General features: G+C 35.2%; 1 long non-coding RNA gene and 1 pseudogene across 2 annotated transcripts; one reads left to right on the top strand and one right to left on the bottom strand.

The window, feature by feature from the left end:
- The first annotated feature begins 28201 nt into the window (after positions 1 to 28201).
- On the top strand, positions 28202 to 100541 carry LOC123599213. 2 transcript variants are annotated; one of them, XR_006713046.1, is made up of 3 exons: positions 28202 to 28435; positions 70853 to 71047; positions 100439 to 100541. It is a non-coding gene; the product is annotated as an uncharacterized LOC123599213 (long non-coding RNA). The 2 variants fall into 2 exon arrangements; XR_006713045.1 differs by lacking the exon at positions 100439 to 100541 and adding an exon at positions 74965 to 76900.
- LOC123582350 lies at positions 59897 to 60047 on the bottom strand (annotated as a pseudogene).
- Positions 100542 to 144179: the final 43638 nt, after the last annotated feature.

The following is a 144179-nucleotide window of genomic DNA, read 5'->3' as shown; positions in this document are numbered from 1 at the left end:
TTGATCAAAGTTGGTCTGAAAATGTATCCTTAAAAAAAGTATTCTTTCAGGGGCGCCTGGGTGGCGCAGTCGGTTAAGCGTCCGACTTCAGCCAGGTCACGATCTCGCGGTCCGTGAGTTTGAGCCCCGCGTCGGGCTCTGGGCTGATGGCTCAGAGCCTGGAACCTGTTTCTGATTCTGTGTCTACCTCTCTTTCTGCCCCTCCCCCGTTCATGCTCTGTCTCTCTCTGTCCCAAAAATAAATAAACATTGAAAAAAAAATTAAAAAAAAAAAAGTATTCTTTCAAATAAAACACTATAATCCTATCTATCTGCTGGCCCAAGTTTTAATTCTGAGTGGTGCATCACTTATAAGAACTGACCAGAAAACAAAATAAAAAAAATCTATAAAGCATTAATAGCTTGGTAAGTATGATTTACTACTTTGTTCCTTCTTATTTTTCTTAAGTTTCCGAATTACTTACTATATGCAGCCACAGCATCACAGCTAACATTCACTGAGGATTTCCTAGATTCCATGTAATGTGAGAAGGAAGCACTTTACATGGATGCCATATATAATCCTCACAAAAAATTACACAAGGTAGTTACTATTCATCTCCATTTACAGGTGAGAATAGGTTTGAAGTGGGTAAATAACTTTCACTTTTACAGGTAGTATTAAGTCCATATAAATTACTTTAAAATACCTACTATACTTTTATAAGCAGATAAAAGTTTTAAAACAAACAACACAAAATTTTTGTGGCAATACTATAGAGATGATAAGGTGGAATTGAGGTTCCCTGTTAGGAGAATATTATAGTTTTCTAGGTGAGAAATAAAAGATTGAGCTGGGGCAGTGGAAGCCAATGTGAAGTTAAATTTAAGAGCTATTTAGGAGGTAGATAAATGGAACTGTTATCATTGTAGCTATTGCTTATTTACTGTTGAACAGGAGTCCCCTGACATTTCCACAATCACTGGTATAAGGCAGAAATAGCCTCACGGAATGATCACAACTAAAAGTTTGTGAACTGCAAAGATTTTTTAATGTCTTAGGATGCCATGGTACAAGTTCAGAGGACTTGTGTTTTGTATTTGTATGTGTGTTGCAGGGAGGGGGCTTTTCTGTATTTACATAAATTAGATTGGTATGGGAAAGCTTCTTGATTTGCTTTTGCTTGAAGGAAAGTTTCAGGTGCCTGCTGAATACCAGTACTATTGGTAAGCAGCTGATTATTTTCTGCCTCTGTGTCTCTCTCTGTCTCTCTTTGTCTCTCTCTCTCTCTCTCTCTCTCTCTCTCTCTCTTTGTCTCTCTCTCTGTTTCTCTCTCACCCACACACATACACAAACATGCATACACAGAGACAACATATCCTATGGTATAGATTTTTTTTAAAGATTCCTTAACTTGTTAAGAATAGTTCTTAAGACCCAACTATAGGCTACCTGTAAGAATTGCATTTTAGGTATAAATACAAGATTTTTAAGAGTAGTGAAAAAAATAGATCTTCCTATCACAAATGAAGAAAAGGCTGAAATGCCTATACTAACATCAGTCAAGTAGATTTAATCACAAAGAACATTATTGGGGATCAAGGGGCTATTCCACAATGATAAAGTAGCCAATTCATCAAAAGGGACTATCCATGATAATTTTGTATTTACTTACCTAATAACAGATCTACAAAATACCTGAAAAAAACTTCCCTTTCAAAGGGAAAGAGACAAATGTACTTTATAGTCAAGAGATCCGGCATCTCTTCTTAATTAATTAATAGAACAAGTAGACAGAAAAGATACAGAAAATTTTTAAAACACTGTCAATCTACTTGAACAACTTGGCATTTATAGAATGCTCCACCCAATAACAGCCAAATTTGCATTCTTGAGAAGTGTAAGTGGAACATTTATTAAGATAAAATAAGGACAATAGCCCCCTTATTGGGCTCTGTGCTGACAGCTCAGAGCCTGGAGCCTGCTTCAGATTCTGTGTCTCCCTCTGTCTCTGCCCCTCCCTTTCTCATACTGTCTCTCTCTCACTCTCAAAAATAAATAAACATTTTTTTTTAATTTTTTTAACGTTTATTTATTTTTGAGACAGAGAGAGACAGAGCATGAACGGGGGAGGGGCAGAGAGAGAGGGAGACACAGAGAAGGAAGCATGCTCCAGGCCCTGAGCCATCAGCCCAGAGCCCGTCGCGGGGCTCGAACTCACGGACCATGAGATTGTGACCTGAGCTGAAGTCGGACGCTTAACCGACTGAGCCACCCAGGCGCCCCAAACATTATTTTTTTAAATAAAGAAGATAAAATAGGGACAAAACAAGTGTCAATAAATCACAAAGATTTTGAACTGAACAAACTATGTTATCTAACCAAAATAGAATCAAATTAGAAATCGATAACAGAAGAACTCTGGAGAAATCCTGAAATATTAATCTGGTTAAAGAGAAAATTAAAAAGTATTATGAACTGAATAAAAATGAAAATATAACATTAGAATTTGTGGGAGGCCTCTAAAGCAACACTTAGGCCAAAATTTATAATACTAAATACTCATATTATAAAAAAAGGAAGTTCTCAAATCTTGACTTCAGCTTCCACTTTCAGATGCTGGATAAATCAGCTCAAATGATACATAGGGTAAGCAGAAGAAACAGAATAATAATGATAAAAACAGAAATGAATAGTGACACACACACAAAAACCAAAATAATAGAGAAAACGGAGCAAAGAGCTGTTTTCTTGAGATTAATAAATTTTATAAGCCTATAACCTAAATGATTAGGAAATAGGAGAGAAAAGAGTTTGACTTTCCTCTAGGATAATAAGGTGGTCAGTCAGCTTTTCCTTGGAAATTCTTAGATATCTGTAGAGTCCTCTAATCACAAACTTGGAAGGGAGAGTTTTAGATGTGAAGCAAAGAAAGGTGGACCGAGAGGCCTCAACATTCTGTATGAGGACATCCTCTTAATCCCCAAATGTAGCCTGGCACCCTATTCATCCCCTGTATCAACACCTTGGGTTTCTGAGAACATTCTTGTTTAATTTCTGTAGAAACCACCTTCCAGGAGTCCTGTTGGGTAGAGCTGCACATCCAGAGGTCATTGAAAGGCTTAATGAACAATTGTTATTTTCACATTCTGCTTCTCAGCCACCTGCTATGGTAGCTGATGCATCCAATTCCTGGAAATTGATGACATCTTCTAACTGAATTGCCTGGAATCTCTGTTCTTACTCTCTATGGATTTTTTTTAAGTTTATTTATTTTGAGAGACAGAGAGAGAGAGAGAGAGAGCAAGGGAGGGGCAGAGAAAGAGGGAGAGAAAGAGAATCCCAAGCAGCTTCTGCACTGACAGCTCAGAGCCCAACATGGGACTGGTATCCACAGACTGTGAAATCATGACCTGAGCTGATATCAAGAGTCAGACACTTAACCAACTGAGTCACCCAAGTGCCCCACCTTTCTGTGGATTTATGGGTTTTAAGTTACCCAATCTGCAAGTTACTCACCTTCATTTGAATTTTTTCTGCATGATTTTTGATATCTCCCACTGTCATGAAATACAGAGCTTATGATTCATTTCCTTATACTAATTTCTTTGCATAGCTTTGAAGTGGTTTTCATTAGTCCTGATAATGCCACTTGTAGAGTGTCCCAATATCATCCATTGCATTTAGTTAATATGATCTCTAGTTTTTGGGTGTTTTTTTTTTTTAAACCCGGAATGGTTCAATAGCCCTTCTTTGTCTTTCTTAACATTATTCCGTGTTTATTGTTTATTTACTGTTTATTATTTGTCGAAGACATAAAAGCCAGATGTTTTGTACAATCTGTTAAGTTATTTATTTTGAGAGAGACAGAGTGAGAGTGGGAGAGGGGTAGAGAGAGAGGGAGAGAGAGAGAGAGAGAGAAAGAGAATCTCAAGCAGGCTCTGCAGGGTCAGTGCACAGAGCCCTACATGGGGCTCGAACTCAGGAAACCGTGAGATCAGACCGTGAGCTGAAATCAAGATTCGGATGCCTAACCAACTGAGCCATCCAGGTGCCCCAAATCTTAATTGGATTTTTCAATGTTTCTTCAGGATTAGATGTGTTTTATTTAGTAAAGATACTGCATAAGAGATGCTGCATTATTTTTGGTGTTTCATATTGCAAGGCACATGATGTTAATTCCTCTCCCATTCTTGCACTCTCTCTCTCTCAAAATAAATAAATAAATAAACATTAAAAAATATGGAATGGCAAAACTACAAATTAGATTTTAAGATTTATTTGTGATTGTATTTATCTTTACCCTGGAAGTACATAGTCAACATAATACTATGTTCAAAACCTATTGTATCCCTTTTTTTTCTTTGCCATTATTTAATTCACTTGTAATACAGATAGGTTCATTGGGTTCTGTTTGTTTTCAAAATATAAAGGTTGTGCCTGATAGTTTTAATCAAAACAAAGCATCAGGATAATGATAACATATACTTTGAAATGATATATATATATGTGCATAAATCTCATTATTTTAAAACACATTTATATTCTACATGATACCAACATAATCAAATATGACAAAAGTTTTTTCCTCTAACTCTCTAAGATCAGTTTTCATTGTTTCCAGAGTGAACGAATCATACAAATGATGCCTGTATAATTTTAAATAATTTGGAGAAAAACTATTTATTTGAGTGATTTGGATCTCCTTTATCTATCCAGGTATATATATATTTTTTTTTCTCAATTTCTTTTTTGAAGACAGGGTCTTAATTTGAAAATTTGTTTCTCTTTGATATTAGTAGACGTTTCAGGAAAAGGAAGTTTTTACGTGTACGAAATTGATATTTTTGCAATATTTTGATGTGTAAATTAAGACAAAGTGCTTCCTTATAGCTGAATAAGAACAGATGCATGTGATGAATATAAGAAAAACAGAAACAGATGGCATATCAAATTTATAACATCTTAATTTATCCCTTTTTATGTAACACAATTACCGTAGCAAGCATACTATATTTAACCGGTTTTCTTGGAATCTGACAGTTCCCTAAAGAAACAGAATGGCTTTTTAAAATGTACCTCATACATACACACATAACAATGTTTTGATGTTATTGTTATTGGGATGTAGCAACTTTCCCAATTAAAATGCACAAGCACTCACATTATACTTTCTGAATTTGCATGAGACAATGTAGTTACTTATCTTCCACTAATCAAATAAAATTCTAAATAGGGTAAGTTTCATAGGAAAATATTTCTCTAGCACCAGCAGGAAGGGAGATGTATATTTCTCTATCATTCCAGAAGGAACACATGTGTAACTCCCTTTGCTTTTCCCTGATATACTTTCATGAACTAATTTTAAAAGTATTAATTTTACCGCTTTTACCATGACAAAGATTTCTTTACATACCTTTGAAAGCAAATTTTGATGCAAGATAAGTTCAGCTTCTAATACTAAGAAAAAATTAAAGAAAGCATTCAGGCAATTATGTGAAAAATACAGATGTCTAAAATCCTCTCAAGCTATTGAAAACCAAGAAGGATTTAGTCTTGGATTATCCTGATTGGTAAAATTGACTAAATAATTCCTTAATTCTCTATTTGATTATTATTGTGTGATTACAGACTTGAATTAAATCAATGTTCATGACAAGTCTGGATAATTTGGGTTGCCAAATCCTCTTTTCTTCCGTAGACATTTTGTCAGTTTCTTCAAGTTGCTTACAATCTTTCTTGTTCTAAAGGATGAACATATAGGTCACTCTGTAATACAGTCAAACAACATTTTCCAACACAATAGAAAGTATGTGCAGCCTTGAGAACAGCCAAATTAGTTTCAACTTTTCATCAAGTTCATTGTCACATTATTGACTAACCTATGGTCCCAACATTTAAGCCCTTATACACATCTTATAAAATTAACTTGCTTGTGGTTGAACTTAAAGCATATGGATCCTTTCAGTTGTCTCATGATTATAGAGTTTCACTGCAGTAAATGTTGTGAAAACATGTTCTTTGAACCCTCTCTGTGTGTATATTTTTTTAGACCTATGTATCTGATCTCATTAATTCTTCTTACTGCAAGTAGGGGAATATATATATATATATATATATATATATATATATATATATTTAAATTATAAAAATATAAATATATATATAAATAATATATATAAACATATAACAAATAAAAGTAGAACATAGTAAATAAACATATAAAAATATATTTAATACAAAGTAATTATTATAATCCAATTTCCTGAAAATATTAAGAATTGGGTTCTTAACAAAACAAAAACTGAGCAGTAAATATATGTGGTTATTGTTGTTGTTTACATGGATAGACATACATAGTGATTCCAATTGTAAAATCATATATTTTTAAGGCAAGGCTACATCCAACCAACATAAAATCTAATCTTGGCCATTTTTTATGTTGTTAGACTTATTGCTTAGAAAATATACTGCATTTTTTGGCCATTTTAGTTAGAGTTCACCACAAGAATGCAAATTATGATAAGCAGTGAAGCAGAAGCCTGATGACTCAGATTAAAAAGCAATCAAACTAATAATTAAATTATCTGCCTCATATTATCTCTTTGACTGTGAGCATTTCTTTAAATGTTCATTGCATAACGTTAATAGCTTTCCTACTACAGTGACACTTGCAATTACAGATAAGGTATGCAAACATATTTGTACTCTAGTGAGGTCTTTAACCAGAAAATAATGTTGTGCTAATATCATTTTGTTTAAGAATATGGGGCGTCATTAATTTGGTGTTCATTTTAAGGTATAAAAGTGATTAATTAGTCATGACAACCTGGTATATGAAACATAATTATAAAGGCATCCAGGAAGTCAGTCTTTTTCATGTTTGTATAATGCTTTCCTAAATTAAATATAATGGGGTTTGGAACATAATTAAGATTACACAAGGCAAGTCACACACACACACACACACACACACACAAACTTAAGAAACAAAATATTTGAAGATAAAGAATTCTGAGTTAAGAAAATTACACAATATAATTATGTTTATAGAAACAGGTTTTATTTAATCTTAAATGTTAGGACTAGTATGCCTATGCACTTTTAAAGAAATGATGCTTTCATACAAATTCAAATCACATTATATTTTGTTCTGTGAACTAACTTGTACCAGGAATTATTCTGGTTCTCTGATATATATTATCTAATTAAATGGGAGGATTCCGTCAGAGCCGGGAATGAATAAGCATAAGAGTGGAAAAGAACATGATATTCATTCACTCATGAAATACTGATTGGGCCCCATTAGGCACAAGTCACTGAATTCCACACTATGCACTTTACGGTTAGATTCAGAAATAAATAAAACTGAAAATTGTCACTGGGAAAGAATTTTACAGGTGACAAAAATGAACATGTGAAGTGCTTTGAGAAACAGAGGAGATAAGTATAATTAAGTATCGAAAAGGAGGAAATGAAGGCAGAGGGGAAACAAGAAGGAAAACCTGTATTAAGGTGATAGCATTTCTCTGCTTCTTTGAGACTAGGAGGGAATGGTATATACAAGTGAAAATGAAGGACAGATGGGAATACACACAAAAGAAAATATGGAAGTTAAGATACAAAGGTATAAAAGTGTAAAGTTTATGAAAGAAAAGACAGTGTTTCACATTTTCTATTATTATTAAATTAGTAAAGTTTTTTTTTTTTTTTTTTTTTTTTTTTTTTTTTTTTTTAAGTATAAGACTTTTCCAAAGCTCGAAACCTTAGTTGGAATTCAAATGTTAAAGGGTAAATACAAGTTTGAATTCAGTTTCCATATGGGACATATGCTAATTTCTTCCACCAAGAATCTACTTCCCCTACTTCTGGTTAAAGAAGAAGGCTTCATGGGCACATAGCCTGTGCAGTAGCACGAAGCTCCATGCTGAGAAGACCACTGTGCTTGGTTTTATGCTCTGTTGTTGCTGTCTTAAAATCCGTACTATTTTTTTTTTTAACATGGAACCCTGCAGTTTCATTTTGCACCCCACAAATTGTGCAACTTTTCCAGACAGCACATTTGACTTCTGAAGAAGCATACGGCCTCCTCTCCTTTGAATGGGCCCCGACTTATCTTGGACTGTTAGTATAATCGCATTATCCTTGAGGTAGAGATTCATAGGAACGTCAATCTGAATCACGAGCGAAAGTTAGGTCTAAGCTGATTTTTTTAAAACTGTTTAGTATTCTGAGACTTCTGAAGTTTCTTTCTTCCATTGAATGAGAAGCCAGAGGGATATTAGTTAGATCTGGAATGAACACAGTCATCTTGAGGCCATGATGAAAAAAGCCGTGTGAAATGTAAGACAGCACGAGGAGGAGAGTAGAACTGATCAGGATTTGCACTGGTTCCTGATGCACCATATGAGCTCCTAAAACCGTGCTGCCTTTGAAGTTGGCCAAATTTCTTAACATTTTAAATTGAGTCAGTGAATTCTCCATTTGCTCCAGCCAAGTTTTATTACTTTCCATCCGCCTTTTGCAATAGAAAGAATCCTTATAGAAATTAATTCAATAGAAACAGAATAAAGAAAAAGTTTCTTTTTTATCTTAATATTTTACAAAATCTCTTATATAAATAATAGGATCGTGGACAAATTATGACTCAAATTTTTCCAGTTATAAAAGTACAATATAAAAAGAACTATCGTGGTTGAAGCGGGTTAGCACCCCGCCCACTCCACACTGCATTTATCTCCTTCGGTGGCCCTTAAGAATATACCTTTGCTGTGTTCTGAGACCACAGAGCACAGTTACAAAAAATCCAATCTTTTTGTATGAAAATGACGTGCATAAAATTTACCAGTGAAAAAGAAGCTATTGGATTCTTTGTACCTTTCTTTATCTATATTCAGTAATATAGTTTATTTTCTATTCTGACTAAAATACATTGGTTTTTAAATATTTAATGACCTGGGGGCACCTGCGTGGCTGAGTTGGTTAAGTGTCAAACTCTTGGTTTTGGCTCAGGTCATGGTCTCATGGTTCCTGAGTTAGAGCCCCAAGTTCGGCTCTATGCTGACAGGGCAGAGTCTGCTTGGGATTCTGTCTCCCTCTCTCTGCCTCTCCCTTGCTCGCTGTCTATCTCGCTCTCTCAAAAGTAATAAACATTAAAAAAATAAATGTTTAATCATCTGTGTGTTTTATCTCTTATAAAATATTTATTATATCCTTATCAGACTGACAATGATTTACTAAGAGGCCATCTATAGGTGCATCACTTTCCCAGTCTCTACTAGACTAAATATAACTGATTTATTGATTTAGTCATGAAAACATAAAAGAAAAAAAAAAAGCTTACTACAATGAAGGGATAACATCCATCACATTTTAACATAAGATGTCTGTCATTCTTGAAAGACAGTTTTTTGTGTGTTTTTTTACTTCCATGTCATGATTATTTATCTTATTCTGCTTGCATTTTCAGATATGACTAATGGAGCTAGGAAAAAATGGTATGTGCAAAAATTTAACTAGGCTATGAAACTGGAAGCAGAAATTCTGTAATGTACAATTTATGTATCTTCAGATCTATTGCCATATTTTTTCCAAATCTTAAGATGCCACTGCTTTTAAGATGCATCATTATTTTATGTAACACTAAGAAATTTAAAAATAGTCTGCTGAATAACACTGAATCATTTGTTAAGACTCACTAAACATGAAAATTATGCACAATAGAGTCAAGGAAATATCATTAAAAATGGAAAATGGTTTTCAATAACTATTTCAACTAACAGTAGACAAGGGACCAGTCTGTTTGCCTGACCCAATACTAGAGGTTGTCTGAATTTAATTTTTGCTATATTTAATGATTATTCTTACTGATGAATTATAGCATATTTTCAAATATTTATTATCATTTGTGTTTCCTCTTCTGTGTGTACCACATTATCTTCTGCATATTTTTACTGGCATGTTTGTTTCTTTTCTTCTTTTAATTACTAAGGTATTCCAGATTATTTTTTATTTTTTAATTTATGCATATTATTATTATTGTTATCTGAATTTTAGTTGAACTGTTCATGCTCTCTTCACACAAGATTTTTTAAGACTTTATTTTTTGAAAGCAGTTTTAGATTTATAACAAAATTAAGAGAACAGTACAGAGATTTCATATATACTCCGTGATCCCAGGCATGCATAGGCTCCCCCATTATCACCACCAGAGAGGTACATTTGCTACCAAGGATCAACTCTCATTGACATATCACAGTCACCCCAAGTTCATAATTTACCGTAGCATTCACTTTTGGTGTTACATTTTACCTTTACATCCAAGCTCATCTTGAATTAATTTTTGTGAAGGGTGTAAAGGCTTGTTTCTTGATTCATTTTTTCACATGTTGATGTCCAGTTGGTGAGTATTTGCTGGAGTGACTATTTGTTCCATTGTATTGCCTTTGATTCTTTGTTGAAGGTCAGCTGACTATACTTACAGTACTCTATTTCTGGGCTCTCCATTCTGTTCCATTTTCCTATTTTCTATTTTGCCAGTATCACATTGTCTTGATTACTGTAGCTTCATAGTAAGTCTTGAAGTCAAGTAAGGTCAGTCCTCCAACTTTGTTTTTCTGTTTCAATATCGTGTTGGCTATTCTGGCTGTCTTGCCTCTCCATACACACTTTAGAATAGCTTTGTCGGTATCCACAAAATAATGTGCTGGGATTTTGATGGAGATTAGATCAAGTAACATAAGTTCTTCATATTAATGCAGCCACCTTTATGATTTTACTTTTGTGTTCTATTTAAGAAATGCTTTCCTATCCTAAGAACATATACATATTCTCTTAAATTAAAAAAAAATATTTTAGGGATCCCTGGGTGGATCAGTCGGTTAAGCATCCGACTCTTGATTTCAGCTCAGGTTGTGAGTTTGAGACCTGCATTGGGCTCTATGCTTGCAGCGCAGAGCCTGCTTTGGATCCTCTGTCTCCCTCTCTCTGCCACTGTCTCTCTCTCTTACTCCCCCGCTCTTGAACATAAATAAACAGATATTTTTAAAGTTAAAAAATATTTTAATGTTGCTTTATATTTAAGTAATTAATCTATCTTGAATCATTTTTTGGTATGTATGTGATGTGAGGCGGGAATTGCCTTTTCATTTCTTTTCGCAAGTAAATAAGTCAGTCATCTACTGATCACTGGTTGATTGATTTATTGTTCCCCAGTGATAAACCACCACTGCCATAAATAAAGTTTTTATATATGTCTGGATCTATTTACTGTCTATTCTATTTTATTGTACTAATTATGAATCCTTATATCAATCTGTGTTATTGTATAGCTTTACAGTTAATCATAATATCTGCATAGCAAATTACCTCATGTAGATAATTTTCAGAAACACATTTTGACCCTTAGTGGCTCTTTGTATCTCCCTATGTGTTTTAAGTTGCATGAAGACCAATTTTGGAATTTGTACCGAAATTTCATTAAGTTAGAAGATCAATTTGGAGAGAATGGTTATCTTTTTAAGATACAGAGTTTCCTTATACATCAATATTATATCTACATTGATTTAATGTCTTTTAATGAATTTTATTTCTTTCTAAACATAAATTATTCATTGCTTGTAAAACTCACTATCTCGTACCCACTTTTTCATCTTGGTGAATTTTAAGTATTTGTAAAACAATTTTATAAGCAATTGTTTAAATAAGATATTGTATTGCTAGTATGTAGAAATTCAATGGATTTATGCAGTTATCCTCTGTCAACCTGCTGAACTCTATTAATTTTAATAATTCATACATTATTTTCTGTTCCATATGCAAACAACCTTATTTCAGAAGAAAGGCATGCATGAATTATTATATTTTCAATATTTTAAAACTAACCATAAATCCAGCTTCTAGTCCCTATCCCAATAGGTAGCGGGGGAAAAAATGTAATCTCAGATATTCCTATGATTCACATACTCTCCCTTTACTTGCATAAAGTCTGGAAAGTGTACATGTTTTACAGAAAAAAAAGGAGTCTCAAATCCCTAGTCCTTTATAAGCACCACCAGCCCACATGGAGCCTTGAAATCTCGTGTTTACACTATATACAGTGGTTGGGAAACTGCCAAGCCTCAAAATTCTGGCTCCAGCCTCTCCAGAGATACACCACATAGCCTTTCCCTATGGGCCGTTGTTCCTTCCTCAAGATGCTTCAGAGAACTGTGTGAATGCTTCCAACATTCTTGGACACTTTCCACAGCTGTGGAGCCACAGTCTCCTACCTGTCATTCTTGAGGCTCTGTATTTCCTGTCCTGCACAGTGTCCCCATTCGTGCATATCAGCTTAGCATAATCACTTGAATGAATTCAGGTTTATGGAAGAATAAAAAAAACCTGCTGAATTCAAGTAACTTCTGTTTTTTGTTGGTTTGTTTTGTTTTGATTTGATTTTGTTTTTGTTGTTTAGCCTAGGGAGAAGGGTGTCATGGGGAAGAAGGAACCTAAGAGAAGACTTACTGCTTGTAAGTCAGAGGCATTGGTAGAACAGAAATTCATATCTCAAAGTACATTACCACACTTGTGATGGAGATTTGCTGGTGGGGTTTCAGGGCAATTGAGATAGGGAGTCACTCTTATCTCTTAGTTCTATGCTCACGTTCACACATGCGTATACATGTGCTGTATTAATTTCCTGTTGCTATTGTAAGAAATTACCACAGACTTAGCGGTTTAAAATTTATTGCCTTATATTTTTAGAGGTCAGAAGACCAAAATCAGTCTCACGGGGATACAGTCAGGGTGTTGGCACACCTACTTCCTTCTGGAACAATCTTTAGAAGCTGTTTGCATTCTTGGACTTATGGCTCCTTCCTCACATTACACCAGTCTTTTGCTCTGGTTTTCCTTTATGGTACTATTCACTTTGACCCCCTGCCTCCCTCTTAGAAGGATCCTTCTGATTCTATCAGGACTACTCATATAATTCAGGATTAGCTCCCCATCTCAAGATCTTTAACATAATCCCATCTCCAGAATCTTTTTTTACTATATAAATTAACCTTCTCACGTGTTCTGGGGGTTAGGACACAGATGTTTTGGGGGGGATCGTTAATTGTCTTACCACATCTGACTATTTGACTTTGGTATTTTCGTGCCCCATAGGAACTTCAATCAGAAAAAATGTCATGTTTAATTTTAATATTCTTATGGATTCTCCTATATATCTCAGTTGATGGAAGCAACTTGCTCAAAAGCATCCCTAATAATCATCCTATATTCCCTTTTCCCCACATCCAACAATCTTCTAAATCAGTTATTATATTTTTCTTGAATATTTGCTGAATTCATCCCTTATTTTATCTCTCATTGAGTTTTATGTTTAATTTTTGTCTCATCTCTTGCTTATTTACCATAAGAAATTTTGTAGTCTTCCTGCCATCAGACTCACCTTCCCTCAGTCATTTAACCCTATCGTCATCAGAGTGATTTTTCAAAACATAATCTGGTCATTTCCCTTCTCTTCCCAACAGAAAATCTTAAGACATGAAGTTGAATTGTGTGATTGCTACCTATTGTTTGTAGGAGAAAATTAAATGCCTGGAATTGGTTGGCAGGGCCTTGCCTAGACTACATACACTGGAGTGACTGTGATTGAACTTAAGGTTCCCCACTGGACCGAATGCTCTACAACACAGACACCAGGACTCTCCTGCTTCTTATTGAATTTCCAGTAACTCACACAGTATGCGCTTAATTGGTTGGATAAAGGATTGAAGGGCTTTTAGAATCTGATCTTTCTCTTTTAAGGTTTTCCTTTACCATTTACACACACACACATCTCAAAATCATGTTGTACTGAATTAATTGTTATTTGCAACAAATTTGCCATTGCTTTTCCAGTTTTCCAGTTCCTTTCTTTCTTTTCCTCCTTGCCTTAATGGGGGTTTCTAGGAATTTCAGTCTGAAGTGTCACTTTCTAATTAAAAATAAGATAAAAACTGAGTATTAAAAATGTGCATCTGTCGTCTTGAAACAAGTCTGTGCCATCTGCTGGCAACCTCCTATCTTGTTGCATAAATGAACAATTATATTTGAATCTACAAATTCTAACTTAAATGTTTCTAGTTCAATGTGTGTGTGTGTGTATGTGTGTGTGTCTTTGTAATACTTAAGAATTCATGATGAACAGGCTCACGTAGTTTACAGGGAATTAAGTAAAGGACTTAGGTACTTGTATTTGATTTCCATTGCTGCCATTAAAAAAATTACAACCTTAGTGGCTTCAAATAACACAGATGAATCGTCTCATAGTTGAATAGTGAGACTTCCAGGTTGGCATAGCTGGTTTCTCTGCTGTGAGTTTCACAGCTGGAATCAAGGTATCAGCTGGCTGTGTTCCTATCATAACATGCTGGAGAGATTCTGTCCCCAGGCTCATTCAAGTTGTTGACCAGATTGTTGTGCAGTTACAGGACTGAGGTTTCCATTTCCACTGCTGTTTGCTTCAGAAACATGATTTTCTTCTCATGTTTCCCAAGCTCCCCCTTCACCAACCGCATCTTCCTCTCCTGTGTCCTCTCTCCTGACTTCTGTAGTTGCATCTTGAGCGGACTCTTCTGGCTCCTGTCTGCTTTTTCAAGGCCCTTGTGATTGAACTGGGTCCACTCAGATTATTGAAAATAATTTCCCTATATTACTGTCAGCTGACTAGTAACCATAATCTCATCTACAAAGCCACTCCCGGCAGTATCTAGACTCACGTTTGATGGAACAAAGACAAGGCAGTCTTCCAGGGGAGGAACAGCTTTAGAATTCTGCCTGCGAGGTACTGACAAGGGAGAAAAAAATTTGAACCTATTATTGTCGAATGGCATCAAGAAATCTTTGAAACTTTCAGGACACTGTCTATAAAAATGAGGCAGGGACTAGAAGCTATAGAAAGAAGCAATGAGAGTTTTGTTAGATATCAGGGCCCTTTAAAATTTCCCTCTATATCGCTTATATTTTAAGCTAGTTTATTTGTGTTTCTTTCCCCTATCTCCTGGCTAGAATGAATAGTAAACTGCTTTAAACTAAAATAGTCTCTTTGTTATCTTTACGAACTAATAAAAAATAGACAAGCTGAGGACACAGATTCTAGTCTGCTGCAGGCTTGAGCAAAACAGGAGGCCAGGTGGGAGCAGGATGGGTTGCGGGCTGAGGAGAAAAGAAGACACAGATTGTTTGCCTGGGGCCTGCAGGAACAAAGGGAAGGCTTAGCTGGCAGAATAGCCATGGAAGAATTATTCAAGATTAGGGGACATATTTCATTTTTAAGACTTAATTACCCCAAATCAAAAATTTTAAGTTGTTGTATTGGTTATCTAATATTTTTGATATTCTGGTTTGTTTCCTCACACATCCCCTCTATAGATGATCCAAAGAAATATGTAGTGTGCTTGATTTTTATAAAGAAGAATCAATTGAGAGAGAAATATAGGATACAGCATTATTTTTAAGATATATTTTCAAATTTGGTATTTATATGTGAAAAGAGTATAAGTGTTCTTTTAGCTCCTTTTAATATTCCATTGAAATTTCTAAATTTTATAAGTATTTATTGCAATAAATATGAAAAGTAGTATGTATTATTTTAAGTTAGTAATTAGATGACTGCTAAAAAGCTACTTTTTTGCACGAGTGGTAGCATCTATTATTATGTTTCTTCTTCCTCTTTCATTTTATACTTTGGTCTTTCATCCAATGGAAAGCATATCCAGAGGCTCTAAAACTTGCCACATGCTGCAATATAAAAATGAACGAGGCAGTCCCAGGCTTTGATACAATCAGCTTGTTGTGAAAAGAACTGCAAAAAAAAAAAAAAAAAAAAATCAATTCACTGAGAATAGAGAATGTTACAAATGAGGAGGCTTCTAAAAGTCAGCCTGAAAACATAACTGTTTTAGAATGTGAAGTAATCACCTAGTAGCAGGACTAGCTAATGGAGAGGGTTTATTTTTAGATCACCTCTTGAAGGGTGATTTAATCAACATTTGATTTTTTTTTGTTTCCTCTCCCCACCATAATACTCCAACATGTGTAGTCCAAATTGAAATCATGCTTTCATGCAAACCACTTCCCTTGGCCTTTTGCCCCTTTCAATCATATTCTCTTCCATTAGAGACATTCTGGAGCAGCCACTACTATTATGGAAGATTGAACAATGTTGCCAAGCCTAGGTGGAATGATTCTGAGTTATCAGTAAGGATACCTCAGTTTAGGGCTACACTGACATACAGAGTGCCAAACTGCTAATGCTCTTACACATTATCTTACTCTTCTTAAATGAGGAGGGATGAAGATGCAGTAAAATAGTCCAAATAAAATTATACTTGTATGAGAATCAAAAATCATGCTCCTAGTCATAAGTGTGGTGCTGATTAACCATGACGCAGCTATGGTCATTCTCCGAACAGTTGTTAAGTCATGTGATAGTTAAGTAACTCCCATTAGAATGTGATGTGTGTATGCCTGTCTATATATAAGCATGCATGTATGTATTTATTTCTACCTGCAGTAGTTTCAAAATCTCATTGTTTTTTAATAATTTTCAAAAGGTTATTTTCAATTTCATATGACAAAAATATTTTCTTACGTTACTAATCCTCTGAGTTATATAAAATGACTAATGTAAATTCACACAATAATATAACTACTAAACCACAGAAATAACTATAATTATATTTTCACACATAAAATGAAGATCACAGGAAATACGTTGGTAAAATTTTGCAAAAGAAATACATTAAATGAACACATTCAAAAGTATATTGATTATTTCACCTCCCCTTTCGTTGCAAAATAGGATGTATACAATCAGTCTTAAAATACCAAGGATTATCTTAGAAAATTCCTAACCTGGGGCAAAAACTTGAAATATCATGGAAATTTTCATCCATTAACTGCTTTTGAAACACACTTTATTATCAAAATCATCAAGTTTAACCAATCATTCAAAGTGAGATTCTTGAATAAAATCATTTTGAGTGATGTAACTCTAAGAACACTGAGGCTGAATCCATCCTTAATAATTTATAATACAAATTCTGTAATTTAAATACTATCACCGTGTCAAATGAATTTTCCCATCATGAACTGAAGGGAATTTTATCATGAAAATACAAGTGAACACATACCCCAAACACAAATCCGAACCAAAACCACTGTCATGCAAATGAATAGGTACCTATATTTTCTAAGAAATATATATTTGTGAGATGTGAATTTGTAATATCCTTTTGAGATTAGTGACAGTGGGAAGAGAGAGTGACAATTTCTAAGTTTTATTTTTCTTTTGAACTAGCTCACACCTGTTTATTCAGGTGAATGATTATAAAGTAATACAAATAAGATTTGCAGACTGGTTTCTTAGACTATCAGTTTTTATGAATAACAATAATTATTAAGCCATTCAGGAACAAGCTAAGAAACATATTATTTTTTTTCTCTTTATTATTGTGTCAATGAGATAAGAAAAGGAAGGGGCATTTAGATTATGAGTGATATATTTAAAAACCTGAAACCTGAATTTCTATAAAATACGGAGTGAACTGCAAGAGAATATACCTGACCTTCTCTTATGTTCTGTGTCTGAGCCTGTGATTGAAAGCAGTTTTTACCCGGCTGAGGGCACAATGGCTCTGCTATACGTCTTCCCTCTGCATCCCGAGACAATATGCACTGTCTTTCTACACAGCACCTATTATAACACCTGCAATCATGATGCTTTGAGAGGGGATAGAAGACAATTCCTTTTCTCACTCGACTTGTACATACTTTCATGTGTGAGTGGTAGGTATTGTGAGGAATAGATGCTAACATCTGGAATATCAAACTGGTCATTCCAGAAGTCCAGAAATAACTGGAGACTTAATGAATTTTACAGTCAGAGAGAGTTCTTGTCACAATCGTTAGAGAGGGTACCCGACAGGAATGATCTTGAGAAAATAGCAATTGCTATAAAAAACAACACAAGTGTTTTGAGTACTCTGTTTCTCCGAATCGCGTTCAAGGTGGAACTCAGGCTTCTTCCTGAGCCAGGAGGTGTTTCTGGTTCAACAAAGATCCCCAATTCTTCTGACTCTCAAAAGCATAATTATTTTTTCTCTGCTCTGTGGATAGAATCCAAGGGTGCATTCCTAGAGTGACATCTTCCACAGCAGCAAAAGTGGGTGGTGATCTGTAAAATTGTAAGGGGATTTTACTGTGTACATTGATATATACCATTATTTTTTTTATTTGCAACTGTAGAAGTATAAAAAAATACATGCAATGTATCAGTTGTGTAAAGGAAAGAAAACAGTCTAGGCTTTTAAGGTAGGAAGGGATTTAATCTAGGGTGTTTACAAAATAGATGGGAGAACTGAAAAACAGGCTCTATTTTGAGTTTCCCGCAAGAACATTACAGATATGAGTGAACTGTACTGTATTTCAGTTTACTTGCATGGGGCTAAACCAGGAGCAGAAAATCACTGCTGCTGCCATAGCTACCTCTCACACCCAGGAGACAAAACCAGAGAGGAAGGATGTCCCAGGGATGGCTCATATTTCCATGTCCTTGCTTGCACTAGCATCAGTCAGGTACTGCAGTAAAGTGACCGGTAACTAATTTTTGCTTCCCAGTCTCAAAATAGTACATGAAGTGTTCAGTTGAAATCCCCAGGTGCAAGTGCTTGGACAATATAGTTCCTAATTTTCCAACATTCTCAACTAAGTGAGATGGAACATGAAATGGAATGGAGCCCCCCCAGAAAACCCAGCACATACATCATATGACCTAGTAAACTTTAATGCACACAAATAATGCCAGACATTTGAAAAAAATGATATCATGTTTCTTTCAGAAGTGTAGATTCAGTTTATTTGAACCTTGGGAATTTTTAAAAAAGCTTAACTTAAATTGTTTTGATAATTCTGTTTCAAAATCATATTATCAAGTACTATTCAGATATCCTAATATAACTGATTACAGATTTATAGATATTTGTCAATTATTGAATATTTAAATTTTGTAAATTTCTCAGTTGTCTGCAGTATCTCTTAAACACATGTAGATATAAATAATTAAATGTGTAACGATTTGGTGTTAGTTACCAAACCATCTGAGCGTTATGCTGCTCTTCTGTGAAGCAGAAATAATAAGAATTGAATGTTCAAAAGTTTAAACACCATAATCCATTACAAAGCTGAGAAAATGACTTGTGTATGGCAAGCATTCAAATATTATTAGCTATAATGAGAAGATGGCCATGATTACGATTGATGATGTAGAAATCAGAGAAGACTCTTATTAAAATACCTTCAACATTTGATTCAGTGAATATTTAATACTAATATTTTTCTCTGTGACTCTTAAGACATTACCAGCATCACAGAGATAATTTGTCTTTATATTTTCTTTACATTTCCTTTGATGTTGGAAATTCAAACATGTTATCAGGTTACATGTTTTGCACTTATATCCTAAATTTTGTCAGGTGCCAAATAAATATTTTTCTCCCTGAGATCTATCTTGAGTTTATTATTACATATATACCCAAGTATACAGTATATAATATTATTATACATACTGTGTATATTTATTGTATCTATGTATATACTCTATATATGAGTTTAATTTTTGTATTATATCATATAGTTATATAATTATTACATATAATATATAAATATACAATATGTATATATATCCCTGGATGTATAATCTAATTATCTTACATTCTCTTTAATCATATTTATCTCTATTTTTCCCCAATATGTGATATTTTCAAATATACATTTAAGAATAATTTGGATTTAAAGATATTTTACAAAGTTATTACAGAATTCTTGTATATCCCATACCTAGCTTCCCCTCTTGTTAAGATCTTACATTACTATGATATATTCAACACAAATAATGAAACAATGTTGACGTTTTATTATTAGCTAGAGTTCATACTTTGTTCCTATATCTTTAGTTTTTAACTAATATCTTTTTTTTATTTTCTAGAACTGCATCCAGAATACCATATTACCTTTAGTCATCATACTAAATCATACATATCACCTTAGTTTTAGTTTTGAGGGTTTCACAGCCTTTTTTTCTTTCTTTCTCTTTCTTTCTTTCTTTCTTAAGAACTGTGATAGGCTTGATGAGTACTAGTCAGGGGTTTTGTATAATTTTTCTCAATTTAGGTTTGTCTGATGTCTTTCTTATAATTAGATTTGGGTTTTGCGTTTATATGAGGAAGAAACAGATGAAAGAACCATTCTCATCAAGTACTATCCCGAGTACGTACTTTGGGCATGGTTTATGACTGTTGATATTGACCTTGTCCACCTGGCTGAGACAGTGTTTATCAAGATGTCTACTGTAGTTACTTATTATGTACCCTTTCCATCCAGTACTCTTTGGGAGGAAATCACTATGTGCTTCACACACAGAATAAGTGGGGAGTTATGTTTTACTTTCTTGAGAAGAAAGTATCTATATAAATTATTTAGAATTATGAATGGGAGTTTTATTTATCCTTCATTTATTACCTTATTAGTCATTAATATTAGAATGGACTTGTAGGTACCTATTTACGGTTTAGTTTATAATTCAATATTACTTTATATTTTAAGGCGCTTAAATTTTTTCAACTTTAGCCATTGGAAACTCTTTTAATTGGATCCTGTGCTCCTTTGACATATTTATACCATTTTGAATTTCTTAGCATATCCTTACTTTCAGGTATACAGGATACTCCAGGCTCAGCTCGTATATTCCCTGGTCCAATCTTAAAATCTGTAATTTCCCCAAGGATCCCTGGTTCCTTTTTACATTAGCATTTGAAAACAAGATCTGAGTAATTGACTATTGAGTGTACTTGGTCTTAGAGTATCATTGCTTCTAGTCTGTCTCAGCAAACAGCTATTGGAAATGTGTGCATGTGTGTGTGTCTGCGCGCGCGCGCGCGTGCGCGTGTAACTCAGTTTCGTGTTTATTCATCTGTATCTACATTGAGCTAAACATGAGTTCATACTTATGTGACCAACTCTAACCTGCCATCACATGGTTCATTATAGCCTCCCCAGTGCTTCTTGTCTATGACTTTCCACTCCAACAGCGAGAAAACTAGCTCTCACCATCAACCATCCACTTATTTATTTGTTCAATCCCAGTACGCAAGTGGCAAGTGTAGTAGCTTCAGAATTGTTAATCTTCCCCACTGAGAAACAACTTGGCTAACTACAGTGCACACTGCCTAAGCGGTTTGGTCTTTTTCTTAGAGTTACCACTCATTTCCAAAGTCGCTTGGATCAGTAACATTTCCCCCCACTGCTTCCATTAAATTGTTTAATACTTAAAACACAGTTTTGTAGGGTTTTTTTGTCACAGTCTATATTCCATTCTGGAATCACTAACGTTAATAATTAATGTTCAAAAAATTTTCTATACACTAAGGTTCACTTTTTTTGCTGTGTCTTTCTGTGCATTTTGACAAATGCATACTGCCGTGTACTCACCATTATAGTATCATACAAAATAGTTTCATAGCCCTAAATTATGCTTCATTATTCAGATAGTTAGTAACTATCTAGGGAGAGTGTTTTGGGGGACGTACACACCCATTCTGATTTCTTCAGTGGATATTGTGTTGGCTTTCACAGTTACCTCACTGTAAAGCTAACTGTTGGTTTTCAAAGCTCCCAAAAAGCTGGGAAGAAGTAATGGGAACAGGACAAGTTAAAATCCCAGAAAATTGCCATTCATACTGACAATCAGATATATTTCTTAAATAACTTCTCAGGTTTTTTAAGCCTTTCATTAATTTCCAGAGTTAAAAAAAAAACTTTATTTTGACAATTTTCCCAGGATTCATGTTCCTTTTATGGAAGATCAGATTTTCTGAGGTCCTTAATACACCATCAGGGAAGTGGTTCCTTTCCTTTAGATATCTCTAGGCTTTTCCCATGACTTGTGATAAGGAAACATTGGATGCTATTTTTATGCAAATATAAGCATGTTAGTAATTTATTTGAAATGGAACATTGGCTCAAAATAATTAAATTTTTTTTTTCAAAGTTTATTTATTTTTGGGACAGAGGGAGACAGAGCATGAACGGGGACAGAGAGGGAGACACAGAATCGGAAACAGGCTCCAGTCTCTGAGCCATCAGCCCAGAGCCCGACGCGGGGCTCGAACTCACGGACCGTGAGATCGTGACCTGGCTGAAGTCAGACGCTTAACCGACTGCGCCACCCAGGCGCCCCTGGCTCAAAATAATTAAATATTATGTGTGTACTGGGCACCTGGGTGGCTCAGTCGGTTAAACGTCCAACTCTTGATTTTGGCTCAGGTCATGATCTCATGGTTTGTGAGTTCGAGCCCGGCACCAGGTTTAGCACTTACAGTGTGGAGCCTGCTTGGGATTCTCTTTCTCTCTCTGGCCCTACCCTCTTCTCTTTCCCTGTCTCTCTCTCTGAATAAATAATAAACTTAAAAAAAGAATTTAAATATTATGTGTGCATAAAAAGGAATGAAATGTTGATACATACCACATTGATAAACTTCGAAAACATTCTGAATGAAAATAAATTAACACAAAAAGCCCATATTACATGATTCCATTTATACAAGATGGCCAAGATGGACAAATATGTAGACAGATTGTAAATTAGTAGTATTGGAAGAAAAAATATATCAGTATGGCTGGATAATAATAAAACAGGAAAAGAAAGGGGTTAGATTAGGTTGAAGGAACAAAAAGGGCCTAGATCATGCAGTTCCTTAATACTGTTGATGAGGAGCAATGGGAAAGTTATTAATGGTTTTAAGGGAGAAGTTATTTATATTAAGTGTGATGAATTGGAGCTTTGGAGACAGAAGAGGTTATGTGACAAATGAGAAAAGTATTATACTTGATGCTAAAGATAGTAGTGACCTGGGATATGTTAGTAGTAAAGATGAAGTAAGCAAATGCATTTGAGAAATAATTTGGAGCTAGAAATGTTAAGATCTGTTTATGTGAAAGTTGCAGGAGAAGGAAAATAATCAAGATCACTTGATTATGAAACTTGGTTAATAATGATAAATTATCTAAGATACAGAAGGCTACTAACAGATATGGGTGGTAGAGGTGGTAATCAAATATCCATTTGAACTTATGCTTGAAATGTCTATGCAGGGGCATCTGAGCGGCTCAACCAATTAAGCATCTGACTCTTGGTTTCTGCTCAGGTCATGATCTCATGGTTTATGTGTTTGAGCCTCACATCAGGCTCTGTGCTGACAGTGTGAAGTCTGCTTGTGATTTTCCCTCTGCCTCCTTCTCTGCCCCTCCTCTGCCCTCTGTCTATATATTTCTCTCTCAAAATAAGTAAACATTTAAAAAATAAGAAATTTTTATGCAAAATCTACATGGAGGTGTTGAAAATAATGAGTAAAGACCCAGCACTGAATCTTGAACCCTTCTATACCTAAAGGTAGTTGAGAGTAGGGGGATCAATTAAGGAAAAAGAATAGAAAGAATTCAAAAGAACATCCAATGACCTCAGAGTGAAAGCAAAAATTATTTCAAAATACCGTAGAGAAACAACTATTTTGACAGCACTTGAGTAGACTAACAAAATGATCAGACAAAATGACCTGGATATTGAAAATATGGTGATAAGCATGGAAAAAAAAAAAAAAAACATCAATAGCATGATGAAGACAGAAAGTGCAAATGGAGTTAATTGAACATTTTAAATTATAGTATTTTTAAATAGAAAATACCACTTAATTTAGATTAAATCCAATAAGTATAATCAGAAGAAAACAAATCAATCCAGGAAAAAGTATTGTATATTATATTTAGCAAAGAGCAATTGTCTGAAATTAAATATCAAATATTGGTAGTCAAGAGATTCTAAAATACTTGAAGGTGCTTGAGTCCTAAGTCCCTGAATTAGTAATAAAGATTTCCTATTAAATCTTTAATCAATTAATTGTTCAAAATCACTTACACACTTGAGATAAATTACAAAGGTTAATAATATACAGAAATTTAAAGTTACAAAGCCAAAAAATAACAGAATGAATTGCTCTTACAAAATGTGGAGTCTTAAACTTCTTCCCCTTCAGATCTCAACAAATATTGTAGAAACAGATATCAATTATTCTTTGTGTTATTTCTTCTCAAAAAATAGATCTATAATGTGTAAAATTGACTGAGTTTATCTTCCCATTTAGACATTATTACTATTATTATTATTATTATTATTATTATTATTTCATATATTTTTAAACTACAGATATAGAGAATTAGTCATAGTCTATATATGGCCTAATACCAGCACTGGTTGGTCTGCACAACCCCTCACTTATTTTATTAATCTATTCATTCATCCCATTTTATTTCCATTCACTCCTTCCATTCCCTATTTGCAGCACAATAAACCATTCTGATGTATTTGATGAGAATCCTTTCACTTGTGTGTGTTCTTACAGAAGGTATAATTTTATTTTATGGTTTTAAATTTTAATATAAAAATAAAATGATAATGTTACATAGACTCTATTCTCTTTCTATTTTTTTTTTTTTAGGAACCATGATTTTAAGCTCTACTCTTATTTATGACTGCTCATCTTGTGTGTTGCTTCTAAATGCCATGTTATTCAAGAGTGCATCTCTACCAAAGGCTACTCATTTATTCCAGTACTGATGAGTCTCTCCATTGCCTATACAACCACCTAACCCACAAATAGAACAATAGTGAATATTCTAATAAATTTTCTTTTAGGGACTGGTGTAAGATTTTATTTTGGATATTTATCTAGAAGTAATGCTGGGGTATATAATAACTATATTTAATTTTATTTATTACCACCATTCCTACCTGCAGGATATCTGCATGAGTCTACGCTCAATTCAGCAAGCAATGGGGATTCTGTATCCTATATTCACATTATGAAATTTTACTTTTGACCATTCTGATGTCTATTAAAGTTTCTATAATTTATACAAAACATTATTTTTCCTGATAGTAAGTGAAGTATGTAAACTCAATATATATCCAGAAAAAAAAAAAAAAAAAACAGAACAAAATAAAACATGCTTCAGTATGGATACTAAATACCATTTAGAAGCCACATATTCAATTGGAAAAATATTCTAGTTAGCTTTAAAAAGAATCCAAAACATAGATAATAATTTATTGAGCACTTAAAATGAGTCAGACATTATTTTATATGCTGGAAAATAGTAGTGATAAAAACAATCAAGTCAAATAAACAGACCAACCAAACCGAACAAAAACTTGTCATGAACCTTTTAACAAAAAGCATTTATATTGCTCATGAGTCTATGCATCATCTGGGTAGCTTTTCCAATTTTGGCTGGACTCCCCCATGTATCTGCATCTGGCTGTGGATCAAGTAAGCAACTCTGGTAAATTTGTCTGGGGTTTTTGTTTTTGTGTTCCACACATTTGGGGCTTGGCTGACTGTAGCCTGGTCTAGGTCCCTGGCTGGGACAAACAGGTTCTTCTCCAAATGGTCTCTTATTTTCCATCAGCCCAGATTAATTTCTTCCCATAAGGGATGCAGGTACGCATGAGAGATAATAGAAGTGGGCAAGGCACTTATGGCATAGCCCCACAAATTGCACACCATCACTCCATATATGTTTTATGAAGCTAAAGAAAACCACAGGGGGGCGCCTGGGTGGCGCAGTCGGTTAAGCGTCCGACTTCAGCCAGGTCACGATCTCGCGGTCCGTGAGATCGAGCCCCGCGTCGGGCTCTGGGCTGATGGCTCGGAGCCTGGAGCCTGTTTCCGATTCTGTGTCTCCCTCTCTCTCTGCCCCTCCCCCGTTCATGCTCTGTCTCTCTCTGTCCCAAAAATAAATAAACGTTGAAAAAAAAAATTAAAAAAAAAAAAAAAAAAAAAAAGAAAACCACAGGAACTGTCCAGATACAAGGCATGGATAAACAGGTTTTACTTTTTAAAGAGAGAAGCTGCAAGGTCACATTGCAAAAAGCATGGATACAGGGTTGAATGGAAAGTTGCTATTATTTTGCAATCAAAACACAAACACAAGTATATGTTTAATATATATGAAGAGCCATGGTTTGTGCTATGGAGAGTGGTAAGAAAAGAGTTCAACAGGATAATAGAGGCCTAATGGCACAGAACTTGTGGGCTACTGTAATACATTAGGCTTTTAATTAGAGTAAAAAGGAAAACTCCTGGAAGATTTTGAACAAAAGAGTGAGGTCCACATTGGAATGAGGAGGCAATTAAAATCGCAAACTTGGAGTTCAAATGAGAGGTCTGAACTGGGAATAGACATATAATATAATCTGCTAAAATTATAAATTCTATTTTTTCATTTATATTAAATATAAATTTAATGAATTTCCTTGAATTTTGTTTATACCATTATAATAGGTCAGCAAATAATACTGATTTCTGGTTTGTGAGATCTATGTGAGAAAGCTGTATCATTTACAAATTTGATAAACATGGTTTCTACATCTACACCCAAGTTTACAATATAGGAGATGAGCTCAATTGTTTGCTTTCCCTTTCCATACATCAGTGGCTATTAGAAACCAATACATTTTAGTTTTGGTCCCTTTTTGCTTTGTTATCATATAGTTAATTTGAGTGTTGCCTTCCTTTGCATTTTGGTATTTCCATGACTCTCCTTCAGGACGGGACTACTTTTCACCTACATAGTTGTTAAAGACACCAACCAATGAAGTGTTTTACGTTTAGTAAAAGGAGACATATGTATAAATTATTAAATAAATGTGTACAATTGGGAACAGTCAATGTAGAAATAAAAAAACAAAACAAAACAAACAAATATGGATTCCTTCCAACAGAAAAGGTATGTGCTGTGGTGTTTCTATATTTCTAGAAAACTCACACAATCAGTCCAACTATGAGAAATTCCAATTAACTAGACATCTGTTGAAAACACAACAGAACAGCACACAATCTGTTTCAAACATGTTTGCATAGTGTGGCTGACAGACAGTTTAATAAAACAAACAATAGAGGTAATAAGGTTAGCACTTACTGACAATTAAGTATGAGTAGTTGATACCTGTAAGGAAAGGCGATTCAGAAAATCAATGATAAGCAAGTAGATAATAGGGATTTAAAGCAGAATTTTAAGCAAAAAACACAGAAAATAATAATGAACTTCAGGAAAATATAGCATTCTGTTAATAAGAAGAAGAAAGTTACATTTAATATATGATATGAGAATTATAAAAACGAATCAATATGATTATTAAAAATAGACAAAGATAATAAAGGTACTCTAGAAATAATACACCCACATAAAAGAATAGATATGTATGTGTGCATATAATGAAGGCAAATCCCTTCTGCTCCTGTTTTATGTTTTACCTATTTCACATTCTCATCAGCCCCCAGGAAAATGTATCTCTTTAAGATGTCCAACTCCTCCATGAAACTGCATAGTTTTTATTGTAAAGTTTTTTCATGATTTATATTTAAATTTTCTGATCTGTTTTGCTTTTTACTAACATGGACATTTTAAACGCTAGCATTCTACTTTCTCCCTTTGTTGATGAAATTTATTTCCTTTCTCATCACCAATTTAATTTGACCTGTCATTCTCCATCATTTAAAACCTCTACTTTATCGTCAGAATCTTCCTTTTTGCAGACTAAATTCCTTTATTTGAGGATATCTCCTTTAAAATATCTACTGACATAAAGAACTCTCAATTTACCATTAGTACACAAATCACAAACTGGCAAGTAGTAGTTTGAAACAAGGGTGCTGATGGGTTGGATTCATCTATATAGTTTTCCTATTTTATTAAAGCAAATATATAAAGATTGATAGATTTCCTGCGTTAATAACAAATGTGACAGTACTTGGAGAAAATACTGACATAACAAATGTAATCTAGTCTGACTTCAGTTTTTAATATTTGGGCGCTATATATTTTCAGGCTTCACTCTCTCTTCACTTCCTGGCCTACATTTCAACGTCTATGTGCTCCCTCACTTGGTGTGAGGTTCAAATCCCAGAAACAACTGGGACACCTATGCTCACAACTAGAAATGTGGTGTCCAGCCCCACACCCTCACTATGATAAAAACCCCAAGCCAGTCTCCTTTCAGACTCTCACAAACCATTTCAGACTCACTCAGGAGGCTCACTCTGCTCTCCCCCAAAACTCTTATTATGCTAGTAATAAACTTATCTATTCCTTTTTGTGTGTGTCTGCAGCATCATTTTATGACATACAAACCAGATTTTGAGTGGGTTCCACCCTGCCTCTGCAGAATGTTCAAGGAGCAAGGATCTGCGGAAACTAGGACAACGCTCCCTCAGTATGATATTTGCATGGGCGCTTCTGACGCTTCTCATTTATTCCTCACGTGCTGATCTCCATGGACATTTAATTTTGCAGGCGACTACCTTAAAACACATGGTAGGTAACTTTTTATATTTTTATATATTGAAATTCATTTATTGAAAAAGATCTATGAATTTTCTAATGATATCAAATGGAACCACAATCATTAACCAAAAAGTACTGTGTGGGAAAAAGGATGTGGTAGTTATAAAAATGAAGAGAAGTTTGTTCCCTAAAAAGATAATGATGTGATTGGTATTTTTCTTTTGGAAAAACTTTGAGGGCTGTAGCTTATTTTTTTTCTTTTAATTCTAAAACGTAGCTTACGGATAAAGGCCCAGTTTAGATGTTATATAACATTTTAATTTGTAATAGCATTTCAATTCTGCTAAAGTACTAGGAACTGTTCCAGAGAAGCAGATAAATGCAAAGAAAGTCAGGAGAGACTAACCAATATTCTAGTATCTTGAAGTGGTTAAGAAAAGCAAAATATTTTTCATAATTACCTCATTATTTAGTAATTGGAGACATTTGCTTTTTGTGAATTGTGATGTACTTATTTTATCCCTTGACAGAAATGGGATGGAATAAAAAGTAATTACAATGCAAAATATATTTGTATAAGAACAGAATGAAATATGGAACGGATAAAAAAAATCTTGTGATATCCTGGGTTATTTTGAGAATGAGTCAATGAATTAATACATATAAAGGGCACAGAATAGTACCCGGCCCATAAGAAACACCCAATGTTGCCTAATATTATTGGTGCTGTCGTTGTTGTTGTAAAAGTAAGGGAACAGGTATCAGACACCTATTGCTACAGTCATATTGTTCAGTTAGATTTCAGTTGTGGGGAATGTCTTGCACACTTTCTGAATTTGTATTTCTTTATCTATGATACATATTTATTTAAGTGGATGGGGGAATTAAAGTGGACTAACAATTCTAGTTCAATTCTTTTTTATTTAATTGCTTACCAACAAAATCATTCTTATAATAACTATCAATTGCTTGTTAACTCTCACCCTTCTTCCATTTTTCCCCTTTAATTAAAGTGCATCTCTAATTCTTAAATGATAAGATTGGTTTTGATAATTTTGCTGGAACCCCAGTTTGAAGGTATTTAGAAAATAATACAAAGAACTATTCAGTGCTAGCTACTGACCTTGTGTCATCAGTGTCCAGATTAAGAATCCCTGCTCTTTTTTTTAATTTTTATTTTCAGTTTCTTTGTTGTTTTTTTTTTTTTTTGCTTATTTTTAAATTCTACATATTAGTGAGAGTATTCAGTATTTATCTTTCTGATTTATTTCACTTAGCATAATACCCTCAAGATCCATCCATGTTCTAGCAAATGGCAGGATTTCCTTCCATTTTATAGCTGAATAGTATTCCGTTTGTAAATACCTGCTCTTAAATGCCTCAGCATCCAGGGGCACCTGGGTGGCTCAGTCAGTTGAGCATCTACCTTGAACTCAGGTCATGATCTCACAGCTCGTGAGTTCGAGCCCTGCGTCAGGCTCTGTGCTGACAGCTCGGAGCCTGCTTCGGATTCTGTGCTTCCCTCTCTCTCTGCCCCAACCCACTCTCATTCTGTCTCTGTGTCTCTCAAAAATAGATAAACATTAAAAACTTTCTTTTAAATGCCTTGGAATCCAGTGTATTTTTATAACCAATATTTATTAATTCATTTTTAATTCAAGTGTTATTTTCGGGAGATTCAAGCTGTGCCACGTGGTATGAATCTAAGCATAGCCCCTGTGTTTTTTATCCTTCCAGTTATATTCCTGTCCTCAAAAGAGAAAATTCAGTAAATAGATGTGCACACCGTTTCCTAATTTCTGTATTTCTAATAGAAACTCAATGTCTCGTACAATAGGATTTTCCACCAGGATGACACAACATCCCATTGAATAGTTTACTGTTTTATTTATGAGACAGTAAATGAAATTACAAAGGTAACTCTTTGTGTTTTATTTATGAGACAATAAATGAAATCACAAAGATAACTATTTGTCTTTGAAGAGTTTCCCATATTTTTTTTCTCATCAGTTGAGATCATTTCAAAAAGCACAATTAGGTTAAGATACCTTGTAGTTGTAGGTCAAATATTTAGCAAATTCATAAATAAATTTGTGTAAATGAATTCTAATCACTGAAAGCAAGTAAAGTAACTAGCAGTATGCAAAAGCCTAGATTATATAAAGACTTATGGGAAATGATTACATGTGTCATGTCTGAATGTTTGTGTCCCCTCCCCCCCACATTCGTATATTAAAGCCCACAAGGTGATGGTGTTTGAAAGTAGGGCGAGGCCTCCATGATGGAAGCAGTGTCCTGATAAAGGGAGAAAGAGGGGACACAGTGTGTTCTCTTCCTAACACGTAAAGTTGCAGCAAGAAGGCAGCTGTCTACAAGTCAGGAAGAAGTCCCTCACGGGAGGAGACAAATTGGCTAGCACTTTGGTCTTGGACTTCCTGGAAGTCTGCAGAACTGTGAGAAATAAATTCCCGTTTAAGCCATCCATTATGCTGCATTTTATTATAGCAGCCAGAGTTGAGAAATACCATACGGCAGGAGTTAATAACTCAAAAAGTAATTAAATACAATGTAGTTTTAATATATATTAATGTCATAAATGAAAATGTGATGTTTTAATGTCTCGATAATGAAAAAAAATCAAAAAGAACAGAAAAAAGGAGATACACCACAATTTTACAAGACACAAAGTGAAAACTGTTAGTGTGTATTGTGGTATTTTACAATTAGTCTGTCAAGAGCAAAATATAGGTATCAGTTATTTCTAGGCTAGAATTAGACTCAGGAATAGCCAGAATATGTGAAATTTTCTTGAATAACTCTTTCATAATGAATAAATATTTTGTTTAAAATTATATACATCCTTTTATTATCCTAGTGTTCTGATTATAAAGTAAACTATTGTAGCTAACTTAAACAACATCGAAATACAAAAAGAGAAATAAGTTACTATATTTTCTATATTTTTTTAATTCTCTGATACACATACACTATTAATAAATTGAAATTATATTTAATGTTTATATAAATATGAAAATATCAAAATTATTTTGAAATATTTAAATGGCATTAAAAATTTTTTTCATTAAGATAATGAAAATTATCTTAATTTCAAATTCTCTTTTGAATATTGAAAATAGGTTTAAGGTAAATACAGAACATTATAGTTTCTAGTACTTGTATTTTTTTAAATTTTTTTAATGCTTGCTTATTTTTGAGAATGAGAGAGAGGGGGGGATAAAGGATCTGAAGCAGGCTCTCTGATGACAGCACAGAGCCCGATGTGGGGCTTGAACTCACAAACCATGAGATCATGACCTAAGCCAAAGTTGGATGCTCTACCAACTGAGACACCCAGGTGCCCCTCTACTACTTCTGTTAACTATGTACTCCTGTTCTTGCCTATCTCTACCAGAAGACAGGAGATATTGTTGGTAGGTTTTTGGTAAATTAATTTTTTTTCTCATATTAAAAAATAAATGACATTTCCTTGCATATATATAACAAGTTTTTCCAGTTAACTTGTGTGTATGTTAAAATTTTCTTTGTAGTGTAGTCTTTATGATTTCTAAATGTTGACTTGTAATGGGAAAATCTATTTTCTCAAAGGCTTTCTGAGCTTGCTTTTGATTTGATGGTTTTATTGACTTGAGATCAACGTAAATGTTTGGTATATAATTTACTTTTTGATGGCAATGTATTTTAAACATAAAGATATTATATGTTCCCTAGAAATTTAGAAAGTACAAAAAAGATTAACCTCCTAGTAAGCCTAAATAAAAGAGTATCTCTCTTAAGTTACTTTTTCATTACCGTGAAAGAATAGACTATTCTGTAATAATCTTTTAGAATCTGAAGATTTTTTTTACTTAATATATTGTATTAGAAATTTGAGAGATTCTTTACTACTTAATTTGTAAAAGTGTTATATTAGCTCATTGTATTAGTATTTTATAATATATTAGGTCTTTGTTTTTTTATTTTTATTTCTTTATTTTTTAATGTTTATTTTTCAGAGTGAGAGAGAACACAGAGTGGGGAGGGGCAAGAAGAGAGGGGGACAGAGCATCTGAAGTGGGCTCTGTGCTGAGAACTGACAATGTGGGACTGGAACTCATGAACTGTGAGATCATTACCTGAGCCAAAGCTGGACGCTAAACTGACTGAGCCACCCAGACGCCCCAGGTCTTTGTTTTTTAAATGATCACTATTACAGATAAAAGTAGAAAAATTATACCTTTAAGAAATCATGCTTCAATAGTATGCTTAAAAATAAATTCCTAAAACTATAATTTTTTTAATGGAAAAGTGGAAAGCCTCTTAAAATATGTTGAAGAGCCTCAGTGGCTCAATCAGTTAGGCCTCCCACTTGGTTTCAGCTCAGGTCATGATCTCACGGTTGGTCGGATTGAACCTCACATTGGTCTCCGTGTCGATTGTGAGGATCCTGCGTGGCATTCTCTCTCTTCCCCTCCCTCTGTCCTCTCCACACACTCTTCTATCTAAAAAAAAAAAAAAAAAAATTAATATATCTTAGTAAACACATCGCAGTTTATAGTTCTACCAAGAGTCTGGAAATTGGTCCCTTCAGCCACTTCTTTTATTTATATTACATGGACCACATTTTTCACCTTTATTTTCTCAATATATTTGAAATATATAAATCTCAATCTGACTTCTAATGTTAATTGCTTTTTATCTTATATTTATTTAAATACCAATGGTAACCACAATATAATAAATATAAATACCCTGACGTATAGTTTATTTCTTCTTCTGGGCCAGTTTTCTCATCTTGCCACAGAGAAGCAACTGACTATTCCTAAAAAATACATTATATCTTTTCTTTTACTATTATATTCCACTTTTATATTTTATGAAATAATTATTAAGCAATTTTAAATATTTATTATTAAAGCTCACCATAATGCTAAAACAATAAAAACTGATTTCACAAGTTCTATATGAAATCCTAATACATAATTTTTTTTTTCAATATATGAAGTTTATTGTCAAATTGGTTTCCATACAACACCCAGTGCTCATCCCAAAAGGTGCCCTCCTCAATACCCATCACCCAGCCTCCCCGCCCTCCCACCCCCAATGAACCCTCAGTTTGTTCTCAGTTTTTAAGAGTCTCTTATGCTTTGGCTGTCTTCCACTCTAACCTCTTTTTTTTTTTTTCCTTCCCCTCCCCCATGGGTTTCTGTTAAGTTTCTCAGGATCCACATAAGAGTGAAACCATATGGTATCTGTCTTTCTCTGTATGGCCTATTTCACTTAGCATCACACTCTCCAGTTCCATCCATGTTGCTACAAAGGGCCATATATCATTCTTTCTCATTGCTATGTAGTACTCCATTGTGTATATAAACCACAATTTTTTTTATCCATTCATCAGTTGATGGACATTTAGGCTCTTTCCATAATTTGGCTATTGTTGAGAGTGCTGCTATAAACATTGGGGTACAAGTGCCCCTATGCATCAGTACTCCTGTATCCCTTGGATAAATTCCTAGCAGTGCTACTGCTGGGTCAAGGGTAGGTCTATTTTTAATTTTTGGAGGAACCTCCACACTGTTTTCCAGAGCGGCTGCACCAATTTGCATTCCCACCAACAGTGCAAGAGGGTTCCCGTTTCTCCACATCCTCGCCAGCATCTATAGTCTCCTGATTTGTTCATTTTGGCCACTCTGACCGGTGTGAGGTGATATCTGAGTGTGGTTTTGATTTGTATTTCCCTGATGAGCAGCGACGTTCAGCATCTTTTCATGTGCCTGTTGGCCATCCGGATGTCTTCTTTAGAGAAGCGTCTATTCATGTTTTCTGCCCATTTCTTCACTGGATTATTTGTTTTTCGGGTGTGGAGTTTGGTGAGCTCTTTATAGATTTTGGATACTAGCCCTTTGTCCGATATGTCATTTGCAAATATCTTTCCCCATTCCGTTGGTTGCCTTTTAGTTTTGTTGGTTGTTTCCTTTGTTGTGCAGAAGCTTTTTATCTTCATAAGGTCCCAGTAATTCACGTTTGCTTTTAATTCCCTTGTGTTTGGGGATGTGTCGAGTAAGAGATTGCTACGGCTGAGGTCAGAGAGGTCTTTTCTTGCTTTCTCCTCTCGGGTTTTGATGGTTTCCTGTCTCACATTCAGGTCCTTTATCCATTTTGAGTTTATTTTTGTGAATGGTGTGAGAAAGTGGTCTAGTTTCAACCTTCTGCATGTTGCTGTCCAGTTCTCCCAGCACCATTTGTTAAAGAGGCTGTCTTTTTTCCATTGGATGTTCTTTCCTGCTTTGTCAAAGATGAGTTGGCCATACGTTTGTGGGTCTAGTTCTGGGGTTTCTATTCTATTCCATTGGTCTATGTGTCTGTTTTTGTGCCAATACCATGCTGTCTTGATGATGACAGCTTTGTAGTAGAGGCTAAAGTCTGGGATTGTGATGCCTCCTGCTTTGGTCTTTTTCAAAATTACTTTGGCTATTCGGGGCCGTTTGTGGTTCCATATGAATTTTAGGATTGCTTGTTCTAGTTTCGAGAAGAATGCTGGTGCAATTTTGATTGGGGTTGCATTGAATGTGTAGATAGCTTTGGGTAGTATTGACATTTTGACAATATTTATTCTTCCAACCCATGAGCACGGAATGTTTTTCCATTTCTTTAAATCTTCTTCAATTACCTTCATAAGTTTTCTATAGTTTTCGGCATTACAGATCTTTTACATCTTTGGTTAGATTTATTCCTAGGTATTTTATGCTTCTTGGTGCAATTGTGAATGGGATCAGTTTCTTTATTTGTCTTTCTGTTGCTTCATTGTTAGTGTATAAGAATGCAACTGATTTCTGTCCATTGATTTTATATCCTGCAACTTTGCTGAATTCATGTATCAGTTCTAGCAGAGTTTTGGTGGAGTCTATCGGATTTTCCATGTATAATACCATGTCATCTGCAAAAAGTGAAAGCTTGACTTCATCTCTGCTAATTTTGATGCCTTTGATTTCCTCTAGTGGTCTGATTGCTGATGCTAGAACTTCCAGCACTATGTTAAACAACAGCGGTGAGAGTGGGCATCCCTGTCGTGTTCCTGATCTCAGGGGGAAAGCTCTCAGTTTTTCCCCATTGAGGATGATGTTAGCTGTGGGCTTTTCATAAATGGCTTTTATGATCTTTAAGTATGTTCCTTCTATCCCGACTTTCTCAAGGGTTTTTATTAAGAAAGGATGCTGAGTTTTGTCAAAGGCCTTTTTGCATCGCTTGACAGGATCATATGGTTCTTCTCTTTTTTTTTTGTTAATGTGATGTATCACATTGATTGATTTGCGAATGTTGAACCAGCCCTGCATCCCAGGAATGAATCCCACTTGGTCATGGTGAATAATTCTTTTCATATGCCGTTGAATTCGATTTGCTAGTATCTTATTGAGAATTTGCATCCATATTCATCAGGGATATTGGCCTGTAGTTCTCTTTTTTTAGTGGGTCTCTGTCTGGTTTAGGAATCAAAGTAATACTGGCTTCATAGAATGAGTCTGGAAGTTTTCCTTCCCTTTCTATTTCTTGGAATTGCTTGAGAAGGATAGGTATTATCTCTGCTTTAAACGTCTGGTAGAACTCCCCTGGGAAGCCATCTGGTCCTTGACTCTTATTTGTTGGGAGCTTTTTGATAACCGATTCAATTTCTCTGCTGGTTATGGGTCTGTTCAAGCTTTCTATTTCCTCCTGATTGAGTTTTGGAAGCGTGTGGGTGTTTAGGAATTTTTCCATTTCTTCCAGGTTGTCCAATTTGTTGGCATATAATTTTTCATAGTATTCCCTGATAATTGCTTGTATCTCTGAGGGATTGGTTGTACTAATTCCATTTTCATTCATGATTTTATCTATTTGGGTCATCTCCCTTTTCTTTTTGAGAAGCCTGGCTAGAGGTTTGTCAAGTTTGTTTAGTTTTTTCAAGAAACCAACTCTTGGTTTCGTTGATCTGCTCTACAGTGTTTTTAGATTCTATATTGTTTATTTCTGCTCTGATCTTTATTATTTCTCTTCTTCTACTGGGTTTAGGCTGCCTTTGCTGTTCTGCTTCTATTTCCTTTAGGTGTGCTGTTAGATTTTGTATTTGGGATTTTTCTTGTTTCTTGAGATAGGCCTGGGTTGCAATGTATTTTCCTCTCAGGACTGCCTTTGCTGCGTCCCAAAGCGTTTGGATTGTTGTATTTTCATTTTCGTTTGTTTCCATATATTTTTTAATTTCTTCTCTAATTGCCTGGTTGACCCACTCTTCGTTAGTAGGGTGTTCTTTAACCTCCGTGCTTTTGGAGGTTTTCCAGACTTTATCCTGTGGTTGATTTCAAGCTTCATAGCATTGTGGTCTGAAAGTATGCATGGTATAATTTCAATTCTTGTAAACTTATGAAGGGCTGTTTTGTGACCAAGTATATGGTCTATCTTGGAGAATGTTCCATGTGCACTCGAGAGAAGAAAGTATATTCTGTTGCTTTGGGATGCAGAGTTCTAAATATATCTGTCAAGTCCATCTGATCCAATGTATCATTCAGTGCCCCTGTTTCTTTATTGACCATGTGTCTAGCTGATCTATCCATTTCTGTAAGTGGAGTGTTAAAGTCTCCTGCAATTACCACATTCTTATCAATAAGGTTGCTTATGTTTATGAGTAATTGTTTTATATATTTGGGGGCTCCGGTATTCGGCGCATAGACATTTATAATTGTTACCTCTTCCTGATGGATAGACCCTGTAATTATTATATAATGCCCTTCTTCATCTCTTGTTACAGCCTTTAATAAAGTCTAGTTTGTCTGATATAATTATGGCTACTCCAGCTTTTTTTTGGCTTCCAGTAGCATGATAAATAGTTCTCCATCCCCTCACTCTCAATCCAAAGGTGTCCTCAGGTCTAAAATGAGTCTCTTGTAAACAGCAAATAGATGGGTCTTGTTTTTTTATCCATTCTGATACCCTATGTCTTTTGGTTGGCGCATTTAATCCATTTACATTCAGTGTTATTATAGAAAGATACGGGTTTAGAGCCATTGTGATGTCTGCATGTTTTATGCTTGTAGTGATGTCTCTGGTACTTTGTCTCACAGGGTCCCCCTTAGGATCTCTTGTAGGGCTGGTTTAGTGGTGACAAATTCCTTCAGTTTTTGTTTGTTTGGGAAGACCTTTATCTCTCCTTCTATTCTAAATGACAGACTTGCTGGATAAAGGATTCTCGGCTGCATATTTTTTTCTGTTTAGCACACTGAAGATTTCGTGCCAATTCTTTCTGGCCTGCCAAGTTTCAAAAGAGAGGTCAGTCGCGAGTCTTATAGGTCTCCCTTTATATGTGAGGGCACGTTTATCCCTTGCTGCTTTCAGAATTTTCTCTTTATCCTTGTATTTTGCCAGTTTCACTATGATATGTCGTGCAGAAGATCGATTCAAGTGACGTCTGAAGGGAGTTCTCTGTGCCTCTTGGATTTCAATGCCTTTTTCCTTCCCCAGTTGGGAAGTTCTCAGCTATAATTTCTTCAAGTACCCCTTCAGCACCTTTCCCTCTCTCTTCCTCCTCTGGGATACCAATTATGCGTATATTATTTCTTTTTAGTGTATCACTTAGTTCTCTAATTTTCCCCTCATACTCCTGGATTTTTTTATCTCTCTTTCTCTCAGCTTCCTCTTTTTCCATAACTTTATCTTCTAGTTCACCTATTTTCTCCTCTGCCTCTTCACTTCGAGCTGTCGTTTCCATTTTGTTTTGCATTTCGTTTAAAGCGCTTTTCAGCTCCTCGTGACTGTTCCTTAGTCCCTTGATCTCTGTAGCAAGAGATTCTCTGCTGTCCTCTATACTGTTTTCAAGCCCAGCGATTAATTTTATGACTATTATTCTAAATTCACTCTCTGTTATATTATTTAAATCCTTTTTGATCAGTTCATTAGCTGTTGTTATTTCCTGGAGATTCTTCTGAGGGGAATTCTTCCGTTTGGTCATTTTGGCTAGTCCCTGGAGTGGTGAGGACCTGCAGGGCACTTCCCCTGTGCTGTGGTGTATAACTGGAGTTGGTGGGCAGGGCCGCAGTCCGACCTGATGTCTGCCCCCAGCCCACCACTGGGGCCACAGTCAGACTGGTGTGTGCCTTCTCTTCCCCTCTCCTAGGGGCGGGATTCACTGTGGGGTGGCGTGGCCCATCTGGGCTACTTGCACACTGCCAGGCTTGTGATGCTGGGATCTGGCGTATTAGCCGGGGTGGGTAGGCAAGGTGCACGGGGGCAGGCTTAGCTCACTTCTCCTTAGGTGATCCACTTCAGGAGGGGCCCTGTGGCAGCGGGAGGGAGTCAGATCCGCTGCTAGAGGTTTGACTCCGCAGAAGCACAGAGTTGGGTGTTTGCGCGGAGCGAGCAAGTTCCCTGGCAGGAACTGGTTCCCTTTGGGATTTTGGCTGGGGGATGGGCGGGGGAGATGGAGATGGCGCTGGCGAGCGCCTTTGTTCCCCACCAAACTGAGCTCTGTCGTCCGGGGGCTCAGCAGCTCTCCCTCCCTTTGTCCTCCAGCCTTCCCGCTTTCCGAGCAGAGCTGTTAACTTATGACCTCCCAGACGGTAAGTCGCGCTTGCTGTCGGAACACAGTCCGTCAGGCCCCTCCGCTTTTGCCAGCCAGACTTGGGGGTTCTGCTTGGCCGGCAAGCCGCCCCTCTGCCATGGCTCCCTCCCGCCAGTCCGTGGATCTCGCACCGCCTCGCTGTCCTTCCTACCCTCTTCCGTGGGCCTCTCGTCTGCACTTGGCTCCGGAGACTCCGTTCTGCTAATCCTCTGGCGGTTTTCTGGGTTATTTAGGCAGGTGTAGGTGGAATCTAACTGATTCAGCAGGAGGCATGGTGAGCCCAGCGTCCTCCTACCCCGCCATCTTCCCTCTCTCCTCGCCAAAATAATTTCTCCAGAGTAATTAACAGGCGTTATCTACCCAAGGAATGGAACAAATAGAAAGTTCAGGTTCTAAGGAGCTGCCTTGTTTGTGCCAGTGGCCCCATGCTAGCTCTTTATTAATTACACCACCTGGGATGCTGATAGCGAACTGAGCTTTGGAACATTTCAGGTCTGGCATGGAATGCAGTTTTTACACAAGTGTCTTGTGGTTCAGAAATCCGATTTCACAGCTTATCTTCCGTTAGATGAAAGTGTTTACGGTGTGTCTGGAGCTGGAGTAAGTTCCTGCGGGTGCCCAAGAGCAGGGGCCTCTCTCCTCCCATTAATTTGCTGATGCCTGCACTGACGCAGCGGTGAGATACCGGGGAGAGAGCCATTTTGTCATTTTGGATAGTCCCTGGAGTGGTGCGGAACTGTGGGGCACTTCCCCTGTGCTTCTTGAATAACTTGTGTTGGTGGGCGGGGCCACAGTCAGACCTGATGTCTGCCCCCAGCCCATTGCTGGGGCCACAGTCAGACTGGTGTGTACCTTCTCTTCCCTTCTCCTAGGGGCGGGATTCACTGTGGGGTGGTGTGGCCCGTCTGGGCTACTTGCACACTGCCAGGCTTTGGTGCTGGGGATCTGGCGTATTAGCTGGGGTGGATCGGCAAGGTGCAGAGGCCGGAGGGGCAGGCTTAGCTCACTTTTCCTTTGGAGGTCCTCTTTGAGAGGGGCCCTGAGGCAGTGGGAGTGAGTCAGACCTGCCGCCAGAGGGATGGATCCTCAGAAGCACAACGTTGGGTGTTTGCATGGTGCAAGCATGTTCCCTGGCAGGAACTGGTTCCCTTTGGGATTTTGGCTGGGGGATGGGCGAGGGAGATGGCACAGGTGAGCGCCTTTGTTCCCTGCCAAGCTGTGCTCTGTCCTCTGGGCCTCAACAACTCTCCCTCCCATTGTCCTCCAGCCTTCCGGCTCTCAGAGCAGAGCTGTTACCTTATAACCTTCCAGATGTTAAGTCCCGCTTGCTGTCTGAACACACTCTGTCCGGCCCCTCCACTTTTGCCAGCCAGACTCAGTGGCTCTGCTTTGCTGGCAGTCTGCCCCTCCGCCCTGACTCCCTCCCGCCAGTGAATGTAGTGCGCACAGCCTCTCCACCCTTCCTACCCTCTTCCGTGGGCCTCTTTTCTACACTTGGCTCAGGAGAACCCATTCTGCTAGTCTTCCGGTGTTTTTCTGGGTTATTTAGGCAGGTGTGGGTGGAATCTAAGTGATCAGCAGGACACAGTGAGCCAAGCATCCTCCTATGCCACCATCTTCCTGAAAGCTCTTGATGTTATTCTACTTTATTTTAGATAACCTAACCTGCATTGTGCTCACCATCTAAAACAAATTTTATTTAGGGATAAACAATCCCCATTGGCAATTTTTGTGCCAGGTAAAATTTTCCACACCATTACATTAAAAACCATGACACTGGGGCGCCTGGGTGGCGCAGTCGGTTGAGTCCGACTTCAGCCAGGTCACGATCTCGCGGTCCGTGAGTTCGAGCCCCGCGTGAGTTCGAGCCCAGAGCGTCGGGCTCTGGGCTGATGGCTCAGAGCCTGGAGCCTGTTTCCGATTCTGTGTCTCCCTCTCTCTCTGCCCCTCCCCCGTTCATGCTCTGTCTCTCTCTGTCCCCAAAATAAATAAACGTTGAAAAAGAAAAGAAAAAGAAAAAAACAAACAAACAAACAAAAAAAAAAAAAACAAAACCATGACACTTTGCACAGAAAATGGAAATGGTATTTAAATGAAAAATCTTGTCGTATTTTGACACTTGAAAGATTGTCATAAGTAGCAAATTTCCCCAATCTTTAGCTTAAATTATGGCACAGACACTTTATAAATGTCCTTTTCTGTCTTTCACATCAAAATCACATTTCCATTCACGAGCATTTATGAGATTGGACATTTATTGGATTCTTTAATGTCAGGAACTTTTTATGCACTTTACAATTATTTGTATATTAAAATTTAACACCGTCTCTGTGAAATTGATATTGTTTCTGTGCCCATTTTACTGATCAAGTCTTAGAAGCAAAAGAAGACTAAGGGCTGTGTATCTGGTAGCATGACCAGTAAGTTTCACAGCTGGGAGTAGAATTGCAGCAGCCTGGTTAGAGACCCCACCTCTCACCCACTCCACATTGCAGCCTCTTTAGGGTGAAATAATGACATAGATCAAAAAATCACCCTCAGGGGCGCCTGGGTGGCGCAGTCGGTTAAGCGTCCGACTTCAGCCAGGTCATGATCTCGCGGTCCGTGAGTTCGAGCCCCGCGTCGGGCTCTGGGCTGATGGCTCAGAGCCTGGAGCCTGTTTCCAATTCTGTGTCTCCCTCTCTCTCTGCCCCTCCCCCATTCATGCTGTGTCTCTCTCTGTCCCAAAAATAAATAAACGTTGAAAAAAAAAATTAAAAAAAAAAATAAAAAAAAAATCACCTTCATCCTTTTCTTTATGTAGTATGCAAAGGCATTTTAATTTAATAATTATAGTTATTTATAGAGACTAACTATACACATTGCTTTCCAGAACTACAAAACATCAGGTACTTGTATTGGAGGCCTGAAGTTCAAGTTGTGTTTATAACAGGAAAGTAAAGTTTTGCGTTTTCCACGTATACAAATAACTGTCACAATAAAAAAAACTTCACATGATTCATATCCAGAAACTTTCATCGCCTCCTCTTTGTTCCCTCCACTTCCCTTGCATGATTCATTGAGCATCAAAGCAGTCCCCTCTCAAATCCCACTAGCATTGCATTGTGTTCTCAGCTCCTTATAGAATGCCTTTCATTGAAGATAACACCCTTCCCAAAACCCAGACACATAGATACACATACATCATTGAAGTACCCATTTCCAATACCTACTGGCCAGCATTGATTTCTGAATGATCTAAGGTACATTTCATAGCGGATGCACCCCTCCCCCTAACACACATGCACATACACACACACACACACACACACACACACACACACATTCACGCATGCATGCACTCAAATAGATGTAAAAGCAGTCTTGAATTTCATCATTGGTGTATTTTGCTATTGTTTTCTTTCCTCTTTTGCTGTAGGTTCAGGTTTCTCTTCTCTAATTCCCTTATTCCTTTGTTCTCTGTTAGGATGTAAAAGATAAATCACTGTTAACCCTAACCAGATTTAGAAACTAATTAGTTTTTATACAACCCCTACCCTTTTATTTTGAACTAATTCCGTATATACTTCTTAATCAATCTTTTGTCCCCAAACTCCAGACTGGAACACAATCCATGCAGCTAATCAGAGAGTTTTATTAAATGACTATTTGTTGGGGGATTTCTCTATGGAAGCAAGATATTTCAGGTGTTTTAAGTGTTTATCAGTTTCTATTGTCTTTATCAGGATTATGCTAGCCAAACTGAACTTTTGGAAATGAGAATTATACAGAAATAGTATCTATTTCTAATCAGTCATCCAAGTAGTATTATTATTTGTCTTATGTTACATAAAAAATAAAAAAAAGAATTAAAAACAATCAGCCTACATTCTATCTGCCAAGTGTTCACCTTCTCCAGGTTAAAAAAAAAATCAAAGTAAGTCCAGAATTTTCTCATTAATAACATTATGAATATATAATAAATATTTTCTGGATAGAATTTTAAATAACCACACTCAAATTAAAACAATATATTTATCATTACCTGTTTTGTATGTTGATTCCAATATACTATACAAAATTATTTACTTTTGAAATTGCATAAACATTGAATTTAATATGAAATACAAATGTATTTCTGTGAACTATGCTATTTCTAAAAGTCCAGAGGACTCAATAGAATGCCATATAAAGATTTCTATTCTACTGCTATTCTCTTATTAGTTCACGATTACTTACTGGAATATTTCATCTAATTATTGTTTAAATCCAATCACATTCTTATAAAATTGGTTGTAAATCCAGTTTTTATTAAATTTGACATACCACTATCTTTAAAAATAAAATAGAATGAAATTAAAGAGGCAAGAAGAAACATACATTAAAAATAATAAGAGGTAAAGTTTTTTTTTTATGTTTTTTAATCCACAAGAAGCCATATGGCAAGATAAGATTCAGAGTGATGGCATTCAGTTAAAATCAAAGTGATGGCTTAGATATTTCTGGTATTTAACAATTTATTTGAATGGGAAATTACTATCTTCTTCTGACCAAAACAAACCAAAACCTTTTTCGTTTCCCCCCTAATCTTTGCAGGATTTGAAAAATTTGAGGAAAGGTGGTAGACATTTTGCTTGATATAGAGTGGTAGGAGAGAAATATTGACATAGGGACTACTAAGACTTTGATTTCCAATTCTCCAAATCCCAGTATACAAAGACAGAACACAAAATGGAAAAAGAAAATAAGCTCAGGTACTACATTCCCTAACCTAAAATGAATGCTAATAAATGCACATCGGTTTTCAAAAAATAATATAATACCTAATAATATGTAAAGTGCTTACAACTATGTCTAGCATATTTTAGTCCCAAATAAACATTAGCTATGTTAGTAAGAAAAACACAGAAGTATGTAACATTAGATTAAATATTTTGTGTTGTGTCTGAATTAATTAATTAGCATTGTAAGGAAGAAAATAATTGGTAACAAGAATCCTTAACTATAAAGTTAAAATCACACTGGAGGGGGGGTGTCAGAAAATTATCCAAAGAGTCACAAAGATTTTTACAAACTCCATCTCCTCTTGACTCTGACATCACACATGCCAATGCTACCCCATGTCAGAGAAGGATGCTTTCTAGTGCCCTAAGGCTCAAGGTCCTGCTCTCATTCCTTAATATAGCACATGGTACTTTCCTATCAGCAACTGTACCCGCATGCCTTTTTTTCTCCCTATAGCCATAAATGAACGATCTCTACCCATGCAGTGACCAAGGTCCTGTCCTTTCTTGTCTACTCAAGGACACCACTCCATTGTTCACTCTTTCCCTTCTAGAATATCTCCTGATCCCTAGTTCCTGAAATATCCTTGTCAATGCCAACACAATATAATTTCTTCTTTTCTTTCTTAATTTTATTTAGACAGAGAGAGAGAGAGAGAGAGAGAGAGAGAGAGAGAGCAGGGAAGTGGGACAAAGGGAGAAAGAGAGAGAATCCTCAGCAAGCTCCGTGCTGAGTATGGACCCCCAATGCTGGATCCCTTGACTCTGGGATCATGACCTGAGCCAAAATCAGGAGTCAGGTGTGCAACTGATTGAGCTACCCAGGTGCTCCTCATTTCTTCCTTTTGAAACACAGATGCAAGCTTTATTTATTCCATTTGTCTCACAAGCTACTTGGCCCATTTCTTTGCCAGTAAAAAATCAGCAAGAATCGCCTATAAACACTTTTCAGTTCCTCTCAGAACTGCACCAGTCTGACTTGAACCTCAACTTACTTTCCCATTGCTCATTCCAATTACTGACAATGTATCAGCACTATTCAAGAGAATGGATGGCTCTCTCCTCTTTGACTGCATACTGTCTTTGTCCCTTTGGCCTTGATGTCCCTTTTTTTCAATCTCTTTGCTGGTTCCTCTACTTACTCTCTTTTAGGGGAGTTCCCAAATGCACAGGCTTTAGCCTTCACCTGTTTTCATTCTATAGGCCCTCCTTTTATGATTTTGTCCAGTTTCTGTAACAACTTGCAAATTTATATCTTCAAGTCTGACTAACCTTCTGAACTCCAAGCATATATATCTCTCTGCTTGAAATTTCATTTTAGTATCGATCTCATATCTCAAACTTAACTTGCCCAGATCCCTACCATGCTCACCTCCACTCCCAAACTTGCTTTATCTACATTCTTCTCTCAGTCGAGTGAATGGCAACTAAATCCTTCTAGCTGCCCAGTCCAGAAATCTTGGTTGTTCTCATTCATTTCCAGGGATACTGTCTGTTTCTCCTTCTTAGAAAACACTAAGGAAATTCCTCCTCAGCCTTTTTTTATTTGCTCTTCCCTCTACCTAGAATAATCTTCCCCACATTTGTCAGGACTCTATCAAGTAAAAATTTATTGAAAAGGCTTCTGTGTGTACCTTGTGCAAGAGTAAATACCATACCCCCTTCTGAAAGCCTCTGCCCTGCCTTTACCCAACTCTCCTTAATATAAGTCTTTGGTATATGTGTCTATCAAAGGAAAAGGAGGTAAAATTACATACTCAAGCCACTAATTAAATTTTTTAAATTAAAATTTTGTTTTCCAAACAAGAGTTAGATTTTGATCACTTCATGATTTTCTTCCACATTAACTAGAAACATTCATGAAAATATTGACTTTTTCTGTGAATAAAAACATAATCACTAAGTACACTGTTAATCATTTCAACATATAATACAAAACATATTAAGAATAAAATACTAATAGAAGCTCATTAGAAATAAAAGTGTAAATAACAAACCACTATGTACCTGATATTTTGAATGAACATGTTCAATACTTTCTTATCCAAATAAATATGTCATTTTAATAAAACTAGGTTTCTCTCTCTCTCTCTCTCTATCTGTGTGTGTGTGTGTATGTGTGTGTGTAATCAATGGAACATCTCAATTGACTCTATCATGGGATTCACATTATGATTCTGTTAACTTTGGTAAATTGGTAACTTCTCATTTGCTCCGCGGCATCTGTCTATTTGTATAAGATGATAAATATGAGACATACATTTGTACTTTAATTGATTGTTTTCTTCTTTTAATTTTTTCTGAGACAGTGTGAGCTGGATTGAGGAGCAGAGGGAGAGAGAGAGAGAATCTCAAGCAGGTTCTAATTTTTATAAAGAAAACTATTCTTTATTATATAAAGAAAACTAAAATAGTGAGTGAATGTCTGTGTCTGTGTGTGTGTGTGTATGTTGCAAAAAATGACTTATTATTCATCACCCAGCATGGGCATCCCTATATGTTACCTTAAGAAAAAAAAACACTTCAATTTGAAAGATCTTTGTCAAAATTGATACTAACCAAAATTAATTTTTAAAAATCTGACCACGGTGAGGAAAAACACTGACAGCAAGTCAAAGGCTGCGATAAGAATTTGCCAGGAACTGAGTGATAGTTTCAAAATATATAAAAATGTGATAAAAGCATGGGCATTGTATTTCTGTTTCTTTAACTGGATATTGAGAAAAGTAATGGCTACAGACAGAGTGAAAGAAGGCCTGCTATGTGAAATAGAATGGGTGATCTTAGATTTAGAAATGACGTTGACCTCTAATCTTAGACAGTGGAGGAGCTGAACACGGTGGAAGCAAGAGGGAGGAAGAGAAGAAAACAGATTATTTTATTAGAGCTGCAGTTTGTCTGAAGTAATTACAAAGTAGGACAAAAGTGTGGCAAAGACTTCTAGTGATCATCAAAGCTAGAGATAAAAAAACAGACCAATAAAAATAGCAGACATGAAATGATGAGAGAATTACTGCTTCTGAATATGAGAACGAGTTCAGAAATTTAACTTTAGTTTGAATCTATTTACTCTTTATTCTGCTAATGTTAAATATTTAAAATGTGACAAAATGTTTAAAGGATACATAGAATACAAAAATCGTAAAAATAACTGGACAGGTTTAAAATTAAACATGTAAATTTGTAGTGATATTGGATCACTCTGTTATGATAAGATTAAAGAACCCAAAATAGATTTCATATTTGCAAACTTACTAAGAATTCAAAAGGAACATTTATAAAAGCATTTATAAAAAATATTTCTTGAGGAGTGCCTGGGTGGCTCAGGTGCTTAAGCGACCTGCTTTGGCTAAGGTCATGAGCTCATGATTCGTGAATTCAAGCCCCACACCGGGCTTGCTGCTGTCAGCACAGAGCTTGCTTCGATCATCTCTCTCTCTATCTCTCCCTCTCTCTGCCCCTTCCCTGCTAGTGCATGTTCTCTTTCTCTCTCAAAAGTAAATAAACATTAAAAAATTCTTTAAAAGTGATTAATAAATCATATAAAATGTCAAGTCAGTTCCAGTACAAATAGCATTTAAAAATATTATCCACATGGAACAAATTTTACCCATTTTGGGGCCAAATTTCAATGCCTACCATCTTTCCAAGGATTTCCCCAGTATTTCTCTTTTCTAGACAGAATTAACAACCTATTACAGAACAGTATTTACAATGATAGCATAATGGTCAGCTTTTCTATTTATTTAAGTAATAATCTTTGAATACTTACATGTGAATAAATATATGAACAATTAATTTCAGGATGTGATGAATCTGATGAATAAATAATATAGATTACCATGATGAAAATGTGTAGGCAGATTCTTAAAATGAAATTGTCAAGGAGAACTCTTAGAGGAGATGATAATTAACCAAATCCTGAAAATCCAGTAGGAGCTAGCCAAGTAGGTCAGGGAAAGGGATTGGTGAAAATCATTTTAGTAGCAGTGGCAAGGAGATTGTAACACTGTCTACATGACTTTTCAGCATTACACAGTTTGTTCACCCACTAAAGTAAGGAGAAGTTAGAGCAACCCTATAGCAACACAGGTGTGGATTCTAATACAACCAATTTCCAAAGAGAAGTAGTGCTTGTGTCATCCCAAGGAACGTCAGCTTAATATGAGCTTGTTCCAGGGTGCTATGTCCTTATAAAATATCTTTTACATAGATGTTCCCACTAAAGTGAAGGATAAATAAACGGCCTCTCAGTTGAAATCCGCTGTTGTGTTTGGTGAAACTCTAGGCATGGTGGATACTGAGATACATGAATTCTCTAGAAGGAATTAAATGAAGTACTAAAGGTTAGAGAGGTAAAACTGGTCAGAATTGGAAGATAATCCTTTTTTAAAAGAAAATTCATCAGTTGAACAAATCCACCAAGAGATAATAAAATACGTTCATCTAATGCAGGTTTACATATATATACAGCAAGTTTGAGTCATGAGATTATATCAGGCCATGAGATTTTAAGCAATGATATATCAGTATCCTTTGAGTTGTAAATCAAAGAAGAAATCCTGGATTCTATGGGAGATATCAGATACAAGAACTAGAAAAAGGAGGAAGACATCCAGCTAATGAAGGGGAACTTCAGAGTTAAATGTTTATCTACAATCTCAAGAGAGAGAGAGAATGATGGATGCACTATCTCACTGACACATGCAGCCAGTCATGTAGAGTCAGCTAGGTTGGCCACATAGAATTGACCTAGAGTAGAAAGTTGTAGTTGAAAGTTCAGATGGATTTATTTAGTTATAATTAATTAGGCATCCAATAGAATAGTGTGTTGGAGTACAGAGAATGAAAGTTATAGAATGAAATACAGTGTAAATTTATGCCAGCCCATGCCATAGCAGAACAGCAACTATCAAAAGTCTCCTTGAGAGAAAGTTACATTGCGTGTGTAGGATAACAGAGATTTTCTGGATCTAACATTTAAGATATTTTTTGAGGGATTTCTATTGGCGGTTTATGATGGCAAGAGAACTTCCAATGGAAAGAGAGAACAACCCAAAGACACTCAAATGTAGGCAAGCCCAGAGTTCATGGACTATAGTTGATAAGTACCCTACATTAGCTAAAATATATACTACAATTTAGAGGAACTATGATAGAGAATATGAGAAGGGCAGATTGAGGGCATATGGTCTCCAGTCTTAAATACCAAAATGTCTCAGTTTTAATTAATTTGGTAAGCAACAGGGGAGCAAATCATGGTTATTGAGCAGATTACATGGTTATATGAACAGAATTTAGGTTTAGAAGAGATTAACTTGGCAGCTGTGAAAAGTCTCCTTTGAATATTTGATATTAATGTTTCACAGCTTGCAAATAACTACCATAGTTGAAAGAGTATCACGTTCACTATGACAAACTCTCTTGCTGAAAAGTACATTTAATATTTTTATAAAAGTCACCCTAAAAGTGTGCTGATTTTGTTTCTGATTTACATGTTAATCATAAGTTTGTCGTTTCTTTAATGAAAGATGAATGAAATAAAATGAAAGGATGCAGTATGGACTGAATATTTCTGAAAGTACGATTTTACAATATCATGAAATGATAAGCATAGTATCTACCTACATAAAATAGTGATCTGTGTTACGGAATAGTCTCAGAATCTCATAAATTATATGTTGGCAAAATATATAATAATAATTAATTATAATGATAATATATCTTCACTTATAATTGGCCAATATGTTTATTTATTTTTATTTTATTTTTCCAACTTTATTGAGGTATAGTTAACAATTAAAAATTATATATATTTAAAGTGCACAATTTGATGATTTGATATAATCAAACTATTGTACATTAAACCTCCACAATTTTTTATCTTGCTTAATCGAAACTTCGTATTGACTAACATTTGCCCATATCCCTCTTTCCCTAGCCCATGGTAAACAATATTCTACTCACTGTTTCTATGATTTTGACATTTTTAGATTCCACATACAGGTGAGATCATGCAGTATTTATCTTTCTGTGTCTGACTTACTTCACTTGGGACGATACCTTCCAGGGACATCCATTTTGTTGCCAATAGCAGGTTTTCCTTTCTTAAGGTTGAATAATATTTCTGGGTGTGTGTGTATTACATTTTCTTTATCCATTCATCCATTGACAGACATTTAGATTGTTTCCATATCTTGGCTGTTATTAATGCTGAAATGAACATGGGAGTGCAGGTATCTATTCAAGATACTGATTACATATTCTCCTTTGGATATATACCCAGAAATGGATGGTTATCATATAATAATTCTATTTAAATATTTTGATGAATCTCCATATGGTTTTCTATACTGGTTATACCAATTTACATTTCTACCGACCATATACAAGTGATTTCTTTTTCTCTATATCTTCAGCAACATTTGTTACCCCTTGTCTTTCTCTATATCTTCAGCAACATTTGTTACCCCTTGTCTTTCTCATAATGGCCATCCCAACTTGTGTGAAGTGATATCTTATTGTGATTTGGATTTGCATTTCCTCATAATTGAGGAGCCTTTTTACTTTTTCCTGTTGTCTTTTTTTATATCTTTTTATGTCTTTTTTTCTTAGTTTTTATTCCAACACCAGTTAGTTAACATACAGTGTGATATTAGTTTCAGGTATACGATACAGTGATTCAAGCTTCTATACAACACCAGACGCTCATCAGGACAAGTTCACCCCTTAATCCCCATCACCTATTTCACCCATACCCCCTCCACTCCCCTCTGGTAACCATTAATTTGTTCTCTATAGTTAAGCCTGTTTCTTGTTCTCTCTCTCTCTCTCTCTCTCTCTCATTCTCCCTCTTTTTTTTCCCCTTTGTTGTCTGTATTGTATCTTAAATTCCACATATGAGTGAAATCATTGGTATTTTTCTTTCTTTGTCTGACTTATTTCATTTAACATAGCTCCATCCATATCAGGTCCTTTGTCCATTTTTTTTCAACGTTTATTTATTTTTGGGACAGAGAGAGACAGAGCATGAACGGGGGAGGGGCAGAGAGAGAGGGAGACACAGTATCGGAAACAGGCTCCAGGCTCTGAGCCATCAGCCCAGAGCCTGACGTGGGGCTCGAACTCACGGACCGCGAGATCGTGACCTGGCTGAAGTCGGACGCTTAACCGACCGCGCCATCCAGGCGCCCCCCTTTGTCCATTTTTTAATCGGGTGATTTGTTTCTTTTGCTACTGAGTTGTATGAGTTCCATGTATATTTTGGATCCTAATCTCTTATCAGACATATGTCTTGAATATGTTTTCTCCCATTCTGTAGGTTGCTTTTTCACTCTGCTGATTACTCATTTGCTTTACAGAAACTTGATCCAATCCAATTTATCAATTTTTGCTTTTGTTAGCTATACTATTGGTGTCATACCCAAAAAATCATTGCCCAGACCAATATCAGGAGGCTTTTTCCTTATACTTTCTTATAAAAATGTTATAGTGTTATATGTTATGTTTAGGTCTCTAATCCGTTTTGAGGTGAGTTTTGTATGTGGCATGACATAAGAGTGTAATTCATCCTTTGGCATGTGATATCCAGCTTTCCCAGCACCAATTATTGAAGAAGCTATCCTTTCCCCAGTCGTGTGTACCTGGTGCTCTTGTCAAACATCACTTGTCCATAAATACATGGATTTATTTCTGGGCTTTATATTCCTGTTTTTATACCCACAGTATACTCTCATGATTACTGTAGCTATGTCGTATATTTTGAAGTAAGGAATGTGACACTTCCAGCTTTGTTTTTCTTGCTCATTGAGCTTCTTTGAAATAATTGTCTTTTTCATTGAGCTTCTTTAATTTGATTTTTAATTTAATTTTTTAGAGAGAAAAAATGCAGGTGGGGGGAGAGAGAAGACGGGGAGAGAGAGAGAGAGAGAGAAAGAGAGAGAGAGAATCTTAAGCAGGCTCCACGCTCAGTGCAGAGCCTGACATGGGCTCAATTCCATGAACCCAGGATCATGACCTAAGTGGAAATCAAGAGTTGGATGCTCAATCGACTAAGCCACCTGGGGGTCCCTAAGATGATTTTTAAAAATTCTTTGTTGGGGAACTTGGAGATCTCCGTTTCTTTAGAAAATTGTGTTTCATTGGTGGTGTCATGTTTTTCTGATTTTCATGTTTTTATAGCCTTGAATTGGTGTCTATGCATTTGAGAAATAAGTTACCTCTTCCAGACTTTATAGAATGATTACAAAAACCTTCCCCTACGTGTGGGTGGAAGGGTGGCAGCTGGGTGAGGTGCAGTGGTTCCAGGTCTGGGGAGGGACAGTGGCATAGTCTCCATGTGGATCAATCAGCTGAGTTCAGCATTGGCAAAATGGTGCAGGTCATCAGCAGCCAAAGCTGTGGGTGTCCACAGTGGCAGTGAGGGCTATTGGGGTTCTCAGTGGTGGACTGTTAGAGTCCTTTTGTTCTCTTTTTCCACTATGGGGGAAAACCATGCCCAAAGCTGTTCCTCTTACCCCCGGGTCCGGCATGCAGGCATGCTCACTGCAGCAGTGGCTGCACTATTCAGTGAGCAGGTGATCCCACTGTGACAGTGGATTTTTGTGTAGGGGCACTCATAGAGCCACCGTGGAGTGCAGATTGCAGGCCCACACTAGGAAGCTGGATGCTCACCTGTCTGGCTCTCCTCCCCATGGGGGGCACTTCTGGGTTTGGGAGTTCCTCTTGCCAGTGAGCTGTGCTGGCCTGTGGGGTGGGGTGATGCAGGTCAAGTGAAACTGTTCTTCCTACCCTTTCTGTGCGGCGATTCTCCATTTTTGCACTACACCATGTTGCTGTACCTTCTTAACTTGTCTCCTGTGCTCCCACAAAGCTATTTTCACTTGTGGATAGCTGTGTAATTGCTGCTTTCTGTGAGGAAACGAAGGATGGGATCTCTTACTCTATCATTTTGCTGATGTCATTTGTCAGTGAATTAATAAATGTATTTATATTTGAGAGAAAAAGTGTGAATGGACGAGGGGCAAAGAAAAAGGGAAAGAGAATCCCAAGCAGGCCCCACACTCAGCGTGGAGCCCCACGTGGGGCCTGATCCCATAACCCTGGGGTCATGACCTAAATGGAAATCAAGAGTCAGGTGTTCAAATGACTGAGCCACACAGGCACCCTTGAGTGAATATATTTATGATTCAAGGTTAAGTTACATGCAAAGACATGACATTGGCTGAAAAAAGGACCTTTGAAAGAAAGTGGCTTGAAAAATTCAAACGCATTATCCTCTATGGAAAATAAATATTATTTTGTATGAGTACCTTCTGCTGTTTGAGAATAAACAAGAGCAGGCACATATGAGATTATTATGAGATATTAAACCAGATATGTGTTTTACTAACTTGCAACTATTTTATATAGTAAAATCTTTCTTTCATAATAAAATTATTTCACTCTGTTATAAAAATTTTATTGAGTAATTATCTCTAACTAGAATATTATGAGTTCCTTGCAATAGCCAGTGTATTAGTGATGGAAAAAATGTACTTTACTAGCTGTAAAATTTTTAGAAAAAATGATGAAAACCCAGGGTTAATTTTGTTATAGAGAAGAAGTGGCCATGTCAGACACTGGAAGGCCTTGGCTAAGGAAACTCAGAAACTTTGTAATATTTAAGGCATTAGTAATATTTTAAATTAGTCATAATCTATATCTGTCTTAATTTTATACATCGAAAAATTTAGTTGCTGAGTACTTAAAGACATGTATGTTATAGAAGTTAACAAAGCACAAAATGTTATCCACTAATCCTAATTTATATTGTCAATCTTGTTTCCCCTAAATAGAGAAGCATAGAGTAGAAAAAATTACTGGCATTATTTGTCAGCTGATTTTATTACCCTCTTCCCATATTTATTACTTTACTTCTATCATTTACCCTCAGCATGTATTAATTCACGCAATTTCACTATTGAATTAAGTAGCAGGCATTGTACCATTATGCTTATCTAGGCATTGAAACATATGGTAGGATGAATACCATCTGGTGGAAGCATCCTGGATTAGAAAGTTCTCTGGCACAGCACTTGTAGAATACTGGCTGCTGGGCTAAATATTATTAAGCTAGCCTGTGTTTAAAATGCCCTATCAGTTAGTTGAATATTGCAACAGAGCATCACATTTGGCCTTATTAAAATTTGCTAATACAGAACACTGGAAGGCATTGGCCACACATGACATAAGCTGAAAGTGGGTCAATTTAGTTCTTACCAGTCTATTACACAAAATTTCTATGGAAATCATTGTTATTGTTGGTTAGATTCCAATTATTCATAATATCCATGAAATGGATAGGACAATTTTCTGCATAATGTTCTTCAGAATAATAGCAAGCTAGAGAGCATAATGATAATTTTCTTAAGAAAGTAATTCCAGAGAGTTATTTTTGGACAATGTGGTCCTTGAGTCCATAAAAGTAAACACCCACTCATACACATAATATATATTGATTCTAACAAACCATGGGGAAATTTCTAACTATAATAAAATTTTATATAATAAAAATATAGAATTATAATCTATTATAAAATGTAGGCAGTTCTCACATTTCATAGTACTGTATTAACTGCAACTAATACCATTCACAGTTGTGTCCTCACTTGACACAGTTATGTGGAAATAGATCACTGTTATATATGGCCTGTAACCTACCAAGTTAACATCTGTTCAACTCAATGACCTTGATGGTCCAAAATGAACAAACTCCTTGAAAATGGATTTATGTATATCAAATTTATACTCTAGCATCTACAGACAGCCACTTGTCAAAGAGTTTAACACCGAAGATGGGTTAAATTCTCTTCTCTATATTCTCTTAGAATACCTACGTATTTTTCTCTACCTGTTGTAGTAATCTAGTTATATGCGTCTGTCTCCTGTTCTTCTATACTACTGATATTATAGATTGAAAGTTCTTTACATAAAGGACATTTTTCCTATTCCTTTTGAATCAGAACACAGTATGCTTATACAATTTAATTGTGATATATTCCTTTGGGTTGTGTTACAATATTTATTCTGAGCATGATTAACAAAAATAAATAACTAAATAATAATGTTTTGCAATGTGACCCATCATTTTGACTATATAATCTAAATACAGACATATTTAAGGGATCACTGATCACTCACAGGTATACATAAATAATTATTTGCAATCATATTACTTTCACCTTTTCTGTAATAAAATGTTTGGCATATTTCAACCTAATTTCACCTCTTTACTGATTTTGAAAAATATTTTTAACAAATATTAAACATTTTTTCTAACTTCTACATGTTTTGTTTATAATTTTTCAAATATGTTGTTATTATATAATCTGGCGATATTTGATTCATTAAAGCAACCTTGGACATGCAGTCCACAGTCTCCATCTTTCACTCATCAACTGACTGTTTTTCACTCTGTTATGTGTATATACTCAACCCAGCTCAAAAAAATATTTATCATGTTATCATAAAATCATGCAAGGTTCAATGGCACAGGTTTCTGTAGGTATTAATGGCTTATATTTGTGAAGCGTGTATGGAATGCATTACACTTGGGATCATGATTCCTGGAGGGAAGTTCATTTTGAGCTAGAGTTGAAATATAAAAGCTAGATGGAAATATCTCAGAAGAAGTCTAGATCCCAGACCCACTATGAGGCAAATAGGTAACCACAATGAATAGAAAAGTTAAAAGATTTCATGAAATTATAAGGGGGAAACAAGTGTGTGTGTGTGTGTGTGTGTGTGTGCGCTATGTGCGAGAGAGAATGGGAGAGAAGGACATCAGACAATTTTAACTCAAACCCAATTTATAAAGTTTATAAATTTATTTTTATAAATTTATACTATAAATTTATAAAGTTGAGCCAGGAATAATTTCCCCCTAACATATCCAAAAAGTATTAATTCAATTTCAACATTTAGATTTGTATTTCTTAAAAATTATTTCCACAGCAACAAAAACAAAAATAAACAAAAACATCCAACTAAAAATCTTCTATATATGAAAGCAAACCATCAAAAAAATGAAAAGGCAACCTACCAAATAGGGGAAAATATTTGTAAATCAAATCTTTATAAAGGATTACTGTCCAAAATATATAAAGCTCATACAATTCAACAGCAAGAAAACAAATAATCTGATTTTAAAATGGACAAAAAAATCTGAATTAACATTTCTCCAAAGAAGGCATACAGATAGCCATCAGTCCAATGAAAAGATGTTCAACATCACTAATCATCAGTGAAATGAAAATCCAAAGCACACTGAGGCATCGCCTCACACCTTAGTATGCTATTACCAAAAGTATAAGAAATAACAAGTGCTGGTGAGAATGTGGAAAAAACCAACCCTTGTGTACTCTTTGTGAGAATGAGAATTGGTGCATCCACTGTAGAAAACATCATGGAAGTTCTGTAAAATATCTTAAATAGAACTATCATATGATCCAGCAATTCTACTTCTGGGTATTTATGCCTCGAAAGAAAAAGAAAACAAGGAAGAAAGAAAGAAGAAAGAAAGAAAGAAAGAAAGAAAGAAAGAAAGAAAGAAGAGAAAGAAAACTTTAACTTGAAAGAAAGAAAAGAAATAAAGAAAGAAAACTTTAACTTGGAGAGATACATGCACTTCGATGTTCGTGCAGCATTACTTACAATAGCCAAGATAAACAATAATCTAAGTGTCCATTGATGGATGAATGGATAAAGAAATTGTGACATACATACACACTGTGGCATATTATTCATCCATTAAAAAGAAAGAAGTCTTGCCATTTGTGACAGTGTGAATAAACCTTGATAGCACAACAGTAAGTGAAATAAGTCAACAGAGACAAATACCATAAGGTCTCACACACAGAATCTAAAAACAAAACAAAGCAAAAATCCTAGCTCATAGATACAGAGAACAGATTGGTGGTTGCCAAAGGCAAGGGGTGGGGATGGACAAAATGAAGAGGGTCGAAAAGTACAGAATTGAAGCTAAAAAGTAAATATCCTTGGGTATGCAATGTTATAAAATAAAGTCCTGGCTATGTAATATACAACACAGTGACTATAGTTAATAATACCATATTGCGTGTTTGAAAATTATGGGGAGAGTGGATTTTAAAAGATCACATCAAAAGAGAAAAACTTTGTCTAATTATATATGATGACAGGCATTAACTAGACTTATTGTGGTAATCATTTTGTAATATACACAAATATCAAACATTATTTTGTACACCTGAAAGAAATATAGTTTTATATGTCAATTATAGCTCAAATAAATTGAAAAAAAAGAATAATAAGAATAATATTATGTGGAGAAATCTTGAAGTCAAAGAAGAAAACTCTTACAAATTTCTTAGGTAAGATGTTTTAAAAATGATGAGATATAAAAATGATATAGTTTTGATGCAACATCAGGATACATATTTGGATAATATTTTTTTAATTGAGATTTTTTATTTAAAAAAATTATAATGTTTATTTATTTTTGAGAGAGAGACAGAGCGTGAGCAGGGGAGGGGCAGAGAGAGAAGGAGACCCAGAATCCGAAGCAGGCTCCAGGCTCCGAGCTGTCAGCACAGAGCCCGATGCAGGGCTCAAACCCATGCACCTTGAGATCATGACCTGAGCTGAAGTCGGATGCTTATCCGACTGCGCCAACCAGGAGCCCCTCTAATAGAGATTTTTAAAATCACAAGAAGTCAATACAGTATATTAGAAATAACATTTAACTTAAAATCAAGAATCTTAGGAATCTTGGGTTACAATTCTGACTTTTCAATATTCCACTTGTGTGATATTGGACAAAGCATTTTATTCTCAATGTCTGAGAGATAGAGGGAGAGAAAGAGAAACTGATATTGCATCAGATTTCTTCTGCCCTAATTTCCTCACCAGATGTTCTAAGGAGCAAATAATATATAGCAAGAACCTAAGCCACATATCTACAATGAATCCTACAGATCCAAAAATACATTTCTAGACATGTGAGGTAAAATCTGTACCTCAAAGTTTGCAATGAACTGATTGTGCGTTCTGAAATATATATGTTGAAAGAAACCTTAATCTTATTATGATGGTTTTCAGAAGTGGACCCATTGAGTGATAATCAGATCATGAGGGTGGAGCCATGAAAAATGGGAATAGTGCCATGAAAATGGGAATGGAGCCATGAAAAACGGGAAAGAAGCTAGATCTTAGAGTATACAAGCTCGCAGTATAAGATTAGCAAGTTTGGGGATCTAATGTACAGCATGGTAATTATAACTAATAATATTGTACCATACACTTGAATGTTGGGGAGAGGAGACATTATTGTTCTTATCACACACACACAAACACACACACACACACACACACACAACTGTTAACTATGTAATGGGATGGATTTGGTTTCTAATGCTAGTGGTAATCAGTTTGCTACATATAAATACATCAAATCAATAGCTGTACACCTTAAACTTATATAATATGTTGGGTCAATTGTATTTCAGTAAAGCTGGGGAAGAAGAAGAAGAAGAAGAGGAGGAGGAGGAAGAAGAGGAAGGGGGAGAAGGAAGGGGAGGGGGAGGGGGAGGGGGAGGAGGAGGAGGAGGAGGAGAGTGTAAGAAGAAAGAGAAGAGGCAGCTGCCTCCATCAGAGAACAAGTTAGCCCTCTCTCTAACATGTGAAGATACAATGAGAAGTCACCAGTGTGCACATTCAAGAGGGCCCTCATCAGAATCTGACCATGCTGGGATCCTAATTTCAGATGTCAGTCCTCCAGATCTGTGAGAAATAAATCTCAGTTCTTTAGAAGCCAAAGATAGATACATAGGTGATAGATGATAGATAGATAGATAGATAGATAGAGAGAGAGATAGATGATAGATAGATAAAATTTCTTATCCTGGCCTCACTTACTTAGATGTTTCCACATGAGTGAAATCAATACTGAAGGAAGTTTAAAAAAAAAAATTAACGTTTATTTATTCTTGAGAGAGAGACAGACCATGAACGGGGGAGGGTCAGAGAGAGGGAGACACAGAATCTGAAACAGGCTCCAGGCTCTGAGCTGTCAGCACAGAGCCCGACGCGGGGCTCGAACTCAGGGACTGCGAGATCATGACCTGAGCCGAAGTCGGCCGCTTAACCGACTGAGCCACCCAGGCGCCCCATGGAAGTTTTGAATTTGATATCTAACTCCCAGTATTTTTTTTTTATTTTTTTTTCAACGTTTATTTATTTTTGGGACAGAGAGAGACAGAGCATGAACGGGGGAGGGGCAGAGAGAGAGGGAGACACAGAATCGGAAACAGGCTCCAGGCTCTGAGCCATCAGCCCAGATCCTGACGCAGGGCTCGAACTCACGGACCGCGAGATCGTGACCTGGCTGAAGTCGGACGCTTAACTGACTGCGCCACCCAGGCGCCCCTAACTCCCAGTATTTTAAAGGAATTTTTAATTTAGTGTGAGTTGAAAAATTGATTTAGTTTGAATGTTTTATTTATTAATTTAGACTTTAAATACATTTCTAGAAAGTGGAAAATGTAAATATATAATCCATAATTCTACTATCCTGGCATAAATTTATTGATGATCCAGGTATTTTAAATCTTGTTTTTATTTAATGCTTTATTTCTTTTCAACGTTTATTTATTTTTTTGGGACAGAGAGAGACAGAGCATGAACGGGGGAGGGGCAGAGAGAGAGGGAGACACAGAATCGGAAACAGGCTCCAGGCTCTGAGCCATCAGCCCAGAGCCTGACGCGGGGCTCGAACTCACGGACCGCGAGATCGTGACCTGGCTGAAGTCGGACGCCTAACCGACTGCGCCACCCAGGCGCCCCTTTAATGCTTTATTTCTGTCTCACCTTGTTACAGACATGAGCTCATCTCACTTTGAATTTTTTGTTTAATTTTAAATTATAGGTAATTTCAAAATATTATTGTACTATCTTATTGATAGAACTCTTCCATAATGATATCTTTTAAGAATATTTCATTGGGGTGCCTGGGTGGCTCAGTCAGTTGAGTTCCTGGCTGTTGATGATTTTGGCTCAAGTCATAATCTCCTGGTTTGTGAGATTGAGCCCCGCGACGGACTCTGAGCTGACAGCACAGAGCCTGCTTGGGATTCTCTCTCTCTTTCTGCCTCTCCCCCACTCACATGGTTTCTCTCTCTATTTATAAATAAATAAATAAACTTAAAAAAAAGAAAGAAAAAACTAACACTAATGTTAAACTTTACACTTGATCTTAGCCAAAAGGCCGAGAAGCGATTAATGTTAAACTTTAAAAATAGGAGTGAAATATTATGGAGGGCATAAAATTGTTACCAAAAATAAAGTTGCAAGAAGCACAGACCAGATACCGATAGATACATTACTTTAAAGTGTTCAATCTCAGCAGATAGGAAAAAATAATGATTTATCACAGTTCACTTATCAAATTGCTGACACATTTTTATTTAATAATAAGTAGGACTCGTGTATTTTCAGGATAAACAGATATTTATAAAGTTGCTAGAAAATCATTAATTTCTACTCCTGAAACTAATATTACTACTATATGTTAATAATTAGAATTTAAATAAAAACTTGAAACAAAAAATATAAAAAACAAAGTTGTTGAAAACCAAATTTGTAAAATTGTATTTTTGAAAACTGAAATTAAATTAACAAAAATTGAACAAAAGAAACTTACAAAACTCCCGGATTTCCCGTCTTAAATTCTATTTCTATGGATATATATTGAAGACATAATAGATAGATGCAATGTATTCTTGGGAATTACTTCAATTGGAAAATATTTAAATTTCAAATACGGATGATTTATTTAATAAATAAATAAACTCAGCTACTCAATAAGATACTATGTAACTATTCACATAAAATATTAAAAGTATTAATAGTATGAAGAAATGATAATAACTTATTGAAAAACTTGGTAGATAGCACATGAGTCCATTTTTTTAAAGTATTTTTTATTTGAGAGAAAGAGAGCAAACAGGGTAGAGGGGCAAATGGAGAGGGAGAGAGAATCCCAGGCAGGCTCTGCCCTCAGCACAGAGCCAGATGTGGGGCTTGATCCTACAACCCTGGCACCATAACCTGAGCTGAAATCAAGAGTTGGATGTTCAACAGACTGAGCCATCCAGGAGCCCTGAGCCCATTTTTAAGTAAAACAATTACACACATCCATTAAAGCATTTTAACAGTAGTTATCTATGAAGTTATCCCTAACCAAATATGATTCATGATATTTAAAATATATTCACGTTGTTGTATTTCTCAAAGTTCCTAATTAATACTATATTATTTTCATAATAAAAGATTTATTATAAAATATTTTTATTCAGCTATTTTCTGAAAGCTTGCATGATCTGTGCATCTTACTAACGTGGCATGGAAAGGAAGTACTTTCTCTCACACTGAGGAAGCACTGTCCCCCCACCCCACATCTTCTCCTCTCCTAGATGCTGATAAGAATCCTTAGTGTATATGTCTCATCGACCTTCAGAGATTACTTTTGAAAATAGAATTTTATGTCAGTACATAAATTCCTTGTCAGTAAAAATGAAACTGTGTGTCAATGGATTTCTATTCCAGATGACTGAGCAAATTACCAGCTGTGTGACTTTAATATCTCATCTTCATTTCTTGAGCTTCAAAATGAGAGAGTGAGAGAAGATAATAATCTCTAGAATTTCTATTACTGGATTCTCAAGCTAGATAGTAGCAGTATGAGATTTTTCAGTTGTTAGATACTTTAAAGAGTGCTAAGACATATATCTTTCTGTATGGATCCCTGAATATCAGGAATCTCTCTATGGGATACTTCACATGTATGAGATATTCAAGTTACAGGACATTATACATAATCACATAATAATTATATATATATATATATATATCACGTAATAATGTGATATTATATATTATTAACACAGTGATGTTATTAAGTTAATTTCATTAAATATTAAAGAAATATGAAAAACTTCTTTCTGAAAAGCTGCAACCCATCCAAAAATACCAATACGTACAAAGGTAACTTATTCTCACATAGATGCCAGAAAATCATGTTAAATTAATAATTATAATTTTTGATATTCTGAATAATATGAAACTATATTGCATGTTTACTTGATTTTTTAAAAATTTGTCTGTTGAGTAGTAATTTTCATCTGCTAGTCTTTTTTCTTTCTTTCTTTAATTTGGCCCAGCTCTTCTCTAAGCTGTCTATTCATTGCCTCCCTAACTTTCAATTAAGAACTAGCAAATATTTTCTTTGGAAGAGTCCTGATGACATTGGATGATCCTGATTCAAATTTATGGGCCAATACATTAAGATTAGAACTTTATTTTTTTTTTTATTTTTTTTTTCAACGTTTATTTATTTTTGGGACAGAGAGAGACAGAGCATGAACAGGGGAGGGGCAGAGAGAGAGAGGGAGACACAGAATCGGAAACAGGCTCCAGGTTCTGAGCCATCAGCCCAGAGCCTGACGCGGGGCTCTAAGCGAGATCGTGACCTGGCTGAAGTCGGACGCTTAACCGACTGCACCACCCAGGCGCCCCAAGATTAGAACTTTAAAAGTGAGGGTAACTTTTTTTTTTCTTTTTGCACGCACGCACACACACACGCGCAGTTATTTAAATAGCTTTCACTGTAGTTTATTTTAGATATAAACTGTATGCAATTTCAATCTCTATTTTAGTACGCTATTGGAAAGCATGAGGGAGAGCATGATAGAGAACTTGACCCTGAAGAAAAGTATGGCTAGGGAAAATTTCCCAGTTGCAGAGCTTTCAAATGACTCTTAAGGAAGGTAAGACTCCAATAAAGTTTTTAAGAACACAGTGAAATAAAGGGTAGTTCCACAATCATACACAAATGGTTACCATTTATGTGTTATGGACATGTTAAGATTACCAAGGACTGGAGGACGGAGGGGAGGAGGAAGAACAGAGAGAGGAGAAAGGAGACAGAAGGAGGTACAGTGAGAAAGCATGGCAAGATAAAAAATGAATAAAATGAAGCCTGATAAAAAATATGGCAAGAGACAAAGTTTTAGTTGCAGAGTTTCCAATTCACTCCAAAGATCAGAGTTTTCTGTAAAACTATTACATTTTAAGAGTTTCTTATTTTTCCAAAATCACCTTCTTTGGTGCATGTCTTGCTACATATATGCCTGAGTGAATGATGTGGGGAAACATTAATAGAAAGGATCCTTGTCCTGTATCTGAGTCGAGAACAAGGAGACAGAGAAGCTGTGGAAATACACAGTAAGTACAATTAAGTGGAGAATGGAGAAAATTGAGAGTCAGAAATGGCCACATTCTTTTAAGCTCCAAATATCCTCAGGTATCCTGGGAAGGGCACTGAATTTCCCACAGGAAATTTTCTCAAAGGACTGGGAAATCATGAAAGTCTCAATTACTCAAAATCCCAAACCTGTTTTTAAATATGTCATTTATTTTTAATACCTGTTTTATCTCATTTCTCTTTGTAATTGTATTTTTCTCAGGTTTTAAATGTCTTTTCGACTCTTCTCCACTTTGCTGTACACTTCTTGGTCTTCACAGTTCAGCTTAAAATGACAACTTTGATCAACTTTCCTGGAGAACATATTTTATAAGATAATAATGATGATTGTCATTTTATGAATTCATGTTAAATTTGAGGTGTAAGAAATCTTGGCAGTTGGAAATGCAGGAGTAGGCCTGTAATAAAGATAAAGACAGAATACACTGATGAGAAATATTTTACATAGAGGTGACAGTGGAAACTGCTCGTGTGCAAAAGATCTCCAAGAAAGTGAAACCTTTAGGAAGTATCCAGAGTAGGAAATCAATTTTGAAATGAGTTTTGAGATACGTACCTTGAAAATCATTAAAATACAAAATTCAGTACAATACATGTCTAGTATTTAATATACTTCACAGTGCTAAAATTATTTGGAAATCAGGAATACATATGTAGTAAATAGAAGGAAACTATGAATACTCAAAAACTAACTTCCTCTACCAGACTAGCTAACATATATAAGGCATTATTTTTTTTTAATGTTTATTCATTTTTTACAGAGAGACACAGAGCATGAGCGGGGGAGGGGCAGAGAGAGAGAGGGAGACATAGAATCTGAAATAGGCTCCAGGCTCTGAGCTGTCAGCACAGAGCCCCACGCGGGGCTGGAACTCACAGACCGCGAGATCATGACCTGAGCTGAAGTCAGGCGCTCAACCGACTGAGCCACCCAGGTGCCCCAATAATGTGTTATTTTTTAATTGGGATGTAACAGTATTTTCTTTATGCATATTTATAGATTGCCACATGATAGAAAAATAGGAACAATCATAACGGTTTAAGTAACTGGTGCAAATTTATGCCCAGTGACATCTATTTCTGTTGTTTCATTAGCATATTTGGTTTCAATGCCATTTTGAAATAATACCCAATTGTGTTTCAATCTTTTCTTTTTATTTTTTTCTTTATTTTGTTTGTCTGTAGGGAAAGTAATCATATATAGTTTTTCTAATCCATAGGCATATTAAGAAGACTGCACAGAGGCCTGGTATGTGTTTAGGGCCCTGGTACATGGTTTTTTGAGGCTAACATTGTTATGTACTTCTGTAAGTAGTCATTTTTATTTTAAATGTGCTGTATTTTAATTTCCATGAAATGAAATAAATCATTCCAATATATTATGTCAATACCTTTCATTTAAAAAGACTAGGATTGTTTTCTCTGTTTTATACGGCAATAATTTGATTTTCAGATAGAATATATTACATTAGAAATCATCACAATTTTCATAAAAGAATCACTGTTCTCCTAATGCAATTTCATCAAAAATAAATCTTACTAAATAACATGATGTGCTGTACTATAGTTTTTCTTAACTTCCAAACATGCAACATATTATCCTAAGAATATTACATGATGTGCAATTCTAGCAATGTAAATTTTTTTTAAGTTCAATATGAATACTGATTTTCTCCAAAATTATTTGGCATGTTGAATAATCAAAGCTACTTGTTGTTTAATAAGTTTTTATTACTAATATAATAAGCTATTATAATTTAATAGTATACTGTAATGCAGTTTAAATAGATCCTGGAAATAAATAATAAATAAATAAATCCTGGATATAATATTAATAAAATAATTAATCTTAATATAAACAGGTAATATTTCATTTACTAATATATATGGCATTAATAACATTACAGTCATATAATTATACCATAAGTATACTAATAATTCATATTAGTATTATACCATAAGTATACTAATAATTCATATTAGTATACCCAGTTATATAATATAAATCCATTTGTAAAGTGGAATAGTATAATCAACACTTACCATTTTTACATTTTGGCAATTATAACAGGGAAACGTTTCTTAAATATTATGGAAAAGTTGCTATCTTATGATTAAGAACGCAAGCCAATCAATCAGGAAATGTTAAGGACACCCCAAAACATCCTTAATCTTTAAGGTGATTTCTTTTAAGTCAACAATGTGTTATATCATGATACTGAGTAGTCCCCTTTCAACACCGGTGAAACACCTCTGTGGTACAAGCTTTTGCTCTAAGTATACTTCTAAGTAAATGATTGTTTCTTGATGGGGAAGAGGGGAGCCTAAAAGTAGGGAAAAATGCACAGAATTTAAATGTTATAATTCCTATTGATATTAATATAAACTTGAGGTTTACATTTTATATTAATATAAAATATAATATAAAGTATTTTATAGTTTAATATTCTAAATAATTAAAATAACTTATTGATATAATATCAATTAATTAATTAATTAATAATTAATCTCCATCAATATTTTACACTATTACTTTTAATATTGCCATAAATATTAATAGACTATATTATTACCATTCATGTAAGTATATAGTAAATATATATTTTTACCATGTATAATATGTATTTTAAGACGTATTTAAGCACATAGAAAATATGGATTCTGAATCTCCAGATTTCTCATGTATCTATCTACCTGTGTAAGCAATAGTAAATTCTCAATAATATCTATTTTTATGACATACTATAATATACATCCATTAACAAAAATTGAACTAGAACTCACACTGAAAATGTTTTGAGTTACTGTATTATTTTATTGTTTCACTGTTTTTCACGGGAAATGACAATGATATTTACAATTTATGAAAACTATACCAATATAGCAATGCAACTTATGACATGGCATTATTTACGTAATTTCACAAAAATTTGTATCTTCAACCTCCCTTGGAGTCATAATTCACAATAAACTCGTAAGTGTTTTCTCAAAATCAGATATTTTATATATGAATTATGTTCTTTAAGCTTTAAAATTATCCTATAGTGATATATGTGCTGATTTAAATATATACATTTGCATTTATAATCTTTATAAACAAAGTAAGTAAATTTCTATGACCAGAGTGAGTGATTCTTACTGAATGCATTATCTTCACATAAATAACTGCCACACTATTTGTACTATGGCTGAGCTCACAGATGTGATATTCAATATGATTAAGTAGTACACATTTCAATTATAAGGGATGAAGCAAGGATGTGTACTGGAAGCTGGTAATGTGTATTTTTAAGAAATCACAAAGAATGGAAAGGAGGAAGACAATGGGAGATGTTCACATTCCTTTGGGTTGTGAAAATTAATAGTTTGCATGTTTATAAAGGCTTTACTTCTTTATAGAATATGAATACAGATCCAGCCTCTGCCTCAATATTAGAACATATGTAGTAAAATAAGGACAAGAATAACTCATTAAAATATGATTAGGGTCACTGTTTGATTTTGCATAATCAATTTGACTATTGAATTATGCTAAAGCTCAGGATTCTTCTCTGTGTAATAGGTAGTTCACCAAAGGAAAAATAAGAGTCCGTTAAATCAAATTTGGGGAGTTGGTGGTTTTCTTCCTATTATCCCTGCAGTGAATGAAATTCTTAACTGTAGGTTCAATCAATGCTGATGCATCGCTATTGACAACTCTTTGAGGGGTCTTTAACTCCCTATTTCAACAAGGTAATGAAAGTAAGTACTGAACATGATTTGCTTGGAGAGGCAGTCCACCATGGGCCCTGCACAGCCTTGAGGAGTGTGCCAGATGGCCAGGTTTCTCTGTCTTCTGATACTGAACAGTTCTGTGTCTGGTTACATAGTCATCTAGTAGGTCAAGACAACTACAGTGAGAGCTGCTTACTCTCCAGGGGAAAGTAGACTCACTTATTTCCTGCTTGCTCTGGGGTAGGCTGTTTGCTTAAAACCGGTGGACCTTTGACCCTGAGTTTCTTCAGCTATTCCAAAACTCACAGGAAAGTGGGGGGCCTGCACTGGGGTCCATCAAATCACTCCATAGACATGGTGGACAGGGTAACCAGTGCATATATGCTGATACTCTACTAGCTATTCTGTACTTTTTTCCTCTCTGATCCAAGAGTTTTATAAGTATCATGTTAGTTTGCAAGTAGGATAAGATCTCAAACCCTTCACGAGTTCTGATATAATTGACTTCTTGACTATAAATTTTACCAAAATTTAATTTGAGCACAAAATATAAATATATGTCATTGTACAGTTCTGATGAAGTTTCAAACATCTTTTTAATATTTTTTCATGAATAACATTTCACCCACCAGTTGGTACTATGGCTCAAAATACAATCATCTGGATGGCACTGTCTTTTTCATTATTGTAATTTTGCTAATCACCTTCTCCTTGTTTCTTATCTTTTCCCACATCTACATTTGTGAAATTTTGCTTTCCTCCTAAATTCCTAAACTCTCAGACTTTTTCACCTGTTAATGGTCAAAGTTTATTTTTGGTATTCTTAATAGAACTACTTCTCTCCAAATCAGCTATTCTATATGATTTACTCTTAATGTCTTTAATATGTATCCTAAAGCTTATTTATTACTTGCTTATTCCTACAGCTTCCTTCTTACACATTTACTATTTTTATTGGATCTATGATTTCTGCTGTACTGTGCTATCTACTTTATTGTGTTCTCTCTCTCATGGTAGATATTTTGCAGATTAGCCTTTTCTTTCTTGAAGTCAAGGCTAAAATCAAATTCGCTATTTTGTAGAACTATGATTATATTAAACACCTTGCACCTAAGAATCAACATAAGAAGGTGTTTTCTCTAAGCATAAGATATGAAAATATTAATTGTAGATAACATGTATATCCTTACCATGTAGCAGAGGTTTTACATTTTTCTGAATAATAACTTCTATCCTTATAATCTCCACACATCTTTAAGTGAATTATACAGGCAGTACCTGGTAGAATTAGGATTTAAACTGGGGCAGACTGGCTCAAGTATTTAATCTCTTAACTATTAGGCTAGAAGGCATTGGTTTGATGAGTTAGTAAATTCAAAAATTGAATTCCAAGGTCAAATTTTTCTCATTACTCTTATGGAAGTAGCATCCAAATTAATAACTTGAAATTTGGGAACCTGTCTTCATTACAACCAAATTTTCCCCAACATGCCACCAACAGAAGCACCTACTGGCAACATTGTTGTCACTACATACCTAAAATTTTCCTTATTATTATCCTTTGTGCTACTATCTTAGAAAAGAATGTTCCCTTCTGATATAAAATAGAAGGGTGTAGTGGACAGATGATAGGGAGTCTTCAACCATCTAAAATTTCTTGACTGACCTTGGACTAAGTTGCATTCCTTGGATTTTAGTTTCTTTCACCGAAAGTCTCAGATAATAACATGTACTTTATAGGGTTGTTGTGAGCTTTAAATGGCACTGCTATTTATGTAGTGCCATGTAAGTATTCAATAAATATTATTTCTTTCCCTTCCTTGTAAAGTATATCATGGATTGTTATTTAATATCCAACATCTGTTTCAATTTCACGCATCACTGCTCTTCGGTGTACAAAATGGGAAACTATAGTACATATTTATTAAATTACTACAAAGAATATTAAGTTAAAGGCTAGATCCTTTATTATAGTGAATTCCAAGGTGAATTCTTTGTAAGGCAAATATTTTTTTTTTGACAAGGGGAACCTTCTCTTTCATTTTCTGTTTTTTAAAATTATTGAATCAGCTTTAGTAGAAAAAGGCATATCAATAATAAATTTTCAATAGTTGAAATTGAATTAATGAGAGCAACTTATTCCAGCGAAACAAACATATTTTTCAAGTGAAATACATAATTAAAATGAAGGATAGGCTTTATAATTTTATTTTTATTACTCCCATAAATTTTTCATCCTCTTTTATTAAACAGAGCTTTGGTGGTAACTTCTAAATGTCCTAAGACAAAATCCATGTCTTCCTTTTAACCTCAGAGTTTCTATTGAAATTAAACTACCCACATAGGCCAATAAAATCAAATGGCTTTTAATATAAAGCTCTTAAAAATATAAAGAATAGGAATATTTTAATCTATTGGGATTTCAGAACAGTGAGCCAAATTAGGACTCTACACAGGCTAAGCTCTAGTGTGACAGAGTATTAGTCTACAGAATTAGATAATCATATCCTCATGATGTGATTCTCCTCTTCCCAAATTCACAAAATAGCTTGTCTACCATCAATATCTACCACATCAGAAAAGTATTAATCTAGAGAAAGTGGGGTACTGGAAAGAAAGAACGTCTATGAAGTCAACTGAGGCCCAGAGAGTTAGTATAGTCTCAATCCAAAACAACAATTCAATTTTCCATAAATAACAGAATAACTGTTTTACTTGGTCACAGATACTGATTTTAGAACTGAGAACTGGAATTTTATATAAGATAAGAGCAAGTGTATCACCTGGAAGTGTGAGTTGGGCTTTCACAAACTGGTTATCCATGTGTTAGTGACAACCTTGAATCAGCACAGATAGCATAATGACCCAGTCCAGCTGTCTCCTGCTTTATTGCTGCCACTGGGTAGTAGATAAAGACAAGTAGCCTCACAAATTTTCATTCATCCGTGGCCCCAGCTGAGAAACAGGGGTGCCACATGTCTCCAAGAGATTTGAGTAAATTCCTTTTAGTCTGCCGGAATGTTGATCCAGAGAGGAAGGGCTCTGGATCTTTGCCATTACATAACATTGGGCTTCTACCTGGGATCTTTAGCTATACAGGAAAGTCACAATAATGCCACTTTGTTTCCATGTTAAGATTGCAAAAAAGCTCCATAATTTATTGGGTCACTGAATGTATCTCTGCTGATGGACAGCTCCATCGGACATCTCTCAAAGAAAAGGCAAAGCTTTTTGTAGCACAGTCTCCAGCCAGAAAGGAGGAAAAAGCACATTTTGCAATTCATGATAGTATCAATTGTATGTTACATATTATATTTCCTACTACAAATACCACATATCTTTACTATATATTGTGTGTAACATATTATATATTTACACATGGAATATATACTATATATCATACAATTTAATGTATGCAACATATTTTATGACATAGAATATGATATATACATTAAATTTCATATTGTATACACTAGACACTTGTATATGCATTTTAATTCATTTAATTTCTTACAATATTGTTACGAGTTAATAACCATTTTCCAAATCTTACAGATGAAGATTGAGACTAGCTATGCAGAGCACATTATTCTTACTTCCTATGCCAAAAAAAATTACAGTTAAAAATCTGAGATAAAGGTAAATACTATTACATCACATATAAATTTATCTGATATTAGTTGTGTCAGGAATAACTAATGCCTAGATGCTAGTGGCACTCAGGTGACCTTAGCATGGCATTTAATCTTCAGGGCTACCCAACGCATCTTAATTTTCTGTCGCTTGGAGGCACTCTTGCACCATAACACAAAACTTTCTGGCTTTAAACTTGGTTTCTTATGAGCCTCAAAGGTTAGGACAGAGGCTTAAACCACACCACAAAATTTGGAAATAATTTCTGCATACTTCTAAATCAATAATTCTGGTGAACAGAACCCATATTTTCTGGACTGGTGTCACTATTCAACTGTGTCCTAAATATGGAAACAACAAAAAGATCCCAAGTTCTTCAAGTTAAGAAAATTCTACCCCTTTCTCCCTTCCAGACAAATGCTAGTATGCAGCCTAGAGCCTGGAAACAGGAATTTAGGCTGAGCCCTGGATGTGGTGGTGCCTGCCTACAGACTGTGGCGCCCGCGGCCTGAGATGACTGTATGCTTGACTGAAGCAAAACGGATAGGAAGTCCAAACAAGGAATCCATCCGAAGAGCCTGGACTTAAATGTAGAGGTAATGCATAAGGTAAGATATCAGAAACCTCACACCTTCGATGGCTTTGATGGGAGAGTGGGAAATCGAACCCAGTGGGCATCCTGGAAGGACTATAGCTGAAGGACATTTTTCCCCATCTCACTGGCTGCAGATGGTGAGCGAGCAGTTAGGGAGCTAATGGAGCTGAAACAGAATTAGAACTATGATTAACAATTGTAAACACAATTCAAGTTTTAGTGTTATTAATACTATCCACACGTAAAATGTAGGAAAATTAACTTTAACATATTATTCATATGAAATCATTTTTAGAATCATATACAACTAAAACTCAGTATTATACCAAAATGCACTTATTTTTTAGTAAAAACTTACCTTATTAAAGTTAATGTGGCATACCTATGTATTATATGCAAAAACACTAGAATAAGATTCTTTTGCTCTTGGTCTTGTCACCACCTGACTTCGAGTTGCCCAATTTGGCCCCACTGAAAACGTTTTATAATATTTTAACTACAAAATGCACTTGGGATCTCTGACCTCCTGGTGGCTTTAAATACTGTGGTTTCCAAAAAAAGGCACACCCACAATAAAATACATTTTTTAATTGATCGGAGATTGTATCTCCTTTAAATGAAATAGAAGAAAGAGTATTGTTCTTAAAATGTTTGATATAGTGATTTCTCGTAATTGTTTTTCCTCCCGCTGTAAGAACATGGCTTAACAACTGTGATGTTTGATGAAAACTGAAGATTTTTTTAAGTCAAAAATAAATAAATTGGAGTGGTTACTCAGAGCTACAACAGCTGTGTTTTGATGTTTATAAGCACAGATGTTAGATGTTTCCAGATGGAAACAAGGTTGTCAGTCTTCAATTTCCTCGAAAAAGAACTATATAATGACGGGTAGTTAAAAACCAGTCTCATAGTTTTTCCATGATGCTAGTCATGAAATGCTACAGTTTGCTTGCAATATATGTCTAATGTAGCTCTCTGGTGGTATATTTGGTTCAAACATTTGAAATGGTCTATCCGTTTGATATTATTCCACATCAAATACTGACAAGAATGTTCACAGCAGTGTTTCAATTAACGTCACCATTAAAAAAAAAAAATCTTGGATGTTACTTAGCTAGGTTATGGCCATGGGACTTAAAATATTAGCAAATAGAATGTGAGAACTCCAAGAACTTCACATATTTGAGTGATTATGTCAATCTCCTCAATATTTGACTAGACTGTTTTTATAAATGGTAATAGTGGGTAATACCTATTGCATTTTACTTTGTGCTCAGCAGTATGCTGAATATTTTATAAACAATTCTATTTCATATGCAAACCTTGCAACCATACTATGAGGAAGCTACTGTTATCCTCATTTTCCAGGTGAATAATTGAGGTTTAGAGACGTTATATAACTTTTCAAACTTCATAACAACCAAGCACATGATGCACTGAATTTCAGATCCAGAAATCCTGATTCCTCCGCCCAAGTTCTTAACCAATATCCCTCCAACCTCCAATTATGCTATGTTTGTGCCAAATATGATCCTACTTCATAATCAACCCAACTGTAGGAGTAAAATAATATTTTTCTAAATCATTAAAGAGAGGAAACTAAAACATAGAAATGATAGATTAAGAATAACAAAGATCATGTCAATGTTCCAGACCCAAAGTTTCTAAAAGTCCTCCTTGCAAGCACTCTAAAGCTGTAAGTTAAGAGTCCCAGAGGTCTCCATCATTTTCTGTTTCCATATGAACAAGGAAAACCCCTTTTTAACACAAATAGGTGGCCAGACATGCTTAGTCTCCTTTGACCTACCCTCAGAATACCCAGAAGCTAAATCACTGATCAAATATTAAGGTAAAATGAAGATACTTTAGATATAAAATTCTCCAAATTTGCCTGCTATGCATTGTTTTTTGCTTTTTAGTTTTATTTCAGCTTTCTTGAGATATATTTGAAAAATAAAATTATAACATATTTAAAGTTTACAACATGATGATTTCATGTATCCATACACTATAAAAGGGTTTTCTCCAGAGAGTTAATTAACATGTCCAACACTTCATCTATTTCCCTTGTATTTTTTTTAAGACTTTACACATAAGCAATACCATGCAGTATTTATCTTCCCCTGTCTGGTTTATTTCACCTAGCATAATGCCCACCAGGTTAATCCATGTTGTCACAAATGGCAAGATAGTCTTCTTTTTTAAGGCTAAATAACATTTCATTACATATGTATGTGTGTATATATATATATATTTTTTTCCTTCATTGGTATATTCATAAACAGATGCTTAGGTTATACCATACCTGTTATGAACAATTGAGTAGGAACAGGGGAGTAGAGATATCTCTTCAACATAAGAGATGTCTCTTCAAGACATTTTGTTTCCTTTAGATGTAATACCCGAACGAAGTGACATTGCAGGATCACATAGCAATTCTATTATACTTTCTTGAAGAACCTCCATACTGCTTTCCAGAGTGGTGGTACCAATTGACATTCCTATTAACAATGTAGAAGAATTCTTCTTTTTCTTCATCCTTGCCAGCATTTGTTATCTATTATCTTCCTGATTATAACCATCCTAATAGGTAGGAGGTGATAGCCCATTGTGGTTTCAATTTGCATTTCCCTGATGAGTCATGATGTTGAACACCTTTCATATACCTGCTGACATTTGTCAATATCTGACCTTTTTGAAGAGGCTAATTCTTTTTTTTTTAATTTTTTTAATGTTTATTTATTTTTGAGACAGAGAGAGACAGAGCATGAACGGGGGAGGGTCAGAGAGAGAGGGAGACACAGAATCTGAAGCAGGCTCTAAGCTCTGAGCTGTCAGCACAGAGCCCGACGCGGGGCTCGAACTCACGGACTGTAAGATCATGACCTGAGCCGAAGTCAGACGCTCAACCGACTGAGCCACCCAGGTGCCTTGAAGAGGCTAATTCTTAAAATAAACATAAAGGAACTATCTAATCTTTGGATCAGAAAACTTTATACAGGTATATTCGAGGTACTAATCTAGAACTTTTTTGAATAATTATATGGTGCATATCTTCACCACGTTCTAATTACCAAAAGCTACATTATTAAGTAGGAAAATGATAACAACAGAGAAAACAAATATTCCAGAGTATTCTTTGAGTTACTTATTAGCTTTATAGTGCCATTGGAAAATATTGAGGTTGCTAATAACACAAAGCAAAAACACTACTCATGTTTAAATCCCCAGGGTTTCACTGAATGTTCAGAAATACAGAAAAATGAACACAGCCTTATTAGAATTTCCTGATGATATTGGTTGTTCCTTTATCCCTTATGAAAATAAAGAAAGATTGGGAAGAATTTTTTTAGCCTTCATACTTTCAATATTAATTCCTACAAGGTTTGTATCTGTTAACAGGTATGACCCAAGAACTCAAGTGTAAGACCTTAACCTTGGGCATATTATAAGAATCAGAGACCCAATACTGGGCAATAAGTGAAATAACTTTTTAACTTACTTTGAGTATCATGAGTATCAAAGGCTAAGAATGTTCAATAGAAAGCTTAAATACCCAACATTTGGAGTTAATTATATTCTTGTACTAAACAATTTTCAATAACAATGGATAAATATTTGATTATATTTGAACTCATGGAGAAACCAGTTACTTCATACTCTAGGTAAATAGCACCCCCTAGAAATGTGGCATTTCCAACTTGCACAGCTATATTTGGCACCCTTTTATGTAGGAATGTCAGTAATAAGAGAGTAGGCAAAAGTGAAGTCTCTTTTGTATTTACGTGGAAGACACTGTAACAGATGATAGGATAAAAGGAAAGGATTGTTCGAGGAAGCATTAATATTAAGAGCAGTATTCCTGAAAGGTATGTTTTATTAAAACAAGTTCCCACACCACAGACAGCCTTTATAATACTTGTATTACAGCATGCAAAAGGTAAATGAAAGATGAAAGCCAAACCAGAGAACATAAGGTGATGACACAGAAGCTCTGATAATTTCTGGAAGTATGGAGTTGGAGATTTCTTGAACTCATGTAAACACACACGTGTGTGCACTTGTGTGTTTGTGTGGTTTGTCTCACGTGTCGTCCTTTCTTATTCTGTTAAAAAAATGCCAACCATGTCTCGAATTCAGGAGATGAACAGGATCCAAACTAGAATACCTGATTCATTCTCCAAGGTTTAGTGAGTATAACTAGTGGGAAAGGTTTTTCCTGACAGGCCATGAAATTGTTAGTGTGAATTCAGAACTACCAGCAACGTATTCTAATGCAGATAGCCTTGACTGCTCTAAAATACAGCTAAAATAACCTAGGAAGGAAATCATAAAAGACTAATGCAGAGAGAATCCTGAAGACATTCAGTTTTCCAGTTCCATTCAACCTCAGTATCACCTTTGCCCTTCCTGGATATGTGGACCAATAAATCTCATTTTGAACTTGAGCTAGTTTGCATTGACTTTCTGTCAGGTACTACTAGAGAATAGTGGCTATTACAGAGGACTTAATTCAGTGGTTGGAAGCTATGCCTCTGGCTCTATAGGCTTTCAAGGAAAATACATGTGTGTATAGGTGTGGGGAGGTTGGGGAGTGGGGTTGCTTCTTGCTAGCTCTTAGGCCCAGAGAGCTGGGGAAAATATAAGTGACCCAGAAAACCAAAAGATTATATGCAAACATATTAGAGCTAAAAAGAAAACCATACCGAGCTTCCTATGGTTGCAGAAAATTACAGAAATCTCAGGAAGAGGCAAAGGGGTCTGGCACTCACAAAAATAAAATCATGTCGGGTGAATGTTCTAACCCTAAAACCACATGCCTTGGTGAAGCACATAGTATTGGTGTTGAGTAGTGGTGTTGGTGGATATCAAGTAATTGCACTTGGAAACTCTTTTCTGGAGGCTACTATTGAAACCACATTTCATTATAATAATTGTGTGGATTGATATTCATTCCGAGTAGAGAAATCTGTATGTATCTTGATTACATGATATTTGTAAACTTGAAATTTTGTGAATTACTTTTATAAATTTGCATATGTGATTATAAAAGAACCCACACATTCAGCACTAGTTCAGAACTAGCACTTGGTCTTAGACCCAAGTAGAATAAAATGGATGACCACACTAATAACACAACTCTGATATATGTAAACTATTTCCCCAGGCAAGTAGACATGAAGTTGGTCAGATTTTCGTGATCTACATCCTTTATGCAGAAGCTAAAATAATGGTAGGACCCATTGTTTATATGTTACAAAGCGCTGAAATTGTGTTAATCCAATTCCTAATAAAAGTTAGAACGCTAACTCTTCTAGACGTCTCTCCAAATTATATGGGACCTAATATTATCATAAAGGGGAAGAATAGAAATTATCAAAATATACACCTCTTCAAGAGTTACCCGCTTGACAATTAAAAAATAATTTTGGTATTTCAATGCTTATCACAGTATACTTATGAAAATCTACTGCAGGATTAGAAAGTCTCATAATGTCTCTGTCAAAAATTTGTGGAGCAGGAATTTCAGACTAACAGAATGAGGGAAATACAACATTACAAGAGTTAAAGGCTGAGAATTTTTCAGAACTTAATGAAGATGTGACTGCTTATATTTCTGTCACACATAGGATCCTGAGCAGGAACTCTGAGCTAGGGCTAATGCAAGAACAACAGTGTTAGAGTATAGAGTTATAAACTCACATATAACACATATTTTAAAATAATAATAAATATAAGCATAATAGAGTTGTGGAGATAGTCCCCTATATCTAGACATTTTACCCTCTCTGAATCCACCCACATATCTCATTTTCTTGATTTTTAAATATTTAATGTTTATTCTTGAGAGAGAGAGACAGAGAGAGAGAACATGAGCAGGGGAGAAGCAGAGCAAGAGAAGGACACAGAATCCAAAGCAGGCTCCAGTCTCTGAGCTGTCAGCACAGAGCCTGACACAGGGCTTGAACTTACAAGCCGTGAGATCATGACTTGAGCCGAAGTCAGATGCTCAACCCACTTAGCCACCCAGGCGCTCCCACACATGTCATTTTCAACAGCTTTTATCTAGTTTTCTGCAACTGGTCTCCCTGCCTATATTCTTATTAACCACATATCCATTTTCTACTAAACACCAGGAATAATCTAGCTAATAAACAAGTATAATAGAGCTCACTCCTGTGATTTCACATAACCTTGAAAAATAAAAGTCCAAAGTCTCTACACAGTGTATTAGATCGTCTATGCCTGTCCATACTCATATCCCTATTTGTACTATTTATACTTGAGCTGTACTTAAATCCTAATGTTTCTTGGTCTCTAGACCATGTAATCTCCAGCCTCTTTCTGTTTTCAAGTATTCTTGCCATGGCCAGGACATACCACTATAGTGCCCTCTCCCACCTGCAACTCCACACCCCACCCCATCCTTGCCACACACAGAGCTGTCTCTGTTCAGATGTGTAAATAACCAAGAAGCACATGGCAGGCTTAGAAGGTACTCTCATTGTTTTGATGTTACCATGAGAACATCCCTTCTATAATATTTATGAAAAATGGCAGTGCCCTTTGTTTACCTCTCTAACCTGAAGGCCTTTTGGAAAAGGGATTTTATCAAATATATTTTTATTGATTTTAGTATTTTGAGTGTTTAAAACAGTCGACTACATGCTCAAAAGTCGTTTATCATATGAACAAACAAAGGAGCGTATCTTCTTATTTGCTCATATTTGTTTATGCACCAATATCCAATCGTACCTTAATTCATTTAGCAGATAGCATTAAAAGTGTGATCTGAAAACAATCTCTATTAATGTGAAATCTGGTACAGTGATATGAAAGTGTTCCAAATGATGTGAGAAGAACTCATGTATTGAAACTCTTCCAAGGTCTGTTGATGTTTTTACTCATAAAACATTACATAAGGATGCATTACTTAACATTTCTGAATCTCAATTTATTGCTATGCAAAATGTATATGCTCATAAATGTCTAACTTATTATTTTGAGAATTAAATGTGAAACATATGTTCAAGTTACTATCTTACTGGCTGACAAATGCATGTGCAAATAAATACCATTCTCCTTTCTTGGTTGAAATGCATATATCCAGATGTCTCCTCATCTCAAAGAAATAAAATTCCATGAAGGAATGTGATGGAGTGATATGGCAGAACAATCCTGCCACAGCCTCAATACTAGGTCAGCTCTATTTACCATTGAAATTTTAGTGAGACAATATATTTATTCATATTTTATATTGGTTTCAAGAGAACAGAGTAATATATCACAAATATTTAGAATGGAAAACCATCAGTTTCCTCTAAAGAATTATATTCATTTGTGGTAAACATTAAGCTGCTCTCTCTCTCCTTCCTTGCCAACTAAAGCCCAGTTTCATTTAGGGTCACTAATTCCCTCACCACAGGGATATATCTTGATGAATCTTGAGCAATTATAGTAAGCCCATTCTCCTCTACCAGATATTCATGTATCCACTTTCCCTTATAGCCAGGGGTGGCCACGTGGCCAAGTTCTGGCAAATACAGCATAAAGGGAAATCTGCAGGGCATAGAGAGTGGCTTGTAGGAAGTTATTGCTTTCTGATAGCAGACATATCATGAGGATAACTAATTTCTGCAGTCCACTTTTTTTCTTCTCTTTGAACACGATTTAAGGATGCAATAACAGAGGATAATTACAATGTTCATGTGATCGTGAAATAATAGAACAAATTTCAAGTCTCTGAGGATTTCAGAATAAACACATACGGGGTGTCTGGTACTTTAACTACTTCACAAGGCTGCTGTATCCAAACTACAAACAACTGCCTGCAAATTTTATGTGAGTGAAGGATAGGAAAATGTGCCTCCCACCCCCAGAATGTGCTGCTTGGGTGCACTGATTATTTTGAGCTGTAGGCACTTAAAAAAATGGAGCAAATGACTTTCTCTGAATTCCCCTTATCTGCCTAAAAACAGATCCTCCAAAAGAAACTAAGTTGTCGTAAATCCCCTCCTCAAGAGTTTCATCAACCAGGGAAGATTGACTGTCATCATAGTCAGCTTCTAGGATAACAGAAATGGACACCACACTTAGACAGACATTGTCACAAGCCATCATATCTCCCATCTGCTTTTCTGAGGGTGATTTGTGTCTCTTAAAAATCATTTACTCTCCCCCAAGGGGTCTATGTACATCTCCCACCCCCCTGTCCTTATTAAGATGATATTTAAACTTAAATGTAAGTCACTTCAGAGAGTTACACCTGTTCTTTCCTGGATATTGACCGTGTATACATTAGGTGTACATGTTAACAATCTGTTTGCTTTTCTCTTGTTAATCTGGTTTTATTACAGGTTTCACAGCTAAGAATTCAAAAGAGTGAGGGAAAACTGTTTTTCCTTCCCTACATGAGAAAATCATAAGTTTCTGTTACTCAGTTCTTCTGTGACTTGTGATTAAAGCATTCCTGCCTGGTATTACATCCAAATAAAGATAACCCTGAAGTAGAAAAAGAATGGGGTATGACACCAGTGTTGCAGTACTGTCCTGAAGAATGTGAGATAACGTGGATTGCAAACTCTATAGCTTCTGAAAAATCTTGTGTATGAGTTAAATTGACAAAGTTATATAAAAATGGATTAATGCTGACAAATTGGGTGTATCCAAAGTCTGTTGTATGGTTGACTTCCTGCTTATTTCCATAGAGTTGATATTGCTTATTGCTCTTAAGAAACGAACTCTTGGAGTTTGGGGAGACTAGAAAAATTTTAATAAAATGATAATAAGATTATCAAAACATCGGTTCATATTCTGTTTTCATTTTCATTTTATTTCCTGTTCCATGTAATGTCTTGTGGACTTCGCGTGTATGTGTGTTTGTGTCTGTGTGTGTGGCTGATTGATACCTCATAGCTTTCAAAAACACACTAAACCTTGAAATAACTTCCAACCCCATTCTCCACATATGCCAGGCCTCCTAATTCTTATAAAAGATACATTTTCAGGGAAAAATACATGTACTCTTTCATGCTAGTGGATAAATGATTTGTAAATGTGCCCATCAGTTTTCATTTCTAGCAATGTTTAATTTGAGTAAATGATTTAATGGAATCCAAGTATTTGTCACAAGGAATGAAGAGATTTTTTTTTTTAAACAAAGATGGCCTACCTGTTACCTTTAAAATAATTCTTAGGTGTCAGCTTACTCATGAGGAAAGCCATGCCTGAAGCAGGTGTCTAACTATGTCATAAAGTAACTGTCATGGCAGGAGGATGAAAGATGAAAACTACTAAACATTTTGGATAATGATTCAAAAAACCTGAAGAAGAACAGATAATCCCAGAGCATGATAACTTCTGAAAATAGTTTAAAAATGTATGAAACTGTTGCTTCTGCATAATTTCAACACCTTTTGAAGTAACACAATCAAAGGGGCACAGTTCTTCCAGATTAAACATATTTTATTGATTTTTATCTTCAATGGAGTGAATGCTACTGAGGTTTCATTTGTACAAGTTTGAATACCTGGTTTAAAGTTATATTTGTACACTGTGAACTTCTCCCAAGTGTACATTGATCAAGTCGTGCTTTTTTTTTTTTCTTTTGATTTGTTCTGTTTTATCAAAGAAGCAGTCTGTTCATATGGGTACAGCCAAAAAAGTAGACTGTTTTTTGGCACACATTCTCAATAGTGAAAGTTACTGCGAATTTAAGTAAAGTGAATTAAACCAAAGAAAAATGTGAATAAACCAAATTTAACTATAATAACAGGATGAGAGTTGTAGTGATAGGAGTAAGAAATTACTGGTCACATGACTAGAGTTCTGTTTCTGGCTTTACATTTTCATACACATCCTGAACAAGTTTTTAAACTCTTCTAAAATGCTGTTTTCCTATACAAAAAAATGGGAATTACCTGATCATAACTGAACTATTTCTTAATAATAAAAAGTGACTGAAGGGATATTTTAAAGTGATATAATAACTTACATTTTTAAATTCCTTTCAATAACATTCCTCTCACCTTTGGTGAAATTGCTTTAAATTTCACAAATAAATTTCTTACTTGAGATTTAGCTAAAACTTGGAGATATTTGCTATAACTGATCACATCATATTTTAAAATGTTTACTTTATCCTGTATAGGCTTTCTTATATTCTGTGGCTGTTTTCTTTTCTGGACCACCCCTCCCTTCCTTCCCTTCTTCCTTTTCTTCCTTTACCTCTTCCTTCATTCCTTTTACTTCTTAAATTTCGAATCACAGAAATCCTGAGAAAGTTATAATATCCTTGTCTACTCTTCCTCATAAAATATTCATATTAATCTCTATGTATCTTCCAAAGTGTTCATGGACCATCTATAGCCCATCCATGGTGACAAGATAAATAATTTTTGTCCTGGAAAAGTAAAATTAATGGATGAATGAATGAATGAATGAATACTTAAATAAATAGACAAAACAACACAAATGGAAGGACCCAAGACCAAAGAGGATGCAAAGGAACATCTGATTTCAGATCGTATTGTTCTGCAAGGCTCTGATTCTATCACTTCACTTTTCTCTCAGCTCCTGCTCAAGAACGTTTGCTTGAGCAATTGGACGTAACAAAAATGAGGTTGTTAGTAAAATTGTTATAAAAATTGGTATAAAATTGATAGATAAATTAGAATTTTTATGAGGTATATTAAAGTGTGTAGCCAAATATGGTAAAGGAGTGGTCTTACGAACCCACAAATGAAAGAAGTCAGCTCAAGGCTATGAATAACACCAGGGATTACTCTAGTGACACCACACGACAGGAAGAAGGTGTGTGTCAACACGAATGCAGTATCCTGCACAACAGACATTAACGGGGGCTGGGCAGTGTCAGTCAAGCCTTCAGAAGCCACCTTTGAATTGACTGTATATTCAAAAGATGAAAAAGTACCATCTCTTATATCCATCCCCAGCCCTACTATTACTCCTTAGCATGGTATTTAAAGTTTGGTATCACAATGTGTCCTAAATATCTTCATTTTAACTCAGTGAATATCACTGTAAATCCACAGAGTGCCAGGTCCTGGAGATACACTGATGACCAAAGAGACATATTTCCTATAATCATGAAGCTTATGGCCTCTGTGTAAATCTCTATAGCTCTTACTCTGGCCTAATGATTATTCTGTAAGTATGCTTTCTTCTGCAGATCAAAAACTCCAGGAGAGTTCATGCTTTGTGTTTGTTTGTTTTATGGATGTATGCTTATTATAATTATTTGTATATGGTATACATCCAATGAAAATTAATTTGAGTTAAAAATCTCTTGGACTTGATTCAGAGAACATAATAGGTCATCAAAATTTGCCATTGATTTTAGAATCTCCTCTCATTTTATCTAATTCTTTGTGTTTCTTTTTTTCCTATTTATTGTCTTAAGTATGTTTCTAACTAAGCTCTGAATCCACCCTTCTCCACTCACTAAAAATCATATCTCAAATCCATGCAGATGGCTTTGACTCCTAAAGCAGTGCTCCCAGTCCATTGGTCTGAAAGCAGAGCCCCCAAACATGTGGATTGTTTGATCAGAGACTTCCTCTGTCTTAGGGTTGAGGCAGAGCCTGACCATATTCGTTGCTATTCTCTAATAATGCCGTCAGCCTCCTAAGAGTGATCCACCAGCACCCTCTCCCAGCCTGCACTTTCCCTTCATCACAAGGACTCACAAGCATGCAGGTCCTATGGGACAGCCCCTCACACAGATGGGAGTTTGGAGAAGATGACAAATGACCCATATCCCTCATTAGGACTATTTTATCCCGTTAAAGGAATGACGGCTTAAAGAGACTATTTGTCACTAGGGCATGAGTTAATCAACCTCATATAGGATGAGGAGAAAATGAGGAATTAGAACAAGTGCAGAGAATATGAATCGATTTTTTTCTCCGTCCAGATGCAAATGTGCTTCAAGCTATTCCTGTCTTCTCACCTAACTGCTGCACTTACTTGAAAAACCATTTTTAGTCATTCGTGCCCATTAGCTAAAGCTATTAATTATGTGAAGGCTTTCAAAATTAAAAAAATGATTTCTGTTGGATTATTCTAAAATAATAGCAAATCAATTGATTTTAAAAGTTAAGCTTTTCACCAGTGCTTTCAATGTAAAATTAAAAGTCTTAAATAAAAAGCATGCGAAATAAAACAATTTGATTTGCAAATTATCCAAATGTTAACTCCAATTAATTCATACTTAGTGAGTTCAAATTCTTAATGAATATAATAAATCCATGTGATGAAATAATTAGATAAATAAAATAATTAATATTTTGATTTTCATGTTAAATACATGAAGTCAACATATAGTCCTAAGGATATAAACTGTCAAACACATAATAAACCATTCACGAACAAATCCAAAGACAGTACAACTATATAATCCACTTAAAATGGTAGAAAATGTATGTTTTCTGCAAAGAACAATTTACAAACAGAGTACATAAACAGATATGATGCACAAGTTTCAGGAACTAGAATTAACTTTGAGGATAAAGAGGAAAAATTAATCTTAAATGTTATGTAAAGTTAATGGTGCACACAGTTTTTAATGTTTATTCATTTATTTTTGAGAGACAGAGAGAGAGAGAGAGAGAGAGAGAGAGAGAGAGAGAATCTCAAGCAGGGTGACATTAGCACAGAGCCCCATGTAGGGCTCGAACTTGCATACCATGAGATCATGACCTGAGTGGAAATCAAGAGTCCGGCTCTTGACTAACTGAGCCACCCAGGCGCCCCAATGGTGCACACATTTAAATGAGTCAATTATTAAGTATCTATGGTCTTTCTGCTGATTATTATCATTGAATCATTGTATTGGTTAACGGTCTAGATTCATAATCAGGAATAGGATATTTCCCAAGTCTATCACTGTAATGATACACCAAATCTGGTGCAGTTTATCTGCCTCTTTTTTTAAATTTCTTTGTTTTGTTGGCTTCTGAGAATGGAGGTTTTAATGCTTTTGTAAAGTATTATAGCATCCTTAAAGGTTTACCTAAATAATAATATTTTTAAATTGTTTATTTATAACTAAATTTGGATAAAAGAACAATTAAAACTGAGGAAGGAAATGACATATCATTTTAAAAGAAGCATCTGTAATAATCTCCATCACAAAATGAGAATCAATCCAAATCTTAATTTACATGCCACTTTTCCATGAAAACTATCCCTGCTATTAAGACTAGGCCATGTGGTCCTAATACACATTTTCTAAGCATGTTATATTGTCCTTTATAGAATTTATTACGGTTACAGCTAGTTGTTTAATTCTTTGTGTACTATTTGTCTTTCACAGGAAACTATGGGTTACCATTTGAGGTAGGGATCAGGTTTCTTTCATTTATCAATCTACTCCTGTCAGCTAGCCCTGTGTCTGGCTTACAGAAGATACTCAACAAATATAATTATATGAATAATTACTAGTCAAATGTACTATTTTAGCCAGCGGTGCAATAATTAAACCCCCTCCAAGCCTCCAAGAGCTTCACCATTAACAGAGGGAGGGGAAGATGTTTTTGTTCAGATTGATGAGTTTTAAGGTTTCATTGAGATATTGATAAGTTTGTTCTTGCAACACAGACATTTATCTTCCCTTCCATTGAACTCCTACAAAAGCATGCTTAAATTTTGGAACAAATAAGTTTATTGTGTATGAAAGTCTTTAAGAATCAAACAGGATAGCAGTTCATAAAAGAAAATCACAGGGCTGTGTGAAGAATACAGTCACTTAAAGGCAGAACTGAGAATGAATATGTACTTGTCTCTATGTACTTATGCTTGTAAAAAGTTTATGGGTGTAAGGTTACATAAGTTACTTCAGGAACTAAAATGTTAGATTTTGTACGTGATGTACTAAATAACTTGGCAGAATAATAACACTAGAATTTTATATGGCATTATTTCTTCAAACTGTGGAACTGCTCTCAAACACATCAGTCATGATGAGGCAAAGTGTGGGAAAGTATATAAAATTAATTAGTTTTAAAACAGCCTTTTGAATCTCAGGCAAACATTCAAAGACATGCCAAGCAAGCATATTTTTAATAAATAACTATATTCAGAATTATACCAGGCAACATAGTTAGTAAAAAGAAATTTTACATAGCACATAGATGTAATTATTCTGTGCAATAAAAAATGAAGATTTTCAAAAATTTTGTACTTTAAGCTTTAATTTCAAAGATCTTCAAATTGAGTATTTTCTCCAAAAAATATTGGAGCTTTTGGTTAAAAGGTAACTTTACACATATACCCATAAGAACCCAGGGAAGACAGAATAGAATTTAAAAAAATAAATACGAACTACATTTTAGAAATGAGGACACTAAAATTCAAATGGCTATGTGACTTGCCCAATGTCCCATAGGTAATAATTATCAGGAGTGAAACCATCCTAATTCATTTTTTTCTTTTATTACATGATGATATATCTTCTCAATAAACTCTCAGAGTAAAAATAGAAACATTAATATTATAAGACAATCTTTACATATTTTAAAATTAATTCATATACTGTTTACATTCAACCAATAAATATTGAATGCTTCCTGTGTCCCAGATCTCCTGGATATGTACAAAATACTTTGCCCTTAAGAGGTTATAGTCTGGTATCCTGAATAAAGTGACATTTGTTTTAAGATATCACATGAATCAGTTCAAAACAGTAAACACTTTTAGAAACATAATCTAGGATGCATATTTGAACTTGAAAGAGCTAGACATGTCCCAGAGGGGTAAATGTATTTCACATTGCATACTTTGCCATACATAAAATATGAGGATATGTAAAATAGAGAAACCCAGTATTTGATATTTGCTGTTTTCATGTAGATGAAGAAAACTTTCACAATTAGCTTTGCAGATCCATTATGAAATAGGTATTTGTCAAGAAATTTTTTCATTTCTCTTGCTCTTTTTTTTTTCCTTCTGATTCTTTCCTGAGTAGCTATATTATTATGTATTTTACAACTACAACCCATTATTTTACCTTTCCCTTAGAATAAATTTTTAATGAACACTACTTTCTGATAATTTGAATTATAGACTATCAATATATTACTTGACACAAAACAAAATAATTTTGCATCATATGTATTTCTATGTATAAGCTATGATATATTCAGGGTAAGTATATCAATGTATTTATTCATGACAGGTTTTGGTCAAATTTGTAATTCAAAAAACTGATATATTCTGGAGTCACAAATTAAAACAGGATCCACAAAATGCCTACTCTACCAGGAAAAAAATAATTGCCTTCTGGCTGAAAATAACTAGGTATTAAAGTTTTAAAAAATTGTATTATGCTCACCAGTGCCAGCTGATTGAATCTTTTCAGACTCAATTCGCTAGGCACAAGGTCATTTATAATGTTCTCCATTAAGTATCCAAAGGGCAATTTTCTGATATTCCCCCATATGTTTTAGTCTTTGTAACATAACTGACCCTTTGGAAGACAACTATTTCTATCTACATGTGAAAAGTGCTGAATGTTTCCTTTAGTGAGATTTAAATTGCTTTTAGCAGGTCAGGTCATCTCATTTAATAGTTTCACATTACTTTTATTCAGCTTGCAGCTCTTAGAAATACAAAAATGGCTCACTACAATTCTTCTTTTCAACGGTACTTAATATTGTGTTTGTATGGTTAAAAAAATTACTGTCTGGTATATGTGTTTCTCTTTTCTCATATTCTCTACCTTCTTATACATTTGGTTTTAAATGGTGAATAAACTTTCAGAATTTTAGATTTTAAATATGATTGACGGTGTAGGGAAGGAGAAATAATTTTTCTCTACCTTTCTGAGTTCTTAGCTGAGACTCCTGTAATAAAAGACAGCTTAACAAGAGAAAACAAAACCAAAACCAAAACCACAAAACAAGTTTGTTAACATGGAACCTCATGTGTACATGGGAATTATGCAGAAGAAAATGAGTAACTCCCCAAGGTGGCTTAGAATTCAGGCTTAAATACTATCTTAAGAGGCAAAGGGAGAGGGATGCAGGCCTCTTAGGGAAGAGTGAATGATTTTCAGAGAAGATGAATAGGCCCTTAGAATAGATGGGAGGTAGAATAGATTGGGACAGTACGTCAGGGTGTGGTGCAGACATCTAGTCTCCGCTCCTGTGATAAAAGTCAGTTTTCTCTGGTTGATGAATCTCCTGCAGAGGGGATTTATGACATTTGAGTTCCTTTTGGAGGATGTGTCTTTAGGCAGACAAGGGGAGTTCAGAGAAAGCATCTTCTGCATTTGCTGTTTTTCAGTTGCCTACAGCTCAAAATAATCAACATAACAAAGTCGTTCATTTTAGCATGTGCTGCAGGCCTACAGAGATGGCATTTGGAGTGGCATATTCTACTACCCTTCACTGGCCAGACAACCTCTTGCCTTGTTCCTATATGCTTTGATATCCCACAAAGATGTTTTGGAATGCCACTGTTGACATTTAATTAGAAGCATATATTGAGCAATGATCAGGGCTAGATTGTCTTGAATAAGTTTCAAATATTGTCTTGAAGTTTCAAAGATTGTCTTGAATAAGTTTTAATTCCTGAGTCTCCTTTCACTATGCACACGTTGATTCCTAAAATTTCCCTTTCCCTTAGGGGCTTAGGGGCATTTGAGTTAAATGACTACCAGTTTAAGCTTTAAAATACTGTTACATTTTCTAGGGAATTCCCTGGGGAAGTACCTCAAGCCTGACATAAAAGCATACCTCTAGAGGCTCTCAACCCTGGCATGCTTATATTAACTAACGTTTTCTGAAATCTCTCACTTCGGGTATTATTGGGACCTGGCCTCAGGCATTCCGTTTGCTTTCCACTTCATATTTTTATTGTCAACTTGCCTCTTGTCTGCCAGTCACAAGCCTGTAGATCTTTTGCTTTTATGATTATTCTGTTTTCTTAAGAAAATAAAGTGACTAGTGATGTAACAATAGCAAAATATAAATCACCTTTCATGATTTCATGTAAACTGTGTGTGACATTTGAAAGCTTTTCAAATTTGAACAACTCCTTTAAATTCTTTTCATAATGAACATTTTTATCTGGTTTGTGTTAAAGAAAATCTCCCTAGCATCTACCATGTGTGCTCTGAACAGCAACAATAACAAAATCACCTATATTTCAAAACATATTGTAGCTAAGAAATACATAGAATACAAATTCTATAATCATAGCAGTGGTTGGAACTTTTTGCTATTTCTATTGCTTTAAAAATAATTGATTTTTTTCATATTTAAAGACTTAAATTTACAATAGTTTTAAGTTCACAACAAAATTGGGAAGTACAGAGATTTTCCCATATACACCCTGCCCTCACACATGCACAGCCTCTCCTACAATCAACACTACACATACAATGGTACATTTGTTAAAATTGACAAACCCACACTGACACATTATTATTACCCAAAGTCCATAGTTTACCTACAGCTTCACTCTTGGTGTTGTACATCCTATGGGTTTGGACAAATGTGTAATGACAAGTACCCATCATTATAGATTCATACACAATACTTTCACTGCTCTAAAAATCCCCTGAGCTCTGCCTATTCAATCCTATCTCCTTATGTACCCCTGACAACCGCTGATCTTTTACTGTCTCTATAGTTTTGCCTTTTCCAAAGTTTTATTTACAGTGGTCTCCCCTTATCTTGGGGGTATGTTCCAAGACTCCCAGTGGATTCCTGAAACCACAGATAGTACAGAATCCTCTATATACTGTTTTTTCTCCACATACACATCTATGATCGAGTTTAACTTGTAAATTAAGCACTTCAAGAGATTAAGAACAATAATAATCAAAGAGAATAATTATTAAGATAACATGTGCAGTGAATGTGGTCTCTCCCTTTCTCTTTCATAATATCTTATTGTGTTGTACTCATGCTATTTCTGATGATGATGTGAGATGATCAATACCTATGTAACGAGATGAAGTGAGATGAGTGACGTAGGCATTGAGACCCAGCATTTGGCTACTACTAACTTTCCACCTATACATCAGGAAGGTTTGGCTCCTGGACTGAAACCTCAGACAGGGAAACTGCAGATGAGGGGGAACTATGGCAGTTGGACTCATACACTATGTGGCCTTTCAGATTGGCTTCTTTCATTGCTTGTACCTATTTCAGTTTCCACCGTGTGTTTTCATGGGGTTTTAGTTCATTTCTTTTTAGCGCTGCATAATATTCTAATGTCCGAATATTCCACAGTTTATCCATTCTCCTCCTGAAGGACACCTTGGCTGCTTCAAGCTTTGACAGTTATTAAAAACGTTCCTATAAACTTCTGTGTGCAGGTTCCTGTTTGGACACAATTTTCAGCTCTTTGAGGTAAATACCGAAGAGCATGATTGCTGCATCATATGGTAAGATGGGAGAATGTGTTTAATTTTGTGAGAAACTAATGAAAGGTAGTAGAATATGCCTCCCCAAAACTTGGCTATTTGGCATGGGATTATTTTGAGCTGATTATTTTGAGAAACTACAGACACAGAAGTTCTGAAAACAGAATAGAAGTTACTGTTTTCTGTAAGGGAAATTTACATTAGAAAGGGAGCTTGTACCAGGACTAGAGTTAGTATCAGATATCACTTTTCCACCCAAGAAACTTATTGGCATGGCAGAACAAACTTTGTTTACTAAACTTCTCCTCTTCTCTTTCCTGAATTGTATTTCTCCCATTCGAAGTGCAGAGCCCTACCCTTTTCTTAGCTCAGGATGGGATATAAGGGCTCAATCATTTGGTCATGATTTTTGAGTGCTTTTTCTGTATGTACAAATATACAAAAGAGAAAAGAGAACCTGTAACACAAATGTGTCCAGAACTAAGGTGAGATTCTCCAAGAAGCCTGCTTCAACCATTCCACTCATCAATGTCTTTACACAGACGCTGAATAAATAGCAAGAGCCATGTTTTAAACTGACTTCTTTGTATTTTCTTCCTCAGCAATTATCAACTTATCAGTTTCATAAAATGAGTTCCAAGAGGTCTATAATGTGTACACTGAAAAAGGTTCTTTGGTTTCTTTAACTTTTCAGTTTCAATAAATTTAAGAGATTTAAAGATTGTACAAGGACTTTCAGTCCCCACTGTAAAACTGAATAAAGGAAACCTCGCTTGAAATGGATTTGGGAGGCCAGAGGAAAAGCTCTTACACACTACCACTTCCCCTCAATTGCAGACCCCGACAAGAGGGCATGCTACATTCCCAACAGGGAGAAATATGCTTCAGTACTCCAACAACAGGAAGAATTTCTCCTTGCCTAGCAACAAGCACAGCCAATAAGAAATACCGCAACTCAGCCAATAAGAAACTCTCACTACCCTGAACTCTCCTTTTCTTCCAATGGATTTTCATTCAAAGCAGTTCTTCACAACTTCATTCTTTTCTTGATAAGGTAGTATTTCACTCCTTTGATCTCTGGGCTTGCCTATGGTTTGGCCATATCTTGCATGTCTCAAATCGCGATTTCCCTCCTATTCCTGAATAAATAACTAGCTGTTTTTCTTTTAAGTTTGACGTCACATACCCTTCATAGAATTCTAAAGTAAATATGTTATATAAAGTTAAATTAACAATACATGCAGACTTGGATGAGGAGGGACTTCATTTGAAAAAGAACAATGAGGACACTCTGAAATATGATCTGTTAGTTTCACAAGAGTTGGGCAAAAGGGTTTTTCTTTTATAGAGAGTAAACAAGGCTAGAAAGAACTAGGGGTTGAGGGGTAAAAGGAAACTGTTGTATAATTGGAAATTATATGAAAAAATGTTTGATGCTGAGGCACTTGCTCCAGAGTGGCCCTTATGGAAAGGCTCTGTGCTGAGTCAGTTTGAGGGCGGACCAAAATTCAGGGATCCCAGGGGAAGGAGAAGATCCTTAACTTTGGTTTTAGTTCTGACTGATAACTAGTGGCAAAACAGTTCATCTAATAATTTATAAGGTGACAAATGGGAATTTAGAGGGACCATGTCTGGCCTTGTCACAGGTAAAGTTTTATCCCAGTCTTATGAATGTGAGTGGTTCTTTGTAGTGAGTCATTTTCTGGAACACAAAAGGGTGGTGGGAGGGGGATTCTCTAACCATAGGTGTTTTCCAAAATCAAGGACTTGGGTAAAGTTCAACATGGTATACAGTATAAGAAGTAAGAAAAATAGTGCAAACCAATTAAAAAGTAGATATTAGCATAAAATTCTCAACATGAATTTTAAACTTAAGACATAGATAGGCACCTTGTTATAGCTGAACTATTGTTTTATTCAACTAAGAGTTGAGGGAATAGCAAAGCATCAGTATAATATGATATCATGGCAACATTTTAATTTCTTATGATCACTGAGTCAAATTCTAAAAGCAGCAATTTGTTAGAAAACTGTAATAAAAAATATAAAAAAACCTTTTTTCTCATTGGCCAAATGGATTGGTTTTACTCTAAATGGCAAAATGTGTTTTTAAGCTTTTATTTCTAGTTCATATTTATTTAATCAGTGAGCATTCTGTGAGAGAATAAAAAAATTATTTATTTTTATTGATTTATACTTGCCATGGCATTTTTCATTCCACAAATGCTAAATGACACAAAATTTAATTAAAAGCAAACATTTAATATATTGACACTGAATGAATTCCTGTTTCCTTTAGCTCTCTCTCTTTGGGAGGTTTAGCATGGAAACTTTTATGAAGGAATTGGGCTTGATTAATGTGACCATACAAGTGCCTCTTAACCAAGGGCCAAATAGTATACACATTTTTCACTGAAAAAAAAAATCGTCTTTTGACTAGAACTCTGTGCCCTCTGAAAGTAATTGGCGAAATATGAAGACATGATTGGCAATTATTAGGAAAGTCAGTATTACAAAGAAGAAAAAGATAAATGTGTTATCTCTAAAATCTTAACCATACATGTGACTACTATGCCAAATATAGCACAATATGGACAGTAAGGTTTAAGGGAAGAAACAGATGGTATGTTTACATCATGTTCATTTTTTCTTGAAAACAGATATGGCTAGAATATCTGGGGCTTCTTTCTTGCCTTTTATCTATAAGATAGTTTTACACAGTTTATGAAAGTATTTTTCAGCTTCAATATCAATAATGTGCCATAGATTGGATTTATAAAAGTCACAGAAAAAGAAAATGAGGGGTGAGATAGAAAGCACACAAGTGAGAGAGGGTCGTTTTTTACTTAGGCTGTTCAGGAACCTTGATTAAAAAGGAATTGAAGGGATTGTTACTGCCTCTGTGTGGGCTAAAAGCAGGGTAGGTCTCAGGGTCATGGGACTTGAAGTTCAGGCAATTATAGAAATTCTTTCCAAGAAAAATAACACAAAATTAGTCACAAAGTAAACAAATTTTTAGATAGAGAAAATAAATCACAGCCAGTTATAAATTTAAGTAAGCTGGAAATAACAGACATGTCAAAATCCAGAAAAGTAGCATCCTATATTTATGAATTTAAATGTTATGAATAGATTTGCATGTAGATATAATTTATATTTATAATATTTATAATTAACTGCCTGATGCATCTCTATAATACTTATTCTGTACATTTTTTGACTCTCTACTGTTTGTATGTTGAACCAATAAAACACTTGTTGCATATGTTTTATTCTGATTAAAAATTTTATAGAATTTTCTTGAAAGACAGAAAAGTAATTGTCTTTTCCCTAGTATAGTTTATGAAACTTTATTTATTTTTTAATTGCTAGTTTAGAAAAGTGTTTTTTGTTTCACAATATGTAATTGGTAGTGCTTGATTATGGAAAACTCCTACCAAGTTTCTTTCATATCCTCTCCCTGGTCAAAGGAATGGCAAGGCCATAGGCACTGAGAAAAATGTTCATTTTGAATAATGAAAGAAGAAGAAGTGGGGAGTATTCTTGGAATGTTGAAGGCAAGAGAATGCATCATAGGAGATGAAGTTAGAGATATAGGAGGTCACATGGGGTCTTGAGGCCACTATAGAGTATTTGCTTTAACCTGAGCAGTGCAGGAAATGGTGGAGGATAGGGAGCCATGGACCCTCATACGATTTCACTTAACACTTTAGCATTTTTGTCTGCTGTGTGTGGAAGGGACTACAAAGGACATGAGTGGAATAGGGAGCTAAGTCTAAAGATAAAGACTAACAAAAATAACTGCAACAAAAACATAGTTTAAACATTTGGATTAGTTATTTCCAAGCACAGAATAGGGACCATCTTAAGCAGAAGAACATAAACTGAAAAAGGTAACCAGTCTTTGTCTGTTTCCTTATCCTATGGAGGTAGTTTCTATACTCCTATGGGTGAATATCCTACATCCTATAGTAATAGTAAAAAACACAATAATGTTTTAATATCTTTGTAGAAATTTAGGACCAAATTATCAAAAATGTAAAAGTTAGATTTTTCTTACAGTAGAAAAAAAATACCCAGCTTGAAACAGTAAACTTAATGTCTGATATTGAAATAAGAAAAATATGATAATTTTATTTACAAAAAATCTGAATTTAACATTTGGAAAGCAAAAATCTTTGTATTAATTAATGCTTAAGTGTTCATTTTATAGTTTCTGACTTTTCTGGAATTATTTATCTGTTCCTTCCTATAGACTGTGAGACCCTTAAGCAAAGAACCAAGTTCATTCCATTCTGCTATTCTCAGCTTTTCATATAGTTACTGGCATATAGAAAATGTTTCAAAAACATTTTAAGTAAAGGAAGGAAGGATTTAGACAATCATTCATCAACCAAAAAGCAAGCACTTACCAGAATAATGGAGGGAATAGATCTACTATGAGGTTGGTTAGCATCAACCTCTCAGAAAACTGACACATTTCCTAAATTTCTTACCCTTTAATCTTGCTAGCAGTATCTCTAAAGAGATGGGACATCTAAGCAGAAAGGATAACATGTGAATATTCCCTTAATTCTTACCACTTAAGAAGCCTACTTAAAAATCAAAGCTAATGGGGCACCTAGGTGGCTCCATCGGTTGAGCGTCCAACTTCCGCTCAGGTCATGACCTCGCTGTCCGTGAGTTCAAGACCCGCATCAGGCCCTGTGCTGACAGCTCGATGCCTGGAGCCTGCTTCGGATTCTGTCTCCCTCTCTCTCTGCCCCTCCCCCGCCTATGCTTGCTCTCTCTCTCTCTCTCTCTCTGTCAAAAATGAATAAATGTTAAAAAAAATTTTAAAAAATCAAAATATTTATTATATTCCAAGTTCATTAAGCAAGTAGTTGAGATTCTAATAAGCTGAGATACTTGATTTAATAATGTCCTCCAGAGATTGCACTAATAAAGAATTCCATTGGGAAGCACAAAACAGAAACAATTTATGTTTCTTTACGTGACGCTGTTGACAGATTTTAGGGAGTAATAATTTCAAGTATTGGCTTTGGATTTAGATTGACCACTATTTGAATCATGATTCGGCTACTGACAAATGATCTACTAACTTGTTTAAATATTGTAGAAGAATCAAAATCTATGAATCAGTCAACTATCTTATATCTAATAGACATCCGAGGTACTAGAAACTTTGAGGCCTTAGGAAATATTCTGAGTGAAAATTTTTCTGTTCTTTTTTTCCTGGTAATCTTTAAAATGAAAAAAAAAATAAATGTGACTCATTCAGAAAACACACTATAGAGAACTTTTCTTCAATGGCCCTTATACAGTCATCTCTCTACTCAGCTATTGTTTGCAGGAATAATTGTACAGCAGTTGCACATGAAGTATTCCTTATCATCTATGCACGTTGCCGATTTGGGTTCTTTAGTAAAACCTTTCTAATTTTCACAAGTATGTTCTAAATGGGTGTGTATGAGTCAGACCAATGTCCCACCACAAGGGCTGCTTTTATCACAGTAGTTCTGATGACGCATTAGTATAGGATATCTTCAGAGCAGTGTCTCAGTAATGATTTATTAGGATGCTACATCATAATATTGATAGAGAATAGAAACTGGCCAAGGAATGACTTGGTCATTTGCAATATTAAAAATTATACATTATATATGGAGCTTGACCCCATTTTTAGGAATGGAAATATTCATTTATTCTATCTATTTAAATAATGGCTACATCATCCATCTACAAGAGTTATACTATGTTAAATTGAAACCAGTATCACTTAATATTTTATTTTCCTTGCATGTATATTCCACAGCAGTGTAAATAAAACATGACAAAAATGCACGTAATTTCTTACCAACCTGAACTGATTATTTAAAAAAAAAAAGTGTAAAGGAAGACATTATAATATTAGTAAACTAATTATTTATGCTTTGTAACTATGAAGACTGAATTCCTTTATATTAAAAGGATAATTTGCATGGATGCTACTAGTTTTCCTGAAGAAATCATGGTATTGCATTTCATTTTTTTTATGAAATAAAAGTTTATTTTCCTATGGTCACTAAATTAAAAGTAAATAAAGTATTTACTTGTTGGATAACTTGAGTCATTAGTTTGTTTGAGTAATAAAAAAAAAAAATCAGCTGAAACTAATAGAAATGTAGTAGATGTACTGTTCTTCTCAGGGGGTTGTATTTTTTCACCACTGATAAAATTCTCATGATCACAATCCTGGTGCTAACTCCAGGTCTCCTGATAGTCTACCACTTGTTTTTTCAAAACCACTGTTTTCATTATTTTATTGGAATTCTGGCCTTTTGACTAAATTTGGGATCCAATTTAAGTAGATACAATATGGACAACTTTTATGAGATGTACAACTTAAAGCAAGTTACTTCGATAAATGTGGGAGAAATTAACAACTTTACCTTATTGCCTCCCAATTCATAGAGACAAAATGTCTTTCCATAAAACTACATTTTCTTCATAAACTTCCTTCATAAATGTTACAAATTTGTTTTTAAATATTTATGTTTATGTTACTATACATATGCATTATTTTTACTGTATCTTCTAATTACTCTTACCAATGCCAAGAAAATAAATTATTTTTAAGATCACATATCCGATCACCTAAATTTCTGATTAATTCTAGTAATTTGGTAGTAGATTTTATTTTGGATTTTCTGTGAACAAAATGACATCAACTGGGATTGATGAGGGAAATAAAAGCAAGAGAAATAAAGGTAGCATAAATTAAACCTCCTTACAGCTCACAGCCTACTGATAGACACCTGAAACATGCAGAGTGTGACCTTCCTCAAGCAACACATGGCTGCCTTACTTCCTTAATGTTTTTGATTTATTAAAGACCAAAATTAACCTTATCTTAACAGTAGCTAGTCCTTCAAGGTCCTGAAAGCCTTGCTTTCAAATTCCTTAGAGACTTATGCTATCCCTAGCTCCCACTAACTTAAAAGCATATAATCAGTCACTCCTCACAACCCCAGTGCAACTCTTTCTGCCCACGGGTCCTGTGCACGTGCTTTAAGAAAACCACATATTTGCACCAAAGATATCTCATGATTTCTTTCTTAGCTGTTTGCTCAAGAACCCCATCAGTTTGGCCCCTTTATGTGGTCCTTTGAGTCTTTTCATCTAGACTCTGAACTTTGGTGCACACTTGGTAAGTACATTCTCTTTTCTTCCTTTACTCTCATTTCATGGGTTTTTCAAGAGGTATGATCTTATCAGCACACTTTTTTGTTGATCGGTCAGGCTGCATTCCTCTAGCCTGTGGCTACTCTGTGGGGAGGAGAAAGCCTGCTTTTTGGCTGGAAGTTAGTACCCCGGCCAGAATGGTAATAAGACCCAGAAACTTGATGCCCTCTTTATTCCTGTCCTTATACCAACTAGTATGTCTAGGGCAGGGCACAGCCACATAAGTGACTAGCATGGCTGTCAATCTTAAGACTCCCGTGTGAAGTTTCCTTCTCATTGGTCTAATGTGATCCCCTCCACATCTCTGGTCTAGCTGCTTCTGGCAATGGGACCACCCCTGGGAGCCGGCTGAAACCAGTACCTGATTAAATTAAACCCCAAACAGGGACTGTTTCCTAGGGAAGTTGGCTGTAAAGACTGTATGTGTTGAAATGTTGCTTAGATCATGATGGGATGGATTTCCATCTTTACTGTTTCCTCTCAATGCCCTCTACTAACTGCTTAAATTACAAAATTGGGTAATTACCACTTGTAAAACTTTTCTAGTGTTTTCCATAGGATTGAAAAATAATGGCACACCCTTCAAGGAAACTAAGGTATAGCCTTCATGGCATGCTCCTCAAAACAAAGTAAACTAAGGCACGGCTTTGTACAGCATGGCCTTCTACAGAATGACTTTCAAGGCATGGCGTGGCAGTTTCATCCATATGCCAGGCACCCATTTGTAGCCTAGGATGCAATAAGGAAGCAAAGGGACTCGCATCTCTTCTCCGGGGAGCTTAGTGGCTGATCGGTGTTCATAGTAATTTTGTTTGAGGGACACCTCCAGTCACTTTGACACCAGGAACCTCTGACATATCCTGCATTGGATGCCACCCAGCAGTCAGGGCTGGGGAAGGGAGGGATTTTTAGTAATGGACTTTCTCTACTTTTCTAGGAACATGGGATTTTCTTCTTCAGTCCCAAGGACTCTCCCTTGGGATGCCTTTTAACCCACTGTAATCAATTCATATTGAAAAATTTAGGAAAGGACTAATCTTCCATAACACTGCATGGCTTAAATAGTATCTATCAGATCTCTTCTGCAAGAAACAGGGAAATTGGACTGGGGTACTTAATGTCCAGGCTCTCATGGCCCTAGATCAGGATCCAGAATTTGGAGGCCTCTTGCAAGATCTGCTAGGCCACTAACCAGGATGATAAACTCCCTCCTGATATATTGGTTGATTTTCTAAACAGGCCTCTTCCTCCAAATAAACCCACATTGTTGGAGGAAACACAGGCCAACCTTAATGAAGGGGACTCTGACACTCTCTCTTACTGTTCCTCCTTCCTAATAGACTCAAGTTACTCTAGCTGTACATGGGGCTTCTCCTTCATTCATTTCCTGGGTTAATGACTATGATAATTGGAGCCAATTTTCTCTGGTTAGTCTACCTTGGGATGGAGAATTTAAGGAATATTCCAAAGCAGCTGCCAAGACTCCTTTCGTTTTAGAAAAGTTCCCTGTATTTTATGACCTGACATGGACTGCCCATTTCTACTGGGTGGGAAAAAAAAAAAATCTGCATATGCTCATCTGTCTGAGCTGACAGGCTTTAGGACTGGGAAATCTCTTTCTCTGTCCACTGGATTTGTCCACCTCCAGCCTGCTTGGCTTGGAGGCACCTCACTTCTTCTGCCTTCTCCTCCCCCTCCTCCTGTTTCTGCACCACCTTTGGTGCAACCTACATCTTCCATGCCTCTGGCGCCATCAGCTACTCCTCCTCCCCTCACTGTCAAGGAGCAAAGGACACCCACTTACACCACTCACTTCAGATTTCCTCACCAATGTCCCAGGTAAAAACTCACAATGATGAACAAATTGCTTGACTTTTGAGTGAACCCAAGTGGAACATGTTTGGCATTTAAAGTAATTTAAGTTTGTTGGTTTAATTAAGATAGACAAGTCTTTAGCCTTCTCAGCATTGAATATATGAGACTTTTTCTACCTAGGTTTATTGAAGGTCAGATAAGCTTATGAATATCTTTGTTGCAATTTGTCAGCAAATGTATGACTTAAAATAGTGGTTCATTTTGTCTTTCTCCAAGTTTTCATAGGTAATTACTAAGAGAGCTTTCAATGTCTTTGGTAATCTAAAACTTTAAGGTTTTGTTTGAATGATAAACTGGATTGAATTCATTGGACATCTAGGTCCTTTCCAAATAAGATAAAATCCTAAGCATTGATTATTAAACATAGCTTTATGCTTTTAACTTATTGCAGGGAAAATAAGGATATTTGAGTCTATTGGAAAACCTGGTTTGTACTTAGTTGATTCATAAATTGCCATGAAAGAATTCTGATGTAACAGTTCACACTTGGTTACTACTTAGTTTTCACTGGAGACTAAGGATTCCAAGAGTTAAAATTCTGCTAAATGTAATTAAGAATGATGGAAATAAGGAAAACAACTCTGTATGTAGAAAATTAGGAGATATGTCAGAAGAATATAATAAATGACAATAAATTTTTGTTAAAGGTAAAAGAAAGTAATTTTGTCCTAAATGAGACTACTTGTTTGGAGAGAAATGGCTTGGTACAAAATCTGAATGAAAAGGAAAGTTGTAAAATGTTCTCAAAGGGAAATCTTTGGAAAGGGATTTTATATGTAGTTAGGATGGACTAAGGTTGAAGTAAACAGATTTTAAAAATTAACAGATTTTAAAACAGATTCTAAAAAGACAAAGTTGTCTTGGATTTTTCATCTGCTGTTGAAAAAAAATATGTAAGCAAAGTTCTTTTCTCTTTTGTATGCCAGAACCAAAGCTTTATGTTTTGTTTTTATCAGGTCTTTGATTACTTAGTTAAAACTTCTCAATGTTAAAGGAGCTAGGTTTTGCTAACAACTATATAACCTTACATATTTGCCTTTAGAATCTCTTATTGCCACCTTGGTTAAATAAATAATTAAGATTTGTAATGATCTATAACCCTATTTAGGATGTGCCTTATAACTTCCTAAGGTTTTAACAAACTTCCCAGATTTAAACTATAATTTAAATCTTTTTGACCAATTGGGCCTTTTTATTTGGTGTGTTACTTGGAAAGCCCTTTCAAACAAATAATGGTAAACCTTAGGTTGTATTGCTTGGGTGAATGCTATAACTGCTCAAATATACATATAAAATTACTAAAAGTTTTAATATGTTTGGTATAAGGTCATCACGTGATATTCTGATTGCCAAAGTATTATGTGTCACAGAAATAACCTGAATTTCCTTGTCAGCTTCTTCTTAATGAACTCTCATATCAGATAGTTGACCATGTCCATTTGTTAGTCTTTTATCATTTATTGTTGTTTTTCCAATTCTCTTACAAAATATGTTCCATGTTCAAGGAGATTTATAAAAAGGACTTTTAAGACAAATACCAGTATTTGACATCTTTGAGATCATAGAACAAATGGGTAAAAATTTCCAGGATTAAAAGCTGCATTCCAACTGAACAAGAATTAGTAACATGGGAATAAATAAATGGAGGAAGATTATAGTTTTGTGACTCTTGTTGGAAATATTGCTATTTCTCTAATGTTTGCTCTTCCAGAATAAGGAAACTTTCTCTTAAAATATCTATGACATAAAGAAACGTGATGAAGTATTCATTTGTGAACAAACTGAAGCGTTTAATTTTTCTCTGTACCTGAACTCTCTGATATTCAAAAGATCTCAGTAATTAATTCTTTCTTTCATGGCAATTATAGTTATTTGCATAAGTTCAATAAGAATCTATTCTCCTTATAACAGGTCACCATTGGAAATACAGGTTATTTTACCAAGGCTTTGACTAGAGTGTCATATTTGAGAGAGACATGAATAGACTCAGATATGACCAAACAGTTTGAAGGAACTAAGGTTGACTATGAAACATAGAGTCATAAAGTCTGTTGGAAATGTTGGCCTGGTACCCTTCTTACAAAGTTCCCAGCAGCCTTACCAGGTGAGTAAAGAATGTCACTTCCTGATAGGTGCAGGAACCTCAGGATATCTTTGGGACCTCCTGGAAAGAAATTCACCCGAATCCACAGGTGTTGCAAGTATATCTGACAGCAAGTACTTGGCTTGGCTTCTGGTCTGGAGAGGCTACTAATAGTTCAATCTAGATTCCTTATAAAAAGTTCCAGTAAAGCAAATTTTGAAAGATCTATATGACTAATTGCTGTTCTTGCAGAGCTTATGTAAATAATTAGGCTGAGTTTGTTAAAACTGGGCTTGTTCTACGAATGAATTAGTTTTGATTTGGCTATCTCTGGAAATGAGGGTTATTAGAGAGAAAAGTTATGTTTCAATAATGCACCCTTTTGGATACTGAATTCTAATTCTAATTGTCTTTAAATGTTTGTTGTTTGCCTAAACTAGACAACTTGAGGTAAACTTCAGAAAAATTTTCACAAAACTCATATTTGGCACTTTGTCTCTGTTGCTCTATAGCCCACTCAAAAGAATCACCACAGACATTTGAATTACAAACAAGAAAAAACGATCTGATTCCTTTTGCTCCAGGAAAAGGAATCTCCATTTGAGCATGCTTCAAGCCTAACATCTAAAAATCTTCTCACTGGGATACTGGCAGACCCTGTGTTTGTAATTTGCTGTAACACTTAACCCATATTTTTGTTGTTTCTGTAAAAGTGCCTCTTGTTAATTACCTGATTGCTTACTAAGCAAAACAGAGTCTATATGATGGTCAACACCACCTACTACACAATCAAGGTCTTCAATGATTCTCAAAATAACTTTAGATTATTAAATACTAAAATAACTCAAATGCATTAAACAGTTCTACAAAATAAAATGACGTTAGCTATTTTAACTGCTGTACAAGATGGAGCTTATGTTCTCATAAAAAAAGAAAGCTGTGTATACATGCCAGATTATCACAAAAAGTATTTTTGTGCACTCAAATTGATGTTTTAAATTATCTCTCTTTTCTTTAATGATTGGCTAAACTCCTGGGCTAAAGAAAGATTTTTGTCAACTATCAAAGGACTCATATTTGGGCTTCTTTTTCTTTTTGTTAATCATGGTTTGCTCTTTTCTCCCATGTCTCTCCTTCTAGTGCCAAGACTCCTTGATCCTCTCTACTCAAGGAGATTCCCATATGTTATCAACTCTAGTAACAGATGCCTTCAGTTTTCTTAACTCCTATTAAATTCTCAACTGACCAACCTTGACCATTGGTAGGGACATCTTTATGCCCCAGTTCAGCAGGAAGAAGCTATAGAAGATGAGACATTCAAGGGGCACCTGGGCGGCTCAGTCGGTTAGGCATCTGACTTTGGCTCAGGTCATGATCTCGCGGTTGGTGAGTTCCAGCCCCACATTGGGCTCTGTGCTGACAGCCCAGAGCCTGGAGCCTGATTCAGATTCTGTGTCTACCTCTCTTTCTGCCCCTCCCCTGCTCACGCTCTGTGTCTCTCTCCTTCAAAAATAAATAAATATTAAAAAAAAAAAAAAGAAGAAGAGGAAGATGAGACCTTCTGCCTTCAACAGCCTTAAAGATTTAAGGGTCAAAGTAGTTCAGGGGGAAAAACGATGAGGGAAGCAAAGGCAAGAGAGATGTAACATAAATTAAATCTTCTTACAACTTGCAGCCCACCGATAGACACCTGAAACATGCAGAGTGTGACCTTCCTCAAACAACTGATGGCTGCCTTACTTCCTTCATGTTTTTGATTTATGGGTCTAAGAGTAACCCTGTCTTAACAGTATCTAACCTCTCAAGGTCCTGAAAGCCTTGCTTTCAATTCCTTAGAGACTTAACCCTATCTCTAACTCCCACTACCTTAAAAGTATATAATCAGTCCCTCTTCCCAATCCCAGTGCAGCTTTTTCTGCCCACAGGTCCTGTCCTCATGCTTTAATAAAATCACCTTTTGGGGCGCCTGGGTGGCGCAGTCGGTTAAGCGTCCAACTTCAGCCAGGTCACGATCTCGCGGTCCGTGAGTTCGAGCCCCGCGTCGGGCTCTGGGCTGATGGCTCAGAGCCTGGAGCCTGTTTCCGATTCTGTGTCTCCCTCTCTCTCTGCCCCTCCCCCGTTCATGCTCTGTCTCTCTCTGTCCCAAAAATAAATAAACGTTAAAAAAAAAATTAAAAAAAAAATAAATAAAATCACCTTTTGCACCAAAAACATCTCAAGAATTCTTTCTTAGCCATTTGCTCAAGAACCCCATCAGGATCAACATTAATTTTGGGTTTTGTTTCTGTTTTTACCTCTAAACTTTATATCTTTCTTTGTTTTTATTTACTTCTGGATAGGCTAGAACATTGCCTTAGAGGGTGAGATGCTGGAAATCAGAATCATAAAGTTTCATTTATAAATAATGACAAGTCTCGGGTATGCCTGAAGAGGTAAATGGATGAAGTGAGAGAGGGGATGAGACTATTACCATCTGGGTGTTCACAGAACCGAAAAGCCTGCTTATTCTGGAATCTAGATAGAAACTGAAATCACAAATGATGTTATAGGCTTAGCAATTGAGAGAGTGACTATAAATCAGAGGCTACAGGCTTGAGGGAATAAAAAGGAGTGGCTCTAAGGATAATAGTTACTTCACTTAAAATATTTTAATGTCATAAAATTCAAACCTGAAGTTTTTATAGAGGAGAGAAAAAGAATTGTCTGGAAATGGCAGTGAAGATTAAAGAAGACACCAACCCCATTCCAAGCATTAAAGCAGGTAGTTTGTTAGGTTCTAACAGGATACCTGGAGGCCAGCAAAGCAGAAGTCAAGGTCAGCTATTGGGAAAGTCAGAGGCCTTCTGGCAGCATCTCACAAAAAGCCAGATCAAACCAGACACGCCCAAGATAGCCACAGCCATGACAGGAAACCTCTGACCAAATTAGGAAGAAAAGGCCTGAAACCTTGCTTCCAAGAAATCCTGTTCCCAAGTAATGAATATTCTACCCCCTTGTTAACAATTGTCAGTAGGAGATAGAAACCCAAACCCCTAAACTCACATGCGTGTGTGCTCTCTCTTTCTCTGACTATCTCTCATATCGTGAGGGTGTACTTTCGCTTTAATAAACACTCCAATTTGTATCATTTTTCTTCTGTGTTGTTTGTCCTTGAGTTTTCTCCTAAGGAGACAAGAATCTTCAGCAACATCTTTAGCATGGGCCCGGTCGAGGCCTCTGGGCTTGTGGTCTCCCCAGTTTATCCGGCAACACATGTACATGAGGGTGAATGTAACAACATCCAACACTGGGGAGACAATGGGGAAGCAGTGTCCTGGGAAAAGCTACCTTTCAGTTAAAACAAGAATGCAAAGGAAATTTTCAGAGAATATATTCAGGTTATAAGGGAATTCACTATTTACCAGCTCTTCTTCTCAAAAGAAGGCACAGTGAAAGGTTTCAAAGTTGATTACAGTTGGAAAATAGGTTAAGAGAAGGAGATGTGCATGACAACATGATAATTAGAGTCTCAGCAATGAGAAACCAGCTTTATTGTGGCCACTTATCAAGAAGTTACTACTAATAGGCTCAGTAGTGACGGTGCTGTGCATCTTAAGGGTACAAAGTAGAGGTGATGCTAACACAGCAATTCAGGGTTTTGGGGCTCCATTTTTTTCTCCTAGTGATTAATGCATGAAGAGGGGATGTGGTCTTATTTTGAAAGAGAGAGAGAGAGAAAGTGAGATCCTAAAGTGCATATAGATTCTAAAAGAGGAGGAAAAACAAAATATCTTAATTATAGAGGACTGATTTCCTAAATTTTTTGGATTAAATACAGGTATATTAGCTGCTTTAGACCAATTAAATACAGTAAGTAATAACAAGATACATTTTTTTTTTAATTTTTTTTTCAACGTTTATTTATTTTTGGGACAGAGAGAGACAGAGCATGAACGGGGGAGGGGCAGAGAGAGAGGGAGACACAGAATCGGAAACAGGCTCCAGGCTCTGAGCCATCAGCCCAGAGCCTGACGCGGGGCTCAAACTCAGGGACCGCGAGATCGTGACCTGGCTGAAGTCGGAAGCTTAACCGACTGCGCCACCCAGGCGCCCCTAACAAGATACATTTTAATTACTTCTTTGATCTATGTTATTATTTGGATTATAATTTATTCATAAATATGCATTTTTTGAAAAAGTACATGATTGGTGTTTTAGGTCAGGTTCTCTAGAAAATAGAACCTGAGGAAAAACTTGCAAGTTTAAACTTTGTGGAGGCACATGATCTCCTGGAGTAAAAAAGGGCAAAAGAGAAGTAAGGAACACATGAGAAAAAAAGGTGGGTTTTTTTTGTTTGTTTGGTTTTTTTGTTTTGTTTTCTTTTATTTTTGTAATAAATGACTGATTTCTTGGTTTCAGACCACATTTCTGCAGAGGCCAAATGAGCTGACTAGATCTTAGAACTGTCTATCTAAACGGAAGACAAGGGAAGAATTTAACCCACAGATCCCTAAAAACTTTTGTTAAGGCCCAATCCATGGGTATGGATGTCTTGCATGTCTTGCATGTCTCTGGGTAGCCTGCTCTTCCAAAATTCTTGCCCAGTATATGAAAAGGCAGAGAGTCCTCCCCACATCAGATGGCAGAATGCATGGATCCTTGATTAGTCGTTGGCTCTTAAGATACTGAAGCTGTGTGAGCCCTGGGTAATGGCATTTAGGCAATGTAGGACAGCAAGCATTCAAGACCCAAGATGTTGCATATCCTGAATGAATCATAGCTTCTCCATGGGCTTGTATTCACTCACATCCTTTTAGAATATATGAATGCTGTATGAGAACAAGAGGTCCTCATTTCTTTCCTAAGAGGGTTGGTACAAGTGCAATCCTTCAACATCAAGGCCAGTTATATTCTCTTGAAAGACTGAAAAGGATGAGTAAACTAATCTATAATCATTGCTAGGACAAGAACTTAAATATTAGTCATCACCCCACCTCAGCCAATCTCTCGGTTGGGATGACCCAGACCTCCATCTGCCTTTGCTCACTGCTGTTGCCTCTTCATCCTTACTGCGAGGCATAATAAGTACAAAAACATACCTGAGAACATTGTTTAGGTTCTGGAAATATTCCTCCTTGCTCCTACTATTTATCAGTAAACTTAAACACTGACGGTATTTAAAGTTATTTTCTCCAGCCTGTACCATAATGCCTTTCTTCGCATACTAGTCTTCTGGCTGAAAGAATTCAAAATGGCGAGTTTGATTTGTCTCTTCTAGTTCAATGAGATTTTCATGATTTCCCCTGGAAGGACAGTTTACCAAAGAGGAACAAGGTTGTCTTCACCGTAAGATCTCAAGTTGTGGAGATGAGAAAGACAAAGTGTATGCACAAGCTTTGCACTGGGAAAGGTGATGAGTCAGCCATACCCTTTGATTTCCAGACTCTGAATCCTCCCAAACACAAACCTTATATTGGTCACCGCTCAGTGCTGGGGTGTTAGAACATATTAGAGTGAATTTGTAATCAGAAACTCATTGATATTAGTCCTTCTTTGCTATAAAATGGGTCCCTTTGTTTGATGCCAACTTGTATGGGAAACTAAGTCAATTCATTAGGCATTCTACAAGTACTGGTGTAGGTGGACACCTAGTGCATAAGGAAGCCAAACCCATGTCAATAGCATATATTGATTTTGTTAAGAAAAATTGCTTCTCCCACCAACATGGAAGAAATCTGGTGTAGTAAACCCATTATGTGTTCCTAGCAGTTTTACATGAGGAATAGTGACAGAATGAGGTCTCAGTGTTGGTTTCTGCTGCTGACAAGTAGAAATCTTAGAGCAGTTATTTTAGCTAAATGAGGTTTAATGGGAAGAAATGGATGATTTTGAGTTTATAAAGAACCTCATCTCTATCATGGCCACTTTCTTCACAAGCCCTGTGCACTAGCACTATAGTTGTTAAAGAAGGAGGATGGTTGATTTGCTAGAAGGAGTTAATATATGCACTGCTTGACGAGACCATCCTCTGCAGTGGATAATTTCTGGAAAGCATTAATGTGACACAAAACTTTATATACTTTATATACTTTTCCTAATTCCCACAGGTTCTCTCCACATGAAACTTCCCCAGACCCCTTGGCATTGAATTTTCTAGTCTTGTTCTTGCAGACTCTTGAACTACAGCCAATCCATTTTTTCGTGCAGAAGAGTCAGTGAATATCCCCAGGTCAGGCCAGATCTCACTTATACAAATGGAAAAGCACTTTACACCACCTGCAGCTCTACCCACTGAGAAGATTCCCCTTTACCACATCTCTTTAGGTCTACCTCACAATGTGGCTATATTGTGGTAACTGTGTAGTTTCAGCTAATGCTAATGAATTACAGCAATCTGCTTATAAGACATGCTCAATTTCTTTCCTCCTCCTTGTTAATCATAGAAAATCACCTGTGGAACCATAGAACTTGACTGAGAAAAAACTGTCAGTGTCACACAGATGGGTGATGTGGGAGTCTAGGCCATTTCTTCAGGCAATTTATTCTTGTGTTTTGGACCAGCTCAGGATGACACTAAATTGACCTGACTAGACTTTATGATTCATGGTTAGATAACTTTTTATCTCATTAATGACTGGATATAGTTACTTGGTATCCTATGACACTATGAAACTATTTTTCTGATTGAGTGTAGTTCTCTGCTGCAGATGACATAGCATTGTTCCAGAGTCCTTGGGATCTACATATATATCTTCTGTAAGGACTTACTAGAAATTCCACAAAGCATTTTTATCCACCAGAAGCATTTTCAATAATTGTATATATTGGACTATATAGAAAAAGTGGAAAAATCTCTTCGCCCTAACCTACATATGCTACAAATTCCACTTTTGTGACCTCAACTGATGAACACATTTCAGAACTATTTTCAAGTGCCGTCATGATGCCTCTAAAATCCAGAGTTACCCTTAGACTGTTGGGCATCCTTAGTGGTAGGAAGTATGAGATACAAAAACTCTTCCTTTACCCTTAGGGAATTATCCTGGAATGTTCCAAATCAGTTGATTCCTAAAAATTTCACCATTGTGGGAAAGCCCCTGGCACACATATGTCTTCCTGGGAAATCTAGTGTACCCGTTACTTTCAGGTCACCAATGTCAATGAAAGTCCTAACATGCACATAGCGACCAGTACATTCTTCAGCAGAATGCCAAGAATACCAAGGTTGGGCAGGCAAACCATGAGACTCAACTGGCAGTAAAAATTTAGTGTTATATTACCGGTTACTATAACAGCAACTGTTACTATATTACCTCTCCAGATAATCTTGAGCTCATCTAAAGAAATGGAGACAACTGAAAAAGAAGATTTTGTCAGTCCAATAATTTTCAAACCTGGTTGTCCACTGGAGTGATTTGTGAAACTTTTGATATCAGCACCCTAATATTCTAGAAATTTTTATTTAATTGATCTGAAGGAAGGAAAAGCAACTTTTTAAAGTTTCCCTGACAACGCACAGATAAGATATGAGAGCCACTTCAATTAGACTCTCAGAGAATAGACACTAATGTCAGGGCCAGGAATACAATTTATCCATAATTATCTCTGCATCCGGACTGGAAAATAATACATTTCTAAAAGTGATAGTCATCTCCAATCCACCCTCCTCTAAGAGACAAATAATTATTTAATTGTAAATTTAATTAATGGAGTAACGGGCTTGGCCCTTAGGGAATCAGGGACTTAGAGGTGGATAGAGTTACTGGTAATATTGTTACCCCAGTCCAATTCTGTGTCTTTGTAGTTAAACATGGAAAGGGGGCTGAGATGACCAGCATACGCTTATGTAAGTAATTTGTCGTGTTTGCTGTATTGCCAAGATTTCATGGCATTTGGAGTTTGTTTTGGGTTTCTTTACTTCATTTTTGTATTCCAGTAATATGCAAAACCAAGCTATAGTGAATAATTGAATTCAACAAACGCATAGAGTGCTTGATTAAGTTCAAAACATTTCCATACTCTAACAATGTTTTAGACACAGGGAAATAAAAGATCAGATGGTTCTTATTTCAAGATATTCACAATCTAGTAAAAGCCAACTGTAGTTTGATGAAATAGCATTGTTGCAGTAACTATGCACAGGAGAGTTTTCTATATAATCCCTATACCACTTTGAAAGATACATATTATTGTCCCCAATTTACCAAAAGGCAAACTAAGTCCCAGTGACTTTAGGTGAACTGATGATTTCATATCTATTTAACTTAGAAAAGATATTTGAATTCAGGTTCTTTTGGTTTCAAAGACCAGTGAAATTTGGGGCAACTGGGCAGTTTAGTCAGTTAAGCATCTGACTTCAGCTCAGGTAATGATCTCACGGTTCATGGGTTTGAGCCCCACATTGGGTTCTCTGCTGTCAGTGTGGAGCCCACTCCAGATCCTCTGTCTCCCCCTCTTTTTGCCTCTCCCTGACTTGTGCATGCACATGCACGCACATCTTTCTCTCTCTCAAAGTAAGTATATAAACATTAAAAAAAAAAAAGATCATGGTAATTCCACTGTGCTGCGCTGCTTCTGACGGTAAGGCTCCAAGAGAAGTGTTTTTGTTATTTCCATTTCTAGGGCCTAGAATATAGTAAATAACAATAATAATATATAGTATATAGTATATATATGTGTGTGTGTATAATATATAATATATAGTAATAATAAAGTAATAATTTCTATTGGTTCAATAGATTCAAGTCACTAGAAATATTCAGGTAAATGAGTTTTTCTTTAGTCTTCAAATCTTTCAAAATTTTGCCAAAAACATATTAAATCATCTCCAATTTGTTTAATTCAATGCAAAGAAGATTGCTCTGTAGACAAATAGGAGTTTATAGATGCAATTGTCTAAGCTGTTTAAGTCATGTGAGAATTCATGTACACTGATTCTTAAATTCAAAATTGCTGTTTAATGCTGCATCTCTGAAGCAGAATTTTATGGATTTTTTTCAGTGGCCAAGCTAAAACTTTTTCTTCTTCCAATTTCATTGTTGAAATATTAAGTTCAAGGATGAGTATTTTTTTACTTTCTCTCAAATATAGATTTTTCTTGCAAAAGTCCCTTGCTTTAATGAAAAGTTTTAAGAGAATATGACCTATGTCCATTTCTCCTTTATCATTTCCCCAGAGTGCCTTTAATTTGCTCAGAATTCACTCTTTCTCTATCCTTAGTGCTCACATGGAGAACTGTGATGAGTAATATCTATAGCTTGCCTTTAATTCAAATTTACAGCAGTGACCCAATTGGTCATTCTGCATTGGTCTTTGTTGTTGTTCTTGTTAAGGAATAAACTTCCTAAAATGTTTGTTACTTCAAGCTATGCTAATAGTACTATGCCAATAGTAGAAAAAGGCAACATTGTAAGTTTACTCTAACACTAATTTTGTTCTACCTTGATCTCTATTTTCCTCCCATTTTGCTTGATTTCTTATGTGTCACTTTTAAGAAGTCTTGAAACATACACACACACACACACACACACACACACACATACACACTTATTGAATGTCTCAAGATCTGTGAAAAAAGAATGTAAGTTTTATTAACTCTCTTTCTTCTCAGTTTAGAGCCTTAAAGTGTAAGGCCACTACATTTTTGGCTGAAGAAATGTCCCCTGAGACCTATAAAACTTGCCTACACTAGATCCTGAAACCTAACTTTTATAAAGCATTTCGACTTTCATATGCCTCTCTTGGAATGTCTTTTTTTTTCTTCCCCATTTACTTCCTTATCTTTTCTTAAAGTCTAGAAAAGATCTGTCTGTGGATTCACCTTTGAAGAAAATTATTTTCAAAAATAAATTTTCTCAACATGGCAATAATGAGCTTTGTCAGGAGAAGCAAGAGGGAATACATTTTAACATTTATGCAGTTCTGATCCTTCTAAAAATCTCATGTACATGTTATATTTAACTCTGTAAGTTAAACAAAAAGAATGAACATTTCACATTTCATCTCATGTTCAAATTTTCAATTCATTTTACATTGTATTAGTAGAATCTGTCTTTTTCAAAGATGTTTTCACCTCTTTTGTCATTTGAAAGCTGGCAGTTTTAATGATTTTTTGATATACTCATTAGCTAAGTGGAAGAATGAGCATTAATGGTCTTAATATCACTAAAGTAATACAGAATAATAAAATCATGGTTATATTTATTAAATTTTATGTTAAATCATACCAGACCTTCAAATTCTTTTTTTTTTAAGTTTATTTATTTATTTTGAGAGAGAGAGAGAGAGCGCGCCTGTGTGTGCAAGCAGGAAAGGGACAGAGAGAGAGGGAGAGAGAGAATCCTAAGCAGGCTCCATGCCCAGCATGGGACCTGACACGGGACTCAATCTCATGACCATGATAACATGACCTGAGCTGAAACCAAGAGATAGACGCTCAAACAACTGAGCCCCCCAATGTCCCAGAGCTTAAAATTGTGATGTTGAACATAATATAATGACTTTTACTTAACAATAACTATTGCATAAATGATAGAGGTATATTAAAACACTTTGCCAACTCTGGTTAATACATTTGAGGATGCTGATTAGTTCTGTTTCAAACCAAGAAAATGTTTGCAGCTTTGATTTATTTGACTGACAATTTATGATTCCATTCAAAATGATCTATATATTCTATGGTAATGCATTATTCTTTATTTCAGTCAGTATCTTTTGCTGTGTTCAAAACATTTGTCCTGTGTGCATATTGTAATGTGCTATTCTATAGCAAACTAATTAATAATAAAATGCAATAACTTCAAAGTGTATATAATATTTTGAATTTCATTTATTGACTTTTTTCATATTTGATACTTTGGTTCATAATAAAATTCTTCAGTGTGCTGTATTATGAATATTTTGTTAATTTCTGACAACTCTTTTCTCAGAGATTTTAGAAAATAAAGTATTAACATTTCTCTTACTGTAAGTGAACATCCATTAGCAGTAAATATGCAGGATCCCCTTTGAAGATTTTTCAGGATTCCTTTCTTATTCAAAATAAATCTACTGGGGAGCCTGCATGGCTCAGTTTGTTAAGCATCCGACTGTTGGTTTGGGCTCAGATCATGATCTCATGATTGATGGGACTGAGCCCTTCATCAGGCTCCACGCTGACAGCATGGGAACCTTCTTGGGATTTACTCTCTCCCTCATGCTCTACCTTTCTCTCTCTCTCTCTCTCTCTCAATCTCTCTCTCTCTTTTTCAAAATAAACAAATAAACATTAAAAAGATAAAATGTTTCAACAGTAAATGTGAATAATCTTTCAAATTATTAATACACATTTGCAAAATGTTGACATGAAGAATATAAATCATATGATCCTCTCAATAGATGCAGAAATAGATTGAACACTCTTCCTTGAAAAAAGCTCCAAATAAACTGGGTATAGAAGAAACATATCTCAACATAACATAGGCCATGTAAAGTAAACCCACAGTGAACATGATACTTGATGCTGAAACACTGAAAGAATTTCCTCTAAAATTAGGAATAAAAAATTCTCTTACTAGTCTTAAACAACACAGTACTGACAGTCCTAGCCAAGCAAAAAATAAAATAAAATAAAATAAAAAATAAAATGCATCCAAATCAGAAAGGAAGAAGTAAAATTGTCTCTGCAGATAGCATGATCTTGTATAAAGAAAACCCTAAAAACTCCACCAGTAAAATGTTAGGACTAATAAACGAATTCAGTCAAGTTTCAGAATGTAAAAATCACTGTCCAAAAAGCAATTGCATTTCTTTACCTTAACAGCTAACAACAAACTATCCAAAAGGCGACAATCTTTTTACAATAGCACCCAAACAGTAAAATAAATTTAACCAAGGAGGTGAAATATCTACTCTGAAAGCAATAAAACATTGTACAAAAGAAATCAAAGAAGACACAAATAAATGGAAAGATATCTCATGTTGACAGGTTAGAAGAATTAATATTGTTACAATGCTGATATTACCCAAAGTGATCTATAGATTCAATGCAATCCTTACTGAAATTCCAATAGCAGATTTAACAGAAATAGGAAAGACAATACAGAAAATCATATGGAACTATAAAATACCTTGAATAGCCAAAGAAATTTTGAGAAAGAACAAGGCTGAAGGCATCACACTTCCTGATTTCAAACTATACTACAATACTATAGTCATCAAAATATCATGCTACTGGCATAAAAACAGACATAAAGACCAATGAAATAGAATAGAGAGCCCAGAAGTAAATTCATGCATATACAGTCAACTAATATAATACAATGGAGGCAAGAATACTTAAAGGCAAAAGTACAGCCTCTTCAATAAATGGTGTTGGGAAAACAGGATGACCACATACAGAAGAAAGAAAATAGTCTCCTATCTTAAACCACTCACAAAACAAAACAAAATGGGTCAAATACTTAAATAATTAAGCGTAAGAACTGAGACGTTAAAACTCTTGGAAGAAAACAGAGGAAAAAGTTCCTTGATATTTGGTCTTGGTAATGATTTTCTGGATTATAACACTTACAGCATAGGCAACAAGAGCAAGAATAGACAAGTAGAACCATACCAAAGTAAAGTGCTCTGCACAGGGAAAGCAGCAATCACAGAATAGCAAGGCAACCTACAGAAGGGGAGAGAGTATTTTCAAATTATGTATCAGATAAGGGGTTAATATCTAAAATAAACATAAATCATTATTATCAGCATTAAATACAAACTGAGTACAAAAGTAAATTTAATCATAAAATTGAGTTTATTTTGAATACTTTCACGGACTATAGGGTGCAAATAAAGGTGCTTACAAATTTATGAACAAAGTCTTAGGGAACACTTTTTTTTTCAAGCTATACCAAATCTTAACATTATGAATAGTATTTATTAAAACATATGACTGTTAAAGTAAAAAAGCAGAAAGTATATTATAAATCTTTTCCAGAGACCAATCTTTAAATTCTAAAATCCTAGACCATAAATTTTCACGAGGAGCTTTTAAAATTAACTGAATGACTCAACCAAAAAAAAATTATTAAATAAATAATAATGTGAAAAACAATCACGTAATAAAAATCCCTCCATGTTTTCCATCAGCTTTCAAAATTTAGGATTAGCATTCCAAATTTGTGCTTACTTAGGTGAAAATAGGAGATAAATATTTCATGCAGAAACAACTTGTGATCCACATGGACAGGGCAACAGAATAAGACTCTCCTGAACTGTCTTCTCATGTATTTATTCAATTGAACCATGTGCTTTTAAAAACCATAATACTAATAAGAAACAACACAAAAACCAATAACACATCTTCACAGACTAATGTTAGAGAAACATATACCCAAGGATTTAATTCTCATAAGCATTTTGTTTAAAATAGTTTAAAAATATTCTCCACTGATACACTTCATGTGAATACATAAGCAATAACGTAATAGAATGAAAGATAAACCAATGACTTTGACTGAGAAGAGAGTTATGAACTTAATACAGTAAAGTTAGTCAATAATTTAATTTTTTTCAGGCAGAAACCTTGAAAATTTGCAATTCACCTTGCTTCTGTGAATTTTAAACTATTTTAGAAAACAGTAATTTCTGCTAGTGGAATACTAATAAGTAACACTTTCAAATTGCTCATAGGCAGTTGAATTTTTACAGATTAGAAATATTTTGGGAAGGACAAATTAACTGATCTATACAAATCATTGTCAGCTTAAGATGAGAGTGATTAAATTAAAAATGACAACTTTGTGAGACTAAACCACATATAAATCAAGTAAGGCAATCTTTGTTTGAAATAAGAAAGTGTGATACCTATGAAAAATAGATTTCAAATACACACATGCACACACACATACACACACATACACACACAGAAATATAATCAGTGAAATCATGGGATCTCATAATATGGTTTATGCATCCCTGGAGCTCCTTGAGGCACTTTCAGGGGTTTAAAAAGGTCAAGATCATTTTCATACTAACAGTAAGACAATATTTGTCTTTTTCACTATGTTGATTTTTATAAAATTGTCATGAAATCAGGGATAAAACTGCTTACATCTTGACATTAATAAAGGCAGTCTTTCTACACTAGATTTGCAGTATATATTCTGCACTATCTTGAACTCATTCACTGATGAAGCAGTGAAATTATTAACTTTCTTATATCTTGATTCTGAAATACTTTACAGAAATATTCTGTGTGACCAAAGATAAGTACTTATAAAATTGCAATGATTGTTTTCAGGAAAAGCATTTTTGTGATTGAATTACAAGCTCAAGTAGCTGCTTTTTTCCCCATAAAACACCAGTTTTATTTGAAAGAATGAGTGACAAATAGAGCTATCAGATTTGGGTGTTAGGCAGTATCTTAAAAATGAACAGAGTAAGCCATCCACTTCAAGAAAACTGACAGTATTTGCTGCCAATTGTAAAATCCAACCTTTGAGGAGCAATATAATTCTATAAAGCTTGTATCTGCCACTGTAACTTTGACAGATTCATAATACTCAAGAAACATCTAATGAGACTGGCAGTATTTTTGTATTAAATAATTATACGTGTCAAATTTCAGAGCATCTCCGTAATTCTGTGAACCAGTACATTCCAAATGACCATTGCATGAAGATACAAAAGTACATATGGGCAAAGGCTTTTCAGAGTTCAAATTAGTCCAATGGATTTTAATGTGTAAGAATAGAAAATGTTCCCTGTTATATTCTCAGATTCTACATGACAGCTAAGCCTTACGAAACTACCTTCTGCCACCTTTTGGTGTGGTAACAAAACAATTAACAATTACCTGAAAATTATTATAATACTCCTCCTTTTTATCAAGCTGCTTTCTATTTGTCAGACATTAAAAAGATCTCCAAAATGTAGAGCGATGTCACTCTTCTCATTAATTCCTTTTTTTGGTTTTGAAAAAATGCAGTTATTTATTTAAAAATATGTTTTTATGCTGACATATAATGGGTTTATTTTTAAAGTTTATTTATTTTGAGAGAGATAGAGCATGGGGAGGGAGGAGCAGAAAGAAGAAGAAAGAGAATCCCAAGCAGGCTCCACACTGTCAGCTCAGATACCTACACCGGGCTCAATCTCATGAACTGTGAGATCATGACCTGAGTCAAAACCAAGTGTCAGATGCCTAACCAACTGAATCACCCAGGTGCCCCTATTTTTGTTTTTAAGTGAGTAAAATATTTTTTTTTTTCAGTTTTGTTTTTAATACAGTAAATATATATATGTTATATATATATGTAACTACACACACACACACACACACACACACACACACACATATATTATTCAGGGGCATTATCAATCAATTGATCAAAAATTATTGTCCTTAAATATTTGAAGTGTTTTTTTATTTTCTGTGGAAATCCTTAATGACATGGGTTTCAAACAATATGTTTTTCTAGAGGCAGATCTTTAAAAACGAAAACTTCAGACTAGTTGTTATCTTACAGGTTTAGATATGAAAGTAGTAGTGGCTGTAATCATCACAATATGCATCACAAAAATAGGATTCTTACAGTGTTAGCTCATGAGAAGCCATGGCAAAATATTTGCTTAATGTATCACCTATTAATCCTCTTTAGGAAACAAGATATATATCTAGGTATATAGTTATGTATGTATAGCTAGGTATGTAGATATGGATGTTCTAGTTTTGTTAAATAACATGTGCAGGTACACAAACATATTTATGTGTACACAAACACATGCATGGAAAATAAAATATTAATTTTAAATATTAAATGTGTAATATTAATTGTGTAATATTAACATGTTATATTAATACTATAACATTAATTGTATTCATTTTATTTTTTTAACTATTTTTTTAAGTAAGCTCTACACCCAAGGTGGGGCTTGAATTCACGACTCCAAGATCAAGAACAACGTGCTCCACTGACTGAGCCATCCAGGTGCCCCTACAATATTAATTTTGAAATAACTAATTGAGTATAATATTTGAAATATTTTAAATAATTAAAAATATTTAAATATTTTAAATAATCAATTTTTATTTTCATCTCAGGTAATCACAATACAGACAACCAAACCAGAGACTAATCAAAATGATTCCCTAGTGGTTTTGAATGGAAACTGAATGGAGAAAATAGGAATGGAAGTAAGATTTTTTTAACATAGCTTTGATTTTGAGTCATGCAAATAACTTATTAAACATTAATCAATAACAAAAGCAAATCCTGTAACTGTACACAGAAGTCAATATACTTAATTCTAAATCAAACTGAAAATGTAACCACATAGAAAATATTTTTTTTTCAAGTAACTTTAGAATACAATAGTTTTTATTTTTGCTTTTTTTAAAACCAGGATATTTTCTCCACACAAAAACAATTGCAGAAAAATACTGAATTTCACCAAGGAACTTTATTTCTAGAATCAGGAATGATATTAGAGGTTTTAAAAATATTTACGCTTATATAATAGAAACAAATACACGAATTAAAGTAATTAAGACAGAATTCTTGGTTTTCTTTTTTTTTCACATCTATTTATTTATTTTGGAGGGAGAAAGAACATGAGAAGGGTAGGAGCAGAGACAGAGAAAGAGAGAGAGAGGGAAAGGGAGAGAAAGAGAGAGAGAATCCCAAGCAGGTTCCATGCTGTCAGCACAGAGCCCGACACGAGGCTGACACCTGAACCAAGAGACCATGACCTGAGCTGAAATCAAGAGCTGGACGCTTAACCGAGTAAGCCACCCAGATGCCCCGAGGAGTCTTTTTTGAAAGTAAAATTTTTAAATGATAAAAACAAATTGCAAACATAAAATTTAAAAAGCTCAGAAAAAGTGTGAGAATGTTAATTTTGAAATGGAAATGTCAACTTGGGTTTGAGAGTACTGATGATCCTACTCAAAAATAAGGGGAAAAAAAGAAATCCTCAAGAGTTTACGGATTCATAAAAGTTCTCAGTTCCAGCCCAGCATATGCTACATTGTCAATTCCCTCATTTGAACTCCGTTCACCTCTGTAGCAGTGATTTGACACAGCTTTTGGCTGTGTTTCCTCTGGTCTTTCATTCTCTAAGTCCTCCTTTAATAAGAACAACTCTTTTTTTTTTTTCCCCCAGATACATAATATTTCAGTCTGCACCTTATCTGTATCAGGTTGTGAGTACAAAGGCTCTTTTGATTTCAAACTACCTTTCTTATGTAGTCCAATTTTCTTATGCATTGCCTTTAAAATATTAGAAGCTCCCTATAAATGGACTTATAATGAGCTCTATTAGAAAAAAGCCAAACATACAAATCAATTCAAACAAAGCTTTTCTCTACCTGTGGTCCCCTAAAAATCTATGATAATATGACACCTTTAAATATTCCTAGAAGGTTTATTATTAACAGAGCCAATCTATAAGGTATAAGTTAGGTTGGGCATAAAACAACTATTCTATTTTGCTCACAAGTTTTGGGCTAGAAATTCAGGAAGGGTCAGCTCAGAGGTTCATCTGTGACCCAAATATCATCAGCATGATATGCCTTATTGAGCTAGAAGATTGTATTAATTTCCTAGGGATGCCATAATAAATTACCACCAACGTGGTGGCTTTAAACATCAGAAAATTATTTTCTCACAGTTGTGGAGGCCAGAAGTCCAAAGTCAAGCTATATCATCTGCTATCCACAATGCAAATATGTAGAAATATGTAAATATGACTCTGAGAAAGAATCCTTCATTTTCTCTATCTGTAAGTGGCTCAGGGAAATCCTTGACATGACTTGGTTTGTAGCTATATCATTGCAATTTGCCTCTGTCTCTGTTTTTATGACTCCGTCTTCACCATGGCATTCTTCTCTGTATCTTCTCCTTTTCTGATGCCAGTCATTGGATTTAAAGCCCACCCTTATCCAGGATTTAATCTTGCGATCCTTAATTAATTATATCTTTAAAGACTATTTCCAAATAAGGTCACCTTCTGGAATTCAAGGGGGACATGAATTTTGGGGGGGGGATAATATCCAATACATAGCAATGAGAGACGTTATTGAACAAGCTGGGCATTCAGTAAAATCTAAAGAAAGGCTATGCTTTAGGGGCAGTACTAATCTAGGCTTAAAGGATGCTCAACACATGCATGGACACAGTTCTAAAATATGCTACCAAATATGGTCCACAGGGCTTTAGCTACCTGCTGGAACAAAACCAAACTATTAAGAAGGCAATAAAATCCAAACATTCAATAGCATAATGTTCACAACTCCAGCATTCCATCATAAATCTTTGCTAATGCAAATATGTAAAACGTATGACAATAAACAAGGAAAAAAATGAGTTGAAAGGAAAACTAACAAGTGATAAAGACAATGGAATGAAATGGCCAGGATTTTTACTATTCTAACGTCTATTAAATTTGTTCAATAAGATAAAGGCAAAAAAGGAAAGAAAGTATTAAAGAAAAGTGGAAATATATTTATATTTTAAAAGAATCAAGCAAGAGTTCTAGAATAAAAGAAAAAATGCTTAAAACTATAAACTCACTGCAAAGGCTTAAGAACATATTAGATAAATCGTGAAATACAAAAGAACAGTGAACTTAAAAAAGACATTGGAAAATATGAAAAGTAAGAGTGAGAAAATGGATTGAACAAAAATGAAATATTAAAATGTGTCCTAGGTTTAAAACATGTTGAAGTAGAATATATGACAAAAATAGGACAAATCATGGAAAAAGCACAAAGGAAGGGTCTTGTTATATATCAAGTGCTGTAATATCATTTGAAGGTGTACTGTAATAAGATACAAATGTACATTATGAATTTAAGATGTTTCATTTTCTGTTGCCCCCATAACAAATCACAAACTATAAAACAACACATATTTATTATCTTACATACCTGTGATCCAGAAGGCTGGGACGGGTATCATTGGACTAATATTAAGGTGTCAGCAAGACTCCATTCTTTTCTGGAATTCTAAGGGAGAATTAATTTCTGCCTATTCAGGTTGTTGGCAGACTATAGTTATTTGTGGTTGTAGAAAAGAAGTGCCCATGTTCTTGCTGTCATCTGAGGGTCTTTTCCAGTTTTTAGAGGTCACTGCCCTCTTTGGCTTATGCCCTCCTTGGCCTTTCTCAAAGCCCAAAGGCAAGTTGAGTCCTTCTCATGCCACATAATCTAACTCTCTTCCTTTTTTTCAGCTCTTTGACCAGCTGGAGAAGTTTCTCAGTAGTCAGGACTCAGGTGATTAAACTGTGCCCACCTGTATAATCCAGGCTAATTTCCTCATATCTAGATCTTTAGCCTTGATCACATCACCAAAATTCCTTTTGCCATGAAAATGAATACATTCAACATTTTTAGGGATTAGGGCATGGACACCTTTGAAAGGCCAGTAATCTACTGCTCTAGAACAATCATTAAAAGTATATCATAAAACAATTTCAGTAATTAACCAAATGGGATGGACAAGACTGTGGATGTAATTCAAAATATATGAGGCAAATATAGACAGAAATGAAGGGCACTAGATAAACTCACAATTACAGTTGGAGATATCGCTACTCTACTCTCAGAAGGTAATAGAAGAAATAGACATAAAATTAGTAAGATATTGAAGACATAAATAGTACAATCATCCAACTTGGTCCATTTGACATTTGTGAAATGTCACACTCAACAATAACAAAATTCACATAGTTTTCAAGTGCATTGTGCTAAGCTTCAAGTGCACTACATAGACCACATGATGGGTTCATAAAACAATGAAGCCCAATGCATCTTACTAGTTTAAAAGTATAAAGAGTGTACACCCTGACCACACTGGAATTGCATTAGAAACCTATAATCAAGTGGTGTCCACCAAATTTTCAAATAATTGAAAACTAAACCACAAAATTCTAAATTATCTATGGATTAAAGAGGAAATTTCAAATAAAATAAGAAAGCATTTTAAGCAGAAAATAATAGCAAAACCTGTCAAAATTTGTAGGATACAGCTAAGGAAATGCTTGAAATAAATTTATAGCTATAAATACTTTTATTAGAAAAGAAAAAAGGTAAAATGATGACCAAGATTTCCTGAAGAAACTAGAGAAAGATGAGCATTTTAAGCAAAATTCAGCAGAAAGTAGGCAATAATTATAGGAGCAGAAATTAATAAACTGGAAAGCAAATGAATAAAAAGAATTTAAAACACACATACATACGGGCAATGAAAAGTTAGTTTTTGAAAAGTACAATTAAACTGACAAACTTTTAAGGGCACCTGGGTGGCTCAGTCGGGAAAGCATCCAACTTCAGCTCAGGTCATGATCTCTCAGTTTGTGAGCCCGAGCCCTGTGTCGGGCTCTGTGCTCACAGCTCAGAGCCTGGAGCCTGCTTCAGATTCTGTGTCTGCCCCCCTCCTTCTCTGCCCCTCCCCTGCTCATGCTCTGTCTCTCTCTGTCTCTCAATAATAAATAAACATTAAAAAAAAATTAAAGTGACAAACTTTTAGCTAGACTGAAGGAAGGAAGAAGAAAAGACAAAGTTAACACCATGAAAAATTAGAAAATCTGAACACCACTACAGTGATTGAAGAAATTGAATTAAACATTACAAACAAATTGTCAAACTCCATTTTGACATCACTTCACTCATGAATTTTATAAAACACTGAAGAAAGAAATAATATATAAACTTTTTTAAGAAAAATAAAGGTTGGAAGAGCAACTCTAAGCTTATTTTATTAGGCCAACATAACCCTGACTTTAAGCTGCACAAAAGTGGCAACATATAACATATTAATCCCACGCCCAGCTAGATGTACAAAATATAATGCAACTTTGCAAGTTGGATTTATCTGAGATGCAAAGGGTGTTTTAACATTTGAAAATTATTCAGTGTAATTTGTTACTTAGAAAATAAAAGAGAAAAATATATATGATATCCCTTTCTTAAAGAGACAAAAAAGGTATTTGACAAACATCAAAACCCATTCATAGTTAGAAAAAAACAACACCACGTAGGTAGAAGGAAAATCTCCCAATCTGATAATGACGAATAACAAAAAATTTAGCACTAATACCATAATGAGCTCTGCAGCAACAAAAAATATTTAATCCAAAAAAAAAAGTGCCAAGGAGATAGAAATATCAAACTGTTAAAGCAAGAAGAAATCACTTAGTGAGACAGTAAACTAAAACTAAATAAATGGATTTTTCATCATCCGAACCCTTGGTATTCAAAGTCTGGCTATTCAATCTTGGGATTAAATAATAGAAAAGTCAGATGAACTTGTAAGATATTTCTTTCAGATCATATTTGCCATCTTAGCTCTCACCACTTATCTAAGCTAATTAGTTAATGCATTCAAATAGTGATGGATGCTTGTATACCAGTACTTTAAAAACATGCTGTAAAAACTCTATGAAAAGACATCTTGAGACTGGAAATACATTTCCAAATACACACTCAGATCGTAAGTAAAAATTAGAAATAGTATATTCCATAGAAATATTAACCAAGAGCAACTATTAAAGTAAAATTTACAAAATAAGAAAAAAAAACCCTGAATTATCAGTGTAGAGATACACTGTTAGAAAGTAAAACTAAAAAAAAAATCAAGAAATTTATACCTCAGCACAATAAAAGCTATATATGACAATCACACAGCTAACATATACCAATGGTGAAAAACCAAAAGCTTTCCCTCTAAGGTCAGGAACAAGACAAGGATGTCCATTCTTGCCACCTTTATTTAACATAGCATTGGAGTCCTAGACCAATAAATTAGGCAAGAAAAAGAAATAAAATACATCTAAATTAGAAAGAAAGAAGTAAAATTGCCACTAGCTGCAGATAACATATATCAAAATCTCTAAAGACTCCACCAAAAAACTGTTAGAACTAATCGATGACTCCAGTAAAGCTGCAGAATATAAAAATATACCCAAAAATATGTTGTGCTTTTATACACTAATAAATGAACTATCAGAAAGAGAAATTAAGAAACCAGTCCCATTTAAAATTGCATCAAAAGGAATAAAATATCTAGGAATAAATTCAGCCAAGGATGTGAAAGACCTTTATATTGAAAACTACAAGAGTTTAAGAAATTGGAAAAGACACAAATAAATGGAAAAATATTCCATTCTTGTGGATTGGACAAATTAATATTGTTAAAATGTCCATTTTAACCTAAAGCAATGTACAAATTCATGTAATCTCTATCAAAATTCCTTCCTGTTTATTCTGTTCTGTGCTGCTATTTCTTCCTATTTTGATTCCAACCCAGGCCCCAAGGTATTCTTTATTTTTTTTCTAGTGATGGTTTATAATGCATTCTCTGACCTTACATGTGTCCATTTGACTGAAGCTGAGATCAGCCTTCCTTTCTATCCCCTATGTCACAATGATCCCTTTCAAAGAAAAGATCAACATTTATAATGCCAGAAACACAGTACAGATGCAAGTTGCACTTGTGGCCTTATCTCTCTTGTTCTAACATTTTGATCCCCGTTCCCAGTGCCATTGCCATCCTGCCTTCTGCACAAACTTTACAGTTACCTTCTGGTACAAACAAGGTAGACATGAAAAGATAAAATAATACAGATTTTGAGTGGCTGTAGAGCAAAATGGAGAGAGAACACAAAATAGTAGCCAGGAGGATGGAGTCTATAACTAGATCACATTCTTTGTAATTAGTTATGTGAGGATGAGAAGTTTACTTAAACTCTGTATTTCAGTTTTGATATTTGTACAGAGGGTTAATAGCATTGTATACCTTCTAATAAATTTATAAATATTAAATTAATTCATCTTTTTATGGTGTTTAGAAGTACATAGTAAGTCCCACACAAGTATTAACAAATACTTAAATAAATGGAATACAAATTGTACTGATGACAACAGACTGTATCTTTTAGAGAAAGTTTTCCTAAAGGACATTAAATATTCTGTTAGTGTTTATCTTTATTAAATAATAATCTTAGGCAATATGTGAGGAATTGAGGATATATTCTTTGCATGGAATGGGAGGAAAATTCTCAAGACAAGGGGTTGCCCTTCCCACCCCCCCACCCCGCCAAGGACTTTCCAAAATAGAGAGGGTCAGTTACATTTAGAAGAGGGATCAGCAATTTAAAGGCAGATACAAATAAGAGGACAAGATCTTTTAAGAGACCTGAGGTTATGCTTTAGTTTGGGAAGTTCTATAGACCTTTGTCATACAGAGTAAGATCTGTGGACTAAAATTATCATCATTACCTGGAAGCATACTAGCAATGTAATATGTTGGAGTTTACTCTAGCCCCACTGAATCAAAATTGCTGGGAATGGGTCTGGGCATGTATGTTTTAACGAGCTCTCCATGTTTGTTTAATGATTCTTATGCACGCTGACCTTGGACTACTGGTCCTTGTTGCACTGTGCCTCATTATCATTGGACTGTAAGAAAATACTCATTAAAATGTACATGCAGTTACCAAGTTGTGCTTAGGAGAATTAGGAGAAACTTCCTATTGTACTGAGAAGTACAGAAGAGGGCAGCCTCTCCTCTGGTTTCAGGCAGACGAAAGTCGTAGTTACAGAGAAGGTTGCTGAAATTAGGTTGTTGGCTAACAACAAAAACATCAAGTTTGTGGAAGACGAGAAAGCCTGATAATAACCTGAAAGGTTTTTTTCTGAAAACATATGAGGCTAAATCTTTGAAAACTCTCACAAATTGCTGGGTAAAAGGTGTTGGTGAAATTATTTTTGACAAGTAGACTGTCTGAGGCTCAAGTATTTATATCTTGGTTATGGAAGGAAATGGGACCTTATTTTTCTCAGCACAGAGGAATAAGGCCTCATTCCTCTGTACAGATAGGCCTCATTCCTCTGTGTCTGTTTGTCTATCAATCATTCATCTGTCAATCACTTATCTCACTATCCCATTTAGTGTCATCGCCTCTAAACACCATTTTAGATTGTAACTATATACTGTTTGCTCTGCTTCCTCAACCCTATCCCTCTTCAGTTTATCTTTCACACATCAGTAATGGCAACCTTTCTAAGACCCAAATCTTATATACTTCCCCTTGCTTTCAGATAGATTGAAAACTTGTATGGTAAATGGCCTTTTTTTGGTTCTTGATCATTGTACTTTGCCAATACCCATACTCTGATCATTAGCAGACCATTATCTAGTCTTACTGAACATCTTGGCATTCCTAGATAAGTATATTCTGTTATTTATAGATGTTTTCAAAGGTTGACTTCTCTAGACCTTTCAAGTAGAAAACTGATAATTTACTCTGAAGGCAAGTTAGACCTCATCCTCTCCAAATAACATTGTCCTCCTCAAGATTGGATTAAGTTAGTTTTCCTGAAAACTTGTATTTAAATACATCATAGTATATTGTAATGATTTGTTTACTTCTCTGAATATCTCATTAAATAATAAGCTTCTTAAAAGAAAGTATTGCATTTAATTCATTCATAAGCTCCTGGTGTGTAAATCAATGTCTGACTGGAAGAAGTTATTCAAAACATATTTGTAAATAAATCAGTGAATAAATGAATGGAAAAATAATGAATGAAGTATGTGTCCCTTAATTAGTTAATATGGTCTGAGCACAAAGAAAAGTAGCTGTGTGGGTAGGCTCAGATTTCAGGGCAACACTAGTTCAGGGAAGGGTAAATCAAGGAACTTTAGCTAGCTTCATTATCTGGTCAATTCACATGATGTCCATCTTTTGCTCTGATTCTGTCACCGTATTTATGGCCTCATTTGCCCATGTTCATGCTCCCTTCTTCATGTGGATGAAGTGTTCCAGGTATTTATTTCTAGTACTTCCTAAATTCAAGAAGTCTTCTTCCCTCAAGAAGACTGAGAGTGTCCTCTACCATGTAGCATAATCCCTGCTAACATATAAAAGACTTTCCTAAACTGCAAATGCATAGTTGTCTTTCTGGATATCTGTTTTTGAAATGGTCCTGAAATTTCCATCACTAAGTGACTCATCTGTCTAGGAACACACTTATTTTTTTAATGTTTATTTATTTATTTTTGAGGGAAATAGTGGGTGAGGGGTAAATAGGGAGAGAGAGAGAGTTCTAAGCAGGCTACGTACTGTCAGCACAGAGCCTGATGTGGGGCCTGACCCAAGAGATCATGACCTGAGCTGAAATCAAGAGTCGGATGCTTAACCGACTGAGCCACCCAAGAACCCTATCCTTGGTTTCATCCTTCTAACACCCCTTTCCTGCTTCAACTGTCACTATCTTGTTTTTGAACACTATGCCCTGTATATGGATCTCATTTCCATTGGTCTGTGTCTGGTGCCCAAACCATCACTGGAACTGAGTCTCTTTCCAGTTTCTCCTCTCGTTACTCTGCTAATCCACCTCAGCACAGAAATAAACAACTTGACTGTCTTTGTATTCTCCACAACACTCAGAACTCAAAACATGGCCAATGACCAATAATGTCTTGTTATATATCCCATGATTATATATATAATTTTTCTTCATCCTCCAATTGCTATTTAATTTTAAATAATTAAAAATCTTTTACTATGTGGAACATGATATTTTTAATACAGTATAGATCTTAAAATCAGCTTTGTTATTTAATACCTTTATAACATGAGGTAGTCACTTTATCTCTCTGAGCCCTAACTGCAAAATAGTCATAATATATGCCTCTAAAGGATAACATTAACATTGAACTGTGGCGTGTATTTCACATTATTGTCTCATAGTAATAATCACTATAAAGTGATTATTCCCATTGGCACTATCATCAGTATCAGATAAGTTGTACTGAAACCCAGTTAACACATAGTAAATGTTATAATACATTAATTTCATTATGCAATATATTCAATGTATATTAACACATTAGTGCTATGTGTGTGGATATAATATACACTCTTCCTATATTTTTACAATATTCCTCCTAGTAACCTTGGGTTAAAATCTATACTAATTCCTATTTTATAGAAATTCAAATCTTATAGGAATAAAGTTACTTTTCCAAGTTTACACAGATAAATATTGGTGGAGAAAAGACTCAGGGCTGTCTGACATCAATGTCTGTGCTAATACTGGCTAATTTTTAAATGCTAAGAGATTAAAAACAAAGGAAAAAGAAAAAAGAGAAATATGAAGATTAAGAGGAGAGTGAGAAAGAGGAGGAAAAATTGGGAGATTTCATCTTTATGTAAAGAAAATTAAATCCATTAAAAAGCACTACAGAAGTAGTTTCAATGTTATTTCATGATCTTATATATGTACAATATGCATGGATATTCATAATTCCTGATTTGTACTATGTATCAAATTATATCACCTCATCCCTAAAAGGCAATTAGTAATTAATAAAGAAGTCATATCTTGTAGTAAAATTACACTTATCATGAAATTTCAGAAATTAATCAGCCAATGAAGCATATTAAGCTTTTGCAAAGGCTTTCCTGGCCTCATGCACATACAGTATAAGAATTTAAGTAACATAAAATGCATTGAGGGAAGTAATGTCAATGAACATAATAAGGTGATATGTTTGACTTACTTTATTTAAAAGTTAATACCAAAAAAATTAGTCTTGAAGATATGGTAATATGATTTGCATTGAAGTATGAAAATATCATGTGCTTATGAACAAAAAAAATTAAAAAAGGCTTTAATATAAAATAAAAATGAATTTTTAATATTTATGGTGCATCAGAATTTATAATACAAGAATATTTTCAAAAAGACAAATCCTTTAATTTTTAAAAAAAAATTTTAAATGTTTATTTTTGAGAGAGAGAAAGAGAGAAAGAGAGACAGAGCATGAGCAGGGGAGGGGCAGAGAGAGAGGTAGACACAGAATCTGAAGCAAGCTCTAGGCTCTGAGCTGTCAGCACAGAGCCTGAAGTGGGGCTCGAACTCACGAACCTCGAGATCATAACCTGAGCCAAAGTCAGTGGCCCACCCAACCAACTGAGCCACCCAGGTACCCGGGGGAAAAAAATCTTCAAACTTATTTTTATGAAGACTCCTTTAGGTCATGAGTAATATAAGTAAACATAACTCTAAGCAAAAAATATAGATGATGTTTACTGAAACTTTATTTCCACTTATTTACTTTCTTAACTCAAATTATAAAAGTTATTTTTAACTTAATGTGAAGATTTAATCTTTGTTAAGTCATGTTAGCTGTCAGGGCTTTGAGTTATTCAATTATATAGAGAAAATCCTCAGTTAATAAAAGTTTAATACAATTTAAGCTCCCCAAGACTATTAAATCTCACACCCATAATGTATCAAAAGCACTTGTTAGATATTCAAAGGTAATCTGTAGGCATTCTACAATAATAATGAATGCAAATCTCTGTAGGCATAAAAGGTAATACAAAAATCAGGTAGAGCACATTATAAGCCAGGATGTCCAAAGTTTATCTTCACAGTGCAGCCTCACTGCAACTAAAATAATACCAAAAAATAAATTAAACATACATAATGTCTAAGCACTTGCTTCTAATAATGGGTGGAGCGAGCTTAGACAGATAACATAGAAGTCTGCTAAATGCACTCTTGGCCAATTTAAATATTTGGTCAATTGCTTGTACTGTAATTTTAAGTGTGTTTGAAGATAAATTTGGTTGTTTACATTTGAATATTGGTTGGTTGACCACAACACAACAGAAATTTGAAAAATTACACTGTATGTTGTTAATAAAATGAAATGTAATCTATTTAAACCAGATGATGATTTTATCATTAACACTTCTGAAAAAATATCCATTTGTCTTATAAGACATTTACATACTTTAGATGACAAGGTGTTGAAATTAAAAGTGAAAAATTAAATACTGCACTTCTTAAAATGTGTATTTTGATCCTAGGAAAGATGTATAGGAATTCAAAATATAACCTATGGCATAGTCACATAATTAATACATAAACACTAACATTTACTCAAATAACAAATTTTTAAGAATTAATAATATATTGCTAGAAAACATAATTGAGGGGTGCCTGGGTGGCTCAGTCAGTTAAGTGGCTGACTTTTGCTCGGGTCATGACCTCAAGGTTCATGAGTTCGAGCCCCACGTCGGGCTCTGTGCTGACAGTCCAGAGCCTGGAGCCTGCTTAGGATTCTGGGTCTCCCTCTTTCTCTGCTCCTCCCCCACTCACACTCTGTCTCTGTCTCTCAAAAATAAACTTAAAAATATTTAAAGAAAAGAAAATATAATTGAGATGGTGATGAGCTTAATTTAAAACTCTGGATCTTTCATTATGTAGAATGTTATTGGTAAAAGTCATTTGACGAGAATAAAGGGGGTCTTAGCATGCCTTTTGTCTAATATGAAAACATTGAGGAAAATTTCAGTATTGGTGCTGAAGCTTATCAGCATTGCCGGAGATTGTAATTCATTGATAATTTTAAATGTAAGTTTCTCTTATTTAGTTTTGTTAAAAAGAAAAGACAGATGGAAGTAGACAGTGAAGAAGGAAGGAAGGAAGGGAGGAGGGAGGGAGAGAGGAATGGGGAGGAAGGAAGAGAAATGACATGGTTAAGACTACAGTTGAGCATTTTTTGAAAACAAAGACTTTGAAAAAAAACATAAACTCTAATTTGAATTATAAACCAACATTAAACTATGTGACTTAAAAAAACAAAAAAAAATTTTTTCCTCATCTGTAAATAACTCATAGGTGTTATGTGAATTTTAAAAGACTGTATCAATAAACTCTTGGGACACTATCTCAAGAAGTGAAAGCTATGTAATAATGATAATAATACAGTCCATAACTAGAAGGTTGTGTTTCGGCAATGAAAAAAATAAAAGATAAAAATCTTCACTCTCAAGGACTCTATACTGTATTATTAGTTTCTCAGGCCCACTGGAATAAAGTACCACAATTTGAGTAGCTTAAAATAACAAAAATACATTCTTTCACTGTTCTGGAAGATAGAAGTCTGAAATCAAGATGCTGGCAGAGTTAATTCTTTCTTGGGGGTCTCAGAAGAATATTGTGCTTCATGCCTCTCTCCCAACTTCTGGTGGTCGCTGGCCATCGTTAGCATGCCTTGGTTAATGGCAGTATAACTCCAGCCTCTGCCTCCTTCCTCACATGGCCTTTTACCTGTGCCTTTTCTCCTGTTCTTATACGGATATTGAATTAATGATCTACCCTACTCCAGTGTAACCTAATCTTGACTTAACCAGTTATATCTGTAATGACTCCATTTCTAAATAATTTCACATTCTAAGGTTCCAGGAAGAACACAAAGTTTTCCAGGCACTAATACAATCAGCAAAAACTCTTAAAGGATGAAAATAAGTAATACACAAATATGTAAAATGCATAGTATATTACACAATGCTAATTGCTGGAAATAAAATACAGCACAGAAGGAAAAGGTTGTCATCTTAAATGAGGTGGTCAGGCAAGTTAAACTTAAGGAGAGCCTTACAACATATAGCAGAGGAGTGCTGTGTGAATCGATATACAGCCACATGATATATCAACTAATTAATGTGCAGATAATTCTTAGAAATCAAACTACCACTTCTATGTTCACAATAGCAAAGTTCTAGCTATCTTAACTATCCTAAACTCTCTCAACTTTTTGTCTTTGGAACTTAATCAGCTAACTCTTAAGGGGAAACCTGATACTGAATATCAGGCTTACTTCTCTGCATTCTGTTAGCTCCTGTGCCTTGGTCACTAAGGACCTGGCTGTTTGATAACCTTAAACTGCAACTTTTATCTCCCCTTGGATTGCCTAAACAATTCTGGCTTCTGTCTCCCTGAAGCCTTTATCTGTCCAGATTCTCATCAGTCTTTTTCTCCATAGAAGAATCAGCAGATTCCCAAGAGGAAGAGTGGTGTGCAAAAAATTCCACTTGGCTCAATGAGCTTCTTCTGTTCTCATTGGCATCTGGCTGCCTTGCAAGATATTTGTTGTATTCAGACAGTTTTCTCTATTTATCTTTATTTTTTTAAGTGTTTTTTAAAATTTTTTTAATGTTTATTTATTTTTGAGACAGAGAGAGGCAGAGCATGAACGGGGGAGGGTCAGAGAGAGAGGGAGATGCAGAATCCGAAGCAGGCTCCAGGCTCTGAGCTGTCAGCACAGAGCCGGATGTGAGGCTCGAACTCACGGACCGTGAGATCATGACCTGAGCTGAAGCTGGACGCTTAACCGACTGAGCCACCCAGGAGCCCCAGTTTTCTCTATTTAAATATGCTTCAGTGATGGAAATTTTAGTCTTCTCAGACTTTTTTCCTATTAAGTAGCAGCTGAAGTGCTACTGAACTTTTAATCCATTATGATGGCTTTACCATCTGATTCTCTGTTTTGTTATCTTTCTTCTCCCTAACCCAACTAATTTTGTGATAGTCTCTTTGGCTCATTGTTCTCTAGCTAGATCTGTTTAAGTTCTTTGAACGTATTAGGCTTTTCTCATATTGGGACATTTGCCCGTGTGAGGCTGGAAATAACTCCATACCTGGCTCTACCTATAGCTTTTTGCATTTTATCCTTTAGATCACAGCTGAAATTTAAAATGTCATTGAGAGACTTATTCTGGCATAAGTTTTAAGTAAAGTAGATTCTCACCTACCAGTTATCTTTCTCAGATATTGGTCACTTTCATTAATAAAGTGTATCATGACTTTTATAGCATTATTGTTGTCTTACTTATCCCAAGAATATAAAACAATCGTGAAATAAGAAACTTTGTCTTCCTTATTTTCCATTTTAACATTAGTTCCTGGTACTGTGCTCGATATATAAGTATTAAACAAATATTTGTTGAATTAATTTTAAAAGCCTATTGAACAAATGAAATATGAGCCGGTTCAGATACATAAATGCATCATGGTTTTGCATGAAATTAAATTTGATGCAATTCATCAAAAAAGAAAGGGAAGTGTTTGACTCAAACAACATTAGAACCTCCATTTTAGGAATCAGAACAGATCTTCCTCCTTGTCAGGTTACCCAATGAAATCACAAAATCTCTAAACTATTGTGAAAGTTTACAGGAATTTTGAGGCAATAATAAATAAGTAATTTCTATAGTCATGTGAGTACAGATTAATGATTTTAATTTACTAGTAACACTTTTTGGAAAGACAGGTTTTAAAATCATACATGCATCATATATGCATTACATTTTAGGAAATAATTTTATTTTCTTAATTAAAAATTTAAATATTGTTTTAAGACCTCATTCTCTACACATTCTCCCTAATTTTAGCTTTTAGTCATCATGTCAACATCTTCTAGAGTTTCTGAACTTCAGCTTCTCAATTTCTAGTACTCAACAAGTTATCCCCCAAATTTGTATTTTTATTCTCACTTTTCCCTCCATATGAGTGACTCTCCATCCTCTTTAAACCTCTCTAACATGTATATTAATTCAACAAATACATATTTACAAAGAAACTGCAATGTTCCAGAAAAGTGCTAAATCGTAGTGATAATATGGTGACAATACAATGGTAATATTTTCACTTCGTTTCTACTCTCACAGAGCTTATGGTCATATAAGTTATATAGTTAGTTGAGATGGACATTAATAGAAAATAGGAAATTTAACTGTAGAAGATAATATGAAATGTATATGCACAATATTATATATTTAGTAGATAATTTCACATTATCAAGGATGTTGGAATAACCTTCTTTAGGTATTTAATGTGTTAATTTATACAGTATTTAATCAATCCTCTGATGCTATAAATATGAAGAGTTAACATTATTTTATACACCAAGAAAGAAAATGTATATAAGTTAAACTTTACCACTATCTTTTATTATTTAAAATTTTTATTTCATACTATTGAGTGGTTTAGATGCATTTAGACAGTTGTTTAACATGTAACTCCTGCGCATATATGCATTAAATGGCAACTCTTTAAATTGGCTTTTCTAAGTCGCTTCCTACTTATTGTCATCAGTAACATCTTTTCTCACACAATATGATCTTTTGTAGCATCAACGGATTGTTGGCACAATCCTTTTTTGCACAATCGAAAACCTGCTAATGATATAGCATTTCTTGAAATATTGTTCCATCTATTCTTTTTCCAGAATGTTTTTCCAAGACACTGATCCCTAATCTATAAATTGGTTGCTGCTACTTCCTTATTTCTGAAATGACCTTTCATCTTTCTCTCAGTAAGTTCACATATATCTAAATTTTAAACCCTTTTTGTTTAAGGCATAGGAAGTCTCTGACAAATTGATATTCATGTTTTCATGATGATACTGAACAATATGTGACCAGCCTCTCATTACATTAAAATACCTTTCATCTCTTCTGTGGGATTTGGTCAATTCTTCTGTCTTGACTTTCTTTGCTCAGTTTGTAATTATCCATATTTTTGCACATACCTCAGTAGCAAAATATAACAAAGTTTTATCTGCTTGCAGGCATTGTCCTTGGTTTTCATTAAGCACTTGGTTGTTTCCTTGAAATAAATAATTAAATTGTAATTATTATTCTGACAATGATTGTTTGCTTCACTCATAGAAGTTATTGCTCTCTACTCTGTTTTAGTGCCTTTCTGAATTAAAATGACTTAGTATCTCAATCTAATTTATAATGTCATCCTTTCAAAGACATTTGAAAAGCAATTAAATACAGAAGATGTATAACAACAATAACATAATTCAATTGAAATGTCAAAAATATGAAAAGCCATGGTCAAGTTTGTATATTGTACACACGCATGGCTCATACAATTATATTCTGACTGACAACTAACAATAGTTGTGCAATGCCAAAGTTTTCAGATGTATCCCATGGTCAGAGATGTTAAAATATGAAAAAAATGGATATGAGAAAAGTAAAACGAGTTCTGCTTCTGTTCAGGATGTGGAAATTTGCACCAGACCATTGTACACAGTGAGAGCAGTAGCTATTTTCCTGTTTATGGGCATGTGTGATTCTGAGCACTCTTGGAAGATGGGGTTGCCATCTGTAAAAGAACTGGGTTGGTGAAAATAAAATGAGGGAAGTTTCAATGGCCTTGTAACCAGATTAGAACACATGACTGGTCTCCCCATCCAATGTTTTCACCCTGATGATGTTGTTGAGTGCTTAGGTGACGCTTGTAGACACTGGGCTGAAGAGGAAGAGACAATTATCCAACAGTTCTGTCATCAAGACATTTAAAATCACAAGTGAACTTAGGTCAACTAAATATACATCCCAGCCCTGACCTAGTTCAATTCCAAATGGATCTAAGTATTCAGCCCTTACTCTATTTTTCTAACAGTGAAAGACACTGGCCTTCTCTGTGGAAAGAAAAAAAAAACATAAATTTGGTGCCAGGATTCTTTCATATGGACAGGTTAACATATAAAGAAATAAATAAATGAGATTCAGAATAACAGAAATAAATAGAACAACACAAGCAGGATAAAAGATAGCCAAATTGTCAGAATTAGTAAAATATAAACAAACAAACAAATAAATAAATGATATTAGTCTGAGTGAATAAAAGGATACATTTAAACAAAGAAAATATCTCTGAAAAAAACTAAAAGAACATCCTATCATTGAAAAATTAAATACTTGAAACCAAGAAATCATTGTTAGGACTTAATTGGAATTCAGCAGAACACTGAACATAGGATCAGTGAAATCAAAGACAGGTTGATTAGAATTTTCTGAACTGAATCATAGACAGGAAAAACAGAATGACAAAGATGGAACTGATGATAGGTTTGTGAGACACTACTGAAAGGCTTTAAAGATCTGTGTGATGACAAATTAGACATACCAGACAAAATGGAAAAAAATCTGAGAAATACACAAATTACCCATGTTGGTTTAAGAAGAAATAGAAAATTTCAACAGAGCTAAAACAACTAAACAGATCGAATCACTAACCATTAATTCCCAGCAAAGAAAAGTTCAGGACCATATGGCTTCACTGGTAAAATTCTATTAAACATTTAAAGAAAAATGAACCACAATCCTTCTCAAACTTTTCCAAAAACATTAGAAGAGGAAAAAACTCTTCCTAAGTCATTCTATAAAGCCAGCATTACCCAGGAAGAAAACTTTATAAACCTTTTCCCTAGTGAATACAGAGTCAAAAATCTTCAACAAAACACTAGCAAACCAAATCCAATAGGATGCAAAAATTATTATACACCACGGCAAAGTGGAATTTATTCCAAGGTTACAGGGGTGATTCAATGTAAGAAAGTTAATAAAATGTAATATATCACATTAATGGAATGAAGGGAAAAAATCATCATCTCAACTGATGAAGAAGTAATTTGAAAAAAAAAAATCCAACATTTCATGGTAAAAACACTCAGAAGCCTAAGAAAAAAAGAGAACTTCCACATGATAAAGGGTATTTATGAAAAAACCCATTGCTAGCATGATACTCAATAGTGAAACACTGAAAGCTTTTCCCTTAAGATCAATAATTTGACAAGAATATCCTCTTCCATAGCTAGTATTCAACATTGTACTGGAAGTTCTAGCCAGAGCAATTAGATAAGCAAGAGAAATAAAAGGTATCCAAATTAGAAAGGAAGGAATTCTTTAAAATCTCTACACATGGCATGATCTGATATATAGAAAATGGAAAAGAATCCACAAGAAAATTCTAGAGCTGATAAGTGCATTAAACAAATTGCAGGGAACAAGGTAAACACAAAAAAGAATTGTGTTTCTATTCTGTAGCAGAGGAACAAAATTTATTATGAGAAATTGACTCACATGATATGAGACTGAAAAGTCTCACTGCACTATCTGCTTTCTGCAAGCTGGACACCAATAAATCTGGTGGTGTAATTCAGTCTGATTCAAAGGCCTGGGAACTGGGGGAGCCAATGATGTACATTCCATTTTGAGGATGGACGCTGGAGTCAGGTGGGCAAAAAGGGGCAAAGTTCTCCTTCCTCGGCCACTTGTTCTATTCAACACCTAGATGAATTGGATGATGCCCACCCACATTGAAGAGGACCATCTATTGAGTCTACCCATTCAAATACAAATCTCATCCAGAAACACCCTCACAACTACACCCAGAAATAATGTTGAATCTGGGTACTATGTGACCAGTCAAGTTGACACATAAAATTAACCACCGCACAGACCCTCGTTAAATTTTATCACTTTCTAGTCTAACTTCAGGGATCCCAGGAATGATAAAGGACATAAGAATACATAGTGGACAGAACCAAACTGATTAAGAATATCTGAATCTAAGGTTATAGTTATAATACCAAGAATCTGGAGAAATTTAATAGTAATTGCCAATTGTAGTCATGGTGTTGAACTATTAAAAAGATGTTATACTCATGCCATTGTTTTGGAGCATAAATCAGAGTTTATGAAATAATCTAACAGAAATTTAAATTAAATTCATTTTAAATATTCAATAGAAAAATAAATTAAAAAATATAAGATAAGAGTAGGACAAAAGGAGAAGAGGACAAATGAATTTCAAAAAGAACCAAACAGGTGCACCTGGGTGGCTCAGTCAGTTAAGCTTCTGACTTCAGCTCAGGTCATGATCTCACAGCTGGTGAATTTGAGCCCTGCATGGGGATCTGCGCCCACGGCTCAGAGCCTGGAGCCTGCTTCGGATTCTGTGTCTCTGTCTCTCTCTGCTCCTCACCCACTACTTCTCTCTCTCTCTCTCTCTCTCTCTCTCTCTCAAAAATAAACATTAAAATAATACAAGAAAAGAACCAAACAGAATTCTAGAAATGTGAACAGATATAATGAAAAGAGAAAAACTAAATTGTATTATAGAATAAGTAGAACAAAGAATTAAAAACAGAATGAGATGCAGAAAGAAGATAAATATTGAAAACACTAAAATAAGTTTAGAAATATATGATATCTAAATTGCATATTTAAGAATAAGGAAATGATTAGGATAGGGAGACTCAATTTTCACAAATGTAATGTCTATGTTGCTCACTGTTGCAATCTCAATGCTTGACACATTTCTATCATCCAGAATATATCAATAAATATTTATTTCATAATAAAAGTTTCTAACAAGTACTGGAACTCAGTACAAGCCCACATTATCACCTGTAGTTCCCATAAAAGAATTTAGAGGCACCTGGGTGTCTCAGTCAGTTAAGCATTGGGTTCTTGATTTCTCCTCAGGTCATGATCTCATTATTCATGGGATCAAGCCCTGTGTTGGATTCTGCACTGACAGCATCGAGCCTACTTGGGTTTCTCTCTCTCCCCCTTTCCCACTCACACACACACACACACACACACACACACTCTCTCTCTCTTTCTCTCTCAAAATAAATAAATAAACTTAAATAAAAACCTGAATGCCAGTGTGGTGCATTTATTATATAATATATAATATATAATATATAATAATATATAATATATAATAATATAATATATAATAATATATAATATATAATAATATAATATATAATATAATATAATATAATATAACATAACATCACATAACATAATATAATAAAAATATTCAATAGTTACTGCATACTCTGTGAAAAACAGGGAGCTGAGTGTTATATAAAAATCTTACCAATTAGGTTCTCTTATTACCTCCATTTTATCCATAAAAATATTGAGAGTTTGAGAAATATATTAAGTAAATTACTCCAATTGGAATCTTTTAAGTTACCGGAACACAGATGTTTCTTATTTCAAATTTCCTTGCTATTTAGAATTATACATACTTTGCCCCTACTTTTAGAAAACATTAAGTACCCGGGAGGGTGGGTATTTCTTGCACCTAATAAGTATACTTTTTGACTTTTCTATCATTCTGTTTATTTAAAAAAATTTTTTTAACGTTTATTTATTTTTGAGACAGAGAGAGACAGAGCATGAACGGGGAAGGTGAAGAGAGAGAGGGAGACACAGAATCGGAAGCAGGCTCCAGGCTCTGAGCCATCAGCCCAGAGCCCGACGCGGGGCTCGAACTCACGGACCGTGAGATCGTGACCTGAGCTGAATCGGACACTTAACCAGGCGCCCCATCTATCATTCTGTTTATTACAGAATTCTCCCTTTAGGAGAAGTTTGGAATATTTTTTTTTCTTTTTGGAATAGAAGAACCCAAAATAAATGTCATGTGTTTTGAATAACCAAAATTATAGTATAATTCCTGAAGACTCTCATAATTTTATATTTTACCATTTCAAATTTACTTTGAGGTGTAATAACTAACTTTTTAATCTGTATTATTAGAGGAGGAGTCAGAGCAATGATAAGTTTGTAAAACAAGATATATAAGCAAATGTTGAAAGTCCTGATAATATATAATAAGGAAGAGAGAAGACTTATACATACAGAAGTATGATGTCTCTTCAAATAATTAAAATTCTCCCAAAAGAGAAGGAGTTTAAATTTATTTTGTAGCATTCCAAACAGCAGAACTGGTGTCAGTGAAGGGAGAATATCTAGTTTCAACTAATAAAGACATTTTAATTTTCTGTGTGTTTATTTATTTATTTTGAGAGAAAGAGACAGAGCACAAGCAGGGGAGGGGCAAGGAGAGAAGGAGAAGGAGAATCCCAAGCAGGGTCTGCACTGTCAGTGCAGAGTCCAACACTGGCTCAATCCTGTGAACCATGAGCTCATGACCTGAGCCGAAATCAAGAAAGCTGGATGCTTAACCAACTGATTCACCGAGGTGCCCCCAATTGATAGAGACATTTTAAATAGGAGACCTCTCTGTGTATGCAATGTTTAGTCCTTGGAAGTGGTATGCCTTATCCTCTTCCTTCAGGATGATTACATGATGATATTTCCCATAATACAGTGGGGGATATGTGTGTGAAAGATGATTTTACAAGATGACTTTAAAGGCTCCCAAATTTAAGAACTGGATTGATTACAATCAATGTTTCAAAGTGCACATGAGAGTGTGTATAGAAACGCAACAGATTTCTGCATGTTGGTTTTGTATCCTATGATTTTACCAAATTTGTGTATCAGTCCTAGCAATTTTTTTGTGGAGTCTTTTGGGGTTTCCACATAGAGTATCAAGTTGTCTGTTAGTGAAAATTTGACTTCTTCCATGCTGATTTGGATGCCTTTTATTTCTTTTGTTGTCTGATGACTGAAGCTAGGATTTGCAGTACTATGTAAAATCATAGTGGTGAGAGTGGACATCCCTGTCTTGTTCCTGACCATCAAGGAAATGGTTTTTTTTCACCATTGAGGACAATATTAGCTATGGGTGTTTCTTATCTGGCCTTCATGATATTGAGGTATGTTCTCTCTATCCCTATTTGTTGAGGGGTTTTATTAAGAATGGATGTAGTGTTTTGTCAAATGTTTTTCAGCATTGGTTTAGAAGATCATATCATTTTCATCCTTTCTTTTATTAATGTGGTGTATCATGTTGACTGATTTGTCAACATTGAATGTCATTTGCAGCCCAGGAATAAATTCCACTTGATCATGGTGAATAATTCTTTGAATGTACTGTTGGATTTAATTTGTTAGTATTTTGTTAAGAACTGTTGCATCCATGTTCATCAGGGCTATTGGCCTGTAGTTCTCTTTTTTAGTGGAGTCTTTGTCTGGTTTAACTCATAATTGTATAGACTATTACAAAAATTATTTAAAAATTTTGTTATTTATTTCTTTTAAGAGAGAGGGGGGAGGGGCAGAGAGAGAGGGAAAGAGAGAGAACCCCAAGCAGACTTTGAGCTGTCAGCGAGGAGCCTGATATGGGGCTCCAACTCACAAACCATGAGATCATGACCTGAGCTGAAACCAAGAGTCAGTTAATGACTGAACCACCCAGGCAACCCAGTTACAAAAATTCTTAAAAGAAATTTAGAGATGAGACCAAAGCTTTGTGTGTCTCTTGAAATAGAAATTTGATTTTATGGGTTATTATTTCTATAGACTGTCTTTTATGATTTTTATTTTTATTTCTGAAGGTTGAAAAATGTAGAATTATGTAAATAGTGAACAAAATGTCCATATAGCATATTATATGTCTATTAAATCTGTGTATATTTTCTGTGCTTTTCCTCTTAAAAGATACTGTGTATAGAGTTATATTCATCAATAATATCTGAGTAGTGGGCCTATAGATAAATTTTCTTTCTTCTTTGTAGATCTTTATGTTATTGTGTTTTTATATTTGTGGTAAAGATCGATGCTTACAGGAATTCATTAAATAGGGTATTAAAAGCTTTTTAAAAGGATGATATTGAAGAGCAGACATCAAAGATGAGAAAATTTTATTCAAATAACATAAAATAAGAAGGAATTTTAGGTAGAGAATAAAATGTAAGAAGTCTTAAAATGGTACAAAGATATGTTTGAACAACTAATTTAAATCCTGTCTAGGTGGAGGCTGATGAGTGAGGAGCAATTTTCTAAGCTAAGTTTATAGAATTGGTGTCAGATTATGTAAGACATTAAGACCATGGTGAAGAGTTTGATTTTTTTTTCTTGAAAGTGCTGGCAGCGGAAGGGCAGAAGGAAAGGGAGAGAGAGAATTTTAGTCTCCATGCCCAACATAGAGCCCATCACTTGGCTCAGTCTCACAACAGTGAGCCGAAATCAAGAGTTAGACACATAACCAACCGAGCCACCCAGACACCCCAAAGAGTCTAATTTTTATCTTAACTGTACATAATTCAATTTTCATTTTAAGAAGCTCATTCAGACTTATGAGTGGTGAATGGACTATAGTGGACACCAGGGAGACCAGTTGCAAGCTGTTGTACAATACAGAAATTATGTTATGTGGGCCCAGCCTAGGATGGTAGCAATGCAGATAGATTATCTAAGTTTAGATATTTTTGGAACAGACCCTGAGTGGAAAGCTAGGTAAATGGAGAAATCAAAGATGATACAAAAGAGTAAATGAGGATGCACTTCTTAAAATGGGATAAGAAATGGGTAGGTGGTAAATAAAGCCTGTGAGCAAATATTTGCATTTTGGGACATCTACTGTTTGAGATTTGGCATACATGCAAGTGGAGGTGTTAAGAAGGTAGCAAGAATTTGGGGTGCCTGGGTGGCTCAGTCAGTTAAGCACCCGACTTCGGCTCAGGTCGTGATGTCATGGTTTGTGAGTTTGAGCCCCGCATCAGGCTCTGGGATGATAGGTCAGAGCCTGGAGCCTGCTTCAGATTCTGTGTCCCCCACTCTCTCTGCCCCTCCCCTGCTCATGCTCTGTCTCTCTCTGTCAAAAATAAAATAAAAACATTTAAAAAATGAAAAAAAAAAAAAAAAGAAAGTAGCAGGAATTTGAGTTCAGGGTTTGGAGAAGATTTGATTAGATGAATTTAATTAGCACCATCCGGCAAAAGTATATCCAAAATAACATGATTCTTTAAAAGATAACACCTTAAGATGGGGATACTAAGCAATAGCATATTAAGAAGCAGGTAACCTACAAAGATTAAAAACAAACAAACTAGGGGCACCTGGGTGGCTCAGCCAGTTAAATGACTGACCTCGGCTCAGGTCATGGTTTCATGGCTCATGGGTTTGAGCCCTTCATAGGGCTCTGTGCTGATAGTTTGGAGCCTGGAGCCTGTTTCAGATTCTGTGTCTCCTTTCTCTGCCCCTTCCCCACTCGTGCTCTGTCTCTCTCTGCCTCTCAAAAATAAATAGTCATTAAAAAAAAAAACTACATTCGCCTCTGTAGAGTCAAATACTGTCTTAATTTTCATTTCTCTAAAATTAACATATTAGCTCTTTTGTAAGTAGGTTTGTTGTAAAAATTGAATAAATGAATGTATTTAAAGTATGTTTTAGAACTTATTAAGTCATATAAATGGTGATTATTTAGGAAATAGGGAAAATAAAGGAATGTAAGAGAATGAGAATGATGTATAGAAACTTAGATTAGATCTGTCTCCAGAAATATTGAGTTTTCCTAAATAGATGCTGGAATATTCCATCATATCCTACTACCAACTATTCTTTGTAGCTTCCTCAATCACATGGTCAGTTTATCCAAGACCTGGGTTTTTAATTCCTTGACCTCCTCACTCTTTTTTTTTTTAATTATTTTTTAATCTTTAGTTTTGAGAGAGAGAGAGAGAGTGTGAGTGGGGAAGGGTCACAGAGAGAGAGATACACAGAATTTGAAGCAAGCTCCAGGCTCCAGGCTCTGAGCTGTCAGCACAGAGCCCGATGCTGGGCTCGAACTCACAAACTGTGAGATCATGACCAGCATCCGACTGCACCACCCAGGCGCCCCTTGACCTCCTCACTCTTAACAATCTATTTCTTCAACGAACTTCAGGCAACAGATTAGACCTTGTCAACTTCAACTACTGCATTAATTGTAATAACTTTTTTCTCTCAACCCCAGCTTTCTGCCACTATTAGCTCTTCCTAAACATTCTCTGACCCTACATGGATATCCTGTCAATTGACTCTCCGTTCTCCATGGCTTTACTTCTATTTCTATTCTTCTTATCCACATTAGATTACAAAGTCCATTATCATATAATCACTCCAGCGCATATTCAAAACTCACTTGTCATTACCTTCCATATGCTTATCTGGTTAAGACTCCAGCCATGATTATATGTCAGTTTCCACCTACAAATAGCTAAAAATCGCTAGGAAAAGTTACCTATGTAATATTGTTTTGTTTTATTTTTCCAAATGATCATACTCTCCTACTCACTACTCAATTACTCAACTATTTAAAGTATCTTTGACTCCTTATACCACCATCAAACTCTCCCTTCTTGACTCCCAGGGAATTATCTTTCTTTTTACATCACTTAGAAAAGAAAAGTGCAGTAGTGCTTATCATCATCACCATTTTTTCCTAATCTGCAAGCCTACTTGAACTTCAAACGTTTATTTATTTTTGAGAGAGTGAGAGAGACAGAGCACAAGCCGGGCAGAGAGAGGGAGACCCAGAATCTGAAGCAGACTCCTGACTCTGAGCTGTCTGCACAGACCCTGAAGCAGGGCTAAAACTCACAAGCTGTGAGATCATGACCTGAGCTGAAGTTGGACAGTCAACTGACTGATCCATCCAGGTGCCCCAAGGCTACTTGAACTTCAATCCGTGTTATGTGGATCTTTCATATGTGTGTGTGTGTGTGTGTGTGTGTGTGTGTGTGTGTGTGTGTATATATATATATAAACTATAAAAACAATGACCTGTCAGTGTTTCGAGTCAAAGCCAACCCTTCTAAGGTACACTGGCTTCTATTCCATGCCAGACAGTAAGGACAAAGACCATGTCCTTATTTCTCTCTTTTATATATTACAGTATTTTTTATTTGCTCAACAACTCCAATTAGCACACAAACATACTGGATTATATATTATGTTAAAAGGAAATAAAATAAAGAACTCACTTAAAGTGTGTCATCATCTGCCTTCTGCCCAATGTCTATATGTCTTTCCAGAAAAAAAAGTCTATAATCATTGCCTAAAATCTATATGCTTAATCACACACAATACTTTCTTAACTTACTCCAATTAAATGTTTCTGCCTTTGATAATCTGACCTAAATTTTAAAATTTGAAACATTAATTTTTAGTCATTATACAACTTAATCCCTCAACAGTCTCATAAAGTGGATCAGATCAGTTCATACATCATGAAACACTTCCAGCACTGAGTTTACAGAACACACACCCCTGGTTTTGTCGCTATTACTCTAGCCTTTATTTTTCAGTCTCCTTTGCTGGTCTCTCCTTTTCTTCCTAAAGTATAAATGTTGCCATAGCCTAAGGCACAGTCTTTAGATCTTCTGCCTTTTCTATTTACACTCACTTTCTAGGTGATATCATTCACTTCCACAGCTTTAATAATGTCTCTCTACTGGTGACTCGCAAAACGTTAACCTTTAGCCCCGATTTCTGTCCTGGACACAGAATAAGATAGCCACCTGAATACTTGACATCTCCTTTGGAAATTTTAAAAGCTTATCACATTTAATATGTCCAAAAAGAACTCTTGGATTTCAACTACCACCACCCTGACCACCACACACGTATTCATTCTTTAATATTCTCTTAGTTATGACACTATTTACAGAATGGCTTGGCTTAAAAACCTTGAGGATTCTATTTCCTTTCTTTTCTCATGCTTCCATCCAATTCATTTGTAACTCCTTTCAACTCTACCTTTAAGTCCATCTCAAATCAAATGCCTCCATATCATCGTCACAATCGTAAAATCCAAATCGAGATACAGTCATCTGCCACCTAAACTACTGCACTACTTTCCTGCTAATCTTTCTGTTTTTATCCTTGTCTCCTAAAATCTACACTCCTAACAAATAAACGATTTTATTTCTTGAACTAAAATGTTCATTGATTCCCTACTATACTCAAAATGAAATTGAAATTGTTCACAATGCCAAAAAATTTCTTCAGCAATTTTTGAACTTCATTTTCTTCAATCGGTTATAATCAAAATAATTTTATTAATGTTCTCAACTGCTCTTTTTGTTTTTACCTTAGAATCTCTACAAATACTGATCCCTCTGTTCAGGAAGCATTTCCATTAATTATTCACAAGAGATAACATTCCCATTTGACTCTGGTTTCAGCTCAATTGTCACCTCCTCAGAGAGATCAATCCTGAACAATCCACATGAAAAAGTGGCTCATCAGTGTTTATCTCCTTAATTG

The sequence above is a fragment of the Leopardus geoffroyi genome, chromosome A1 (assembly GCF_018350155.1).
Source record: "Leopardus geoffroyi isolate Oge1 chromosome A1, O.geoffroyi_Oge1_pat1.0, whole genome shotgun sequence".
NCBI classification, from domain to species: Eukaryota; Metazoa; Chordata; class Mammalia; order Carnivora; family Felidae; genus Leopardus; species Leopardus geoffroyi.
Note: the sequence above shows the minus strand (reverse complement) of the source record. Positions and strands in the feature narration are given on the sequence as shown.